General features: G+C 43.9%; 4 protein-coding genes across 5 annotated transcripts; all 4 read left to right on the top strand.

The window, feature by feature from the left end:
- Positions 1-32,078: 32,078 nt before the first annotated feature.
- LOC115112356 (RNA-binding Raly-like protein) lies at positions 32,079-103,657 on the top strand. Its single transcript, XM_029639368.2, has 7 exons — positions 32,079-32,364; positions 63,887-63,962; positions 92,290-92,340; positions 100,384-100,553; positions 100,859-100,972; positions 101,616-101,767; positions 102,352-103,657. The coding sequence occupies exons 1-7, from the start codon at positions 32,325-32,327 to the stop codon at positions 102,388-102,390; spliced, it is 642 nt and encodes a 213-aa protein (XP_029495228.1). The 5' UTR covers positions 32,079-32,324; the 3' UTR covers positions 102,391-103,657.
- Positions 103,658-104,911: 1,254 nt separating this feature from the next.
- LOC115111123 (5-hydroxyisourate hydrolase-like) lies at positions 104,912-107,282 on the top strand. Its single transcript, XM_029637000.2, has 4 exons — positions 104,912-105,127; positions 105,453-105,592; positions 105,885-106,020; positions 106,252-107,282. Exons 1-4 carry the CDS (start codon positions 105,053-105,055, stop codon positions 106,339-106,341), a joined length of 441 nt encoding a protein of 146 aa, XP_029492860.1. The 5' UTR covers positions 104,912-105,052; the 3' UTR covers positions 106,342-107,282.
- Positions 107,283-107,427: 145 nt separating this feature from the next.
- On the top strand, positions 107,428-116,920 carry LOC115112358 (programmed cell death protein 5-like). Of its 2 annotated transcripts, XM_029639370.2 has the most exons (7): positions 107,428-107,620; positions 113,011-113,040; positions 113,818-113,861; positions 114,178-114,239; positions 114,364-114,455; positions 116,292-116,363; positions 116,437-116,920. In XM_029639370.2, exons 1-7 carry the CDS (start codon positions 107,555-107,557, stop codon positions 116,479-116,481), a joined length of 411 nt encoding a protein of 136 aa, XP_029495230.1. In that variant the 5' UTR covers positions 107,428-107,554; the 3' UTR covers positions 116,482-116,920. The 2 variants fall into 2 exon arrangements, with proteins under 2 accessions (XP_029495230.1, XP_029495231.1); XM_029639371.2 differs by lacking the exon at positions 113,011-113,040 and having other exon boundaries at positions 107,432-107,620.
- Positions 116,921-117,893: 973 nt separating this feature from the next.
- Positions 117,894-121,624, top strand: LOC115112357 (diphosphomevalonate decarboxylase-like). The gene is made up of 10 exons (XM_029639369.2): positions 117,894-118,082; positions 118,355-118,425; positions 118,535-118,649; positions 118,764-118,910; positions 119,110-119,309; positions 119,432-119,506; positions 119,580-119,798; positions 120,673-120,788; positions 120,863-120,971; positions 121,229-121,624. Exons 1-10 carry the CDS (start codon positions 118,013-118,015, stop codon positions 121,307-121,309), a joined length of 1,203 nt encoding a protein of 400 aa, XP_029495229.1. The 5' UTR covers positions 117,894-118,012; the 3' UTR covers positions 121,310-121,624.
- The last annotated feature ends 1,232 nt before the right edge of the window (positions 121,625-122,856 follow it).

Raw genomic sequence — 122,856 nt, forward strand, 5'->3', positions numbered from 1 at the left:
GGAAAAGGGCATAGAGGAGAGAGGAGTTGGACTGGAGAGAGAGAGAGAGAGAGAAGGGTGGAAAGGGCATAGAGGAGAGAGGAGTTGGACTGGAGAGAGAGAGGGGAAGGGTGGAAAAGGGCATAGAGGAGAGAGGAGTTGGACTGGAGAGAGAGAGAGGAAGGGTGGAAAAGGGCATAGAGGAGAGAGGAGTTGGACTGGAGAGAGAGAGAGAGAGAGAGAGGAAGGGTGGAAAGGGCATAGAGGAGAGAGGAGTTGGACTGGAGAGAGAGAGAGGAAGGGTGGAAAAGGGCATAGAGGAGAGAGGAGTTGGACTGGAGAGAGAGAGGGGAAGGGTGGAAAAGGGCATAGAGGAGAGAGGAGTTGGACTGGAGAGAGAGAGAGAGAGAAGGGGGTGGAAAAGGGCATAGAGGAGAGAGGAGTTGGACTGGAGAGAGAGAGGGGAAGGGTGGAAAAGGGCATAGAGGAGAGAGGAGTTGGACTGGAGAGAGAGAGAGAGAGAGGAAGGGTGGAAAGGGCATAGAGGAGAGAGGAGTTGGACTGGAGAGAGAGAGAGGAAGGGTGGAAAAGGGCATAGAGGAGAGAGGAGTTGGACTGGAGAGAGAGAGAGGAAGGGTGGAAAAGGGCATAGAAGAGAGAGAGGATGGTCCTCTATAGTGGAGAGGTGCACCTGGTCAACTGATGAGACGGGTCTTTAGCTCTGGGGAAGAAGGGAGGTAGAGGGGAGGAGGGGATCTAGCAGAGGAGTAGAAAAGCGAGGGAGTGTGCCAATAAATGAATAAATAACAGAGGGAGAGATGAGAGGGCCTCTCAAGGACGTCATATCTTAATTGAAAATGACAGCTTCAATTAAAAATGTAATCATTCTGTCCGTTTTCTAATTAAAACGGGTACGGCTGATAGTTTGTCTCATTAACTTCAAAGGGCGATGCAGTGCGACGGGAGGGGGGGGGGCGGGGTATCGTTAGTCGAAGTGGGAGGAAAGGGAAGGAGAGGGGTGAGGAAGGGTGAGGATGAAGAGGGAAAGAGCGGATGAAAGGGTGTCCTTCTGTGTAAAGGGAAGCCACCCACTCACCTACTCTGTCTGACCTATGAGTGAGAGGAGCAGACCAGAATGGAGCTGATGACAGAAACATTTATTGGTCTTTGATCCTCTTCATGAGTTGATTGTGAAAGAAGACTGACAGAGTTTGTTGTTGTTTGTGCAGGCAGGCAGTTGGACAGGAGGAGTGGTTGGCATGACTTTACACAGCTCTCTTACTCTACTCCCTGCAGCGAGGAACAGCACTAGTCACCACTCCAAGCACTCTCACTCAGTATGGGTTTCTCTCTCTCTCTCTCTCTCTCTCTCTCTCTCTCTCTCTCTCTCTCATCTTCCAAAGTGACCCCCTCCCTGTCTTTCACCAACTCATGCCACAGAGTATCCATGCGTTGATAGAGCAGCTAAACACTGTAGTCTTGATCGAAGGACATTGGTATGAGGATAGAGCTCCACTCTGTGGTGAGATTCCTGCTCTTTTCTTTTCTGGGGCATTTATCCAGCTCTCTATTGTGTGGAGCTAGTCGTCTCTGTTGTATTTAGCGTCGTGCCATATTGATTTCCCCTCAGTGCTGGAAAGACCACATTTTAAACCGGGTGTCTTGACGTGAGGAGAATAGAGTGGTGGGAAAAGACACACATATACACCCGTGCAAGCGCACAGAAACACACACAAACTCACACACGCACACACAGTGACTTCACAGTTTATTTAGCCCAAATCAACGAAGACCAACAGGATTATTGAGGTGGGATTAGGTCAGATTAGAGGCAGTGAAGGAGAATTCCATTCAGTCTGAGAAAGACAAACACACTGGACAAACTGGCTATTTGAATGTCCAAAGAAAACAACCCCATTCTTTCCAATACTCATCCTGTCACTCTTTCCATTACTCCTCCTGTCACTCTTTCCAATACTCCTCCTGTCACTATTTCCATTACTCCTCCTGTCACTCTTTCCATTACTCCTCCTGTCACTCTTTCCATTACTCCTCCTGTCAATATTTCCATTACTCCTCCTGTCACTCTTTCCAATACTCCTCCTGTCACTATTTCCATTACTCCTCCTGTCACTCTTTCCATTACTTCTCCTGTCACTCTTTCCATTACTCCTCCTGTCACTATTTCCATTACTCCTCCTGTCACTCTTTCCATTACTCCTCCTGTCACTCTTTCCATTACTCCTCCTGTCACTATTTCCATTACTCCTCCTGTCACTCTTTCCATTACTCCTCCTGTCACTATTTCCATTACTCCTCCTGTCACTATTTCCATTACTCCTCCTGTCACTATTTCTATTACTCCTCCTGTCACTATTTCCATTACTCCTCCTGTCACTCTTTCCATTACTCCTCCTGTCAATATTTCCATTACTCCTCCTGTCACTATTTCCAGTACTCCTCCTGTCACTCTTTCCATTACTCCTCCTGTCACTCTTTCCATTACTCCTCCTGTCACTCTTTCCATTACTCCTCCTGTCACTCTTTCCATTACTCCTCCTGTCACTATTTCCATTACTCCTCCTGTCACTATTTCCATTACTCCTCCTGTCACTCTTTCCATTACTCCTCCTGTCACTCTTTCCATTACTCCTCCTGTCAATATTTCCATTACTCCTCCTGTCACTCTTTCCATTACTCCTCCTGTCACTCTTTCCATTACTCCTCCTGTCACTATTTCCATTACTCCTCCTGTCACTCTTTCCATTACTCCTCCTGTCACTCTTTCCATTACTCCTCCTGTCAATATTTCCATTACTCCTCCTGTCACTCTTTCCAATACTCCTCCTGTCACTATTTCCATTACTCCTCCTGTCACTCTTTCCATTACTCCTCCTGTCACTATTTCCATTACTCCTCCTGTCACTCTTTCCATTACTCCTCCTGTCACTCTTTCCATTACTCCTCCTGTCACTCTTTCCATTACTCCTCCTGTCACTCTTTCCATTACTCTTCCTGTCACTCTTTCCATTACTCCTCCTGTCAATATTTCCATTACTCCTCCTGTCACTCTTTCCAATACTCCTCCTGTCACTATTTCCATTACTCCTCCTGTCACTCTTTCCAATACTCCTCCTGTCACTATTTCCATTACTCCTCCTGTCACTCTTTCCATTACTCCTCCTGTCACTCTTTCCATTACTCCTCCTGTCACTATTTCCATTACTCCTCCTGTCACTCTTTCCATTACTCCTCCTGTCACTCTTTCCATTACTCCTCCTGTCACTATTTCCATTACTCCTCCTGTCACTCTTTCCATTACTCCTCCTGTCACTATTTCCATTACTCCTCCTGTCACTATTTCCATTACTCCTCCTGTCACTCTTTCCATTGCTCCTCCTGTCACTCTTTCCATTACTCCTCCTGTCACTCTTTCCATTACTCCTCCTGTCACTCTTTCCATTGCTCCTCCTGTCACTCTTTCCAATACTCCTCCTGTCACTATTTCCATTACTCCTCCTGTCACTCTTTCCATTACTCCTCCTGTCACTCTTTCCATTGCTCCTCCTGTCACTCTTTCCATTACTCCTCCTGTCACTATTTCCAGTACTCCTCCTGTCACTCTTTCCATTACTCCTCCTGTCACTCTTTCCATTACTCCTCCTGTCACTCTTTCCATTACTCCTCCTGTCACTCTTTCCAATACCCCTTATCCTTTTATCTGATTGTATGTTGATTCCTGTTATACTGTAGACACACTGTTCTACAGCAAACACTGCGATTTCGGACGTCTGAAGAGGTCCTGAGAACGTCAATATATGCCTTCCTCGGCACTCACCCCAAAATATGTAGGCGATTGTCCAGCACTGAGCAAACTGGTGATGCTCGGAGCAGGAGCACACTGTTTAGACCACTGTGCTATGGCAGTTCACAATGCTCTAGCAAGCCGCAAGAATACTGTAAATACTGGTGATACCTGATAGTAATAGTGCATTGTTTTGAATTATTTTGTTTTAAGCCTTCACCAAACCATAGCCCTAACCTTAACCAAACCATAGCCCTAACCTTCACCAAACCATAGCCCTAACCGTAACCAAACCATAGCCCTAACCTTAACCAAACCATAGCCCTAACCGTAACCAAACCATAGCCCTAACCGTAACCAAACCATAGCCCTAACCTTAACCACACCATAGCCCTAACCTTAACCAAACCATAGCCCTAACCTTCACCAAACCATAGCCCTAACCTTAACCAAACCATAGCCCTAACCTTCACCAAACCATAGCCCTAACCTTAACCAAACCATAGCCCTAACCTTCACCAAACCATAGCCCTAACCTTCACCAAACCATAGCCCTAACCTTCACCAAACCATAGCCCTAACCTTCACCAAACCATAGCCCTAACCTTCACCAAACCATAGCCCTAACCTTCACCAAACCATAGCCCTAACCGTAACCACTCAGAATGAGAACCTAAACAAAACCCTTTGAGTTGTTTCTGTTTTAACTCTGTAGCCACACGGAAATAATTAATAATAAAATAGACATTCATCCAATAATACGTCAAATATTGAAGGGAAACTATGAGATATTTTTGCTATATTCACCCTCCTTTACAGTGAGTTCTGGTAAGGGCTCCTCATGCGTAGTGTAGACACACTGCAGCTGACCTTGACAGTGCTGAGATCACTTACAGCAGGGAGAGAAGGAGTGGATCGTTAGGTTGTGGCGAGAGTAGAGACGCGTCAGAGAGGATGACAGTGTAAAACTATTAAACCAGGCAGGTGGAAAAGCTTCGACAGTGGGCAGCTGTAACTGAGCATCCTTCAACTTGATGATCAGACAAAAAGGGAGAGAGAGAGAGAACGAGAAAATGAATGCTATTTTGTGAAAGGTTATCCATCAATGAAAAAGAGTGACACTGGTTTGAGATGATTTCACCTTGTGTGTGTGTGTGTGTGTGTGTGTGTGTGTGTGTGTGTGTGTGTGTGTGTGTGTGTGTGTGTGTGTGTGTGTGTGTGTGTGTGTGTGTGTGTGTGTGTGTGTGTGTGTGTGTGTGTGTGTGTGTGTGTGTGTGTGTGTGTGTGTGTGTGTGTGTGTGTGTGTGTGTGTGTGTGCGCGTGTGTGTGTGTGTGTGTGTGTGTGTGTGTGTGTGTGGTAAAGGACCATGTGTGTTTCATTGCCGTAGTTGCACTGTCAGGTTAACATAGACCTGGATCTCATTCACATTACATTCCTGTTCAGTTACTCTGCAGGCATTCTTATCCAGAGCAACTAACCGTATGAGTCATGCACAGAACAAGCAGCCAACACAAGCAGAAACCCTTGGGACAAACTTGATTAAATAAATGCAAAAATGCTATGACTAAAAATGTGCAATACAAACACAAATGTTTAGGATATAGGTTGATGTGGTATATGGTTTTAATTTGAGTGTTAGAGCCAATATCATACATGTAGTTTCCATGTCCTTTCCGTGTGCTTTCACAAGTATGCTCTTTAGAACACACAATCCCTCCATCCATAAGCATGTTCATTTCCAACATTGTTCGGAGACCGAGAGCCTCTTCCACATAATCAGCGCTTTGATTTATTTTGCATAGACAGAGATGATCATTAGTTTGTGATGGTGGCAGCAAATTGGACTTACAAGACACCTAATATCTTCCTCCCACTTAGAAAAACAATTTTCCTGCTTATTATATTAGTGGGCCGCACTTCTCCCCAGCTAATCATCCTTCTCTTCTTCTGCACAGAGAGAGTGAAAAAGAGAGAGATAAAGTGGGAAAGGAAAGAGATGAGCCGGCAGATTCAGATAATCACTTCTGCTACGAGGATTAGAGAGATTCTTCTCTTTCAGAGCTGCTGTCTCAGTGGATCAGTGTGTGTGTGTGTGTGTGTACGTGTGTATGTGTGCCTCTGTGTATGTGTGCATCTGTGTGTGAGTTCCTCAGTGTGTGATTCCCTGTGAGCCACTGTGTAGGGACATATCCCTTACACTCTGAAAAACAACTCACTAATTGCATTTGACCTCTAATTTTCTGTGTATGCAGATGAAACCCATCAAATATCTATTCAATTTGGCTGTATATTATTTTCCCTTTCTCCCACATAGTGTCTCTTTCTCTCTTTCTCCCACATAGTGTCTCTTTCTCTCTGTTCCCCTCTTCCTCTCCTCTCTCCCTCCGTTCTGATTTTCATCAGGCTCTGTGGCCGTGGAGCTGGTTGTTAGAGACGTCTGGTTAGAGTGTTATCGTCCCGGCCGGGAGGGAGAGCCTACCAGGCTCTGGCGTGACAGAGAGAGAGACAGGGCTGCGGAGGATGATAAATGGAGGTGTCAGTGAACGCTACTCTGTTCTAAAGCGTTCTCCGCTGCACTCTCCACTGCCTCTGTCTCATTAGACCCAGCCAGCCCTCTGTCGCGACCAAGAAGGTGCTAATGCAAAGTTAACTGCCTCTCCTTCTCTCAAATCAAACCAAATCAAATTGTATTGGTCGCATACACATATTTGCAGATGTTATCGCAGGTGCAGCGAAATAATTGTGTTTCTAAGTCCAACTGTGCAGTAATACCTAGCAATACAAAACAATACACACAATTCCCCAAAAATGTTATTAAGAAATATCTCCATCTCTCTCCACGCCAAAACATAGTTTCATCTGCCTGCCTCCCCCTAGCTAACTTGTCATCACATGAAACAATTTTCTTTAAATGATGGATTCTACACTGAGGGACCTAGCTGGGTCTGGCTCGGCTGGAGCCAGACTTTGTTCAGCACATCATAAGTTTGGAAAGTGTTGTTGGACAGTCTGACTGTCCCATATCCCAGGGTGCATCTCCACAATGCCTGCAGGACTCTGATCAAAATCACCTTGAACATTCACATGCATCCATCTATTCAGTATATAACCATATATACATCTCATGTGTTTGTAGTATAACTTCAGATGTCAGTCCCGCTGTGCTGCAGTGGGGTTTGTCCATATGCTATACTCTGTAACCCTGTTTATCTTACTTGAGTAATCACCGATCTAACATGATTGGATGGGTGAAAGGCAGAGTTCCATTACAGGTTTTACAGACCCAGTCTTGTCAGATCAGTGATCAGTCAAAGGAAGGGGGAAGGAATGATGCACTTAGGATGTATTCAAGCAGGGCCATTGTCTTATTAATGACAGTGTAGTGAGTGCTGCAGTTATGGAGGGTGAAACTCCATCATAAACAGCCCTACAGGACTGCAGTTGATATGCAGTGCAAGTTTGAGTGTACAGTGTAGTGGGCTGTACTGGAGGTACTGTAGTGTGGACTGTGGAGTGAATGGGAGGTTGGGTTGGATCACTTGGTTAGAGCTTTCTAGTGGAATGAAAGCTTGGCTGCAGTCCTTCTCCCATTAGCCCTTCCAACACTCACTGCTGCCACGGTTACCCAACATCCCGTCCCCCGCTCTTTGATCAAGTGGCGTCAATCTCAAACACACACACAGTCAAACACACATACGACCCTCTCGCCCAGGCAAGTTTTAACAGATGGTTGGTCATGGCTTAGAGACCCAGACTCTGACTCTCTGTCCACTTGAGATGGCAACTCCACTTGAGATGGCAACCGGACATAATGAGACTCTCGCACACAGAACACCAGCCAGAGAGATGACAGAGGTTAACAGACAGAAAGTGGGGGGTGGAGGGAGAGAGAGAGAGACAGAGAGAAAGAAAAAGCAGGAGACACAGGCAGACAGAGCGAGATAGAAACGGAGAGAATGTGTGAGAGAGCAGTAAAAGTTAGAGAGTGAGGAAGAGAGAGAAAGAGAATGGAAGGAGGAGTGAAAGAGAGAGAAAGGGAAGAGAAATGAAAGAGAAAGGTAGTCAATGATAATGTATGAGCTGCCTTTTCTGATCTGTAGCAGCTGGGAGGGGAGTAGTGGTGCATTTAAAGAGAAGATTATTATGTCAAGACTCAGTAATACCTCTGTGAACACTCAACTTCAGTTTGTGTGTGTGTGGGGGGGTGCATGTGATTACTTTTTTACTTCTGTGTGTGTGTGTGTGTGTGTGTGTGTGTATGTGTGTGTGTGTGTGTGTGTGTGTGTGTGTGTGTGTGTGTGTGTGTGTGTGTGTGTGTGTGTGTGTGTGTGTGTGTGTGTGTGTGTGTGTGTGTGTGTGCGCATGTGAGTGTGGGTGTGTGTGACTGGCTCTGATTTCCCCTATGATGAGAATAGATGCGTCCAGACATAGCAAGCACCACTGCCCTCCCTTTTCTACTCCCTGGCCATATTACCTCCCTCCCTCCCTCCCTCAATCCCTCCCTTTCCCCTACTCTTTGGCCTTGTTCCTCAGTGCTCGCTCTCCCCCCCCACTCCTCTATATTTTTCTCTTTCCCTTGTGCCTCTCTCCTTCTCTCCACTTTCTTTCTACTCCACACTACCTCTGAGTTAACATGCCAATTCTCCTCCTCTCTCCCTATCCTTCACCTTCCTCTCCCTCTATCTTTTAACTCTGTCTCACTGCCTCTCCAACTCTCTCCCTCACTCACACTCTGTCTCACCTTCTCCCAATGCCTGTTCCTTTTTTGCCTCTCTTCCTTTGTCTCCTACCCCTCTCTATTTCTTCTCCCACCACGCCTCTCGCTCCAACCCCCCCCATGTTGGGCTTGTAGGGCCTTGGATTTCACTGTTTGAAAAGTTGCAGGAGGCAGGCAGGTTCAGGTGCAAAAGGGCTTATATTTTTTTACAGTTGACGATGCTGATCTAGCCTTTTAAATATATATTTATATATACGTATATATACTATCTTGTTAATAATACTTCAATGAAAATAAAATAAAAGCAGTGATCCACTATACCGATAGCAACGCTAGCTTCACCATCATGTTGAAGCTAGCAAGCAGGCTAAAGAGTGCTAGGTATCAACAACCAATCCAGTAGGGGCTGGAAACAGTGAGCTTTGATTGGTCAATAGCAACGCGATCTTGTGGAGTACACAACAAAAGTTCAGCTTTCCCCAACTTTGGTCCCGCCCTGTTCACACTACTGCCCAACTGCCCCCAGCCTGCTTCACTTCCCTTCTTTGAAAATCAATGGGGCTCCGTTGTTTCATCTCCTCCAGCGTGCTAAATGGATTTCTGCCGTAACTATTGGAACGTGCCATTGAACTTTGACTGGTGCCGGACATTTAACACTGAGGACACAGAAAACAAACATATTTGATGAAAAATGTATATTGCGAATGTTCTTGTGCACTATAAATATTGCTCACACTCAAAGGAGAGGAAATTACATATTTATTTTTCCTTTATTTAACTAGGCAAGTCAGTTAAGAACAAATCCTTATTTTCAATGACAGTCTAAGAACAGTGGGTTAACTGCCTGTTCAGGGGCAGAACAACAGATTTGTACCTTGTCAGCTCAGGGATTTGAACTTGCAAACTTTCAGTTACTAGTCCAACGTTCTAACCACTAGACTACCCCTAACTTACAACAACATACTGTTGGCCTACCAAACATGAAACAAAAATGTCTCACATTTTGTAGTAAACAGTAAGGGAATGTGATGGTTTAAAGCTAGCGATTATTGTAATATTATATGGAATATTTAACAAACAGCATAAAACATTTTCAATACGGAAACAAAGCACTCTCAATTGGCGGGAGATCGGAGAGCACACTAGTGGAGAGACAGGTCTAGTGAATCTTCACCACACTCCAGTGATGCAGTAGGCTATGGTTGTGCCTGTGTATGTGAAAAGAGAGTTTATTGAAGTGTGTGTGTGTGTGTGTGTGTGTGTGTGTGTGTGTGTGTGTGTGTGTGTGTGTTACTGCACAGTGATTAGTGTGTCTTTGTTTGTTGAAGAGCATTATTTAGTCACCCGTGTAAATCCTGATGGGTAATTACATGGATTAGAATGGCTCTTTCAGAGTGCTGGTGGAGATGGGCCTTAAAGGTAAGGTAGCATGAATGTAACATGTAACATATGGAGTTGCATTAGAATTCTCATCAAAAGTCCCAATGCAAAGTTACACCTCGCTTTTCTATTTTTCGAAGAATGTCGAAGTCATTCCGGAAAAAACATTTGCGGGGTGTAACATAGTATGGAGGACCCAGCAAGCCAGCGTATTCGCTATAATGTAAACTCGGACAAAAATAACTTCAAACGTATAACTTCAAATTAAACCAAATCGTTTGCACTCATGACTACTGGTTTCAATGACATTTTCTGACAACTTACAAGCAAACCAGAAGCTAGCCAGAAGCTAGCCAGTTTACTGGCTAATGTTAGTATTCAGCTAACCACGGATTGTGGTCATCAGCTATCCTTTAGCTCAAAAATCTATCGCCAGTTTTGTACAACGCGACTCAGACCAGAACATACCGGAACTTTTTTTCTCTCCATATCCCTGGATTTCAACCGCAAGCTCTGGACATTTACACCTGGATCTCGCAGCTAGCTAGCTACTATTCCGTGTGACTATTGGCTTACGTCGTTCCCGGAGCAAACATCAATTATTCCGGAGCTAGCCAGCTGAAGAGTTCCATCACCCACTCCTGGGCTACAATGACCTATCCGGACCCGTTTTACAGCCGATGCGGAGCCCCACCGGGCCTTCAGGCCTGGACTACTGACGTTATCTGCCCGAGGGAGTTATCCAACTGGCCCCTCCATCGCGACGTTACCTGAAAGCCCATCTGCGGCCCGCTAATAGTTAGCTGTCTTATCGGCTGCTATCTGAATAGATCTATTGGACAATTTTTCTTGGGTCACTATAACTATATCTATTTTGCCAATTGGATTGATCCCCTCTACCACACGGAACCGCACTAATCTAACGATGGAAACGCACGAGGTGGCTAAAAACAGACCTCCATCCTATGCTAGCTTGCTACCGATGGCCCGACTAGCTGTCTGAACCGCCGTGACCCCAACCAACCTCACAACTCACTGGACCCTTATGATCACTATCCTAAGCATGCCTCTCCTTAATGTCAATATGCCTTGTCCATTTCTGTTCTTGTTAGTGTTTATTGGCTTATTTCACTGTTGAGCCTCTAGCCCTGCTCATTATACCTTATCCAACCTTTCAGTTCCACCACCCACACATGCGATGACATCACCTGGTTTCAATTATGTTTCTAGAGACAATATCTCTCTCATCATCACTCAATACCTAGGTTTACCTCCACTGTATTCACATCCTACCATACCTTTGTCTGTACATTATACCTTGATGCTATTTTATCGCCCCCAGAAACCTCTTTTACTCTCCGTTCCGGACGTTCTAGACGACCAATTCTCATAGCTTTTAGCCGTACCCTTATCCTACTCCTCCCCTGTTCCTCTAGTCATGGAGAGGTGAATCCAGGCCCTGCAGTGCCTAGCTCCACTCCTATTCCCCAGGCGCTCTCTTTTGATGACTTCTGTAACTGTAATAGCCTTGGTTTCATGCATGTTAACATTAGAAGCCTCCTCCCTAAGTTTGATTTATTCACTGCTTTAGCACACTCTGCCAACCCGGATGTTCTAGCCGTGTCTGAATCCTGGCTCAGGAAGACCAGCCAAAATTCTGAAATCTTCATCCCTAACTACAACATTTTCAGACAAGATAGAACGGCCAAAGGGGGCAGTGTTGCAATCTACTGCAGAGATAGCCTGCAGAGTTCTGTCCTACTATCCAGGTCTGTACCCAAACAATTTGAACTTCTACTTTTAAAAATCCACCTCTCTAAAAACAAGTCTCTCACTGTTGCCGACTGCTGTAGACCACCCTCTGCCCCCAGCTGTGCTCTGGACACCATATGTGAACTGATTGCCCCCCATCTATCTTCAGAGCTCGTGCTGCTAGGCGACCTAAACTGGGATATGCTTAACACCCCAGCCATCCTACAATCTAAGCTTGATGCCCTAAATCTCACACAAATTATCAATGAACCTACCAGGTACCACCCCAAAGCCGTAAACACGGGCACCCTCATAGATATCATCCTAACCAACTTGCCCTCTAAATACACCTCTGCTGTTTTCAACCAAGATCTCAGCGGTCACTGTCTCATTGCCTGCATCCGTAATGGGTCAGCGGTCAAACGACCTCCACTCATCACTATCAAACGCTCCCTGAAACACTTCAGCGAGCAGGCCTTTCTAATCGATCTGGCCGGGGTACCCTGGAAGGATATTGACCTCATCCCGTCAGTAGAGGATGCCTAGTTTTTTTTAAATGCCTTCCTCACCATCTTAAATAAGCATGCCCCATTCTCTCCAGACCCGACTGCCCTTAACCAACACAAAAACATCATATGGCGTTCTGCATTAGCATCGAACAGCCCCCGTGATATGCAACTTCAAGGAAGCTAGAAACCAATATACACAGGCAGTTAGAAAAGCCAAGTCTAGCTTTTTCAAGCAGAAATAAACGATATCTGAACCGCCATCGATAAGAAACAATACTGTGCAGCCGTGGCCAAGGCTTTCGACTCTGTCAATCACCACATCCTCATCGGCAGACTCGATAGCCTTGGTTTCTCAAATGATTGCCTCGCCTGGTTCACCAACTACTTCTCTGATAGAGTTCAGTGTTTCAAATCAGAGGGCCTGTTGTCCGGGCCTCTGGCAGTCTCTATGGGGGTGCCTCAGGGTTCAATTCTTGGACCGACTCTCGTCTCTGTATACATCAATGATGTCGATCTTGCTGCTGGTGAGTCTCTGATCCACCTCTACGCGGACGACACCATTCTGTATACTGTTGGCCCTTCTTTGGACACTGTGTTAACAACCCTGCAGACAAGCTTCAATGCCATACAACTCTCCTTCCGTGGCCTCCAATGGCTCTTAAATACAAGTAAAACTATGCTCTTCAACCGATCGCCTCCTGCACCTGCCCGCCCGTCCAACATCACTACTCTGGATGGTTCTGACTTAGAATATGTGGACAACTACAAATACTTAGGTGTCTGGTTATAATTGTAAACTCTCCTTCCAGACTAACATAAAACATCTCCTATCCAAAGTTAAATCTAGAATTGGCTTCCTATTTCGCAACACAGCATCCTTCACTCATGCTGCCAAACATACCCTTGTAAAATTGACCATCCTACCGATCCTCGACTTCGGTGAGGTCATTTACAAAATAGCCTCCAATACCCTACTCAATAAATTGGATGCAGTCTATCACAATGCCATCCGTTTTGTCACCAAAGCCCCATATACTACCCACCACTGCGACCTGTACGCTCTCGTTGGCTGGCCCTCACTTCATACTCGGCGCCAAACCCACTGGCTCCAGGTCATCTACAAGACCCTGCTAGGTAAAGTCCCCCCTTATCTCAGCTCGCTGGTCACCATAGCAGCACCCACCTGTAGCACGCGCTCCAGCAGGTATATCTCTCTGGTCACCCCCAAAACCAATTCTTTCTTTGGCCGCTTCTCCTTCCAGTTCTCTGCTGCCAATGACTGGAACGAACTACAAAAATCTCTGAAACTGGAAACACATCTCCCTCACTAGCTTTAAGCATCAGCTGTCAGAGCAGCTCATAGATTACTGCACCTGTACATAGCCCATTTATAATTTAGCCCAAAAAACTATCTCCCCCCTACTGTATTTATTTATTTATTTAGCTCCTTTGCACCCGATTATTTCTATCTCTACCTTGCACATTCTTCCACTGCAAATCTACCATTCCAGTGTTTTACTTGCTATATTGTACTTACTTCACCACCATGGCTTTTTTTGCCTTTACCTCCCTTATCTCACCTCATTTGCTCACATTGTATATAGACTTATTTTTCTACTGTATTATTGACTGTATGTTTGTGTCATGGCGTTGGCCTGGGAGTAGGTTTATTAGTCATAAATACCTCTTCCCCCCTTTTTCCTCTCTCTACTCTACTGATGTTACATTTGCAAAACCCTTGGTTAACATAGAGATTCTGGGAACATCAGAAGGTGGGGGGAAATGGTAATATTCTGGTAATCCGACCAATTGAACATATGCGGTGGTACTTAATGAATATGATATCAGTTCGGTTGTCATCTGAGACATTCTCATCAATGATAAGATAACATAAACTCTACAGTGGAAAGTCTACACATCAGAGTTATCGGATTCACATGGAATTGTTGTTCAATTTAAATGTTTGAATATGAAATTATTCGTGATGGGATGAAATGTGATTTTAGCTTCTAAAATGTGAGATTTGGGTTTTCATAAGGTAGGGCTCTGCTCAATCAGTGGCCCGCCCCTGTGAAGGGACATGGGCTATAATCTTTTCAAGCACGCCCTCCTCTCCCTTCCTATATAAAGCCTTGACGACAATATAACCTCCTGTTCCGAGGATGTGAGGACGACGGTCCGATGTCAGAATGGTTCAGATAATAACTACAGAACGAAGCCAACATCAGCATGAGCTTTGGTTGCGAATGGTATGAACTTTGAACTCTTATTCACTACAGAAGTGATACCTCCTAGCCGTTGAGTTAGCAACAGCAGCTGCAAACGCAGGTTAGGAAGGAACAGACAGAGTATTCTGTCTATCACACAACGATATTACTACAACATATCCAATTTACCAGTAGAGACATTCTTCAAAGGACAAAGGACTCGGTTGGGCAACATGGCCTTCCATCTACCACCAACCTAGCTTAGCACTGTGTGAGTCAGCCAGTTCCTATCAACACCTAGCTTACAGCTACATTAAAGTAAAGTTTTGAAAAAAATTAATGCCATCTAACCAGTTATCAAATAATGTTACCAGTATATACAGTTATCTTAGTCAGCAAACCAGCCAGCTAAAGTTAGTTATTTTAGCCTGCTAGCTAGCCTAGCCAGCTAACTAGGCTAGCTAGCCAACCACCACGGTCGATATTGCTAAGTAGTTAGCCAGAGAACAACCACAGATGGGGTTAGCTATAAATATCTTGAAACTAGCACAGGCAGGAACCCACAGAACACAACAAAAAAGCCAGCAGATATAAAGTACAGAGGGACTTCAGAAGGAGCATCTGCTAGCTGATCCAATAGCAATATTATGACGTAAATCCACATAGAATTTACCCGGTTTATCTCTGTCATTGCTGACACTGACAATGTACTGGTAGGTCTGTAGGATATAGAGGTTACAGGCTTCACATTCGTGATCGGCACAGCACCTGGTTTCAGTCAGAGTCTAATTCCGAATCCTGCCTTCCACTGGTTATACTAAGCCATTGAAAGTCCTCCGGGGTGAAATGAGCATCGCATACAGTAGATGTGTGCATGGTTCCCATACTCCAATCTGCTCGTTTCAACCGGACAAACCATTCCGACTTCAAAGCTTGCTACTCGTTTTTGGGCCACAAATAAGTAGTAACCCAGTCCTTGTGGGTATAACTGCACTATGTGGGTATTACTGTACTAGTTACAAACAACAAAACTACTACAACACTCACTCGCTCGGCTTCCACTATCAAATGAACAGGAGAGAAAGTTGCAGTTTTTCCGCATTCATTTATATGGTTTCTTCTTTGTGGATGTACATTGTAGTTCACCAGCGCCAACACTTGGTTTGGAATGTAATTACATGCTAGCATGGCTAGTAGTGAACATTAGCCGGCTGGGATTAGCTAGTTAGCAACGGTTCTTCATATGACTTTGAGAATTAGAGCTCGAGCTCAGTGAGGTTGGTTGGAGAGCATTTGTGAACAGCAGTTTTCAGTTCTTTCCACAGATTCTCGATTGGATTCAGGTCTGGACTTTGACTTGGCCATTCTAACACCTGGATATGTTTATTTTTGAACCATTCCATTATAGATTTTGCTTTATGTTTTGGATCTCCGTCCCAGTCTCAGGTCTTTTGCAGACTCCATCAAGTTTTCTTCCAGAATGGTCCTGTATTTGGCTCCATCCATCTTCCCATCAATTTTAACCATCTTCCCTGTCCCTGCTGAAGAAAAGCAGGCCCAAACCATGATGCTGCCACCACCATGTTTGACAGTGGGGATGGTGTGTTCAGGGTGATGAGCTGTGTTGCTTTACGCCAAACATAACGTTTTGCATTGTTGCCAAAAAGTTCAATTTTGGTTTCATCTGACCAGAGCACCTTCTCCCACATGTTTGGTGTGTCTCCCAGGTGGCTTGTGGCAAACTTTAAACGACACTTTTTATGGATATCTTTAAGAAATGGCTTTCTTCTTGCCACTCTTCCATAAAGGCCAGATTTGTGCAATATACGACTGATTGTTGTCCTATGGACAGAGTCTCCCACCTCAGCTGTAGATCTCTGCAGTTCATTCAGAGTGATCATTGGCCTCTTGGCTGCATCTCTGATCAGTCTTCTCCTTGTATGAGCTGAAAGTTTAGAGGGACGGCCAGGTCTTGGTAGATTTGCAGTGGTCTGATACTCCTTCCATTTCAATATTATCGCTTGCACAGTGCTCCTTGGGATGTTTAAAGCTTGGGAAATCTTTTTGTATCCAAATCCAGCTTTAAACTTCTTCACAACAGTATCTCGGACCTGCCTGGTGTGTTCCTTGTTCTTCATGTTGCTCTCTGCGCTTTTAACGGACCTCTGAGACTATCACAGTGCAGGTACATTTATACGGAGACTTGATTACACACAGGTGGATTGTATTTATCATCATTAGTCATTTAGGTCAACATTGGATCATTCAGAGATCCTCACTGAACTTCTGGAGAGTTTGCTGCACTGAAAGTAAAGGTGCTGAATAATTTTGCACGCCCAATTTTTCAGTTTTTGATTTGTTAAAAAAGTTTGAAATATCCAATAAATGTCGTTCCACTTCATGATTGTGTCACACTTGTTGTTGATTCAAGGGGGCCGAATACTTTCGCAAGGCACTGTAGATTGTGACTACAACTAAGTTACTAAGTCTTTGACCAAACTGTGTTGTTACGTTGGTGAGTAAAAACTCATGCTTCCTACTCTTTAATACCTGTGTGTCTGTGTGTGTTTACCACTTCCCTCCCAAACCACAACCCCAAGTCATGAGCAAACAAACCCAACTGTTATCATACGGATCAGTAGAAATCAGAGGTTTTCTTACGGCTTTACAAAGTGTTATTAAGTGTTGACAACAACAGCCTCTCTGCCTAAAGCCAGTCTACTCTGTGTTGACTTTTTAATAGACTAATTAAATACCTAGATGAAAGCCTCTACCCTGGGACCATGAGCGCTACATTCTACAGGCCTGTATACACAACAGTACACTAAACAAAGGAACAACTATTAACGATGCTGATGGTTACAGATGGATTCAGTTGATTTTGGTGTTAATGGTTATGATGATTGTAAACACAGGCCTAAGTGATATTAATGATGCAGGGAGCCACAGCAGAAGTATTTATCCTAGGCTCAGCCTCCATGGATTGATTTATACAGTATATGTATGTATGTGTGTGTGTGTGTGTGTGTGTGTGTGTGTGTGTGTGTGTGTGTGTGTGTGTGTGTGTGTGTGTGTGTGTGTGTGTGTGTGTGTGTGTGTGTGCGTGCGTGCGTGCGTGCGTGCGTGTGTGTGTTTGTGCACGTGTGCAAGATTGCTTGCCTATATCTGCATGGATGAATGTACATACAGTGCCTTCGGAAGGTATTTACACCCCTTGACTTTTTCCATATTTTGTTGTGTTACAAATTGGGATTAAAATTGATTTAATTGTGTATTTTTTTTCAATGATCTACACAAAATACTCTGTAATGTCAAAGTGGAAGAAAAATTATATATATTTTTTAAGATGAATGAAACTGAAACACTAATATATCTTGATTAGATAAGTATTCAACCTCCTCAGTCAATACATGTAAGAATTACCTTTGACAGAGATTACAGCTGTGAGTCTTTTTGTGTAAGTCTCTAAGACACACATCTCGATTGTACAATATTTGCCTATTGTTTTTTTTAATTATTCAAGGTCTGTCAAGTTGGTTGTTGATCATTGCTAGACAGTCTTGCCATATATTTTCAAGATTTTAAGTCAAAACTGTAACTAGGCCACGCAGGAACATTCAATGTCGTCTTGGTAAGCAACTCCGGTGTATATTTGATCTTGTGTTTTAGGTTATTGTCCAACTGGTTGTCCTAGTGGTACTCAGTGATGTGTTGTGTTAGATTTGCCCTGAACATAATGCTTTGCATTCAGGATAAAAGTGTATTTCTTTGCCACATTTTTTGCAGTATTGCTTTAGTGCCTTATTGCAAACAGGATGCATGTTTTGGAATATTTTTTATTCTGTACATCCTCAGTTTTCTCCTATCACAGCCATTAAACTCTGTAACTGTTTTAATGTCCTTCCTCTCCGGCAACTGAGTTAAGAAGGACACCTGTATCTTTGTAGTAACTGGGTGTATTGATACACCAAGTCTAATTAATAACCTCACCAGGCTCAAAGGGATATTCAATGTCTGCTTTTTTACCCATCTACCAATAGGTTCCCTTCTTTGTGAAAACCTCCCTGGTCTTTGTGCATGAATCTTGAAATTCACTACTCGACTGAGGGACCTTACAGATAATTGTATACGTGGGGTACAGTGATGGGGTAATCATTCAAAAATCATGTTAACCGCTATTATTGCACATAGAGCAGTAGCAGTGTGTGGGTAAAATCACTGGGGAAGCCAAGCCAAGCCAGTAAAAAGCCATATTACACCCTCTGTTGTGATAATTGTGTTGTTTGCTCTATAACCCATTCGTTCATACGCCACTGTGATACACCATAAGGCCGAGACAACAAAAAGACAGTCACACAGAGGAGGAATAAATGTGTTTATTCACAAAACCGGAGAGCAACATCTGTCCAGGGATGTCCACAAAGCAAATATTGCCTGTAACAAACAGTTACAGTGGGGCAAAAAAGTATTTAGTCAGCCACCAACTGTGCAAGTTCTCCCACTTAAAAAGATGAGAGAGGCCTGTAATTTTCATCATAGGTACACTTCAACTATGACAGACAAAATGAGAAAAAACATCCAGAAAATCACATTGTAGGATTTTTAATGAATTTATTTGCAAATGATGGTGGAAAACAAGTATTTAGTCAGCCACCAATTGTGCAAGTTCTCCCACAAGACATGGAGCGGTGGGCCACCAGAAAGCCGATGATGTCCATCGCCGAATGCCGGCCGAACAAGGAGAGGAGCCGACTTCGATGGAAGTCATGACAGTACCCCCCCTTGACATGCGGCTCCAGCGGCGCGCCGACGGTGAAACTCCCGTAGCAGTTCATAATCCAAAACATCTGCAACCGGAACCCAGCACCTCTCCTCCGGACCATACCCCTCCCACTCCACAAGGTACTGAAGGCCCCCCACCCGACGCCTCGAATCCAGGATGGAATGAATGATGTATGCCCGGGGCCCTTCGATGTCCAAATGGGGTGGAGGAACCTCCCACACCTCAGATTCCTGCAGCAGACCAGCCACCACACGCCTGAGGAGAGACACATGGAACGAAGGGTTAATGCGATAATCAGAGGGAAGCTGTAATCTGTAACATACCTCGTTCCCCTCCTCAGGACTTTAAATGGCCCCACAAACCACGGACCCAGCGTCCGGCAGGGCAGGTGGAGGGGCAGGTTACAGGTCGAGAGCCAGACTCGGTCCCCCGGTGCAAACACCGGGGTCTCACTGCGGTGACGGTCCCTGCTGGCTTTCTGGGGACACCGCAGGAGTCTCGGTCTGACGCTGATGCCACGGTGCCAGAACCGGCTGGTACCCCAATACGCACTGAAAGGGGGAGAGGTTAGTGGAGGAGTGGCGAAGCGAGGTCTGTGCCATCTTGGCCCAGGGCACGAACGCTGCCCACTCCCCCGGCCGGTCCTGGCAATAGGACCCAGAAACCTGCCCACATCCTGGTTGACTCTCTCTACCTGCCCGTTACTCTCGGGGTGAAAACCTGAGGTAAGGCTGATTGAGACCCCCAGACGTTCCATGAACGCCTTCCAAACTCTCGACGTGAACTGGGGACCCCGAGCCGACACTATATCCTCAGGCACCCCGTAGTGCCGGAAGACGTGTTTAAACAGGGCCTCCACAGTCTGTAGGGCTGTAGGGAGACCAGGCAGAGGAGGAGACGGCAGGACTTAGAAAAACGATCCACAACGACCAGGATCGTGGTGTTTCCCTGTGAAGGAGAAAGATCTGTTAGCAAATCCACTGACAGATGTGACCAAAGTTGTTGTGGAACGGGTAAGGGATGTAACTTACCTCTGGGCAGGTGTCTCGGAGCCTTACACTGGGCACACACCTTGCAGGAGAGACATAAACCCTCACTTCCTTAGCCAAAGTGGGACACCAGTACTTCCCAGTCAGACAGCGCATTGCCCGACCAATCCCCGAATGACCAGAGGAGGGAGACATGTGGGCCCAATAGATCAACTGGTCACGGACAGCAGACGGAACATACATACGCCAAACGGGACACTGGAGGGGAGCGGGCTCTGTACCCAACGCCTGCTCAATGTTCTCATCCAGATCCCACACGACTGGCGCTACCAGGCAGGAGGCCGGGAGTATGGGAGTCTGATTCATGGGCCGCTCCTCTGTGTCATACAGCTGGGACAGTGCGTCTGCCTTCTTATTCTGGGAACCTGGTCTGTAGGATAGGGTAAACACAAAATGGGTAAAGAACATGGCCCACCTTGCCTGACGAGGATTCAGTCTCCTTGCTGCCCGGATGTACTCCAGGTTGCGGTGGTTAGTTCAGATGAGGAAAGGGTATTTAGCCCCCTCAAGCCAAGGTCTCTACGCTTTCAATGCCTTAACCACAGCCAACAACTCCCGGTCCGTAACATCATAGTTACGCTCCGACTATCGATGGCAGTGCCAGAGCGCTGTGAGAGCACGGCTCCTATCCCAGCCTCGGATGCGTCCACCTCCACTATGAATGCCAGCACAGGAGCCGAAGTAAACAGATCTCTTAGCTGCCCAAAAGCCCTGTCCGCCTCAGCTGACCACTGCAACCTTACAGGACCCCCTTTCAGCAGTGAGGTAATGGGCGCAGCCACCTGGCCAAAACCCCAGATAAATCTCTGGTAGTAATTGGCAAACCCTAAAAATCGCTGCACCTCCTTAACCGTGATACCCTAGGAAGGAGACAGCCTGCTGAAAGAACAGGCATTTCTCAGCCTTGACATACAGGTCATGCTCCATCAGTCGTCCAAGTACCTTGCTCAGCACGTGTAGCGGAGTATATCAGAATGTCATCGATATACACCACTACACCCTGCCCGTGCAGATCCCTGAAAATCTTGTCTACAAAGGATTGGAAGACTGATGGAGCATTCATCAACCCGTACAGCATGACGAAGTACTCATAATGCCCTGTGGTGGTACTGAACGCTGTCTTCCACTCGTTTCCCTCTCTGATACGCACCAGTTATAATTCTACGTTAAATGTATACATAATTTAGTCATTATTCATAAAAAATCTCATAACATTCCACACTTTGACTAAATATTATACACACAAGCACATCTATTTATATTAGATAACAATCCACACGTTGACTAAATATTAAAAATCACACCTATTTTTATTAGAAATATCTATTGTTATCCAAAATCAAACTAACAGCTACCAATATATGTAATTACATTGACTGTTCTAGGCCTAAATCAGAATCATAACTCTTCTTATCAGGATTTTTGTTATAATCTTCATCAAAGAAACAGTCTAAACATCAAAACAAGGAAACCTAAACATCAAAAATGGTCTCATCAAACATAGGCTCCTCGTAATTAAAAGACACAGAGCCTTCTCCTAGGCCTGGAAGTCTGTATTCTTCATCCCACTGGTCAGAGCTCGGAATCGGTCCGTATCTCACCATCTATTTCGTCATCGAAATGAGAAGCTTTCTTACAACATCCGCACAAAACTAACACAGTCACACAGGTGAAGGTTGTGCAAAACACAGTGATCATGAAATGTTGTCATTTCCCAGACACACTATCAAACCTATTTGTTAGAGCATTATCTACTCCAGTTCTCTGCCAGGGCCCTGGTCACTGATCCGTCTGGAGTTGTGTCATCGGGGATGAAATTACAACATTCTGCTCCGAACCTCATACACCCCCCAACCTTTTCAGCCAGTAACATATCCAAGGCTATTCTATTCTGTCATCCCATCAACCTAGTTGCAGCTGTTATCACCAGAAGATGCTTGATTCCAATCCAGAACCAAACAGGTAACCCCCTTGGAACTCCAATGCTATCAATGTAGGGTCAAAAGATCCTGACGGAGCACTCCTTCTCTCTCTTCTACCTGGCTCTGGGTAAGGGTGAAGGGCATGCCTAACTGCACTAGTGCACAACTACCGGTCCAATTGGTGGGCAGGTTAGGCCAAAGCTTCATACCTCCACACTTTAAGCCTTTTCATCTGCCCGTCAAGTCCCTCATTGTCTTGTCGGTTGTAACATTCTCTGTCCTATTGCATGTTCTTACTTCCCCTACGTCCCATCCGTGTGTGATGTAGCGAGCCATACAATAATAATGTCCTCCTGTAACTGTGAAATGGGGAATCTGGATCTCCTGGGTACATGGGGATATAGATAAAGCAGATCAATGCAACTGTCATTGTCTGGCTTCCCTGCCTTCATGAACAGCTTTACCATTCAGGACATTCCCCTCAGTGTATCAATTCCATCAGATGGAAAGGGAATGGTTATCAACTGAGGTATTGCTGTGGCGTAGGCCTAACATTCTTCTTTCGCTACTGATCTGGCTGTATACTGAATCCATTCTAACCATAGGTTAGATTCCCAATAACCCATTTCCACCTCAATCACTACCTTCAGATCTTTTGTCTGCACTATCCGCACCGGCCCTTGGCTCTGGACGACTCTGCTGTCAGTATCTGTTTTGTCTGGGACTCTGCTTGTATTCTGGCTGACTATAGTGCTATCATCTGCCTAAATTCTTCTACCCGGAATGGCACGAGGGTGTTAACTGAAACCTTTACCTTCACTACACTCCCTGTTTATCCAGATCAAGTGATCTTTTATGCTGTGTCCTATCCTAGGCCCCCCTAGGCCCTGTCCTATCCTAGACCACAATTTACCCATCCCCCCTTTGATACCTGGCTCTGCCCAGGTAACAACCTTGCCGCATCTCTAAACAATGACTTAGGTAAGATTAGTAAATTATCCTTATTTTTTAAATATTTTTTATTTATTTATTTTTTCACCTTTATTTAACCAGGTAGGCTAGTTGAGAACAAGTTCTCATTTGCAACTGCGACCTGGCCAAGATAAAGCATAGCAGTGTGAACAGACAACACAGAGTTACACATGGAGTAAACAATTAACAAGTCAATAACACAGTAGAAAAAAGGGGGGTCTATATACATTGTGTGCAAAAGGCATGAGGTAGGCGAATAATTACAATTTTGCAGATTAACACTGGAGTGATAAATGATCAGATGGTCATGTACAGGTAGAGATATTGGTGTGCAAAAGAGCAGAAAAGTAAATAAATAAAAACAAATATGTCTGACATTATCATGTAGGAGCGCCCCTTTCATTCTCCACGTGTCCAATTCTCCCTTGAGTGTCCGTTCATGTCTATCCTGTATCAATTCTTTGTCACTCCTATCTAGCTCATTTCCTGGCCCCCCTTCTCCACCTTCTCCTCTCTGCTCTTAAACCTTCAAGGTCTCAGCAGTTCAGGGGAGGGCGCCTCCGTCTGCCTTTTCCCCTATCTGTCTGTAGCTCTTTCTCATAACAGTCAGTAACAACTATGTGTTGTTTCCAAATATGAACTAAGTGTCTCACTGTTTGGCTTTATCTGAACTCGTGGATTAAAAAAAAAAAACATGTCTTTGGTGGTAATTTCTAAATCCTTACATAGGTTAATTAAGGTTATTTCGATCCTATCAATAATCCTGAATCACCACAGATGTCATATATCCCTGTCCATTTAAATAAAAATCTTCTAATGATCAAATGAAGCCAAAACGAATGCTAACCATATCATATCCTTTCTGTACTAATGAAATCTCTCCTTCAGGAGTCCACTGTATTTTATCTAACAATAACATCAATAATGGAATATATGTTGCATAGTGTGGGATACAGTATCTACAGTAATTTACCATCCCTAAGAACTGCAACTTATTTATTTTCATCAATAATTTTAATGCTTATAAAATCACTATTTTTCTATCTCAATGTATTTTCCTGCCCCATTGGCTTAAAGTATGTCCTGTACAAACCTCAAAAGGACCATATCTTCCCTATTTATTATCGATTATAAATAGGATTTCTGTTCCTGTTGTAATACCAAATCAATAGTAGCCAATTCGAAATCTTCACAGTCAGTGTTTACAACAGAATCCTGAACCTCTTCCTCTTCCTCACTAGAGTTTATTCCCCCGCTCCCCATAATTTGTCCTGCCTCAATTCCACTTTCTCCTCTGTGTTTCAAACTACAATTATGTCAAAGAGCTATAAACTCCATCATAATTAAGTTACCTTAAAACCAGTATCACAAATTCATTATCTGAATGGCCCTCCCCTGAGGCTGATCAGACCACAAGGGAAAGCCATGATAAAGGTCAAAGGCTATACTACCCTTTTACAGTCTTGTTCCATACTATATTAGACATATTAACCTTTTGCGTATTTTCGTTTTTGGCTAAAAAACGTACCCATTTGAAACTGCCTATTTCTCAGCCCCAGAAACGAGAATATTGTCAGATTAGGATAGAAAACACTCTAAAGTTTCCAAAACTGTCAAAATATTGTCTGTGAGTATAACAGAACTGATATTGCAGGCGAAAACCTGAGGAAAATCCAATCAGGAAGTGCCTCTTATTTTGAAACCTCTCTGTTTCTATGCATGCCTAATCTCAATTGAAATGGATATCAACCAGATTCCTTTTTCTCTGGCTTCCCTAAGGTGTCAACAGTCTTTAGACATAGTTTCAGGCTTTTATTTTGAAAAATGAGCGAGAAAGATCACATTGCGTAAGTGGATAGGTGGGGGCTCTCAGAGTGAGTTTTGCGCAACAGAGTAAAGCGGCCATTGTTTCTACCTGTCCTATTGAAAAACCTACACTCCCGGTTGATATATTATCGAATATATATTTTAAAAACAACCTGAGGATTGATTATAAAAAAACGTTTGACATGTTTCTGTGGACATTATGGATATTATTTGGAATTTTCGTCTGCGTTGTCATGACCGCTCTTTCCTGTGGATTTCTGAACATAACGCGACAAACAAACAGAGGTATTTTGGATATAAAAAAATATTTATGGAACAAAAGGAACATTTGTTGTGTAACTGGGAGTCTCGTGAGTGAAAACATCCGAAGATCATCAAAGGTAAACGATTAATTTGATTGCTTTTCTGATTTTCGTGACCTGATGCTAAGTGTACTTAATGTTTTGTCATGCGATCGATAAACTTACACAAACGCTTGGATTGCTTTCGCGGTAAAACATCATTTCAAAATCTGAGACGACAGGTGGATTAACAAAAGGCTAAGATGTGTTTTGCAATATTGCACTTGTGATTTCATGAATATTAATATTTTTAGTAATATTATTTGACCGGGGCGCTATGCTGTTCAGCAGTTGCTGATGACAATTATCCAGCTTAAGGGATGGGTAGCGTCAAGAAGTTAAAGAACCCTTTATCTAAAGAATTCACGTGTTTAATTCAAACTCAGGAAACAAAACTTCTAATATTTCCTATGTGAGTGTACCCTTTTAAGATATCATGTCTCTTGGAAAATGGAAATGTACTCCCTCCAATCATTAGCTTTAAATTTCCTCAATGTTTCATGTAACTTATTCAGTCTTTCTCTAAATAGTCTCCCCAAAATGCTTGATAGGAATACCCTGCCATTAGACACACACAACTGTGACAACTGTGATAAATGTGCACTGTCCCTTTAAAATAAAATAAACTCAGCCTGCAATCCACTTTGCGGACCTTTCATTGTTCCCTCAGAGTGAATGGAAACATGTTAGTATACCTTAACTTCCTGTTAAATTTCACTGGTGTTACATGAACCAAAATCAATAACCGGGAACTATTACAAAACTTTTACGATACATCTATTCAGACCTGCCTCTCTTATAGCCAAATATAGCACAGTGAGCGCCACCAACCAGTGATGCCCACCTAGCAATTTTGTTGCTAAATTTAGCATCGTTTCAGACTACCCCGACAAATTGAGCTACTTTTAAAAATGTGTTTGGAACTTTTAGCAACTTTTGAAACGCGACTCAAAGCTATAATGCACGCATTTTCCATCTAAATGACACAAACAATTTTCTCTGTCACCCTCAGTCACAACATCATTGCCTGGCTGCAAAAGTGCATTGTGAGTGACATCAGAAGCAGGCACTCAGCCCGAGGCCTGGCAGCAGCAACTTCAGCGAATTGCAAATCATTGTTGGCTGACTGCAGCAGCAGTAGTACGGGTTCGACAAGCCAAACCTAATGAATATAGTTGGTCACATATGTTTGATCTTGAACAGAACTTAGAACATCAACCAACATCTCTCCATCTAAATTGTACTGCCAGAAGTACAGAAAAGAGTGGGAGTCTGTACCTGAACAACTGTCAAATCCATTTGAGTAACGTTATTGTATATTCTATGTAATGACACAGTTTTATGTTATCAAGCAATGATATCACAACGTCATTTAGCAACAAATCAACCTTCCTCCAGCAATTTACCCTGAAAATTAGTTGACAACACTGGAACCAACCCTCTTGTTCCTGCCTCTAGGCAAAAATATACCCCCTACTCCAACTGAGTTCTGCTTTAATTCTATCGTAAGAGTAAAACCAAACTTTCCAACTTTCTCAACTCCAAAATTTAAAAGTACCATGTACTTCGCTAAATTTATAATGTATGTGTCACGTTCTGACCTTAGTTCTTTTGTTATGTCTTTGTTTTAGTATGGTCAGGGCGTGAGTTGGGTGGGTTGTCTATGTCCTGAGCTGCCAGAGTCTCCCGCCTGTCCTGAGCTGCCAGAGTCTCCCGCCTGTCCTGAGCTGCCAATCTCCCGCCTGTCCTGAGCTGCCAGAGTCTCCCGCCTGTCCTGAGCTGCCAATCTCCCGCCTGTCCTGAGCTGCCAGAGTCTCCCGCCTGTCCTGAGCTGCCAGAGTCTCCCGCCTGTCCTGAGCTGCCAGAGTCTCCCGCCTGTCCTGAGCTGCCAGAGTCTCCCGCCTGTCCTGAGCTGCCAGAGGCTCCCGCCCGTCCTGAGCTGCCAGAGTCTCCCGCCTGCCCTGAGCTGCCAGAGTCTCCCGCCCGTCCTGAGCTGCCAGTCTCCCGCCTGTCCTGAGCTGCCAGAGGCTCCTGCCTGTCCTGAGCTGTCAGAGTCTCCCGCCCGTCCTGAGCTGCCAGAGTCTCCCGCCTGTCCTGAGCTGCCAGAGTCAACCGCCTGTCCTGAGCTGCCAGAGTCGCCCGTCTGTCCTGAGCTGCCAGAGTCGCCCGTCTGTCCTGAGCTGCCAGAGTCGCCCGTCTGTCCTGAGCTGCCAGAGTCGCCCGTCTGTCCTGAGCTGCCAGAGTCGCCCGTCTGTCCTGAGCTGCCAGAGCCGCCAGTCTGTCCTGAGCTGTGTGTGTCTCCCGCCTGTCCTGAGCTGTGTGAGTCTCCCGCCTGTCCTGAGCTGCCAGAGTCGCCCGTCTGAGCTGCCAGAGTCGCCCGCTAGTCAGGAGCTGCCAGATTCTCCCACCTGTCCTGAGATGCCAGAGTCTCCCGCCTGTCCTGAGCTGCCAGAGTCACCCGTCAATCAATAACAATAAAAAACATTCAATTATCTCTCCGTTATTATTTAGAATTCATTAGATTTAGGTAACTGGGGGGGGGGGGGGTGAGAAGGATGACTTTATCCTATCCTAGGTATTCCTTAAAGAGGTGGGGTTTCAGGTGTCTCCGGAAGGTGGTGATTAACTCCGCTGTCCTGGCGTCGTGAGGGAGTTTGTTCCACCATTGGGGGGCCAGAGCAGCGAACAGTTTTGACTGGGCTGAGCGGGAACTGTACTTCCTCAGTGGTAGGGAGGCGAGCAGGCCAGAGGTGGATGAACGCAGTGCCCTTGTTTGGGTGTAGGGCCTGATCAGAGCCTGGAGGTACTGAGGTGCCGTTCCCCTCACAGCTCCGTAGGCAAGCACCATGGTCTTGTAGCGGATGCGAGCTTCAACTGGAAGCCAGTGGAGAGAGCGGAGGAGCGGGGTGACGTGAGAAAACTTGGGAAGGTTGAACACCAGACGGGCTGCGGCGTTCTGGATGAGTTGTAGGGGTTTAATGGCACAAGCAGGGAGCCCAGCCAACAGTGAGTTGCAGTAATCCAGACGGGAGATGACAAGTGCCTGGATTAGGACCTGCGCCGCTTCCTGTGTGAGGCAGGGTCGTACTCTGCGGATGTTGTAGAGCATGAACCTACAGGAACGGGCCACCGCCTTGATGTTAGTTGAGAACGACAGGGTGTTGTCCAGGATCACGCCAAGGTTCTTAGCGCTCTGGGAGGAGGACACGATGGAGTTGTCAACCGTGATGGCGAGATCATGGAACGGGCAGTCCTTCCCCGGGAGGAAGAGCAGCTCCGTCTTGCCGAGGTTCAGCTTGAGGTGGTGATCCGTCATCCACACTGATATGTCTGCCTAGGCTGAGATACGAACCCGAGTCGTAGGCAAGAGTTCCACCCCTCGACCACCATCACTATTGGAATGACGGAGCCTCCCCGCAATCAACCCTATTATTATAATTGTCTGTAGTTGCAAACTCCGGCACCGAGACAATTCCCAGAAAATAGCCCCAACTTAAAGGTCAAGGCATCTCTCCGGCGATGATTCTCCTTACTTTCTCTCTCTTCCATCAGAATTTAGGAGTAGTTACTATTGTGACTTTTGATTTAGTTATTATCGAGTTATTAGGTCTCACACGTGAGCGAATTATCGCTTTTGAGACTCTCGACTGATTAATATATCTATGCCACTTTTCATAGTCGCAGACTACTCCCCATATACAATAGACTATTTAGGTCTCACACGTAAATGACTTACCGCTTCTTATGACTCTTGACTTGTTAATAAACCTATCTCACACGCACCTCATTTTTCCCTTGCTGATACCCTTCTTTAAACTTACTCTCACCCTTTCTCTACTCAGTAATCACAATGTTTACAGGGAGCCTTACACTCCCGGGCAACATGTCCTGTCTCATCGCAATTAAAACATTTTCTATCGTCTGATCCTGTCCATTTTTTTTCTCTCTCTCTTAGGTCCCTTCCTCACTTCGGCTAACCACATACGAGCGGTGTCGAGCCCTTCTGTCCGTTGCTTCTCTACCTTGTCCCCACAAACCCTATTTATTTGTTTTTCATTAATGCTAGGTTTTCTATATTTAACTGTCAGTCAAATTCGTACTTTCTCCTCCAAGTCGGGCCAAAATAGTTGTTCCTCTTATCTTTTCCCTGCATTATTTCTCATCTCCCGTTAATTCCAGGACCTCCTTTGAGGATTTACTGCCCAATGCTAGTTAACTTTATAGTTACTATGCTTATTCTCCCTAACTAGGTGTATGTGCTTCTATGATTTATGTGTGTGCTTTTCACTGCTTTTCACCATTACTATAGTTTTGTCCTACGGTATATTCTCACAATCTACGTATATATCTCCTTCCCGTTAGTTTCCCTAGGTTCACAAATAGTTCACATTCCTTTGTAATAGGCCCCTACATTTCATCTCTTTACTGACCCACTAATATACTCTTGATCAGGTTCCAACTTAGATCTCAATATTAATTAGTTTACATTGGTAGTGCAGATACCCTAAGTCGTTTCGGACCTAAGTCGCTGAGGACTTCTCCATTCCTAGGTGGCTTCTAAATCCAATTCCTGTCTTCCAATTGCATAGAATACTACCTATATCAGGGTTCTCTACACACAATTCTAAAGACAGGTCACCAGATCAGAATGCCCCATGGATTTTAAAAATCAACGTCTAAACCACATTAAACATATTTCTCCAAATGTAGCCCGAATGTCAATTCCCCAAATCCGCAAATAAAGTTTTACTGACCTTGTTTGTAGGCTGGGAAAAGCAATGTTCGTGAGATTCCGTCACCGTCTCTGTCGCCCTTAGATATATACCGGCCTGTTCTTTGAACCCCAATTTCAGGGGCCAGGTCTTTAATTTACGGGTCAACGACCCACCCGTGCACGGTTTTCGGCGTGCTATCTTCGGACGACAGGGACAGATTTTAGAAATCCGCTCGAAGGACCAAATTGTTCAGTAATTTTGCAATCAATGTTCATAAATTCCAATTATCTTTATCTGTCTGATACCCAGAGGTTTCTACATTTCTGGTCTTAAATAAAACAGACAGAATTCCCAGCTCACAATTGATCAGATCCAGGTTTATTTGCGAGAGCTCTGCCGTACATACACAAATACGTTCCTTTTATTAACATTATAACCTATGAGTCTCACCACAGTTTATAACCACTCAGCTGACAGTTCCAGTCTCCCCCAGATACTAGAGCTCTGGAGGGGCTCTCCCTGTCCTATCTTATCTCTCCAGAGTTACAGCCAGGTCGGTTCAAACATAGGTTAATGCTACCCTTCATTCTCTTTCTACACCCACAAACATTCCTTTCTTCCTAGATCTATGCTATATAACCCCTTCCTAATGAACAAACATTATTTAATACTACTAGAAAGACAGGTTGGAATTCTGTTAGTTACAATTCTACGTTAAATGTATACATCATTTAGTCATTATTTATTAAAAAAATAACATGAAACAATTACACACAAACATGATGGGAAACAGAGGGTTAAATACAAGTAGATTGATTGGGGAAATGAAAACCAGGTGTGTATGGGACAAGATCAAACAAATGGATATCTGAAAAATGGAGCGGTGATGGCTAGAAAGCCAGTGATGTCCATCGCTGAACGCCCCCCGAACAAGGAGAGGAGCCGACTTCGGCGGAAGTCGTGACAATCACTCCAGTGTTAATTTGCTAAATTGTAATTACTTCACTACTGTTGGCCTATTTATTTATTGCCCTACCTCCTTACTCCATTTGCAGACACTGTATATAGATTTATATATAGATTGTGTTATTGACTGTACTTTTGTTGATCCCATGTGTAACTCTGTGTTGTTGTTTTTTGTCACACTGTTTTGCTTTATCTTGGCCAGGTCGCAGTTGTAAATGAGAACTTGTTCACAACTGGCCTATCTGGTTAAATAAATGTGAAATATTTATTTAATTTGATTAAATTGACGTGTTTCTGTTGTTGAGTAAATGACTGGTTAATCAAGTGGAGGGAAACAAACACCAGAGGTCTGCTATACCTGTCTGTAATATCTATCTCCTCACCCTAATCACATTGCACTCGAGGGACACTGCCTGTGTTTATACTGTGTGTGTGAGAGTCTGTGTTCAGCATTTGATTGTGTGCATGTGTGTGTGTGTCTTAGCCTCAGTAGAATGACTCTGTCTTAGATAAGGCTTAATTAATGTTGCATTCTCCACAACAGGGAGGTGAGTTCCCCCCCCCCCCCCCTCTCTATCTCTCTCTCTCCCCCTCTCTCTCTATCACTCTCTCTCCCCACCCTCTCTCCCTCCCTCTTTACCCTTGTACTCAAGGATCTCCACTGTTAACTCATCCAGTTGTCACCCACAACACCCACATTCTCTGAATGATGTGTGTGTTTGGTGCATGTGCGTGCCTGTGTATAATGCCATCCCTGTGTGATATGAGGTCAGTGGTGAGCTCCTCTCGTCATCTCTGTATTTGACTCTGCTGTGTCCTCAGATTCATGCTCCTCTCTTAGATCCCTGCCCTCCCCTGCCCCCCCTTCGCTCCCTTAGCCCCCGGCTGTGGATAGAGTTACCCTCTCTTCACCACACCCTACACACACACACACACGCGAACACACACACACGCGAACACACACACACACACACACACACACTTCTTGGCAGCTCTCTCTTTGCCTGGGCAGACTCTATAAGCCCTGAGCCCCAGCCAGGCTCTTGTTGCTGTGAAAAATAAATTGACACACTCACACTAACCCCCCACCCCCCCTGCCTGCTGGAGCTAATGGGCTAACCCAGTGCTTCCGCTCTCCACCCCCGCTGCAGAGGGACAGATGGTACATACTGTTGGTGCTGCTCTAACTGCTCTGTCATTGATTCAGTAGTAACACAGTCGTCAGTCCACAGCCTGCCTGCCTGCAGAGAGAGAGCCAAAACAGGAAGAGCGAAAGAGAGGACACAAGGAGAGAAGAAAAGAGAGTGATTGTGAGAGAGAGAAGCAGGGAAAGCGTCCAGCCATCTTTCTGTCTCCAGTCTGAAAGCCACAGACGCCCTCTTTGTCTGGCGTCCCTGATATGACCCTGTTCAAAAGTGAGCACCACCGCAGCCCACGATGTGAGTATGCCAGGCTATAGATACCACTCTATGTGTGTCTGTGTCTGTATGTTTCAGTGTGTATGTATGCATCTCCTACTCAATCTCTCTCTGCTTATACCTCCCTTCTACCTCCCTCCCTGTTTTCGTCTCTCCCCGTCTATCCCTTTCTTCACCCCCCTTTTTCTCCTTCCTCTCTACTTTCTCTTGGTTTCTCTCCCACTGCCTCTCTATTCCCTAAATCCCTCCGTCCTTATTTCCCCTCTCCTTACTCTATCCCCCTTTCTCTCTCCCTCTGGTATTTCCTCATGCCGACCCATACGCCTGGCCAGGGATAACCCTGTCTAATGGATAATGGAACGAGAGACAGAAAAAGAGAGAGAGAAGGAGTGAGTGAAGTAGTGAAAGGATCCCGAGTTGAGGTGACAGGAACTCGGCTGTTTACTCTCCAAACACAGCTGAGCTTAGCCAAGGACTGGAGAGGTGTGTTTGAGAGGACGTGGGCGTGATGAGAGCGTGTTATGGGTCTGTCATTTATCTGGGTGTGGGTGCTTGCGAGAGAGAGAGATAGACAGAGAGGTAGAAAGAGATCACTTATGTGTGTCCACATACATGTTATAATAATATGAGCATTGGTATATGAGATTGCATTATGACAGATGTCCGCAACTGTAATAGTGTGTTGGCCAACAGAGTGGTGTTGGATTTAGACTCTCTGAGGCATCCGGCTGTGTGCTTGACAGGCTCTCCTGCAGTGCTAGACTGTGTGAATCGATCCTGTGGTTCAGCCAAGACTAGAACAGCCCAGTAGGAAGAATAAGGGCACAGGGTCAGCTCTCTCTCACTGGAGCAGAGAGGACAGAGCGAGAGAGTCTTCAGGACGCGAGGGCTAGAGCTGAACCTTCTACCCAGCTGAGCCTTCACTAGGGTTGTCAATAACTGTGGAGAGTGGGATTACATCGGTGCACAGGGAAAGATGCTATTTCTATTGCACGTCTTAGTAACTGCATGCGTATATGTAAAAAGAGAGAACGGGCGAGGGGGGAGAAGACATTATTAAAAGCCCACTGCAGTCAAAAACATGATTTACCTGTGTTTTATCCAGAAAATTATGTCATGGCTTTAGAAGTGTCTGATAGGCTAATTGACAATTGGAGGTGTACCTGTGGATGTATTTCAAGGCCTACCTTCAAACTCTGTGCCTCTTTGCTTGACATCATGGGAAAATTAAAAATAAATCAGCCAAGACCTCAGAAAAAAATTGTAAACATCCACAAGTCTGGTTCATCCTTGGGAGCAATTTCCAAATGCCTGAAGGTACCACATTCATCTGTACAAGCAATAGTACACAGGTACAAACACCATGGGAGCACACAGCCATCATACCGCTCAGGAAAGAATTCTGTCTCCTACAGATGAACGTACTTTGGTGTGAAAATTGCAAATCAATCCCAGAACAACAGCAAAGGACCATTTTTTATTTAACTAGGCAAATCAGTGAAGAACAAATTCTTATTTTCAATAACAACCTAGGAACAGTGGGTTTAACTGCCTTGTTCAGGGGCAGAGTGACAGATTTTTACCTTGTCAGCTTGGGGATTCAATCTAGCAACCTTCCAGTTACTAGTCCAACGCTCTAACCACTAGGCTACCCTGCTGACCTTGTGACGATGCTGGAGGAAACAAGTCCAAAAGTATCTATATCCACAGTAAAACGAGTCCTATATCAACATAACCTGAAAGGCCGCTCAGCAAGGAAAAAGCCACTGCTCAAAAACCGCCATAAAAAAGCCAGACTACGGATTGCAACTCCACATGGGGACGAAGATCATACTTTTTGGAGAAATGTCCTCTGGTCTGATGAAACAAAAATATAACTGTTTGGCCATAATGACCATCATTATGCTTGGAGGAAAAACTGGGAGGCTTGCAAGCTTAAGAACACCATCCCAACCGTGAAGCACGGGGGTGGCAACATCATGTTGTGAGGGTGCTTTGCTGCAGGAGGAACTGGTGCACTTCACAAAACAGATTGCATCATGAGGGATGGAAAATTATGTGGATATAATGAAGCAACATTTCAAGACATCAGTCAGGAAGTTAAAGCTTGGTCGCAAAACGGGTCTTTCAAATGGACAATGACCCCAAGCATACTTCCAAAGTTGTGGCAAAATGGTTCAAGGACAATAAAGTCAAGGTATTGGAGTGGCCATCACAAAGCCCTGACCTCAATCCTATAGAAAATTTGTGGGCAGAACTGAAAAAGCATGTGCGAGCAAGGAGGCCTACAAAACTGACTCAGTTACACCAGCTCTGTCAGGAGGAATGGACCAAAATTCACCCAACATATTGTGGGAAGCTTGTGGAAGGCTACCCGAAACGTTTGACCTAAGTTAAACAATTTAAATGCAATACTACCAAATACTAATTGTAAACTTCTGACCCATTGGGAATGTGATGAAAGAAATAAAAGCTGAAATAAATCAATTTCTCTACTATTATTCTGACATTTCACATTCTTAAAATAAAGTGGTGATCCTAACTGTTATAAAACATGGACTTTTAACTAGGATTAAATGTCAGGAATTGTGACAAGCTGAGTTTAAATGTATTTGGCTAAGGTGTATGTAAACTTCCGACTTCAACTGTATATATTTCCACACTATGATGTTGGAATGATACTGTGAAATTGTTAAAAATGATGATAATGCCATTTTAGTGTAAGAGCTGTTTGAAAAGACAGCCTGCAATTTCAGCCTGTTTATGTGGGATGGAGTTTTGGCCTTCCATGGTGACATCACGATGTGGTAAATTAGTTAATAGACCAATAAAAAAGATAATTCCAAACCTCTCTGCCAATAACAGCTAATTGTCAGTTTTCTCTTCCCCACTCAGACCATTCCCAGACAGTCCTAGAAATATTCTTGCTTGAGAAATTACCCTTTGCTAAGAAGCTATCTTTCTTTTTCACCATTTTAATTGAAAACCATCACAGTAACCAGGTTTCCATCTAACAATTTCATGCAGATGAATGACCTGATGCATAAATTCACGACAGGGATTATGGAAACAGCTCATTTCTGTGTAAAACTTCCAATGTCAACAAAACAAAATACGCTAGACAACGTGGGATATTTTTTGTTGTCTGTGATATAGATTATGGACAGTTGCAGTGGAAAAGCTTTTATGCGCAAATATTGACAGAAAAGCCATAATGTCTCAGTAAACGTGCAGTCACGTGATGATGTTGTCGCCTACTACCACCACGACATGGAAAACAATGCAGTTTATAGGCAGATGAAATAATGAACATCAGAACTTCTTTCAGAACTTCGTAACTTATGGTGGTTAAGTGCCCTGATGAGCTTCGTGCAAATTTCCAAGAGATATTGAGGATAGGCTATCATTTAAATGATGCTGATGTCATGATGATCGGTGCTTGGCTGACAATTCTAAAAATAAAAAATGATCTTGCTTTTATCCATATCATCATATTACCTACTCTGTCAAATTTATCAGCTAACTTTTGTCCATAGAGCCTTCACCAAAACCAGATTGAGCAAGTATGCTATTTATCGCAACAGTTTTTGTGACAAAACCATATGTAGTGTTAAAAATGCAATGGAAACACATTCAACTAGTTTTTTATTCAGGACATGAAAACTTAGGGCTCGATTCAATCAGTTCCGCTTTCAAAAAAATACAGTTGAAGTCGGAAGCTAACATACACTTAGGTTGGAGTCATTAAAACTCGTGTTTCAACCCCTCCACAAATGTTTTGTCAACAAACTATATTTTTGGCAATATTTTTGGCAAGCTTCCCAAATTATTTTGGGTGGATTTTTGCCTATTCCTCTTGACAGAGCTGGTGTAACTGAGTCAGGTTTGTAGGCCTCCTTGCTCGCACACACTTTTTCAGTTCTGCCAACACATTTCTATAGGATTGAGGTCAGGGCTTTGTGATGGCCACTCCAATACCTTGACTTTCTTGTCCTTAAGCCATTTTGCCACAACTTTGGAAGTGTGCTTGAGGTCATTGTCCATTTGGAAGACCCATTTGCGACCAATCTTTAACTTCCTGACTGACGTCTTGAGATGTTGCTTCAATATATCCACATAATTTTCCATCCCTCATGATGCCATCTATTTTTGTTTCATCAGACCAGAGGACATTTCTCCATGTGCAGTTGCAAACCATAGTCTGGCTTTATTATGGCGGGTTTTGGAGCAGTGACTTCTTCTTTGCTGAGCGGCCTTTCAGGTTATGTCGATATAGGACTCGTTTTACTGTGGATATACATACTTTTGTACTTGTTTCCTCCAGCATCTTCACAACGTACTTTGCTGTTGTTATGGGATTGATTTGCACTTTTCACACCAAAGTACGTTCCTCTCTAGGAGACAGAACGCGTCTCCTTCCTGAGCGGTAATGATGGCTGCGTGGCCCAATGGTGTTTATACTTGCGTACTATTGTTTGTACAGATGAACGTGGTACCTTCAGGCATTTGGAAATTGCTCCCAAGAATGAACCAGACTTGTAGAGGTCTAAAAATTTGTCTTGGCTGATTGCTTTTGATTTTCCCATGATGTCAGGTGTTGATATACATCCACAGGTACACCTAAAATGGACTCAAATGATGTCAATCAGAAGCTTCTAAAACTATGACATAATTTTATGAAATATTCCAAGCTGTTTAAAGGCACAGTCAACTTAGAGTCTGTGAACTTCTGATCCACTGGAATTGTGATACAGTGAATTATAAGTGAAATAATCTGTCTGTAAACAATTGTTGGAAAAATTACTTGTGTCATGCACAAAGTCTATGTCCTAACCGACTTGCCAAAACTATAGTTTGTTCCAAGAAATTTGTGGAGTGGTTGAAACATGAGTTTTAAATGACTCCAACCTAAGTGTATGTAAACTTCAGACTTCACATGTATTTGGCTAAGGTGTATGTTAACTTCCGAATTCAACTGTATATACACTACCGTTCAAACGTTTGGGGTCACTTAGAAATGTCCTTGTTTTTGAAAGAGACGCATATTTTTTGTCCATTAAAATTACAGACTAGTCCTGAACTGGCATCTTCATTATTGTACACGCAAAACACCAGTCTCAAAATCAACAGTGAAGAGGCAACTCCGGGATGCTGGCCTTCTAGGCAGAGTTGCAAAGAAGAATACATATCTCAGACTTGCCAATAAAAATAAAAGATTAAGATGGCCGAAATAACACAGACACTGGACAGAGGAACAGCACCCCTTAGTTGCCTCTTCGCTGTTGACGTTGAGACTGGTGTTTTGCGCGTACTATTTAATGAAGCTGCCAGTTCAGGACTTGTGAGGCGTCTCTTTCTCAAACTAGACACTCTAATGTACTTGTCCTCTTGCTCAGTTGTGCACCGGGGCCTCCCACTCCTCTTTCTATTCTGGTTAGAGCCATTTTGCGCTGTTCTGTGAAGGGAATTGTACACAGCATTGTACAAGATCTTCAGTTTCTTGGCAATTTTCCCATGGAATAGCCTTCATTTCTCAGAACTAGAATAGACTGATGAGTTTCAGAAGAAAGTTCTTTGTTTCTGGCCATTTTAAGCCTGTAATCGAAACCACAAATGCTGTGTTATGCAGGTGAGTGAGGACCCAAAAGCGATTTAACAGAAACAGAGTCTTTTAATGTCCAAACAGGGAAAACATAAATCCTCAATCTTTACAGGAGATGTCCAAACAGGAAAAACATAAATCCTCTATCTTTACAGGAGAGTACCCCTTCTAGTAGTAGAGGAGAATAGCAGGGCTAGCGGCAACAGACTGCTGGTCCCTCCGGGTAGGCGCGGGCCGTAGAGGACAGAGACACCTGCTCACACGCAGCATCTGATGAAGAGGCAGATTACGACAGGACGGGACAAGGGCAAAGCAAACAAGAATCCGACAAGGACAGAAGCAGAAACAGAGAGAGAAATAGAGACATAATCAGAGGGCAAAAGAGGGGACAGGTGTGAGAGAGTAAACGAGGTCGTTAGGAGAATGAGGAACAGCTGGGAGCAGGAACGGAACGATAGAGAGAGAGAGAGATAGAGAGAGAGAAAGTAACCTAATACGACCAGCAGGGGGAAACGAAGAGAAGAGAAAGCACAGGGACAAGACATAACATGACAATACATGACAGTACCCCCCCACTCACCGAGCGCCTCCTGGCGCACTCGAGGAGGAAACCTGGCGGCAACGGAGGAAATCATCGATCAGCGAACGGTCCAGCACGTCCCGAGATGGAACCCAACTCCTTTCCTCAGGACCGTACCCCTCCCAATCCACTAGGTACTGATGACCACGGCCCCGAGGACGCATGTCCATAATCTTCCGGACCCTGTAGATAGGTGCGCCTCGACAAGGACGGGGGGAGACGAACGGGGCGCGAAGAAAAGGCTTGACACAGGAGACATGGAAGACCGGGTGGACGCGACGAAGATGTCGCGGAAGAAGAAGTCGCACTGCGACAGGATTAACGACCTGAGAAATACGGAACGGACCAATGAACCGTGGGGTCAATTTGCGAGAAGCTGTCATAAGGGGAAGGTTACGAGTGGAGAGCCATACTCTCTGACCGCGACAATACCTAGGACTCTTAGTCCTACGCTTATTAGCGGCTCTCACAGTCTGCGCCTTATAACGGCAAAGTGCAGACCTGACCCTCTTCCAGGTGCGCTCACAACGTTGGACAAAAGCCTGAGCGGAGGGGACGCTGGACTCGGCGAGCTGGGACGAGAACAGAGGAGGCTGGTACCCGAGGCTACTCTGAAAAGGAGATAGCCCGGTCGCAGACGAAGGAAGCGAGTTGTGAGCGTATTCTGCCCAGGGAGCTGTTCTGCCCAAGACGCAGGGTTTCGAAAGGAAAGACTGCGTAAGATGCGACCAATAGTCTGATTGGCCCGTTCTGCTTGACCGTTAGACTGGGGGTGAAAACCGGAAGAGAGACTGACGGAAGCCCCAATCAAACGGCAAAACTCCCTCCAAAATTGAGACGTGAATTGCGGACCCCTGTCCGAAACGGCGTCTGACGGAAGGCCATGAATTCTGAAAACATTCTCAATGATGATTTGTGCCGTCTCTTTAGCAGAAGGAAGCTTAGCGAGGGGAATAAAATGAGCCGCCTTAGAGAACCTATCGACAACCGTTAGAATAACAGTCTTCCCCGCTGACGAAGGCAGACCGGTAATAAAGTCTAAGGCGATGTGAGACCACGGTCGAGAGGGAATGGAAAGCGGTCTGAGACGGCCGGCAGGAGGAGAGTTACCGGACTTAGTCTGCGCGCAGTCCGAACAAGCAGCCACGAAACGACGCGTGTCACGCTCCTGAGTGGGCCACCAAAAACGCTGGCGAATAGAAGCAAGCGTACCCCGAACGCCGGGGTGGCCGGCTAACTTGGCAGAGTGAGCCCACTGAAGAACGGCCAGACGAGTAGGAACGGGAACGAAAAGAAGGTTCCTAGGACAAGCGCGCGGCGACGGAGTGTGAGTGAGTGCTTGCTTTACCTGCCTCTCAATTCCCCAGACAGTCAACCCGACAACACGCCCCTCAGGGAGAATCCCCTCGGGGTCGGTGGAGGCTACTGAAGAACTGAAGAGACGGGATAAAGCATCAGGCGTGGTGTTCTTTGAGCCCGGACGATAAGAAATAACGAACTCGAAACGAGCGAAAAACAGCGCCCAACGAGCCTGACGCGCATTAAGTCATTTGGCAGAACAGATGTACTCAAGGTTCTTATGGTCAGTCCAAACGACAAAAGGAACGGTCGCCCCCTCCAACCACTGTCGCCATTCGCCTAGGGCTAAGCGGATGGCGAGCAGTTCGCGGTTTCCCACATCATAGTTACGTTCTGACGGCGACAGGCGATGAGAAAAATACGCGCAAGGGTGGACCTTATCGTCAGAATGGGAGCGCTGGGACAGAATGGCTCCCACGCCCACCTCTGACGCGTCAACCTCGACAATGAACTGTCTAGAGACGTCAGGTGTAACAAGGATAGGAGCGGATGTAAAACGCTTCTTGAGGAGATCAAAAGCTCCCTGGGCGGAAACGGACCACTTAAAGCACGTCTTGACAGAAGTAAGGGCTGTGAGAGGAGCTGCCACCTGACCGAAATTACGAATGAAATGACGATAGAAATTCGCGAAACCGAGAAAGCGCTGCAGCTCGACACGTGACTTAGGGACGGGCCAATCGCTGACAGCTTGGACCTTAGCGGGATCCATCTGAATGCCTTCAGCGGAAATAACAGACCCGAGAAATGTGACGGAGGAGACATGAAAAGCGCACTTCTCAGCCTTCACATAAAGACAATTCTCTAAAAGGCGCTGGAGGACACGTCGAATGTGCTGAACATGAATCTGGAGTGACGGTGAAAAAATCAGGATATCGTCAAGGTAAACGAAAACAAAGATGTTCAGCATGTCTCTCAGTACATCATTCACTAATGCCTGAAAGACAGCTGGAGCGTTAGCGAGACCGAACGGCAGAACCCGGTATTCAAAGTGCCCTAACGGAGTGTTAAACGCCGTTTTCCACTCGTCCCCCTCCCTGATGCGCACGAGATGGTAAGCGTTACGAAGGTCCAACTTAGTGAAAAACCTGGCTCCCTGCAGGATCTCGAAGGCTGAAGACATAAGGGGAAGCGGATAACGATTCTTAACCGTTATGTCATTCAGCCCTCGATAATCCACGCAGGGGCGCAGGGTCCCGTCCTTTTTCTTAACAAAAAAAAACCCCGCTCCGGCGGGAGAGGAGGAAGGGACTACGGTACCGGCGTCGAGAGCTACAGACAAATAATCTTCGAGAGCCTTACGTTCGGGAGCCGACAGAGAGTATAGTCTACCCCGGGGGGGAGTGGTACCCGGAAGGAGATCAATACTACAATCATACGACCGGTGAGGAGGAAGGGAGGTGGCCGTGGACCGACTGAAGACCGTGCGCAGATCATGATATTCCTCCGGCACCCCTGTCAAATCACCAGGCTCCTCCTGTGAAGAGGGGGCAGAAGAAACAGGTGGAATAGCAGACATTAAACACTTCACATGACAAGAGACGTTCCAGGAGAGGATAGAGTTACTAGACCAATTAATAGAAGGATTATGACACACTAGCCAGGGATGGCCCAAAACAACAGGTGTAAAAGGTGAACGAAAAATCAAAAAAGAAATGGTTTCGCTATGATTACCAGAGACAGTGAGGGTTAAAGGTAGCGTTTCACGCTGAATCCTGGGGAGAGGACTACCATCCAAGGCGAACATGGCCGTGGGCTCCCCTAACTGTCTGAGAGGAATGTCATGTTCCCGAGCCCAGGCTTCGTCCATAAAACAGCCCTCCGCCCCAGAGTCTATCAAGGCACTGCAGGAAGCTGCCGAACCGGTCCAGCGTAGATGGACCGACAAGGTAGTACAGGATCTTGAAGGAGAGACCTGAGTAGTAGCGCTCACCAGTAGCCCTCCGCTTACTGGTGAGCTCTGGCCTTTTACTGGATATGAAATGACAAAATGACCAGCGGAACCGCAATAGAGACAGAGGCGGTTGGTGATTCTCCGTTCCCCTCTCCTTAGTCGAGATGCGAATACCCCCCAGCTGCATGGGCTCAGCACCTGAGCCAGTCGAGGAAGATGGTAGTGATGCGGAGAGGGGGGAAACGGATAACGCGAGCTCTCTTCCACGAGCTCGGTGACGAAGATCTACCCGTCGTTCTATGCGAATAGCGAGTTCAATCAAAGAATCCACGCTGGAAGGAACCTCCCGGGAGAGAATCTCATCCTTTACCTCCGCGTGGAGACCCTCCAGAAAACGAGCGAGCAACGCCGGCTCGTTCCAGTCACTGGAGGCAGCAAGAGTGCGAAACTCTATAGAGTAGTCCGTTATGGATCGATTACCTTGACATAGGGAAGACAGGGCCCTGGAAGCTTCTTTCCCAAAAACTGAACGATCAAAAACCCGTATCATTTCCTCCTTAAAGTTCTGATACTGGTTAGTACACTCAGCCCTTGCCTCCCAGATAGCCGTGCCCCACTCACGAGCCCGTCCAGTAAGGAGAGATATGACGTAGGCGATACGAGCTGTACCCCTGGAGTACGTGTTGGGCTGGAGAGAGAACACAATATCACACTGGGTGAGGAACGAGCTGCATTCAGTGGGCTCCCCAGAGTAACACGGTGGGTTATTAATTCTGGGCTCCGGAGACTCGGAAGCCCTGGAAGTAGCCGGTGGATCGAGGCGGAGATTGTGAATATGTTTCGAGAGGTCGGAGACTTGGGCGGCCAGGGTCTCAACGGCATGTCGAGCAACAGACAATTCCTGCTCGTGTCTGCCTAGCATCGCTCCCTGGATCTCGACGGCTGAGTAGAGAGGATCCGAAGTCGCTGGGTCCATTCTTGGTCGGATTCTTCTGTTATGCAGGTGAGTGAGGACCCAAAAGCGATTTAACAGAAACAGAGTCTTTTAATGTCCAAACAGGGAAAACATAAATCCTCAATCTTTACAGGAGATGTCCAAACAGGGAAAACATAAATACTCTATCTTTACAGGAGAGTCCCCCTTCTAGTAGTAGAGGAGAATAGCAGGGCTAGCGGCAACAGACTGCTGGTCCCTCCGGGTAGGCGCGGGCCGTAGAGGACAGAGACACCTGCTCACACGCAGCATCTGATGAAGAGGCAGATTACGACAGGACGGGACAAGGGCAAAGCAAACAAGAATCCGACAAGGACAGAAGCAGAAACAGAGAGAGAAATAGAGACATAATCAGAGGGCAAAAGAGGGGACAGGTGTGAGAGAGTAAACGAGGTCGTTAGGAGAATGAGGAACAGCTGGGAGCAGGAACGGAACGATAAAGAGAGAGAGAGATAGAGAGAGAAAGTAACCTAATACGACCAGCAGGGGGAAACGAAGAGAAGAGAAAGCACAGGGACAAGACATAACATGACAATACATGACATGCTGATGCTCAAGATACTCCTCTAGTCTATTGCTTCTTTAATTCTTTAGTGCGCGATGAGACAAGGATATCCCTACCTAGTTGTATTGCTTCTTTAATCAGGACAACAGTTTAAAACTGTGTTACCTTAATTACAAAAGGGCTTTCTTTTTTTCTTCTTTACCCCATTTTTCTCCCCAATTTCGTGGTATCCAATTGTTAGTAGTTACTGTCTTGTCTCATTGCTACAACTCCCGTACGGGCAGTCGGACTCACTATCAGACTCACAATCACAGCCAGGATTCAAACCAGGGTGTCTGTAGTGATGCCTCAATCACTGGGATGCAGTGCCTTAAACCGCCGCGCCACTCTGGAGCTTTAGCCAACATCCACATGGCAGTTGTTTTGACGATGTCTTAGGTGGAACTGCATTACAGCTGTCAAATCCACAAGTGGCTCTCGGCATTATACCTAAAGCAGACATTACCATTGGCGGCACAGTGTCGAATTAACAGCCTTGTTTACAAGTTGGAACACAGGAATTTAAGATATAATCTACACCTTGATTAGGATGATATAAATCCTCATTATTTAGTTGAATGTTTTTTTTCTCAATTTAAGAGTAATTATTTCTATATATCCTATGCTTTATTATTCGAGTGGTCGCAAATGGGTCTTCCAAATGGACAATGACCTCAAGCATACTTCCAAAGTTGTGGCAACTTCTTATTCGAGTGATTTGACAGCCGACACCGCCAAAACATAGCTATACGGTCGTCTGCTACCGCAGGTTAACGCCTGATCTGATTGAATCTAGGCCTTAAGTGCAAAAGTGCCTTTATTTGGACTGTCATCACATTCAGCATTTTATCATCCAAAAAAGTCAGTTTGATTGAAACCTCTGGTGGGAAAATGCACATGTACTTTTTTTATATCTGCATTCAAATCTGTCGCCAACTGGAAGTCTAGCTAGTAAGGTACTTAATTGTTACCTAGAAATGATTCGATATTGAGACAAAAAAAACAGATGCATTGGACCTTTAAGGGTTGTAGAGCTTGGAACAGAGAAATAAAATTGTTTAGTAAAATAAGCAGAAAGCTAGAGAGAGACAGAGTGAGAGGATGAGGGAGGGAGGAAGAGTCCTCAGAGAGCGAGAAAGATAGAGAGAGACAGAGTGAGAGGATGAGGGAGGGAGGAAGAGTCCTCAGAGAGCGAGAAAGATAGAGAGAGACAGAGTGAGAGGATGAGGGAGGGAGGAAGAGTCCTCAGAGAGCGAGAAAGATAGAGAGAGACAGAGTGAGAGGATGAGGGAGGGAGGAAGAGTCCTCGGAGAGCGAGAAAGATAGAGAGAGACAGAGTGAGAGGATGAGGGAGGGAGGAGGAGTCCTCGGAGAGCGAGACAGATAGAGAGAGACAGAGTGAGAGGATGAGGGAGGGAGGAAGAGTCCTCGGAGAGCGAGAAAGATAGAGAGAGATCCGGAATACCTTCGTATACTAAGCACATGAATTTAGGACCCACTGGTCACAAACTGGTTGAATCAGCAATGTAATTTGTCAATATATTTTATACATTGGATTTTTTTTTAAACATCAAGTTAAACTTGTTTTGAGGGTGATATTTCAACCACACCATTATACCATCATTGTAACCAATTTTCAACATAGACCAGCCTTGTGCAAAATATGTTGAACCTTTGAAACAACATTAGATCTTCAATGTTATATCCACTATCAGAAAAAAACTGTAGGCTGGGCAGCATCTCCTACTGGAGAGTTGATCTACACCTATTCATTTGTTCTCCCATTCAGGGTTTTAACCAAATCCATATTTTCTATTTATCACTGACTACTACCAATGTGCTAACGTGAAAATGATTATGGAGAGATCTCTTAATAGCTAAATACATTCACTGTTTGTCTATAAATTCATAATTGATATGTTAGATTCATGTCTCCATCAGAACCAAAAATCTAAGACAAAGAATAGGACTAAATCAAATCAAGCTTTATTTAAAGTGCATTTAAAGTTTGAGTCCTATTCTTTAACTTTTTGGTTGAGATGGAGACATGAATCCAACATATACATTATTCATCTGTAGACAAACTGGATATTGAATTGTGTTTGGTTGTCAGTACAACCAAATATCAACATTTAAAGGAGATCTTCTGCTTGGATAGTTCCATCTGTGCCACTGACTTAGCTTTAATTCCAGTTTGTCTAATAATGTATTAATTGACATGTTTGATTCACATCCCCATCTCAACCCAAAATCCCCAAAGTTAAAGAAAAGGACTCAATTAAATCCAATCAAACTTTAAATGCAATTTAAATTAATTTAGTCATATTCTTTAACTTTGATTATTGGTTGAGATGGAAACATGAATCCAACATATAATTATTAATTAGTAGACAAACTGGAATTAAAGCCAGAATAAGTCAGTGGTACAAAATACAAATCTCCTTCAAATGTTTATTTATAACCAAAAGCAATTCAATTACACTTTGAAATACTGTAAGTAGCCTATTAACATATCAACAAGTTAACAAACAGGCCTATGTTGGATTCACATCTCCAACTAAACCAAAAATAAAAGTTAAAGAATAGGATTAAGCCAGTGGCTCAGAATAAACTATCCAAGCATTAGATATAATTCAAATGTTGATGTTTGGTTGCTTTGTCATCCAAACACAATTCAATAGGACTTCTGTAATACAGTAAATAGTCTAAAGTTAAGACATCTTACAAACTAATGTAACAGTATTTATTCAACCTTAAAATGAATAACACATCCATGGTCTCATTTTAAAGTTACTGTAACTATAAATGTCTTCTTATGTCATCATAGAAAGTGTGCATGTTCAAGATAGCATGCAAAGGTCGCAGGTCTGTTGAGATCTTCACAATTTCTATGATAATCTGTGCAGAGTCTTGAACAGCATTGATCACTGGCGCTAGGCCTATGTACTTTTAATGTAATCTCAACTACAATCCAGGTCATTTGGTTGTGCTGTTAGATGAAGCACAATGATGACACATGAAGTTGTTGTATAAATACAAAACATCTGCCATTGTATTCCCATTTGAACTTCGTAGTCCTTTGAAATGGTTGAAAGTGCAGTGATAACACATTTTGATAACAAGTAAACAAAAAAACAGTTTTTCCTTTGGAATTTGGTTGTGCTTTTAGATCAGGGGTAGGCAACCCTGTTCCTTGATTGCCGCAGGTACTGCAGGATTCTGTTCCAACTAGTCACCACACCAGACCAACTGAGCTAATTGATCAGTTCAGTGATTGCCTAAATTCAACACACCTTGTCGTCCAGGTCGGTTAAATCAAAACCATGAAGTGCCTGCAGAACTCCAGGACCAGGGTTGCCTACCTGTGTTTTAGATGGTTGAAAGCATAGGGATAACACATGGGGAATTCAACAAACTTCTGGCTGTCTTTTTGAGTGGGTGAATAAAGGTTGAAATCTCATTGATCAACGTCTCAACCAAATATTACCCAAATGTTGATGTTGAAATGACGTGGTGTGCCCAGTGGGGATACCACATATTCTATTCTCTCCTCTTATAATAATTTATGTTCAATGAGGTTTTCTTCCATTTTTAAGCTTTGGCATATTCATTCCAGCACCATACTTCTCACTGCTGGTTTGCTTCTGAAGGTAAGCAGTCAGTCCAGATGAAGCTGAAAATAAACGTGGGAAAATAAGTCACGTTTGTGGAAAAAAAATCATGAGGAAAAAATACATGAAAATGAACATGAAAATGAACATTAACATCAATTGTGTGCCATGTTCATTTTTACACCACTTCCAGTCTCCCATCCAGGGACCAACCAGGACCAACTGCATAGCTTCAGAAGAAAACCAGCAGTGGGATACAGGGTGCTATGTTGCTGGAATGAATGTGCCAAAACTTACAAATGGAAAAAAGGCAGCAACTGAAAAAAGGCAGCAAAAGCGAAGGCCAGGGCAACATGACCAAACATAGGGAAAATTGTCAGGAAAAAGGGAGCCGTTTTATTGAATTGCGTTATCATAACAAATGTTTCACTGCAAATGTTTTTTTTTTGTATCCATTTACAATTCATTTTTTATTATTTCCTTGGAAAATGTTGTTTTGCTCTCAATATCATTGTTTGTGTTTGCATTACTAAGAATGTTGTTGTCGACTTCAGAAGTTTTGCTTGATATTAATGGCACAAGCGTAACTCACTCACTATAGTATTATACCATATAATAACACCATTAGTCTATTAAAGGTGTTTAAAGTGGCAGTCCTTAATTGAAACCTTAACAAAGTGATCTCCCCCGCACAATTTCAGTGAAAGCTGAGGGATGGGGCTGGAGAAATGCAACCACTCTCAAATCCATAGAATACACTGTTGGGCGCAAGGACTGACCATCCATGATATCAACATATATCATTTTTAGGCTATACAGTGGTTGTTTACATTTACTTTGTTTACAAACGTTGGAGTATATCAAGCTTATATTTTGGGTTCAAATGGGGTACGATAGCTGAACTAAGAATGTATTTACAGTGCCTTCAAAAAGTATTCAAACCCCTTGACTTATTCCACATTTTGTTGTGTAACAGCCTGAATTCAAAATTGATCCAATATTTTAAAAAAGATCTGTCATATAATAACCTATGCCCATAATGACAAAGTGAAAACATGTTTTTAGAAATATTTGCAAATGTATTGAAAATGAAATATAGAAATATCTAACTTACATAAGTATTCACACCCCATAATTATTCACACTGAGACGATCCCATGTCAAAATCAAATTCGGCAGTGATTACAGCTGTGAAATTTTCTGGGTAAGTCTCTAAGAGCTTTGCACACCTGGATTGTACCATTTTTGCACATTCGTCTTTTTTAAGTTCTTCAAGATCTGTCAAGTTGGGTGTTGATCTTTGCTAGACAGCCAAGTCTTGTCAGATATTTCAAACCGATTTAAGTCAAGACTGTAACTACGCCACTCAGGAACATTCAATGCCGTCTTGGTAAGCAACTCCTGCGTATATTTGACCTTGTGTTTAAGGTTATTTTTCTGCTGAAAGGTGAATTTGTCTCTCAGTGTCCGTTGGAAAGCAGACTGAGCCAGTTTTTCATCTACGATTCTGCTTGTGCTTAACTCTATTCCATTTCTTTTCATCCCCCCACAAAACTCCCTAATCATTGCTGATGACAAGCATACCCATAACAGGATGCAACCACCACCATGCTTGAAAATATGAAGAGTTGTACTCAGTCATGTGTCGTGTTGCATTTGCCCAAAACATAACCCTTTGTATTCAGGACATGAAGTTAATTTCATTGCCACAGTTTTTGAAGTTTTACTTTAGTGCCTTATTGCTAACAGAATGTATGTTTTGGAATATTTTCATTCTGTACAGGCTTCATTCTTTCATTTAGGTTAGTATTGTGGAGTTACTACAATGTTGTTGATCCATCCTCAGTTTTCTACTATCACAGCCATTCAACTCTGTAACTGTTTTAAAGTCACCATTGACCTAATAGTGAAATCCCTGAGCAGTTTCCTTCCTCTCCGGCAACTGAGTTAGGAAGGACGCATGTATCTTTGTAGTGACTGGGTGTATTGACACACCATCTAAAGTGTAATTTATAACTTCACCATGTTCAAAGGGATGTTCAATGTCTTCTTTAAAATGTTTTACCCATTTACCAATAGGTGCCCTTCTTTATGAGGCATTGGTCAACCACCCTGGTCTTTGTTGGTGATTCTGTGTTTGAAAAGCACTAATCGACTGAGGGACCTTATAGATAATTGTATGTGTGCGGTACAGAGATGCGGTAGTCATTCAAAGGTCATGTTAAACACTATTATTGCACAAAGCGGGAGTCCATGCAACTTATTATGTGCACATTTTTACTCCTGAACTTTATTTAGGCTTGCCATAACCAGTGGTGTAAAGTACTTAAGTAAAATTACTTTAAAGTACTAATTAAGCATCTGTTGGGTGGTATCTGTCTGTACTTTTCTTTATTATTAATATTTTTTAGAACTTTTATTTTACTACATTCCTAAAGAAAATAATGTACTTTTACTCCATACATTCTCCCTGACACCCAAAAGTACTAGTTCATATTTGAATGCTAAGCAGGACAGGATGGTCCAATTCACACACTTATCAAGAGAATATCCCTGGCCATCTCTACTGCCTCTGATCTGACGGACTCACTAAATAAAAAAGTACTATGTTTGTAAATGATGTCTGAGTGTTAGAGTGTGCCCCTGGCTATCCGTAAATACAAATGAATTTTCAAAATCATGCCATCTGTTTTGCTTAATATAAGGAATTTGAAATGTGATACTTAATTAAATTTGAGTAATTACATTTACTTTTGATACTTAGGTATATTTAAAACCAAATACTTTTAGACTTTTACTCAAGTAGTATTTTACTGGATAACTTTAGCTTTCGATTAAGGTATCTTTACCTTTACTTAAGTATTTTTCCACAACTGGCTATAACAACGGGGTTGAAAACTTATTGACAAAAGACATTTCAGCTATAAATTAAAGCACATTTTAAAACATAATTCCACTGACATTATGGGGTATTGTGTGAAGGCCAGTGACAAAAATAATCTCAATTGAATCCATTTTAAATGCAGGCTGCAACACAACAAGATGTGGAAAAAGTCAAGGAATGTGAATACTTTCTGAAGGCTCTGTATACTCCTATATTCTTCAAGAATCAATGGTACATATCATTCATTTATAAGTCCAAAAATGTATGTAGCAACTGTGGATTGCCCCTTTAATAGGAAGTGACCTTCATACAGCAGAACCATGTCGCCATTTCAATGTGATCCATTAACCTGCCCACTGTTCTGATAATGTCACGCAAAATCTTTCCCTTGTCCCGCATTTGGGTTTTTAAGATTTGGTCACCCTAATTCCAACCGGTAGAAACATTGCAAACAGAACAAATTCTTATTTTACAATGACGGCCTACCCCGGCTAAACCCTCCCCTAAGCTTTTTTGTAAGTGTGTATGTAGTGAGAGTTGTTAGAGTAGATCCATTAGAGAAGAGGTGGTATGAATAAATAAACACAGCAGCACAAGCAGGCTCACCAGACAGACCACTGAGACTGGTCCACCCTTCACACCAGGGAGAGACCTACACGGCTAATATCTCTCTGAAGCTCTCAGAGGGCAGAGTGTGCGGTGTCCTTACAGCATACAGTATACATGTATATTACTAGAAAAAGTCATATGAAACGTTGAATGAAGTATGTCCAAGAATGCGGTGAGAGAGGTACGGCCAGGCAGCTTGTATCAGAAACTCAGCCGCTCCAGTGGTTCTGCTCTTTGTGTATGCTGCGCTGCCATGCCCCTGAGCCAATGTGTGTGTGTGTGCCCATGGCTCCCTGTCTCTTTGTGAGCTGACTGTCAGACTAACTGACTGATTGACTGACTGACTAATTGACTGACTGGTTGACTGGTTGACTGGTTGACTAACTGACTGACTGATTGATTGACTGATTGACTGTCTGATTGACTACGTTCAACGCTAGGGAAATAGCTGGGGCTATTCTATGGAAAAATGGAAGTGTTATTTATTGAATCTCAATGAACATAAATGATTAAAAGAGGAGACAATAGAATAGAGGCTGTGGTACGTCTCCACTGGGCACACAACGTCATATTTGGTTGAGACGTTGATCAATGAAATTTCAACCTTTATTTACCCACTAAAAAAAACAGGCTGAAGTTTGTTGAATTACATGTGTTATTACTATGCTTTCAACCATATAAAGGCTCAACAAAATTCCAATGTAAAAAGAATGTCATATTCCTGGTTTAGTTATCATCTAAATGTGTTATCACTGCGCTTTCAACCATTTAAAAGCACAACACAGTTCAAATGGGAATATAATGTCAGGTGTTTTGTATTTATACAACTTAATGTGTCATCACTGTGCTTCAACTAACAGCACAACCAAATGACCTGGATTGTAGTTGAGATTTTACATTCAAAGTACATAGGCTTGGCACAAGTGATCAATGCTGTTCAACACTGCACAGATTATTTTAGATATTGTGAAGATCTCAACAGACCTGCAAACTTTGCATGCTATCTTGAACATGCACACTTTCGTTGATGACATAAGAAGACATTTATAGTTACAGTAGGCTAACCTGAAAATGTGGCCGTCAATGTGTTACTCATGTCCGAAAACCATGAAAATGTCAAAATAATAAACAATTCATGTGATTTGTTCACACGTGTCTGAAAATCATGTGTTTTTTTAATGTGATTTTTTAATGTGATGTTTTGTAAGGGCAATAATGCAACTGTCAGGATCGCTGTGATATACCTTTCTAACCTATACTATCTCTCTCTCTCTCTCTCTCTCCCTTTCTCTCTCTTTTAACTGTCAGGATTGCTGTGATGTACCTTCTCTACTGTCTTTCTAACCTATACTCTCTCTCTCTCTCTCTCTCTCTCTCTCTCTCTCTCCCTCTACTCCCCTTTCTCTCTCTTTCAACTGTCTCTCCCCTGTCTTTTCCTCCGTCCTCTCTCTCCCTCTCACGCCCACTCCCCGTCATGCTGCTTTGTTAGGCCTATTTTTATGACAGTGATGTTGGTGGTTGCTCAGCTTGTGATATCGTCAGTAAGAAACCTGTCAGCAGACTCTGATCTGAGATCAAATGGAACAGGACTCCTGTCAGAGAAAGCAGATGGGAATGATCCAGGAAGTCAGATCTGAGAACAGCACGATGGTAGTGACTTTGCATTGTGTGTCAGCATGATGTGAACAGGCAGGTGGGCTGTGCTTTAACAGTCTCGTTTGACAAACTACCCACTCTGCCACTGCAGAATGCCAGCCTCGTGTGTGTGATAGGCGATGCCACTTGCCAAAAACACACAGGGCTCCACGCTGTGCAGGATCCCCCACAATTCATCTGTTCCTGGAGCGCACAAAACTGCCAAAATGTCACTCCACTCCACTCCACAGCTCATTGCTCTCGTTACATCATATTTTCCACATCGGGGGCTTGACTCCGGGTTTAAGAGGTCACAGTATTTGCCTGAGTAAAATACTAATAAAAAACAAAGCCTAATTCCAAGTAGGATGTTTTTGCTTATGCATAGCCTCCTCTCTTCCAGGTAATGTGATTAAGCTGGCTTTAGATATGAGCATTTACCATAGCTGGTGGTGAGGCAGAGTAGAGGTCAGTAGGAGAGGCAGGAGCCAACAGTCAGTCAGAACACGGCAGTAGGGATTATGGATTTATAATCCTGTGGTTATGATTACAACTCATTTCATGTGACCTTGGTTTTGGTCACACTGACAGACAGTCACTGGCTGCAGCCACTTGTTTGATGACGCATCTCTGTTTCAGTTTACTGGTTTCGTGGTTGATGGGATTCTATACCGAGTCCTCCACCCTTTCTGGCCTCTTTGTCATCATGTTCACAGACTTCAACACAGAGATTGTGGAGATGAACTCATGAACAAGGGATCATCAGAATCGAGGTCAATGCATTGTTCATTTTGTCAGATTAGGAACTGAATTGGAATTTGTGTGTTTTCCATGTTACCTCAATAGTGGGGTTGAAAAAGTGGAGTTAGTGTTTCTTACAATAGTTCATTCCTACCCCTGCTGTTGTACTCTAATCAGAAATTCCATAAGGAATTAAATAGAAAAATATGCATAGAACATCTTGTCGATGACTGTTTGTTTTTTTACTGTAGACCTGTGTTCATGTTATAAAGTACCATCTGTGTAGGTTTGAAAAATCCTAGGAACTTTGCAAAAATTCACCGTTTAAAAAAGAAAATCATGGTTGGAGGTTTCCGGAATTTCTGCTTATTCTCTCCTGATTTCAGGAATCTTTCAATTGGAATTTCTGCAAAACCACAGAATTTTGGGAAAGTTACTGTAATTTTGCAACCCTACACGTGTTTGTGTGTCCATCCCACATCCTGACTCTGGGTGCCTGGCCAACTAATATGTGCACTGGCTACACTGTGGTGACGGTCCTATAGCGTCATCCATGTACTGCATGTGTATGTGACCACTTTGAGTCTGTTAGCATCCTCCCTGGTTTTTCCTTAATAGACTCTCAATCTGTGTATGTCCTCTGTGCAGGTGGGTCCTCTGTTCACAGACCCCTCAACACAAAATGCTCTTCCACCCCAATAGTGCTAATGCCCCCTCTGGAAGCCTGCCATTTAGACAACAACAACAGAACACACAAGTGTCAAAAATGGTCACTCTTGTCACACTAGTCCTGTTCTATCCCCAGCAGACATTAAAAGCTTTGTGGTAGTGTTTTAGATGTTGTTAGTGTTGAGAGGCATCCTGGAATGTGTTTGGATTGAGATCACAGTGGGAAAGCTAATTGCATTGTATTGCTTTTGTTTCCTTTCATCTCTCCCTGTCATTGTTGTTGTTCCTTGAAACCAATTGAGTTGTATTGTCATATTGCATTTGACTGTGTTACAAGCCATTTCTATATAGTACATGTTCTCATCGTTGCATTGGTTAAGGCAAAATACTCACATCATGTTTGACAAGCACACTTTTCATAACACCATTGTAGGTTGCCATCAGCTGAAAACATTGCAATGTATGTTCTTACAAAATCAATAAAGATACAGAATATCTGAATAGCTAAATGCAGAGACTTAAGTGAGAAGGCGATCAGGGGCAACTTTTATCTTCAACAGGAAAAGTAAAATAAATCACTGGAGGACGTATTTTAAGAGACATGGTTTTTCTACAGTCAAAATATTACAACAGCCACGAGGCTGTTGACAACCAAAGCGGCCATGACTGCAGTTGTTTAACATAGCAGTCAATCTATTTCCTGTAGTTTTAAAATGATTCAATATTGTGTTTTATGTAATAAAGTTTTATGTAAAACAATGATTTCTACTTCAAATGGAGCACACTTTGTTCAACTGCAGTGGGCTAAATCAGGCTCACAGTGTTTCTTGGCAAATCTACTTTGAAACAAAAGTCTACACCTCACACAGATGGTTCTGGTCTTAAACAAAATAACACACCTGCACCATGTCTGATATACAGTTGAAGTGTATTACATTTTGAGATGCATCCCAATATTAGACTTTTATATGCATCACAGAAGACTGAAATATAACAACACTTTTTGATATAGAAACACCAGATTTTTGGCATTCTTTTTTTATCATGTTTATTAATTATGGATTTATGAAAAATATTAATAATATTCCACCCATGAAGTCGCTAGAGGACGATTTGGTCATTTGACTGCAGGAAAGGGAAATAATGTCATTCAAATAAGTTGACTCACCCACATAAGTACACCTGGATGCACATACATTTTAAAGATATCCTCCAGAAATGTAGGAAGGTTTACTGTTAAAGTGATATCCCTAGTATAAATACTGTAAAGTGCAGACACTAAAGGGTAAAACATTATTTTTTGAGTAAAATTGTGCTTTTTAGACACAACTGTAAACTTCAATGAGTTGTTCTGATGGGAACCCGTGATGTCATCGGCCTACCCCTTGCTTGAGGAGCAGTAGAGAACAAAAGAGGAATGCCCCACCCCACCACTGCAATGTCATGACTTACCTGGACCACCTATTGAGATGTGCCTTTTGTTTTATAAACAGTGGTGCGTATTAATGTATGCCAAGGGAAGCCAGGCTTCCCCCCCAAAAAATGTATCAAGAAAAAAAGATAGAACTTTCATCTCTCTGTGTTTCTCTGTGTTTCATAAGGCTGAATGTATATCACAGGAGAAAGCGCGCCTATGTCTCTATATGTGTAGGCCATCTATCTGATGCTGTCTGGTCCAAACAAGTATGACATTGTTGCCTTCCGCAGCATTGAAGGCAAGGGAAGCCAGCGAGCGTCTGGCCCCCTCTTGACAAAAATAGTATACAAAATTTGCCAAACCGCATTGAGCTATACTGAGCGAGCTCAACTGTGAATGGTTCTGGCACACCAAAAAAAGTGTGGATTTGGCTTCCCTCCTATCAAATCCCATTGAAAGTAATTGACAGAAAATTGTTGTGTTTTTTATCTTCCAGTGGCTAGCTATCCAGCTAGCTAAATGTGTCTCTTTCCTAAATTAGCCTTGGATGGAGATAGGGATACGGACGTGTGGTTTTCATTCATTCTCCATACTGGCCAATGATTATAATGGTGATTCTGATCCAACCATTAATTCATACATTGTTGTGCCCCTGGCCTGAGAGAATGGAAGTTCAACATGTAGCTAGTTGTAGAAGGTTAATGTTAACTAGCTAAAGTTGCCCATGAAAGGAAGTTAGGCTAGTGAGCAAGCATTTTAGCCAGGTAGCCTAGGACAACAAAAAATAAAAGCATGTACAGTCGCGGCCAAAAGTTTTGAGAATGACACAAATATTAATTTTCACAAAGTCTGCTGCCTCAGTTTGTATGATGGCAATTTGCATATACTCCAGAATGTTATGAAGAGTGATCGGATGAATTGCAATTAATTGCAAAGTCCCTCTTTGTCATGCAAATTAACTGAATCTCAAAAAAACATTTCAACTGCATTTCAGCCCTGCCACAAAAGGACCAGCTGACATCATGTCAGTGATTCTCTTGTTAACACAGGTGTGAGTGTTGACGAGGACAAGGCTGGAGATCACTCTGTCATGCTGATTGAGTTCGAATAACAGACTGGAAGCTTCAAAAGGAGGGTGGTGCTTGGAATCATTGTTCTTCCTCTGTCAACCAAGGTTGCCTGCAAGGAAACACGTGCCGTCATCACTGCTTTGCACAAAAAGGGATTCACAGGCAAGGATATTGCTGCCAGTAAGATTGCACATAAATCAACCATTTATCGGATCATCAAGAACTTCAAGGAGAGCGGTTCAATTGTTGTGAGAAGGCTTCAGGGCGCCCAAGAAAGTCCAGCAAGCGCCAGGACCATCTCCTAAAGTTGATTCAGCTGCGGGATCGGGGCACCACCAGTACAGAGCTTAATGGCAGCAGGCAGGTGTGAGTGTATCTGCACGCACAGTGAGGCAAAGACTTTTGGAGGATGGCCTGGTGTCAAGAAGGGCAGCAAAGAAGCCACTTCTCTCAAGGAAAAACATCAGGGACAGACTGATATTCTGAAAAAGGTACAGGGATTGGACTGCTGAGGACTGGGGCAAAGTCATTTTCTCTGATGAATCCCCTTTCCAATTGTTTGGGGCATCCGGAAAAAAAGCTTGTCCGGAGAAGACAAGGTGAGCGCTACCATCAGTCCTGTGTCATGCCAACAGTAAAGCATCCTGAGACCATTCATGTGTGGGGTTGCTTCTCAGCCAAGGGAGTGGACTCACTCACAATTTTGCCTAAGAACACAGCCATGAATAAAGAATGGTACCAACACATCCTCCGAGAGCAACTTCTCCCAACCATCTAGGAACAGTTTGGTGACGAACAATGCCTTTTCCAGCATGATGTAGCACCTTGCCATAAGGCAAAAGTGATAACTAAGTGGCTCGGGGTACAAAACATCAATATTTTGGGTCCATGGCCAGAACTCCCCAGACCTTAATCCCATTGAGAACATGTCGTCAATCCTCAAGAGGCGGGTGGACAAGCACAAACCCACAAATTCTGACAAACTCCAAGCATTGATTATGCAAGAATGGGCTGCCATCAGTCAGGATGTGGCCCAGAAATTAATTGACAGGATGCCAGGGCGGATTGCAAGAGGTCTTGAAAAAGAAGGGTCAACACTGCAAATATTGACTCTTTGCATCAACTTCATGTAATTGTCAATAAAAGCCTTTGACACTTATGAAATGCTTGTAATTATACTTCAGTATTCCATAGTAACATCTGACAAAAATATCTGAAGACACTGAAGCAGCAAATTATGTGAAAATTAATATTTGTGTCATTCTCAAAACCTTTGGCCACGACTGTACTGCATGACAGTCATAGACCGTTTCTTCAACATGAAAGAGAGGAGGATGGCATTTCTCTACAAGTAGGGTGAGTCAACATGTTTCTCTACTTGCACGGATGCTCATGCACACAAACACACAAGCACAGAAATCAGAACCATGGACAGCCACATCATATTTAGCTTATGTTGATTGGACAAAATTATTTTTGGTATCTTTTTGTCGTCACTGTATTAGGCTAAGCAGAGGTGATTTGATGATGTTGAAATGTTGAAGTTGAAATGGTGCAGGAATAGGGGAGGCAGCTTCTGTTTTCCTTGCGGCTTGCAGTAACTCTCTGTGGTTCTAAATCAATAGTTATTTAGTGGTCCGAAAATGTGGGAAACATTAACTTGCTTGACCATGCTGTAGATCATGTAACTGTCTGTTACTGTACATGCAATATGCTTTGTGGACTTCACTGGACAGAGGTTGCTCTCCGGTTTTGTGAAAAAAAAACAAATGTGTGGTTGAATTTATTCTGCCTCTGTGTCTTCTTATTGTCTCGGCCTTTAGGCCTATATATCACAGTCGCAAGGCATATGAATTAACAGGTTATGGGGGGCGTGGCTTCCCTAGTTATTTTACCCAGGCACCGCTACTGTTTGTAAATCAGGTGATAAATGAGGTGAAAAGCTGACTGGAGTGCCACTTTAAAACATGGTTTTGTTTGTTTGGGCTAATAGCTACGGCTTCTATCTGAGCACATGGCACGTGGTAATTGTCTGCAATTCACACCTCCCGTGTAGATGCCGATTACTAGCACAACACTCCCTCAAACATTTATTTGTTCAATTTGAATTTGAAGCCTTTTCCACTTCAGTCGGCAGTGTCCTTTTTTTGTGGACAACTGTAACACTTTTGTTTAACCCAGCGTGAACTGGCAGGAATTCATCATTTGTTGATGCAATTTACCGACTTGGCAGCAGAACGCGCCCAGATAGTGCTCCCACTGATTGGCAGCTCCTGATGAGTGACAGTTGGTCTGGCTCGGAGGGAGGCGCATGCAGTGTGGTCTGCTGTATATGGCTCAGGAGTGGGGAAGACTTTTGCTGCATTTACACAGGTATCTCAATTCAGATCCCCCCCCCCTCCCCCTAATTGCTCTCTGGACTAATCAGATCAGCTCTGAAAAAGATCTGATATGAGAAGATGTGATGTGATTGGTCAAAAGACCAACCCCAAAAAATATCAGAACTGGGCTGCCTGTGTAAGCACAGCCTTTTTGGTATTTTTGAGATGGCTGAGGAGTGGATAAGATGGTTTGGTTGTCTGTAGATTGCTCAGGGGCTGGGAATATGGTTTGGTAATCTGTTAATGGTTCAGGAGCTGGGAATATAATAATATATGCCATTTTAGCAGACACTTTTATCCAAAGCGACTTACAGTTATGCGTGTATTCACCCAGTTCAGAGCCTGTCTCATTCTCCCAGCTCAGAGCCTGTCTCATTCCCCAAGCTCAGAGCCTGTCTCATCCCCCCAGCTCAGAGCCTGTCTCATCCCCCCAGCTCAGAGCCTGTCTCATCCCCCCAGCTCAGAGCCTGTCTCATCCCCCCAGCTCAGAGCCTGTCTCATTCTCCCAGCTCAGAGCCTGTCTCATTCCCCAAGCTCAGAGCCTGTCTCATCCCCCAGCTCAGAGCCTGTCTCATCCCCCAGCTCAGAGCCTGTCTCATCCCCCCAGCTCAGAGCCTGTCTCATCCCCCCAGCTCAGAGCCTGTCTCATTCTCCCAGCTCAGAGCCTGTCTCATTCCCCAAGCTCAGAGCCTGTCTCATCCCCCCAGCTCAGAGCCTGTCTCATCCCCCCAGTTCAGAGCCTGTCTCATCCCCCCAGCTCAGAGCCTGTCTCATTCACCCATCTCAGAGCCTGTCTCATTCACCCAGCTCAGAGCCTGTCTCATCCCCCCAGTTCAGAGCCTGTCTCATTCACCCAGCTCAGAGCCTGTCTCATCCCCCCAGTTCAGAGCCTGTCTCATTCACCCATCTCAGAGCCTGTCTCATCCCCCCAGTTCAGAGCCTGTCTCATTCCCCAAGCTCAGAGCCTGTCTCATCCCCCAGCTCAGAGCCTGTCTCATCCCCCAGTTCAGAGCCTGTCTCATTCACCCATCTCAGAGCCTGTCTCATCCCCCCAGTTCAGAGCCTGTCTCATTCACCCAGCTCAGAGCCTGTCTCATCCCCCCAGTTCAGAGCCTGTCTCATTCACCCATCTCAGAGCCTGTCTCATCCCCCCCAGTTCAGAGCCTGTCTCATTCACCCAGCTCAGAGCCTGTCTCATTCACCCAGTTCAGAGCCTGTCTCATTCACCCATCTCAGAGCCTGTCTCATCCCCCCAGTTCAGAGCCTGTCTCATTCACCCATCTCAGAGCCTGTCTCATTCACCCATCTCAGAGCCTGTCTCATTCACCCATCTCAGAGCCTGTCTCATTCACCCATCTCAGAGCCTGTCTCATTCACCCAGCTCAGAGCCTGTCTCATTCACCCATCTCAGAGCCTGTCTCATTCACCCATCTCAGAGCCTGTCTCATTCACCCAGTTCAGAGCCTGTCTCATTCACCCATCTCAGAGCCTGTCTCATTCACCCAGTTCAGAGCCTGTCTCATTCACCCATCTCAGAGCCTGTCTCATTCACCCATCTCAGAGCCTGTCTCATTCACCCATCTCAGAGCCTGTCTCATTCACCCATCTCAGAGCCTGTCTCATTCACCCAGTTCAGAGCCTGTCTCATTCACCCATCTCAGAGCCTGTCTCATTCACCCATCTCAGAGCCTGTCTCATTCACCCATCTCAGAGCCTGTCTCGTTCACCCAGCTCAGAGCCTGTCTCATTCACCCATCTCAGAGCCTGTCTCATTCACCCAGCTCAGAGCCTGTCTCATTCACCCATCTCAGAGCCTGTCTCATTCACCCAGTTCAGAGCCTGTCTCATTCACCCATCTCAGAGCCTGTCTCATTCACCCAGCTCAGAGCCTGTCTCATTCACCCATCTCAGAGCCTGTCTCATTCACCCAGCTCAGAGCCTGTCTCATCCCCCCAGTTCAGAGCCTGTCTCATTCACCCAGCTCAGAGCCTGTCTCATCCCCCCAGTTCAGAGCCTGTCTCATTCACCCATCTCAGAGCCTGTCTCATCCCCCCAGTTCAGAGCCTGTCTCATTCCCCAAGCTCAGAGCCTGTCTCATCCCCCCAGCTCAGAGCCTGTCTCATCCCCCCAGTTCAGAGCCTCTCATTCACCCATCTCAGAGCCTGTCTCATCCCCCCAGTTCAGAGCCTGTCTCATTCACCCAGCTCAGAGCCTGTCTCATCCCCCCAGTTCAGAGCCTGTCTCATTCACCCATCTCAGAGCCTGTCTCATCCCCCCAGTTCAGAGCCTGTCTCATTCACCCAGCTCAGAGCCTGTCTCATTCACCCAGTTCAGAGCCTGTCTCATTCACCCATCTCAGAGCCTGTCTCATCCCCCCAGTTCAGAGCCTGTCTCATTCACCCATCTCAGAGCCTGTCTCATTCACCCATCTCAGAGCCTGTCTCATTCACCCATCTCAGAGCCTGTCTCATTCACCCATCTCAGAGCCTGTCTCATTCACCCAGCTCAGAGCCTGTCTCATTCACCCATCTCAGAGCCTGTCTCATTCACCCATCTCAGAGCCTGTCTCATTCACCCATCTCAGAGCCTGTCTCATTCACCCATCTCAGAGCCTGTCTCATTCACCCATCTCAGAGCCTGTCTCATTCACCCATCTCAGAGCCTGTCTCATTCACCCAGTTCAGAGCCTGTCTCATTCACCCATCTCAGAGCCTGTCTCATTCACCCATCTCAGAGCCTGTCTCATTCACCCATCTCAGAGCCTGTCTCATTCACCCAGCTCAGAGCCTGTCTCATTCACCCATCTCAGAGCCTGTCTCATTCACCCAGTTCAGAGCCTGTCTCATCCCCCCAGCTCAGAGCCTGTCTCATCCCCCCAGCTCAGAGCCTGTCTCATTCACCCATCTCAGAGCCTGTCTCATTCACCCATCTCAGAGCCTGTCTCATCCACCCATCTCAGAGCCTGTCTCATCCACCCATCTCAGAGCCTGTCTCATCCACCCATCTCAGAGCCTGTCTCATTCACCCAGCTCAGAGCCTGTCTCATTCACCCAGCTCAGAGCCTGTCTCATTCACCCAGCTCAGAGCCTGTCTCATTCACCCATCTCAGAGCCTGTCTCATTCACCCAGCTCAGAGCCTGTCTCATCCCCCCAGTTCAGAGCCTGTCTCATTCACCCATCTCAGAGCCTGTCTCATTCACCCATCTCAGAGACATGAAGATCTTCTTCTCTTCTTCCCCATTTTGACTATTCTAGGTTTAACTATATGGGAGCAGTCTTGCCCACTCAAAATGAGAAGATTGAAATGATCAAAAACTATACAGGAGTTTTCTGTAGTGTAGAGTTATGGCGAGATGAGACACAGAGTTGCAAGATGTGAAATTGAATGAAAATGTAGCAACATACTGCTGGTTATTTGAACTTATACAACCAGGTTCATGAGAGTGATAGGTTTCCTCTAGGCTCCATGTTGGTCTACTGTACTTCAAACCACCCACTCACCACTGGTCAGGTTGCTTACGAGTCGAAAAGTATCTCAAACAACCAAACAAAAGAACACATCAACAGCAAAGTCAAAATTATTGTGACGCTAATTATGTTCTGTCCCCTGCAGACATTGAAAGCTTTGTAGTTGTATTTTTTAGCGTTGAGAGGCATCCTGCTTTGTGTTCCAATGGAGAAGGCAGTAGGGAAATCGAATTGCCATCCCTCTCTCCTGAGGCTGGTCCCCTGTAGAGCAGGATGCGTGGACTCTGTCTGTCTGTCTGTCTGTCTGTCTGTCTGTCTGTCTGTCTGTCTGTCTGTCTGTCTGTCTGTCTGTCTGTCTGTCTGTCTGTCTGTCTGTCTGTCTGTCTGTAAAGGCTTTATCATGTAATCGATTAGCTCAGTAAACAAAACATGAGGTACACTATTCCCACAGCCTTGTTGTAGTCACTACTGAAGCCTGTGGGGTTAACGTTATAGTGATGCATCTCAATGCTACTAATGGCTTATTCTGACTTCGTTTTGATAGGGTATAGCTGTGGGCTTGGGGGGTGGTTTCAAATGCTCTTCTAAATGTCTCTTCAGAAGACATGAAATAGTTAGAAATGTCGTTCACCAAGGCATATTCCTACCAACAGTGTGTATACTTTACTTGTTTGTGCATACTGTATCTGTCTGTGGGTGGTTGTTGACCCATGTGTGCCACTGGATGTGGACAGGAGGCAGCGGACAGCGGGGTGCGTTGTCAAAACTCTGCAGACTGAGAGCCCATACATTTCCCTGTGACAGACGGAGGGCAATTAGGCAACACAGCTCCGTTTATCAGACATGCTGTCACTGTGGGAGGCGAGGCCGGCCCTGGGCCTGAGCTCCAGAGTACTGCCACTTTGCCAGCCTGACCCACCCTGCCAACCCCACCAGGGAGAGCCCGATCCGGGCCATGAAGGTGGAGGAGACCTAGGTCACACCCAGACCCTGGAGGACAGGCAAATAGGCTTGGTCAGGATATAAAAAGGGGAGGGCAAACCTACACAAATACACACACACACACACACACACACACACACACACACACACACACACACACACACACACACACACACACACACACCATATGTTTCACTATCCTTGTGGGGACCTAAAATGTATTTTAATTTAAAATCCTAACGCTAAACCTTACCCCAAACCTAACCCTAACTACTAACCATAAACCTAACCCCTAACCATGATTCTAACCCTAATTGTAACCCTAAATCTAAAATAGCCTTTGTCCTCATGGGGACCTGGGAATTTTCCTTGTTTTACCATCCTTGTGGGTACTTTTGGGGTTTTCCAGTACCCACAATGATAATAATACAAGCCCACCACACACACAAAGATGCACACTCCCCCATCACATCTCTCTCTGCAGCCGACTCAGTCACGCTTTAGTCCCCTCTCCCATCTGTCCATATTAGAATGGCCTCTCTTCTCTTCCCTCTTCTCTGAACCACCATCCCCTCTCACACGCCATAGAGGGAGAGCTGCTCTGGCATGTGCAATAATCAAGATGGCTCCTGTATAATTGAGCCACGGGGATGGTGTGTTTGTGTGAGTGTGTATTTGTTTGTGTGTGTGTGTGAGTGTGTATTTGTTTGTTTGTGTGTGTGTGTGTGTGTGTGTGTGTGTGCGTGCGTGCGTGCGTGCGTGCGTGCGTGCGTGCGTGTGTGCGTGCGTGCGTGCGCAAATATATGTGCAAGTCGGAATGACCAGTGCCATGTGTCTCAACGCCAGTGAGCTAATGTGCTGTGACAAGAGTCTCTTGATGTACAGACATGTTTGTTTCTGATGCTAAGTTGGTGCCAACAGAGACACAGTTAGTGTCCGTGTGTAGATAGACGGCATGGGTTTCTGCCAACCACTGTCGTTTTCACGCCACATGAAGACAACAACCAAGTCAATTGCTAGAGTAAAAACAGAAAAGATATGGTTGCTTAAAGCAGAAACAGCCTGGTATTCGTAGTGCTGGAGCAAGTTATGCCATACTGTGCCATACCTTTTCACACCTGACTATGGTTGTGTTATTCTTTACAGACATTAGCATGAGTGGAGAGCTGAAGTCCAGCCGTTCCAAGACCGGCAGCAAGAGACCCAGCAACAATCCATACGGGTGAGTCTCATATCAGTTTATACACGTTCACATCACTTTAGACTGCCAACCTGCGTGTCACACACACACACACTCTTCTCTCTGTTATGTGTGCCCTACAGCAGCACCCCTGTTGCCGTGGTAAATATCCCAGCTGGTGATTGGTTGTGGGTAAAGCATTAAGGTTGCTGCTGGGTGTGTTTGCCCCTGTTGAAAAATGGGGATAAACCAGAGAAACACACACACACACACACACACACACACACACACACACACACACACACACACACACACACACACACACACACACACACACACACACATATTTGCCAATGCAATATCTGTTATCCTATATAATCATTTATACCACTCGTTTCTGATTGGCTTGAAGGATATTTTAGAGCGTGCATTATTTCCCTATAAGGCACGGTATATTTGCACGGTAGAATTAAATGGCTTTAGTTCATTCTTACATGTTCTATGTTTGAAAGCAAAAGTCGCATTGAAAACATTATTGGCATTGTTAATTTTGATTTTCCCAATAGCAAGCTAGAACTGATGGTTTAGTTGTAGCAGAATTTGGGGTGAGCTGTTGTAACTTCTCAAGGAACATTTTCTGTTTTGAACTGTGATGTTATGCCTTGCGTAGACTCCCGTTATGTCGACACCCTAACACAAGGCCATTGTGTTCTGGAACAGTTGCTCTTAGAAAAGATCTGTTGCGTAAACAGTATGATTGTATTATGACCTCCTATTAAGAGACATGTAGCCATTTATTCTTTGAGTTGTTCCCTGTGGAATCCGAGATAGATCTCCCATGCAGCTGCTTGATTGAACATTTTTCTATTATACAATTAAATGGTCTCTACCTTAATCTTTGGATCAAATGTTCCACAAAAGTTTAGTTAGATAAACTAGAAAGTCTGTTTGTTTGGTTACCAAGGCAACTACTGTAGCTATCTAGTAAACGTGCTACCTACTGCAGTGGAGATTGAACACATTTCTACCTGCAAATGAACACATTTTTAGCAGCAAATGTGTTAAATTATAGTCATGGTATAAAAGAGATAATCAAAGAGGGGCTATGCGTTCTCTGGAAAAGCATGCAACTCTGTGGAAGGTCAGTTCCACTCCGCTAACACGTTGTGGAGCACACCTTCCATGTCATTCACTATTTTCCATAGAACGTATAGCCCCTCATTGGTTATCCCTTACATACTGTATGTTCTATCTGGGCTGTCTTAGTCAATGTTTTAATCAATCTGTTGATAAAGTGCATGCATGTGATTGGATCTGATTATGGTTAACTGTTAGCCATTGGATAGGCAGCGCTGCAGCTACACTAGAGTTACTGTGCTGAGATAGCTGGAGGAATATATGTCATATCAGCAATAGTATACAGTCATGGTCAAATACTGTATATTGCCACCCTTCACAATAGAGTGAAATGAAGCAGGATGTTCTGTTTTCTCTTTTTAAAACTGTGTGGATACTATGGTGATGCCAGTATTCCCTGTCCATCCCAGGGAGCTCCAGGGATCCCCCCAAGGATGGAAATCACCCTGGTGTATCGTTTGTAGTTATAGCAGGAATGTTCCGCCCACACCCTGCCCTTCAGGTGCCTTTAATCTGCATCACACCTACCTCTTTCTGCTCTCTACCACACCCTCTCTGTCTGACCAGCCCTGTCCCCGAACCCCTAACACTAGATTCAAGTCCACATCCCAGTTCAACCCTAGCCTCAACCACAACTCTAACCGTAACCGTAGCTTCTTGTCCAACTCCCCGTGCAACCTTAACCCTCAACCAAAACCCTAACCCTAGCTTCATGTCCACATCCTGGATTCAACCCTAACCATAGCCTCAATCACAACCCTAACCCTCAACCCGCTGTCCTCTCATACCAAAGGAACCCCTTTTCTTCCCATGCCCACCCCCTCCCACACTACCCCAGTCCCCTCCCCCCTGCACATGTCACCCTCACCTCTCTCCAACAGAGTGGTCTCCATTGATATGGACAAGACATGTAACACACCTGGGATAACAGACATAGACATGGCTTTGAACACAGCAAAGGCACACTTCAGTGATGGAATGTAGAAGAGAGTAAGATAACAGAGATACACCTGACATTCAGGCAGGCAGCATTCCCACCATGACACAGCTCATACATGTAGTCCAGTGTGATACTTCAAATAGAATGGACATCAAACACCTAGCAACACACCTGGTCACACACATCACATCATATTATAGCCTCTCTCTCTTTCTCTCTCTCTCTCTCTCTCTCTCTCTCTCTCTCTCTCTCTCTCATCTCTCTCTTTTAATTAAATTCAAGGGCTGTATTGGCAAAGCAATGGCTCTCTGTCTCGCTCTCTCTTGCTCTCCCTCGCTCTCTCTCATCTGTCTCACTGAGGACAGTGCTCTTGAATGACCCTGACAGTGGATGGGTTTTGTCATCATTTGTTTCCTCCAGGACTGCAGGCGGTGACAGGGGCTGTGTGGCTCTGCGTGGCCCAGCTGTGGGATGAGGGATGGGGGCACAGTTTCACACTGTTTGAGGCAGAGATACAGCTGCCATTGTCCGTTCACACCAGTGCACTGCTCACTGTACTGTTTGTCCTGTACACAGAGACTCAGGTGCTATGAAAGGCCAACAGTCTCTCTCTCTACACACATACGCACGGACACACACACACACACACACACACACACACACACACACACACACACACACACACACATTCCCATGGCACACAGAGCTGGAAGTTTGAGGCAGCGCAGGGAGCATGTAAGCAGTAAATTATCGTATGAGCAAACAGCTCTTCTCTCTAATTGTGCTTTTATGGAACAGCAGATGATTTACTTAGTGAGTTTATAAAGGTTGAGGAATGTGGAGAGTATAATAAGACATCTCTGTAGTTCAGAGCCCTGAATCACTAGGATGAAACAACTGCCCAGGGGAGTGAAGACTAACTACACTCCAAATGTGTCCTTGTTTTTCGCATAGAGCCACAAATGTTGCTTATTACCTCTCCCTACTGGTAATTCACAAAATGAAAATTTTCCATGGCATGTAACATGACTTGATAACTTGTTTCCAATACATTTGTAACGTCTTTAGGAACCACAAATGCTCCAAACTATAGCTTTTCATGTGTTTGGGAAAGAAAAGATGAGCGGAATCAGTTTGTATTACAATCACATTTGTTATTGTGTAATTATTGTATATGCTATGAGTTTTAACATGAACATTTACAGTAATAATTCCCTGCCTTTTCATCTGAGCCCATAGGGAGTCACTGCAACTCTAAACCCTCAACACTCATCAGCACTGTTCTGTGGCCATGTAAGCATTCACTTGTAAATATGAAGGTCCAGCTTGGACCCTGGAATTACACCGGCCATTACTGTCTGCTCCATTTTCCCTCAGTGGGGGGAATGAGATGAGGCACGAGAGGAGGGTCTGACTGAACTCAGGGCAGTGTGTGCTAGGCATCTGGTCCTATATATTTTCACTCTGCTCTCCCTCTATGCATTCCATTCCTCTACTGTGGCATCATCTGTGTTCATTACTGGGGGGGCTGGCCTTTGGATGGGGGGGGGTAATAATAGATCAGACCCATCTTTCACAGGCTCGGAAAGGGGAAGGGGATCAGGGGTGGGCGCAAGGAGGGCATTGGGGCAGCTGCTGGGGCCGATGGCCCACTAAAATACTACACCGCCCTATTAGACTGGCTTGTTAGGGCCAGAGCCCTCTGGGAGGGTAGGGAGGGGGCACGGGGTAGGAAGGTGCCATGGGGGATTAGCGAGTGTAGACATGGGGTAGGCATGTGGTGGGAATAATATAATATAATATCTAGTGTGATATTAGGGAGGTGAGGGTGGTCACTCCCGGGATGAGAGAGAATAAAACCTTTAGTGTAATGAGGTGTCACATAGCGCTGGGTCCTGTTACTGTTCAGCCCAGGCCTGGTGTCCAGGTTACAGTCTGATTAATAGAGTGGTGACAGGCTCTTATAGAGGCACCCAGGTGTGGAGGCTCCATTTCCCTGCAGGGACTCTGGCTGCATGGGCAACCCAGCCAAGGGCACACGCACTGGGCTACGGCTCATGACATCAGCCCCATTCCCTGGTGGTCCACAAGCCAGGGGTGTAAGGTTAATCTCTGGGATTTGTTGTCTCAGTTTGTCTAGATTATGTATGGTCCTGACTGCTAACAGGGTCAGGTTAATAGGTAAGTGAGGCCTCTCTGAGATCAGACAAGTGAACCATATCAGGTGGCCCAAACATTGTACACTACACTGCTCGGACACTGGTCTTCCTCCTCCTCTGTTCCATAGATGCAGCCTTCCTACTGTAATGTTCCACATCCTTAGACTGAGGGTAAAGGTCAGTGTTGTCTACAGTAACAGTCCCAGTCAGTTTTGTGGGTTCCAGAGGTGGTATGGAGATAAGGTCAGATAGAGGGTCTAGTTAGAGATAAGGTCAGGGTCTAGTTAGAGATAAGGTCAGGGTCTAGTTAGAGATAAGGTCAGGGTCTAGATAGAGATAAGGTCAGGGTCTAGTTGGAGATAAGGTCAGGGTCTAGATAGAGATAAGGTCAGGGTCTAGTTAGAGATAAGGTCAGGGTCAAGTTAGAGATAAGGTCAGGGTCTAGTTGGAGATAAGGTCAGGGTCTAGTTAGAGATAAGGTCAGGGTCTAGTTGGAGATAAGGTCAGGGTCTAGATAGAGATAAGGTCAGGGTCTAGTTAGAGATAAGGTCAGGGTCAAGTTAGAGATAAGGTCAGGGTCTAGTTGGAGATAAGGTCAGGGTCTAGTTAGAGATAAGGTGAGGGTTTAGATAGAGATAAGGTCAGGGTCTAGACAGAGATAAGGTCAGGGCCTAGTTAGAGATACGGTTAGGGTCTAGTTAGAGATAAGGTCAGGGCCTAGATAGAGATAAGGTCAGGGTCTAGTTAGAGATAAGGTCAGGGTCTAGATAGAGATAAGGTCAGGGTCTATATAGTGATCAGGTCAGGGTCTAGATAGAGATACGGTCAGGGGCTAGTTAGAGATAGAGGAAGGAGGTTTCCATATGGTAATAACACTGGCCACTGGGCCAGAGAGTAGAGGCAGAGAGAGGGAATTAGAGGAACGGATGGGGTGAATGGATGGTGGGGTGGTAGGATGCAGAGATGGATGGGATGTATTGGTGGAAAGGATGGAGGAGTGGATATGGGGTGAAGGGAAGGAGGGATAAAGGGATGGAGATCGGTCTGTCCTGGGCCTGATGACTTAAGATAAGTTCAGAATGCAGTTGGGGTGACAGGCTAGGAGGTTGGCTGACCATGGTCACTTGGCTGGAGAGAATGGAACTGGCCTAAGCTATGTGTGTGTGTTTCCTTGTGCGTGTGTTTGTGAGGCCAGGGGGGTATCCATTCGTATTCTCTGTGGTCTGTGTGTGTGTACATTACCAAGCCAGATGAGTTATCTGTGGTGGCCTGAGGCTTATCACTCCACAGGAGCTGGCCCTGAGCTAATGGAGTCATTCCTACCCCTACTGCTCCTCAGTCTGCCTGACACACACATACACACCCCGGAAGAGGGAGAGGGGGGAGAGGAGAGAGAGAGAGAGAGAGAGAGAGAGAGAGAGAGAGAGAGAGAGAGAGAGAGAGAGAGAGAAGCAATGTAGGAAATGGGGAGAGTGATAGATCAGAAGGGAGGGAGAGAGGGATGAGGAGAAAGGGGGGAGTGTGACGGGAGGTAAAGAAAGCAAGTAAGGGAGAGGGAGAGAGAGAGGCGTGTGCCGTTTGCCCCCTGGCGTGAACAATCCATCTCAAATTGATCTCCCAGCTCGGCCCAGCAGGGCATTCCGAATCAATCTCAAATTGATCTCTGTGCCAGAGGTCTGGAAAACTGTCAGCGGAGCTTATCAGAAATATAGTGGTGCTGGGAGGATCTGACAGAGAAACTTATCACACTGCACAATGGGAAATGGGCTCTGAAGCCCCAGGGCGGCAAGGGGACCCAACCAGCTCCCTGCTACACACACACACTACACTGCATGCACACACACACACACACTTAAGTCAACGCGAGCACACACACATGATACACGTTGCTAAATGTTTCTCCATACATACAGATGTATATCTTGGCCCCAAATACAAACACAAACACAAACACACAGTACACTACACACTATAACCCCAAAACGCACACACCCAGGCGAAACAGACACAGAATCTCTCTCACACACACTCCCTTTCCAACTCCACAAACCAACAGGCACATACACAACACTGTCATCTGTACCCAACCAAAGACTACTTCCTGACAAGTTAGCAGGAGCGCTACATATGGATTTATGATGAGTCAGATAGGTGTGATTTGAGACCTTAGTGTTGCTCTGAGAGAGGCCCGGGGTGCTTCTATTGTAGTATAACATGGAAAATCAAGGGAAGGCATTGAATATCAAGGGAAGGCATTGCACATAAAAGCCTGAAGATGAATACGTTCATACATCTCTCATTCATCGTTATGTCAAGGACAAGAAAAGGAGAGAAAAGACACAGTCTAACCTTCCTGGGTTATAACAGCTTCAGGAGACTACTTCTGCTCCTGTTTGAACACTGTGGCAACAGCACCAGAGGAGGCTGGAGGAGCTAGAGGAGGAGGAGGAGCTAGAGCTTGTTTTGTCTTTGTTGTCAGATGTGCTTAGGTCACCAGAGTGGAGCTGACATGCTTTTTAAGAGTGCATGATCAGAAACGATAACACACTGAAAATAATGTCCAGTTCAATCCAGTGAGGGAGAGAGTGATGGAGGAATTGAGTAAAAGGGCAATAGAGGGAGAGAGAGAGTGAGACAGAGGGAGTTTGAGTGTGTCAGCGTTTGAGGGGCCTGTCCTATAAAAGCTCCCAGTCAGCACTGTGGGGTAATGGGGGTGAATGTATGTGTGTGTGTTGTTGTGTGGTGCCAGTGACCCCATCAGAGATGTCAGGACTACAGTACTGACACCAGGGAAAAATCTAACCCTACAGGCAGGCACACACACACTCACATGCTCACACACACACACACACACACACAAACACACACACACACACGTCTGGTAATTGTGTGTGCATCTGGTAATTAATTCTGCAGGAAAATTAGGTTTGACCCCAGGTGATCTTTGGCCACCACAAAGGACACACACACACACACACACACGCACTCTGTCTTCTCAAAGTCCCCCCCCCCCCTGCTCTTCTGCTTCACACTCCATTTATTCCCACTTACAGACCTGAGGTGCCTACCAATGAACACATAGATGTCCTTCAGATAACACACACACTATGCACACTATCTGTATACCACTTGTACCCCCCGCAAAACCCCAAACACACACACTCATACACTCATATTTCTTCACAGTACATTTCCATATACAAAGGAAGAGCTGCAGTAGGGGTGGGCCATATCTGTGCCTTTAGTTCTGCTGCATTAGCCCTGAGACACTGTGCAGCTCTCTGTTAATGGCTGTTATTTGTTATCTGGCTCTGATAGCAGCAGGCCTCCTTGCTCCTCTGTATTCACAGCAGCTCTGTCTTTAAACCCACCCACCCCTTCTCTCTGTTGCTTTTTAGTCAGACTTCTCAGTGAAGGTGTGTTAGGACATTTTGGCATTCAGTGGGTTTCTCTTAGCTCTAGGACTGCTTTTTCTCTTAGTTCTAGGACAGACTTGTGGTGTGTGTGTGTGTGTGTGTGTATGTGTGTGTGTGTGTGTGTGTGTGTGTGTGTGTGTGTGTGTGTGTGTGTGTGTGTGTGTGTGTGTGTGTGTGTGTGTGTGTGTGTGTGTGTGTGTGTCTGTGCGAAAGTGTATGTGTATAAGACAGACAGACAGACAGACAGACAGACAGACAGACAGACAGACAGACAGACAGACAGACAGACAGACAGACAGACAGACAGACAGACAGACAGACAGACAGAAGCAGCTTAAGCCCCACCCTATCAACAAATTGGCGCGGGCACTAGAACAGTCTGCTGCACCCAGCCTCAACATACTAGACTCTGAAGTCAAATGTCTGCTGTTTGCTTATGATCTGGTGCTTCTGTCTCCAACCAAGGAGGGCCTACAACAGCACCTAGATCTTCTGCACAGATTCTGTCAGACCTGGGCCCTGACAGTAAATCTCAGTAAGACCAAAATAATGGTGTTCCAAAAAAGGTTTAGTTCCCAGGACCACATACAAATTCCATCTAGACACCATCTAGACACCATTGCCCTAGAACACACAAACATCAGCGCCACAGGTAACAGTGCTGCCTGAGCTACCCGTCTGCCCAGCGTCATCAGAGTCGCCAGTCTGTCCAGCGCCACCTGAGCCACCCGTCTGCCCAGCGCCGCCAGTGCCGCCAGTCTGCAAGGAGCCGCCAGTGCCGCCAGTCTGCAAGGAGCCGCCAGTGCCGCCAGTCTGCAAGGAGCCGCCAGTGCTGCCAGTCTGCAAGGAGCCGCCAGTGCCGCCAGTCTGCCAGGAGCCGCCAGTGCCGCCAGTCAGCCAGGATCCGTCAGATCCGCCAGTCAGCCAGGATCCGGGCTGACTGGCGGCTCCTGGCTGACCGTCTCTGATTGGGGACCATATTTAGGTAGCCTGTTTTGTGTTGGGTTTTGTGGGTGGTTGTCTCCCGTGTCAGTGTTTGTACCACACGGGACTGTTTCGGGTTTTCATGTTTTCTTGTTTTGTAGTCTATTTCATGTATAGTTTCGTTATTAAAAAAACCATGAATTATAACTACGCTGCGTCTTGGTCCGATCCCTGCTACACCTCTTCTTCAGAGGAAGAAGAGAACCGTTACACAGCCTGTATTTATGTTTATTCATTTTTCTTTTTGTACTTGAACTATTTACACATAATTCCAACACTCTATATAGACATAACATGTCATTATTCTTTTGGAACTGTGTAATGTTTACTGTACATTTTTTTATTGTTTATTTCACTTTTGTTTATTATGTATTTCACTTGCTTAGGAAATGTAAACATATGTTTCCCAGGCCAATAAAGCCCCTGAAATTAAATTAGAGAGAGAGAGAGAGAGAGAGAGAGTCAATACGTTTTGGGGAGCTCTTAGCCCAGGTGGAAGTCTCCTCCTGTGAGGATCTCGGACTGCAGTGTGGGGTCGACTCAGCAAATGTCACACCTGTCAATCACAGCTAAACCCCTGACAGCTCTCCTGAGGTTGCTCTGATTGACAGCTTATTATTTGCTCTAGATGTTTTTTCCCCCCTTTTTCTCCTCTAGTGTTGAGCTGATGCTTTACTGTCCTTCTTAAAGGGTCAGGAACGGAAGGAGCCGGGCTGGTTTCTGTCTTAAATAGGATGTGTCCTGTGTAGAGGGGTTCACAGATGGGCTCTCACCCTCAGCAGTTCACAGTTTTCATTCTGTGTGTGGTTAGTAAGTCAAGTTAGGAAGAGTTTTTCACTTTTCAAGTAGTGCTTTCATATTTTTGACTTGTAGTTCACTGTGACAGATTTGGACATGGTCATAGACTAGGGTTGCTAGATCATTTGAGAACAATTTAGAGTGACATGAAAAAGCTAAAAACTCTCCTTTGTCTGGGTATGCCATATTAAAAGGGCTAGTTGGATTAATTACAGACGCCAGTTTCTGACAACCTTTTAATTTAGCGTTTTTACTTTTACAGTGACATTTTAAGGTATCTCTAACAGAGAACATCCTGATCTCCCTGAACAGTATCCTCTGCTAGAGACAGAGATGTGGTGGGGGGGAAGGACACACACACACACACACACACACACACACCCTCCACTGCCACCCCCACTGTCACTCGTCACCTTACTACTGTCTAATGCTCCTAATTAACACTAACCATCCTAATGAATGCTGTTCATCTTTGAAATGTCCAATTACTGTTCTGTCCCTTGTTCCTGGGCTCAGACAGACCATAAAGGGACAAAGCTGTGACTGGGACTGGAGAGGAGGCTCACACACACACACACACACTCATAATCTTCGCTGAAAATGACGAGGGTCATGCGTCACCATGGTTACAGCGGGGTCATACTATACCTGATTATTAAAAGTCAGTTGAATGTATGATGGTTTTGGACTGAGAAAGTGGTGGTTTGGAGAGAGAGGTGGGTTGTGGGGGGGTTCTCGGGAACAAAGACCTTTAGGATGCCATCTGAGGTACATTGTTTAGGACAGACAAGCAGTCAGAGATGTTGTAGACTGTGCTCCTCTTCCAGACATAGGGGGTGTTTTAGTGAGATGAATCTGGGGCTTTATCATTGTCAAATACAGTAATCATTCCACTTTCTCTCTCAGTGGAAGAGGGTACCGAAGCTCTGAGTGCCCAAAAAGCTCTCCTTCTTTGAATAAAGACGTCAACAAAGAGACTATAACTGTTCCCTCATTCGCTCTCTAGATTTAACTGTCCCTCTTCTGTGGCAATGAGCAAAAAATATTGGATTCTTTGCCAAAGTTAGATGAAATTTAACTCAAAGTTAGATGAAATTTAGCTCAAAGTTAGATGAAATTTAGCTCAAAGTTAGCCCGAGGATGTTGTGGGTTCTGTCTGCAGATGTCCAGATGGTCTCTAGCCATGCAGTCTATACTGGCCCATCCCACACCAAACGGCCCTCCGCCTTCAGAAAGATGAATCTAGTCTGTGAAAAACCAAAAGAGGAATGTCTCTGATACAAACACACACACACACACACACACACACACACACACACACACACACACACACACACATGCCTTAAGATGTACTTCCTTTGTTGCGAGTGTTTAGAGTAAAGCACCCTCTTGTTTGCAGCCTCCTGTCGTTCTCTCCTGTTTCACAAAGAGATTCGTTCAATCTATCATTTAATCTGATTACCTGCAGGTGTTTCCACCAGGAAAAGGCAGGATGGTATGCATATATCCCCCCCTCTCTCTCTCTTTCTCTTTCTCTTCCTCTCTCTCCCCCTCTGTCTCTCTCTCTCTCTCTCTGCCAGGAGCCTAAGTGAGTAATTATAATAATAGCGTTTGGTTGGTAATCACAGTAAACACCTGTAACCTGGGCTGATTTGAAAGGCAGATTAATGCTAATCTGTTGTTTAAACATGCCAGAGCTGTTGTTGCCCAGCATTCGTTCTCTCTCTCTAAAATATACTGTCATACACTGGACCACACTATGGAGGGAGTCATTTGGACCTCTTGTTACCTCTTCTTCTCTCCTTTTTGATTGAATTGTTTCTCTCTTTTCTTCTCTTATGTCCTCCTCTCTTCCTCCTCTCCTGTTTTCTTTTTCTATTCCCCCGTTCTCTTAATATCTTACCTCTGTAAAAAGCATTTGTTACATTGATATCTCACAAATCATATTTTACTCTAATACAATTGCTCAGAGGAAGAGATTTTGTCTAACAAGTCATTTGTTTTTTTTCCTCAAAAAGATATGGGTGAAAATGATTGCCACCCCTGTTCCAATACCTTTCAATACCTCACCTTGCGGGGATAACGATCCTGTTGTATGAGATTGGAGAACACATTGGGAGGGATCTTAGACCACCATTCCTCCATACAGAATCTTTACACATCCTTCATATCCTTTGCTCTTATGGACTGCCAGTTCAAACCACAGGTTTCCAATGGGGTTCATGTCCGGAGACTGAGATGGCCATTGTAAAATGTTCATGATACCGTTGACCTTAACAAGGGCCCCAGGACCAGTGGAAGCAAAATAGCCCCATAACATCAAAGATGAACCACCATATTTTACAGTAGGTACTGGTGTACATGGCCAAAAGAGATGTATTTTTATGTCGTCTGACCATAGCACCGGTTCCAAGTGCCAATCCCGTTTAGCAAACTCCAGGCATTTACATTTGTTTGATTACATGAAAATAGAGCCCTTTGGCCGCACACACCAGTGGTGGGTTTTACGTGAAAACAAGGATGCAGAAGCAGTAATAGTCCTGCTCCCTCACAACACAGTAGAGCACAGCAGTGAACGGGGAGTGACTGGTGAGATAGTAGCAGGTGAATGTCAGAGGAGCAGGGGGCAGGGGCTCCCACTGTGGGAAAAGGACAGGGCCCCCCACTGTTGACCATCAATACTCAGACAGAGAGAGTGGACAATCTGACTCTCTGCACAAACAAACACACACCCACACCACACTGGATGGTCAATCTCAGTTGGTTTGTCAGCTCATTCTCAGGAAACAGCAATAACCCCCCAGGGGGTTCGCGTGTGCGTAGGTGTGTCATGTGTCCGTGCTTGCTTACCTGTATTCTATGTTTAAGATCAAAACCCTACAGACAATCTCTTATCCTAAACTCTTTCCTTTGTTCCTATGTGTTCTGTCTGTCTTTCTGTCCCAGTCTCCTGTGTTCCAGTGCACAGCTGTCGGCCCTATCTGTGCTGCTCCAGGCCCAGCGTTTACTCTAGCTCCAATGCCTTATCAATGCAGCACACTCTCATTCCACTCTATCAACCTCTTTAACTTCTCTTTTAGTTGTGCTCTTCTAGTCAAACTGTGAAGAGGCATCAGTCAGGCCTACTCAGTACAGAGCAGCAGACACAGGGTGCCTTGAGGTTTCATTTCATTCACTCAGTCTGGCTCTGAGTAGCTAATGATGAATACTGCATTTATCCTGAATTAATATATCACTTGCCTCTTGCGGTGCACTCCCTTACTCTCTCAGGGACAAATCGTCTCTTCAGATCCATATCCGTGTCTGTCTTTTGCATCAATCATGCACTGATGTAACAGGGAGATTTGCACCATGTACTAGAAGATGCTGCTGTGATCGTCCAGAGCCGATGTTCAGCAGCCAGACCCTGTATCCCTCTGCTGCTGACCAGTGGGTCGGTCAGTAATGGATGTTGAGCACTAGATTACATGGCTCCCAAGTGGCGCAGCGGTCTAAGGCACCACATCTCAGTGCTAGAGGCATCATTACAGACCCTGGTTCGATTCCAGGCTGTATCACAACCAGCCATGATTGGGAGTCCCATAGGGCGGCGCACAATTGGCCCAGCGTCTTCCGGGTTAGGGTTTGGCTGGGGTAGGCCGTCATTGTAAATAAGTATTTGTTCTTAACTGACTTGTCTAGTTAAACAAAGGTTAAATAAATAAAAACATTGTGACGTGTTATTGATTAGGCTCTGTAGAGGAGGTTCCATTGCTGATAGCTGTTTGTTTAAGTAGTGCCTCTCTCACTGGGAGTGGCTCAGACAGAGAGATTGAAAGATCTAAGGTTATGTCTCTCTCGGGACCCAATGTCTAGAATTGTAGACGTGCTGTGTCTCTGACTGTTCTCCTCAATATGGTGGGAAAATGTGTGTCTGGAGGAGGGAGGGATGAGAGAGAGTAAAGGAGAGAAGATGAGAGCGGGAGAGAGAGAGAGTGATTGAATGAGGGAGAGAGTAGATTAGCCTTGTCCGGAGGGTCTCCCCAGAGTGTGTCTGAAATCCCTTGCCTCAGTGCTCTTTCCCTCCTCCTCCACCCACGCCTCTCCACCTATGTCTGGGTCATACTGACCTGTAGCTGCCAGTATTTCATTTTCACTATTTCGTTTTTTCTCCTTTTTATTATTTTTTTCTTTCTTTCCTTCCTTCTTTCTTTCGTGTTTAGTTCACATAATGTACCAGCCTTTCTCCAGCAGCATGTTTAGTTCACATAATGTACCAGCCTTTCTCCAGCAGCATGTTTAGTTCACATAATGTACCAGCCTTTCTCCAGCAGCATGTTTAGTTCACATAATGTACCAGCCTTTCTCCAGCAGCATGTTTAGTTCACATAATGTACCAGCCTTTCTCCAGCAGCATGTTTAGTTCACATAATGTACCAGCCTTTCTCCAGCAGCATGTTTAGTTCACATAATGTACCAGCCTTTCTCCAGCAGCATGTTTAGTTCACATAATGTACCAGCCTTTCTCCAGCAGCATGTTTAGTTCACATAATGTACCAGCCTTTCTCCAGCAGCATGTTTAGTTCACATAATGTACCAGCCTTTCTCCAGCAGCATGTTTAGTTCACATAATGTACCAGCCTTTCTCCAGCAGCATGTTTAGTTCACATAATGTACCAGCCTTTCTCCAGCAGCATGTTTAGTTCACATAATGTACCAGCCTTTCTCCAGCAGCATGTTTAGTTCACATAATGTACCAGCCTTTCTCCAGCAGCATGTTTAGTTCACATAATGTACCAGCCTTTCTCCAGCAGCATGTTTAGTTCACATAATGTACCAGCCTTTCTTCAGCAGCATGTTTAGTTCACATAATGTACCAGCCTTTCTCCAGCAGCATGTTTAGTTCACATAATGTACCAGCCTTTCTCCAGCAGCATGTTTAGTTCACATAATGTACCAGCCTTTCTCCAGCAGCATGTTTAGTTCACATAATGTACCAGCCTTTCTCCAGCAGCATGTTCAGTTCCATCTCCTTTTATCCATTTCATCCTTCATTCTATTTCATCCTTCATTGAAATAAATATCTAATTATTTCCTAAAGAGGGGACATTTATGTTCGCTTTGAGCAGGGACATCTCTTGGGTTGTGTCCACAATTCGTACTTGCATTCTAAATAGTAGGGTGATTCGGTGTTTGAAAATATGATGTTTTATTCTATGTCACATTTCGATTGAATATGCTTTAAATACCAGGATGCCATACTCCTTTCAGATTTGTATCTAGAATGAATTGCCTGCATGTTATTTAGGAAGAGAATTGTCTTTTCAGACCCACGTGTGTTTGACAACAGCTGATGATCAGGTAAGGGGAGTGGCTGTACCAAAATGAACATATGGCGATAAAACAATGTAATTGTACATTAGAATACACATTCTCAGTATAGATGAAGCTAGTAAGTTGATATTTGTTGCTTACTACATATATTTTGACTAAAGAGTACATTCTAAACACTATTTAGTACGATTAGTACAGTTTTAGTAAGTACAGTAGTAGGCAAGACAGATTTTGGACACGGACTGAAGTCCCTCTGCAACTCAGACACAGTCAGACAGAAGCATTGAGGTTAGTGTAGTATTTAACGGGGAATTCTTTATCCCTTAGCATGCACAGTGCCCACTGATGTTCATCTTTCTGTCTGTGTTAGAGAAAGACTCTGTGAGAGAGACTCTGTGAGAGAGACTCAGTGAGAGAGACTCCGTGAGAGAGACTCCGTGAGAGAGACTCTGTGAGAGAGACTCAGTGAGAGAGACTCTGTGAGAGAGACTCAGTGAGAGAGACTCAGTGAGAGAGACAGTGCACATTACCATGATGACTATATGAGATACAGAGCCTCTCTGGGAGGTTTTTCTCTCTTACCATTATCAGTACATTTCCCTTGTGGTTTGATGTATGGTGTTGGACGAGATGATGGAGATGGATAGAGGCTGAGGATATGACTGATAGAGAGAGAGAGCCAGGGGCAGATATACCATCTGAAAGAAGGCAGGAGAAATTGTAAGCTGCACTGGCAGTGCATGGATTCCTTTATGCTTTTTCTCTGAAATGGCAAAATAAGAGAGATATAGAGATAGAACGATGAAAACAGAGATTGGAGGAAATTGGAGGGGTGGGGGAGGGTGGGGTGGGGTGGGGGAGAAAGTGGTGGAGTTTAGAGAAAAACATTGAGTTGTAAAGAGGGAGAAAAATGGAGAGCATGACAAAAAGGAGAGAATTACACAGAAAGCCTAGACTGAAAACACCTTGCCTTGTATAGCTCTGCAGCTGAATGCTTAGTTTAGTTGCAGCATGGTACTGGTAATAATAGTGCTGGGCAGGGTGCACAGCCAGCACCACACAGAGCACTACCAGCCTGGGCCGGTCTCTTTCCCAGGGCTCACAGTGGGGATCAGGGGCTTACGAGGGACCATTCTTGGGCACATGGTGCAAAGTTGGAAAGGCCACAGCAGCAAAACAACAACTTTAGCCCTCTGGCTGTGGCTGATGATGTGGAAATGCCCTCCCCTCCACGTTTGCTGTATCTCTGCAGCTGTCTGTCTCTGTCTGTTTGCCTGGAGTCTCTGGCTAGAATCAACAGATTATCAGATGAGTCAGTGTGAAATAGTTTGACTCTATTAAATGTTCTGCTAATCCAACTAGAGTCCATTAGGCCTGTCCCACAGATAGATATGCTGCAGGGACCATACTTGGGGAGAGGACAGGAGCAGAGGAGAGGGGGACAGAATGAAAGGGGGATAGGAGAGGGAAAAGTAGGGAGAGAATAGGAAAGGGGAGGATTGAGAGGAGATCATAGAGAAGGGATAAGAGAGGGGAGATTCGTGGATGGGGGGCGGTGTTGGAGAGAGAAGGGTAGGGAGAAACAAACAGAGTAGAGAGCTCTTATCTTTGAGCCCAACTCCGTATAGCTCTAAATTTGTCTTTTAACATACACAGAAAACGTGTGGGTGTTAAAAAATCTTGGTTTTAAAAAAAAGTGGTCAAAAGTGTTGTGAGTGTTATATATGAGGGTGTTGATTCTAGTGAGGTTAACACCAGTGGGATTGAAATTGACACCACCTGCAGTGAATAAATTAAGTGTTATTTGAATCACAGTGGAATCAACACCACGTTACTTGAATGTGTTTACTTAATTTCCGTTAACTCTCTCAGAGTGAAAAAGACATTGGAAGGGCCTCATTATCTTAATTCCCAGCATGCTTTGTTGCAGATAGATTTTAATGTTTCAATGTTTCTGCATGCACATTGATTGATTAGTTGATCTTATACTACACAAACATAAATAATATACATTTTTATAAACTTTTCCAATCTGTAAGTGGTTGGACTTATTTCACCCGTTATTGAGATGGTTCTTCCAGTTTCGATAGTTTAGGTAGTTGTCATGAAGTTGGCCTGGGGGTTGGTTTATGACAGTCATAAATACCTCTTCCCCCCTTTTTCCTCTCTCTACCCTACTAAGGTTACATTTGCAAAACCCTTGGTTAACATAGAGATTCTGGGAACGTCAGAAGGTGGGGGGGGGTGAACTATATTCTGGTAATCCGACTAATTGAACATATGTGGTGGTACTTAATGAATATGATGTCAGTTCGGTTGTCATCTGAGACATTCTCATTAATGATAAGATGACATAAACTCTACAGTGGAAAGTTTACACATCAGAGTTATCAGAGTCACATGGAATTGTTGTTCAATTTAAATGTTTGAATTTGAAATTAATTGTGATGGGATGAAATGTGATTTTAGCTTCTAAAATGTGAGATTTGGATTTTCATAAGATAGGGCTGCTCAATCATTGGCCCTCCCCTGTGAAGGGACAAAGGCTATAAAACTTTTCAAACACACCCTCCTCTTCCTTCCTATATAAGCTCTTGACTACAACATGACTATCTGTTCCCATGAGGTAGGATGACGATCCTATGTCTGAATGGTTCAGATAAAACTACAAGAACAAAGCCAACATCAGCATGAGCTTTGGTTGCGAATGGTATGAACTTTGAACTCTTATTCACGACAGAAGTGATACCTCCTAGCCGTTGAGTTAGCGATCGCAGCTGTAAACGCAGGTTAGGAAGGAGCAGGCAGAGTATCCCATCTACTACACAACGACGTTACTACAATTTATCCAAGTGAACACCAGAGACATTCTTCAAAAGACAGAGGACTCGGTTTGGCAACACGGTCTCCCATCTACCACCAACCTACTGAAGCGTAACTCAGAGTAAATATTTATAGCATTTTCCTTTTCCAAATGGGCGGTAATTTTAGAATGCATAAGATATTGTTTTTACGATAGCACAGCTTCGCCTCTGTTCCAGTGTCCTGCTCTTTCACTCGCCCCTTTCCCTTTGTGTAACAAGCTGTCATATCTGTTCCGCCCGCTAGGGACGTTTCCTATGACGTAAAGAATTATCCAGGTATAATTAATTCTTTGTTTGTTATTCTGTGTGATTAGTTAGTTATTTAGTAAATAAATAATTAAACCCAATTTTGTATTGCTGATTCAACTTGTTAGACAGGATTCTTGCAGATAACCAAGAATTTACAACTTTCAGAATATGAGACTGAAGTAAGATGACAATTAATGTTGACTGCTGTTGATGTAAAATATTCGGAAGATAACAGCTCTATAAATATTATTTTGTGGTGCCCGACTCTCTAGTTAATTACATTTACCTGATTAGCTCAATCAGGTGATATTAATTACGGATAAAGTATTTTATAGAATAGCATGTCATAGCAATTAATCCGGCAGAGCCAAAGACACGATATAGTCTAATTTAAGAATCTTCCTTGGCAGTCATTCTAATGGCAGATTGTGGGTGATTAAAAGTTCCAATTGTTGGATATCTGAACTGGCTGGATTTCAATAGGAATTACAGTGCCTTCAGAAAGTGTTCATGCCCCTTGACTTATTCCACATTTTGTTGTGTTACAGCCTTTTTTTTAATCATACATCTACACACAATAACCCATAATGACAAAGTGAGAGAATGTTTTTCCAAAATTAAATACAGAAATATCTCATTTACATAAGTATTCACACCCCTGAGTCAATACTTTGTAGAAGCACTTTCTGAAGGCACTGTGAATTACACAGCATAATATAACTTGCCAATGTGGCCTGCAAACCAGCAGTTTCAGACCACTGTGTTAGGGTAAAACTAGGCTGTCAAAGTATGATATTGTCAAAAAAAGTAATGTATTCTCATGAATAATAACATTTTTATGATCAAATATGAACTTAGGCACTATATCGTGTCTTTGGCTCTGCCGGATTAATTGCTATGACATGCTATTCTATAAAATACTTTATCCGTAATTAATATCTGAAAGCCATCAAATGCTAAAATGATGTCTCTGTCACTAGCAAACACTGTCATGGGTGGTACTGGTCCCTAGAAAATTCACTTAATAGGCAGCCTGGGAAATTATTATACAAATAAGGCATAACCACAGGTGTTAGAATCAGCTCTTATAAAGTGTTAATTTCAGTTGGAATTTGCAACACCCGTGGTGTTAGGGATCGAACACCCTCCGGGTGTTAGTTTATCAACACTCTGAAAAGTGTTAGATTAAAACTATTTTGGTGGGTTACATATACACACTAAGAAAGTGTTAAATGGAACACTGTGGGTGTTTAAAATTCTGATCTCAAATATTCTGTGTAGGAGCCTATAGAATGCACCCACTTGGACTGTGTTCAGTACTAAACTGTATACAGTGCAAACATGTCAGTGTACTGTGCTTCACTGTGTGTACTGTGCTTCACTGCTTCACATGATACTCTGCCCCCTGCTGTGCACAGTCTAATCTCAGAGTGTACAGTACAGATAGTTGTGCCCCAGCCAGAGCGCAGAGGAGCCCTACTAAATCCCTCGTTTATCAACGCAGGAGCGGTCAGCACTTTTCTTTAATAGCCCTCTAAACACAGCCCCAGTGGAGAGAGAGAGAGACATGGGGGGGAGAACACTCTCCCTGGTCTCTGAGGTAGTACTCAGGTAAACAGTCCCCCCCCCCCCCCGCCTTCTGGATTGGCACAGAGATGCCTTGACCACGCTTCTACTCTGAGATGCCTTGACCACGCTTCTACTCTGAGATGCCTTGACCACCCTTCTACTCTGAGATGCCTTGACCACGCTTCTACTCTGAGATGCCTTGACCACGCTTCTACTCTGAGATGCCTTGACCACCCTTCTACTCTGAGATGCCTTGACCACCCTTCTACTCTGAGATGCCTTGACCACGCTTCTACTCTGAGATGCCTTGACCACGCTTCTACTCTGAGATGCCTTGACCACCCTTCTACTCTGAGATGCCTTGACCACCGTTCTACTCTGAGAAACATGTGAATGTAGGAGTTTTCCCCCCCTTAAACAGCCAGCTGTAGTGTTTCCCCCAACTCTATAACCTAGCCTGCCCGTACAGCACTGGACAAGCCACGGCAGTGAGATTGATGTCTCTTACCTCCACTACATCCACGTTAGTAGCAAGAAGCGGAAATGTCCTGCACGGCCAGCAGGAAAGGCTCAGTACATCAAAGAGAAGTGTGGAGCTGGCAGAGAGCAGTGAGGAGCTACAAGCTCAGTAAAACACACCTGAGTTAAGGCTTTAGAGTGTTCAATTCCTCTATCACACTCTCCTTTCTGTGTCAGACTAGAGACTTGGACTGGGCTCTCTGGACGTTCTCTTGTAAGAGTTGAGTGTGAGCATGCTTGTACGACTCTCTGACCGTGGGCAGTCATAACTCAGGGCTGATGCTCCTCCCCTGTGTTTAAGAGGCTAGTTCCATTCCCCTTGCATTAGACTGATATGATTTACACCAGCACAGCACGGCTCAGGTCAGAGTGGGAACTTTATCAGAACATAAATCACCTGATACCTGCCTACTAGGGCCTCCGGGAGGAGAGGGACGAAGACAGCACTTCACAACTAATACACCGGGGAGGGAGGGGAGAGTGGGAATGAGGAGGGAGGGGGGAGGGAGAAGTGGAAGGAGGGGGTGGAAGGAGGAGGTTGAAGGAGGGAGGGAGGAAGAGGTGGAAGGTGAGGGGGTGGAAGGAGAGAGGGAGGGAGGAGGAGGTTGAAAGAGAGAGGGAGGAAGAGGTGGAAGGTGGGGGAAGTGGAAGGAGAGAGGGAGGGAGGAGGAGGTTGAAAGAGAGGGAGGAGGTGGTGGAAGGAGGGGGGGGTGGAGGGAGGGAGGGAGAGAGAGGTGGAAGGTGGGAGGAAGAGAGCAAACAGTGGAAGTTCTAAGAAATTAGTCCCTTTTGGGTAGTGTCACTTGGTGGGGGTAAATTTGTGTCACAATACAAATGAAATTGTTAAAACATTTCTAGCCTGTCTATGGGTAACAGGGTTGACGTGTTATGCTCGACCCACTCAGTTTTCCACCACAGAACACCAGAAAATGGCCCAAAAGAGTAGAACCAGCTCACCTGATTTTACAATAGGATCTGACTATTAGATGTTCAATGTTTCTTTAGATTTTTTTTTAGGAATAGTTTCACCATGTTAAAACAAATAATTTCATGCAACTGTAAGGACCGACCCTGGAGATGAGAAGCAGGTACAGGGAGTCAACATTTTAATATAGCACAGACATTAAACAGGACAGGAACAGCATCGGCACTGTGTAACATAACGACATACGAACATTAACCCTGAAGCATTTGTATTGTGTAGGGATGTGTGAGTATATGCTGTGTGTCAACAGGGGGAAGTCTCAATGCTTACCACAGACAACACCGCCACCTTCCACATCTGCACGCACACACACATGCTATGCGACCAGCAAGGGGAGATGATTTGTAGCTAGCCATGTCTAATGGATTGCCGGGCCACTCAAGAAATAATGAAAATAAATGAATCAGCCTTTCGTGACCCTGCACTGCCTTTTAACACACACACAGCTGTAACGATGTACAGTACAATGAGAGTCGGGAAGCAAGTTCAGGACATGAATAAATTTAATAAATAAACAAACCCAACAAGAATCACAAACAGGCGCCAACATGACAGAGGGAGTGACATATAAAGGGCAGGTAATCAAGGAGGTGATGGAGTCCAGGTGAGTGTCATTATGCGTAGATGCGCGTAACGATGGTGACAGGTGTGTGCCATAACTAGAGGCTGGAGATGGAGCACACTGACAACAGCCCCTTCACTGAGCTTCCTCGCTCTCTCTTTCTCTCATGTTTCCACTCACAAACTCAGAGACCATTATGTCATTAAAGAGAACCAGTGTGTGATTGGTTTACTCAAGGTGGTTGTGTTGCTGTTGAACTAGGAAAGGAGACCCTTAATCTTAGACTTGGGACCACACAGCCACTCCACTGAATAGCAGGCTAATGATTGCTTTGCAATACTTGCAGTTAGCCACTGATTCCTTCCAAACCACTTATTGTTGAATTAGCGATTTCCAACTTGTTGTGTAATGTTTATGCCCAATGGCCGATGAGCACCGATATGTTGTATCTATAATTTCTCTTCATTATTTATCTTCATATGACAAGGATTAAAAAGGATTAAAAAGGATTTGGCAGTACTTTGTCGACTTGATTCATGATGATGACTGCTAGCTAAGATCAGTCCAATCAAAGCCACTGTAGATATAACGTGATTTGACGTCATTTTATCTGTGGCCAATGACCTTGAGCCTTCTTGGATGGGCGAGCTCTCCCTTTAGACTTGGTGGTGACGTAGTGTCTCCATGAGTGACAGAACACTGAGCCAATCACGGCGCAACGCTCTGTATTTTCTGTTGGCTTGCCCCACCACCACAGAAAGCACTGAGCTAGGCTGAAACACCTGCATTTTAGAGCTGCCTCACTCAAGAAAACAAAAAAGAGACCATGTTTGTTTTGTGGCTTTAGTAACTAAATTATATATTTTTTGATGCTGCATTGTTGGCAAACTAATATGTGACACGTATCAAAGCCAAAATCACATGCAAAACAGGGAAGCCTGTTTTTTTTTAAATGTTGCTAAATATGTGGGGTTCAAAACAGCCCCACCTGCCCTGAATGACGGGTCACCACTGTATGGGTAACAGGGTTGACGTGTTATGCTCGACCCACTCAGTTTTCACAAAACACCCCAAAATGTCCAAAAAGAGTGGAACCAGCTCACTTGCTTTTAAACTAGGATTTGACTATTAGATGTTCAATGTTTCTTTTGATTAAATTATTTAGAAAGGAATAGTTTCATCATACAGTATTAAAACAAGAGTTCAGTTCACATAACAGGGTTGACATTTTTTACATTTTTACATTAACAAGAATCACTAATCACATGAAATAAATAATACTTTTCAGAAAGGACTTTGTCAGTGCAACAAAGCTTCCATTCCAAAGACCATCATGTCATTATAGAGACAATCCAGAGCGTGATTGGTTTACTCCAGTTGGTTGTGTTGCTGGATGAGTAGTGCTGAGCAATTAACCAACATTTTGCTAGGTATCTCTTTCTGAAAATACATGATATAAGTGAGTGATAGCTGGTATTCAGCAGTCATAAAAGTATGCCTTATTTACTTTGAAAAACTCCAAAATAGTGCTTTTGTCAGACAGCATAGGCAGCAGCTCTATGGAGATGAGAGGATGACTTGGAATTAAATAATAAAGTCATCAAATAAAACAAAAGTAATATGCACAACTGAAATATTTGATTAAAGTAATGTGAATAAATGATGGTTAATAAGTAATAAGCAGTAATTGGCCCTCACTACCATCAGGGACTTGTTTTATTATCTATTGTTACAGCATTCAACCCACATAACGCATAGTGCAATTAATGAAAAAATATATCATTTGAAACCGAAATCAAAAACGGTGATTTTTTTCTTCTTCATAGAATCGAACCAAAACCAAACCGACCTCAAAAAGCACTAATCGCTCAACATTATGGTTCAGCGGGGACCCCATTTTTCAGCCAGAATTTCTGGGGACCCCATTTTTCCCTCCCAAAATGCCTAGTGAACCCACCCCACGCCAAATCTAACCTTAAACATTAAAACCTTAAAATTGGTACATTAAAAATTTGACATCAACAAATAACCTTCAATTCATTGCATTAAAAAAATATATAAAAAATTGGCTACCCCATTGAAGTTCCCCCGTGACCCCACTAGGAGAATACCACTGATTTATGGTCTCACAGCAGTCATTTTGGTCATGGTGACCATTCTGGAGCAGGGAATCTGTCTTTTCACCAGGCAGGTGGTGTTGCAATCACAGTGCCTCTCCGAAGTGCTCGGCTAAAAGGATGATGATACTGTAATGCACTATGTGGTCTCCTATGTTTTCAAACTGCAGAAAGGCACTAAGCACTAATACCTGACATGTCTGTCTGTTTGTCTCAGACTTGGTTGAAGAGTTTAGCCACTCTAATAACAGAAGATGGCTTGGATAATGGAAGAGGAAATGGAAATTGTTTTCTGTCCTGACTCTCTCTCTCTCCTCCCAGTGCTAAATGACACAGATTACCAACTAGAACATTGCTGCAGGGAGAGAAAATGATAGAGAAAAAGAGGGAGAACGAGAGTTAGAGTGAGTCAGTCTGTCTTAGTTTTCCTGCTGTGAGAGTTTGGCAAATAGTTGTTATTTTCTTCCGCTCGAGTTCTCCATTAGGACACAGAGCCCCTCATCTGTACCGGGGCCCGTGGCGCTGTTCTCTCTCCCGATTGCTCACGCCGTCTCTCCTCCCTGCCTGAGCACAGAACTTCTGTTGGCCGCCAGATCTGTTAGCTCATGGTGTTCTGCTGAGTACAGGGAATCTGCGGGTAGAGGTTGAGAGGTTGTGTTGTGTTCAGGTGGGTCCTATTAGCAGACTGAGTGGAAAGGTTCTGTTTGAGTTCACTTTCAATGGTGGCTAAGTAGAACGGTTTTGTCAGGGTCTTGGAACTGGCTAAGTAGAGTGGTTTTGTTTTGGTTCAGTAGTACAACGCACATAAACCCTAATCCACACAGCCAACCCTGGACTGTGCAGACCCACACACACATTTGGACATGGAAAGAAACCTTCAACCAGAGTGTGCTCCCCTGCAGGGGATTGAGTTTCCATCATGTTGTCGTGTCTTTGGCTATGCCGGATCAAGTGATATGACATGCTATTCTATAAAATAATTTCTCCGTAATTGATATTACCTGATTGAGCTAATCATGTAAATGTAATTAACTAGAGAGTCGGGGCACCACGAAAGAATATTTATAGAGCTGTTATCTTCCGAATAAACTCTTAAAGACCTAGTAATATTTTACATCAATAGCAGTCAATATTAATCGTCATCTCAATTCAGTCTCATCTGAAAGTTGTAAATTCTTGGTTATCTGCACGAACCCTGGCTAACAAGTTGAATCAGCAATACAAAATTGGGTTTAATTATTTATTTACTAAATACCTAACTAATCACACAGAATTACACATACACACAAATTACGTCATAAAGGAAAACGTCCCTAGCAGGCGGAACAGATATGACAGCGTGTTACACAAAAGAAAAGGGCTAGGTTTGAGTGAAAGAGCGGGAAGACTGAGGAACAAAGGGCGAAGCTGTGCTATCATAAATACAGTATCTTATTTTTTGTTGTTGAATTTTACCCCTTTTTCTCCCCAATTTCGTGGTATCCAATTGTTGTAGTAGCTACTATCTTGTCTCATCGCTACAACTCCCGTACGGGCTCAGGAGAGGCGAAGGTTGAAAGTCATGCGTCCTCCGATACACAACCCAACCAGCTGTACTGCTTCTTAACACAGCGCGCATCCAACCCGGAAGCCAGCCGCACCAATGTGTCAGAGGGTACACCGTGCACCTGGCAACCTTGGTTAGCGCGCACTGCGCCCGGCCCGCCACAGGAGTCGCTGGTGCGCGATGAGACAAGGACATCCCTACCGACCAAGCCCTCCCTAACCCGGACGACGCTAGGCCAATTGTGCGTCGCCCCACGGACCTCCCGGTCGCGGCCGGTTATGACAGAGCCTGGGCGCGAACCCAGGGACTCTGATGGCACAGCTGGCGCTGCAGTACAGCGCCCTTAACCACTGTGCCACCCAGGATAAATACAGTATCTTATGCATTCTAAATTACCGCCCATTTGGAAAAGGAAAATGCAATAAATATTTACTCTGAGCTGCGCTTCGGTAGGTTGGTGGTAGATGGAAGGTCGTGTTGCCCAACCGAGTCCTTTGTCCTTTGAAGAATGCCTCCGGTTGTCAATTGGATACATTGTAGTAACGTCGTTGTGTGATAGACGGAATACTCTGTCTGTCCCTTCCTAACCCTCGTTTGCAACGGCTGTTGCTAACTCAACGGCTAGGAGGTATCACATCTGTAGTGAATAAAAGTTCAAAGTTCATACCATTCGCAACCAAAACTCACGCTGATGTTGGCTTCGTTCAGTAGTTATTATCTGAACCATTCTGACATCGGACCGTCGTCCTCACATCCTCGGAACAGGAGGTTATATTGTCGTCAAGGCTTTATATAGGAAGGGAGAGGAGGGCGTGTTTGAAAAGTTTTATAGCCCATGTCCCTTCACAGGGGCGGGCCACTGATTGAGCAGAGCCCTACCTTATGAAAACCCAAATCTCTCATTTTAGAAGCTAAAATCACATTTCATCCCATCACAAATAATTTCGTATTCAAACATTTAAATTGAACAACAATTCCATGTGAATCCGATAACTGATGTGTAGACTTTCCACTGTAGAGTTTATGTCATCTTATCATTGATGAGAATGTCTCAGATGACAACCGAACTGACATCATATTCATTAAGTACCACCACATATGTTCAATTGGTCGGATTACCAGAATATAGTTCATTTCCCCCCACCTTCTGACGTTCCCAGAATCTCTATGTTAACCAAGGGTTTTGCAAATGTAACATCAGTAGGGTAGAGAGAGGAAAAAGGGGGGAAGAGGTATTTATGACTATCATAAACCTACCCCCAGGCCAACGTCATGACAATGTTAAATAGGGATAGCTGGAAACATAATGTCTTCCATTTCACATGAAAGGCCTACCGGTATTTAGAATAATAGAAGTCTTTCTGCAAATTGATCAGACCTCGAGCTAAATCATAAAGCACAGTTGGGGAAGAGCGTGATGAGATGTAAATGTTGACACTTATTACAGATTATTTGAAGATGGCAGAATATGGAGCTCAGAAAATCCAACTGTCTTCAGACGAGGGGAGAAAACCAGAAACAGTTTGGCTGCGGGTAGCTGGAGGAGAATTCATTAGGAATTCACACACACACCTCAGGTACACAAACACACACTTTCATACCAACACTGCTAGCTATCTCAACACTTCAGAGACAGGGTTGCTACATTCTGAATCACATTTACATACAGAGTGAGCGAGAGAAAGTGTGTGTGTGTATGTGTGCAGCACATCTGTCTGTGTGTACTGTATGTTTTTAGCTGTGAAAAAGTGTTACGTTTAGTCTCCTGCTGTACTTCCTGACATGTTTACTGATACATCACTTTCCTCCAGTCAACAGCATGATTACAGCACTGAGACTCACCAGCCCCCTGCAGAGACAGATAGGACAGAGGGGCTTTAGGTGTGTGTGTGTGATGAGAGTGTGTTATGTGTCTGTCATTCATCTCTGTGTGTACGTGGGTGTGATTTTGTTTGTGTGTGTCATGTGTATGTCATGCATCTCTGTGTGTCTGTGTGTGTCTGGTTTGATCCATCTGTTTGAGAGAACGATGAACCATGCTGATACCATCTGTATCGCCCACGTACTGTATGCTACTCACCTTGAGGTGATCATGTATTACATTTAGTAGAGGCTATGCTGATCGTTCTATTTATACAGTGTATAAATATATGTGTAATAAATAGGAATTAGTATGGGTACATGAGTCACCTTTCAGGCACCTATAAATACACTTCTTCTCTGGTTTAAAGTTTTACAGAAAGCATAAGTGGAGGGTATTTGCTGTGTGTGTGTGTGTGCGTAGACTTCAGGGCTGGGGTATCAGTGGTCAGGCAGGGATTAAACACACAGAGAAATGCTGAGCTCTATTTAACTACACACCAGCGTATGAGCTACTTACCATCAGGCTTAGTGTCACTCCTCTCTCTGCCCTGGTCTGCTCTACACACCAAACCGTATAGGGTAATCTATAAACTACAACCTACAGCAAACTCTGCCCATATATTGTAGGCAAAGGTGTGAGCAATTTGAGTCTAATCAAACACACACAGAGATGCACAAACACACACACACACACACACACACACACACACACACACACGCAGGCACATACACATCAACACCTGACAGTCCAACTTCACAGTAAATGAGCTGGAATATGTAGAAGCACATAGTGCGCAGCCTGTGGTCATTGGTGCATAACACAGGACAATTTCGATGGATTTTCCACCTTGGGTGCTGTGGCACAACAATTCCAATGTCTTTTTCCAGCTGGCTAGAAATCATGAATAGCATATTCCTTCCAGTTGCCAGAGCCCTGCTCTAACTATGTACACACTATTCCAGCAGCCTGCTTACAGAGTGGAATATCTCTGATGGCACAGTATATTTAGCTCACCTAATAAGGAACAGATCTGAAAGGCTGCTTGTATCATAGATAGATGTTGTTTGATCTCTCAGTTTTTCATCAGCCTGTCTTAACGTTCTGCTCTCACAGGGGATGGATGACTTTGTGTGTGTGTGTGTGTGTGTGTGCCGTGCGTGCGTGTGCCATGCATGCGTGTGCGTGCATGTGTGTCAGTAACACCTCTGTCAGTCAGCTGTGAAGATAGTTGTGAGCCTTTGTGTCAGGCCACTGTCAACTCACTGTCTCTCTCACTCTCTCCATCCCCCCTCCTCTCTCTCACTCTCTCCATCCCCCTCCTCTCTCTATCACCCTCTCTCTCTGCAGATCTGACTATGACCTGGACTATGAGTGCTATCAGGAGGACCTCTATGACAGGTACTGTCAGCCCGCTCTGCACAGCGCCTCTCACACAAACCCTGAATGTTCAGAGTCGGACAGAGGAAAAGTCTAAAACACACACTTAACCCTCCTTGTCTCCCCTGTCTCCTGCTGGCCCTCTCCCTCCTCCCCCTCCCCCTGTCTGTCACTGAGCTGTCAGTCATGTGTCTCTGCTAACAGAGCTGCCTGTTACTGCCCACTAATCGTACCTTGGTAAATCTTCACTCCACTCTGCCTGGCAGGTGTTTGAGGCACACGTATATGAACGAACAAACACACACACACATATACTACCGTTCAAAAGTTTGGGGTCAATTAGAAATGTCCTTGTTTTTGAAAGAAAATTTAAAAGATTGTCCATTAAAATAACATGAAATTGATCAGAAATACAGTGTAGGCATTGTTAATGTTGTAAATGACTATTGGAGCTGGAAACGGCTGATTTTTAATGGAATATCTACATAGGCGTACAGAGGCCCATTATCAGCAATCATCACTTCTGTGTTCCAATGGCACGTTGTGTTAGCTAATCAAAGTTTATCATTGTAAAAGGCCAATTGATCATTAGAAAACCCTTTTGCAATTATGTTAGCACAGCTGAAAACTGTTGTTCTGATTAAAGAAGCAATAAAACTGGCTTTCTTCAGACTAGTTGAGTATTTGGAGCATCAGCATTTGTGGGTTCTATTACAGGCTCAAAATGGCCAGAAACAAAGAACTTTCTTCTGGAACTCGTCAGTCGATTCTTGTTTTGAGAAATGAAGGCTACTATATGCAAGAAATTACCAAGAAACTGAAGATCTCATACAACGCTGTGTACTACTCCCTTCACAGAACAGCGCAAACTGGCACTTACCAGAATAGAAAGAGGAGTGGGAGGCCCCGGTGCACAACTGAGCAAGAGGACAAGTACATTAGTGTCTAGTTTGAGAAACAGACTCCTCACAAGTCCTCAACTGGCAGCTTCATTAAATAGTACCCGCAAAACACCAGTCTCAATGTCAACAGTGAAGAGGCGACTCTGGGATGCTGACCTTCTAGGCAGAGTTCTGTCCAGTGTCTGTGTTATTTTGCCCATCTTAATCCTTTCTTTTTATCGGCCAGTCTGAGATATGGCTTTTTCTTTGCAACTCTGCCTCAACGAGGGTCCACAGTCCGGGGCCCGTTACGAGGGTCCCCAGTCCAGGGCCCGCTACGAGGATCCCCAGTCTGGGGTCGGCGGCAAGGGTCCCCGCACCAGAGGTGCCACCAAAGTGGGGTGAGCCAGCGGTGGAGCGGGGTCTGTTTCCCGCACCTGAGCCGCCGCGGATAAATGCCCACCCAGACCCTCCACAATAGGTTTAGGTTGTGCGGCCGGAGTCCGCACCTTTGGGGGGGTACTGTCACACCATGATCATAGAGATCATTTTTATGTCTCTATTTTGGTTTGGTCAGGGTGTGAGATGGGGGGGGGCATTCTATGTTTTGTATTTCTATGATTTTCTATTTCTATGTTTTGGCCGGGGATGGTTCTCATTCAGGGACAGCTGTCTATCGTTGTCTCTGATTGGGAACCATACTTAGGTACCCTTTTTCCCAACTGTGTTTGTGGGAAGTTGACTTTGTTTAGGGCACATAGCGTTTGAGCTTGACAATTTGTTTTTGTATGGTTTATTGTTTTTGGTCGGCATCATTTTTATAATAAAAGAAAATGTACGCTCACGACGCTGCACCTTGGTCCTCCTCCTTCAACATCCGTGACACACATAGAGAGTTGCTATGTGGCCTCTATAATGAAACCAGTCAGGTTGTAAGCTACTCTAACCCTAGCTGAATCTCTAATAATTATGAGTCAGCTTAAACTGTTCTAAGTGCAGCAGCTTATATTACAAGTTCCATTAAAGCTCAGGTTAGTTTTCTGTGGCTCACAGCAGATGTTGGGCCATGGGTCAAGGTGGCTACATTACAGTAACTGAAGCATATAGAGAATTAACTGTAGGCTGGAAAACTGCCATTAAGTTCACTTTCCAGCGGTACTGTACTGTAGATGGTACTGTGTTTTGACATGGAGCTGTGGGGTGTTTTCACTACAGTTCCAGCCAAGAGATCATGACCTCAGTTCAGATTCCAAGCCAGAATTTGACAGTCAGTAACCCAATACAATTAATTCAAGTTTAGTGCGGCCCTACCCAGTTCACAGTTGAATCCTGTTTCAGTCTAATGATCTCTGATCCCGTCGGATTCTGTCCATATCAGTCCGGTTTAGTCCAGTTCCGCATGGCTTAACCCAGGTTAGTCCTGTTCAGTCTGACTCAGTTTTGCCAAGCCGAGTCCGGTTCTGTCTGGTTCGTCACCCAGGTCAGTCACTCAGGTAATTGCTGTGGGAGCTCTCCACCTCCCTCAGGCACACTGAAGGTGACATGGCTCATTCATAAACACAGCACTCAGCACATCTGAATAAAGAGTGCTCTCTCTCACACACACAAACACACACTGAACAACCTTGTTGTCCTCTGTGTGAATGCACTCTGTGTGAGGCACTCCGATGCTGTAGATGTGAGCATGCACTGAAGAGTTGAGGACGTCCTCTGTGTTTGTGTTTCTATCTTCAGTTTAAACAAACATGCAGAAAGAAAATAAGAGAGTGTAAGGATGATGGTTAGAGAAACAGGCTGTCCAACATACAGATTACACATCCACCTCTCTCTCTCTCTCTCTCTCTCTCTCTCTCTCTCTCTCACTCACACAGTATTGTACAGCTAACCTTGTGGGGACACACAATTCAGTCCCATTCAAAATCCTACTTTCCCTAACCCCTATCTCTAAACCTAACCATAACCCTAACCTGTACTCTTATCCTAACCCAAAAACCTAACCTTAATCCTAACCCTAAACCTTAGCTCCTGACCCTAAAACTAACCATAGCTCCTAACCCTAATCCTTAACGTAATTCTAACCCTAACTCTAATTCTAACCTTAACCCCAAACCCCCTAGAAATAGCATTTGACCTCATGGACGAACAAAATGTCCCAAGTTGGTAAAATATTTGTTTGTTTACTATTCTTGTGGGGACTTCAAGTTAAACATGTACACACATGTACGTACACACACACACACACACACACACACACACACACACACCTACACAAGCGCGCGCACACACACACACAGTACTGTAGCTGTGAGTTGACACTGTCATCTTTTCCTTGCATTTTGTTGTTTTGCCGCGCTCTGCATTTTTCTGTCTTCACAAAGGAAAAAACCCTCACCACTGATTTTCAATTTGCTTCAAACACGGTACATGAGTTTGCCCTACGTGGCTGGCTAGCTCCATCGACAGCTTGTGTGTGTGTGTGTGTGTGTGTCTGCATCTGTTTGTGTGCATATGAGAAAATGTCTGCCTCTACACACACAGATAACAGCTCTAGCAGAGACAAAGCCTCTCTTATAATATCTCTTCTAATCCACACACAAACACACGCACACGCACACGCACTTACACAAACACTTAAACACACTCTCGCTCTGTTTTCTCTAATCCTCACACATCCACAGTCTCTCGTTGTCTGTTTCACAAGCTCCTATTCTCTGAAACTACACTTCAAAGTAGTTGTAGCAGCACGCTGTCTATCTCCCTCTGCAAACTCCACTAAAGGACTTTAAACTCCCATAAGTCTTTAGTCTCCCAGCGTCTCTGCTGAAAGGCAACGGTCCCAGCCCTCTCACTACATTGGTGGCCAGTTGATATACTTCATGCACAGTGAGGTGGCTGTATCTGGTTATATACTGGTAATACATTCTCCTGAGACAGGGGAACTGAAGTGTGAGATAGATTTCAGTAAAGGGGTAACACACGTTCCTCAACTGAACACTAAAGTATTGTCTCTCTCAGCGACTTACAGCTCAATCACTGAACCCAAACTGACATCACACCTCAAGGCTTCCCAACTGGCATCCTGTTTGCAGGTGGATTAAAGTGTGTTTCTCTCTCCTCAGCAGTCTGCATGGAGCCTTACTGCAGAGACGGTGGCTATCTCCACACAGCCCTGCCTGTGTAAAGGCCATTCAGGCTTACTTAGACCTGTAAATAAACACTAACCAATCTGTTCATGAGTCTCTGAGCCCTGCTCTGCTGTAGGCTACACTCAGGGCACAGGAGAACAGGGCTATGGTTCCTGGGGTGGGTTTTTGGTGGTGCAGGATCTTCTTGGTGTGTATGGAGGGTGATGTGTCCTTCTCTCTCTCTTGCTTTCTTTCTTACTTTTTTTTCTCGAAACCTCCTTTCCCCCTCCTCTCTCTGTTTTTAAGAGCTGGAGCCAGTGCCCAGGTCTCTGTCTGTCTGGCTCTCAGCCCTAATTGCTCTCTGATGCTATAAGCAGATGCCATGTGAAAGGCATTCAGGTTGGAATGTGACTCAGTCAGTCCCGCAGGATTGAATTAGGTGGCAGAGCTTATTAAGAGGTTAGGATGAAAGCCCTTAAATACTGCAGACGGGAGCCAGGTAGGCAGTCCTTAAATACTGCAGACAGGAGCCAGGTAGGCAGTCCTTTAATACTGCAGACAGTAGCCAGGTAGGCAGTCCTTAAATACGGCAGACAGTAGCCAGGTAGGCAGTCCTTTAATACTGCAGACAGGAGCCAGGTAGGCAGTCCTTAAATACTGCAGACAGTAGCCAGGTAGGCAGTCCTTTAATACGGCAGACAGGAGCCAGGTAGGCAGTCCTTAAATACGGCAGACAGGAGCCAGGTAGGCAGTCCTTAAATACTGCAGACAGTAGCCAGGTAGGCAGTCCTTAAATACTGCAGACAGTAGCCAGGTAGGCAGTCCTTAAATACTGCAGACAGGAGCCAGGTAGGCAGTCCTTAAATACGGCAGACAGGAGCCAGGTAGGCAGTCCTTTAATACTGCAGACAGGAGCCAGGTAGACAGTCCTTAAATACTGCAGACAGGAGTCAGGTAGGCAGTCCTTAAATACTGCAGACAGTAGCCAGGTAGGCAGTCCTTTAATACTCCTGACAGGAGCCAGGTAGACAGTCCTTAAATACTGCAGACAGGAGTCAGGTAGGCAGTCCTTAAATACTGCAGACAGTAGCCAGGTAGGCAGTCCTTTAATACTGCAGACAGGAGCCAGGTAGGGAGTCCTTTAATACTGCAGACAGGAGCCAGGTAGGGAGTCCTTAAATACTGCAGACAGTAGCCAGGTAGGCAGTCCGTGTATAAAGGTTCCTGTACTTCATTTCAGAGTGGAAGACTTTCATTAAAGCTGTGGTTATAGGGCCTACAGGTTAACATAGGTCCCAGTCAAGCCGAGACTAAATTGACGTATGGTTGTTATCTGATTGGAGTGCTGACTCCTGTAAAGTGTGTGGTGTGTGTGATTGGCTAGCTCTGACGCCTCGGAGGAATCTGATTGGCTGACTGTGCTCCTGTGACCCTTTTCGGGGGTCTTATTTGTTAGTTTTTAGCCTTTACCAGTAGGTTGACATGTGTCCTTCCCCCTGGCTGATGATGGATGACCAGTGAGTGGTCAGGTCTCTCCAGGGAGGTAGTGGGGGAGGAGATCAATGACTCTCTTAATCAACATGATTAAAACACCACCTCTCTCTGTCACAGCCTCTGGCTGTGACACACACACACACACACACACACACACACACACACACACACACACACACACACACTCATAACATACACACACTCATAACATACACACACACACATAATATACACTCTCCCATGTTTCTGTAACTGCTATAAAGCGAGTGTGTGATACACTCTCTCCTGTCACCTGCTCCGCTGTGCTGCCAGAGAGCTTTTGATTGGCCCTGACAGAACCAATTAGATTTAGCTGTTGATAGGGATATGGAGCTAGGCGATGGGGGAACGAGGGAGGAGAGGGGGGGACTGACAGTGGAGACTGATCCAAATCTAACTTCTGTCACATAGTAGATCTCTCCCCTCCTCCTCATCTCATCTCCTTTCCCATTTTCTCCTTCAACCCTCCTGTGCCTCTCCTCTCCTTCAATCCCTCTCCTCTCCTTCAATCCCTCCATACCTCTCCTCTCCTTCCATCCCTCCATACCTCTCCTCTCCTTCAATCCCTCCATACCTCTCCTCTCCTTCAATCCCTCCATACCTCTCCTCTCCTTCAATCCCTCCATACCTCTCCTCTCCTTCAATCCGTCCATACCTATCCTCTCCTTCAAACCCTCCATATCTCTCCTCTCCTTCCATCCATCCATACCTCTCCTCTCCTTCAATCCCTCCATACCTCTCCTCTCCTTCAATCCCTCCATACCTCTCCCCAGGTCTTCAACCTGTAGGGTAATACTATAATGGTTGTGTGATGAGTACCAGGGGTCTACAACCTGTAGGGTAATACTATAATGGTTGTGTGAGGAGTACCAGGGGTCTACAACCTGTAGGGTAATACTATAATGGTTGTGTGAGGAGTACCAGGGGTCTACAACCTGTAGGATAATACTATAATGGTTGTGTGAGGAGTACCAGGGGTCTACAACCTGTAGGGTAATACTATAATGGTTGTGTGAGGAGTACCAGGGGTCTACAACCTGTAGGGTAATACTATAATGGTTGTGTGAGGAGTACCAGGGGTCTACAACCTGTAGGGTAATACTATAATGGTTGTGTGAGGAGTACCAGGGGTCTTCAACCTGTAGGGTAATACTATAATGGTTGTGTGAGGAGTACCAGGGGTCTTCAACCTGTAGGGTAATACTATAATGGTTGTGTGAGGAGTACCATGGGTCTTCAACCTGTAGGGTAATACTATAATGGTTGTGTGAGGAGTACCAGGGGTCTACAACCTGTAGGGTAATACTATAATGGTTGTGTGAGGAGTACCAGGGGTCTTCAACCTGTAGGGTAATACTATAATGGTTGTGTGAGGATTACCATGGGTCTTCAACCTGTAGGGTAATACTATAATGGTTGTGTGAGGAGTACCAGGGGTCTACAACCTGTAGGGTAATACTATAATGGTTGTGTGAGGAGTACCAGGGGTCTACAACCTGTAGGGTAATACTATAATGGTTGTGTGAGGAGTACCAGGGGTCTACAACCTGTAGGGTAATACTATAATGGTTGTGTGAGGAGTACCAGGGGTCTACAACCTGTAGGGTAATACTATAATGGTTGTGTGAGGAGTACCAGGGGTCTTCAACCTGTAGGGTAATACTATAATGGTTGTGTGATGAGTACCAGGGGTCTACAACCTGTAGGGTAATACTATAATGGTTGTGTGAGGAGTACCAGGGGTATTCAACCTGTAGGGTAATACTATAATGGTTGTGTGAGGAGTACCAGGGGTCTACAACCTGTAGGGTAATACTATAATGGTTGTGTGAGGAGTACCAGGGGTCTACAACCTGTAGGGTAATACTATAATGGTTGTGTGATGAGTACCAGGGGTCTACAACCTGTAGGGTAATACTATAATGGTTGTGTGAGGAGTACCAGGGGTCTTCAACCTGTAGGGTAATACTATAATGGTTGTGTGAGGAGTACCAGGGGTCTTCAACCTGTAGGGTAATATTATAATGGTTGTGTGAGGAGTACCAGGGGTCTACAACCTGTAGGGTAATACTATAATGGTTGTGTGAGGAGTACCAGGGGTCTTCAACTTGCTCAACTTCATTTCCGCATTCCCTATCTGGGATATCCTCTGCCTCACCTTATCACATACTATTTCTTATTATTTTCTAACTTGTGTACACATTCTGTATGTTTGTGTATATTCCCTCTCTTGTCAGATCATATTACACCATCCTGTCAACCCTCTCCCTCTGTGTCCTTCATCATAGGAGACATACATTCACAAATACACACACCCACAGACACATCCATCCAACCAGGTGATAGACATCACTGTCCATACACGCAAACACACACACATGCTTGCCTGCTCACACACTCACTCACAAACATCCTGTCACTGTACTTTTCTGACATGCGTACACATACACATCTAGTCACACTGACAATACTACACAAAGTACTAGTAGTTGGATGACAATGTGTGTGGATGTTTCCCTCTTCAGGATGTATGACTACCAGCGCGTGCCAGCTTCCCTACCTCCCCTGTCCCAGGGACCTAGCCTGGCCAAACGACCCCGCTCCTCCTCCACTTCCTCTGGGCACAGACGCAGCCGAGACAGGCCCACCTCCAAGAGCTCCAGAGCCCACTCCACCAGCTCCAACAGGGCCAAGTGTGAGTAATACACACACACACACTCACACACTACACTCAAGATGGTTCTCTCATTACAACACTTCTACAGCAGCCTCTTTCCTTAATGGATCCTAGCCAATCAGGTTGCATTATTAGCCCAAATCAACAGAGCAGAACCAATAGGCAGTGTATATGCTGTTCTAATACCCACCCTCATCACCTTGATAGTCCTTATTACCAACACACTCACAGAAACTTGCCTTGGATCCTTTCCTTCCTTCTCTCATTCTCTATATCTCTCCTCCCCCTTCTCGCTCCCTCCCTCAACCGCTCCCTACTTGTAGTGAGAATGGAGGAGCTGCAGGTCATTAAGAGGGAGCTGACTCTGATAAAGACACAGATTGACGGGCTGCTTGACAACCTGGACAGGATGGACACACAGAGGCAGGACCACACAGGTGAGACAACCAATCAGAGAGAGAGACAGAGGAGTGGACAGGTGAAATAGGAGTAAAGCATGATAGGCGAAGCCACCGTGTGTGCTTTCACCTGTCCGGTTCTTACGAATCAGCGAAGAAGAATGACAGTGAGAAGTACAGAGATGGCGAAAGAAGGCTTATAGGAGAATAAATACAAAGTCCTACAGGGAAGTGTTGTAGCTGCTGCTGCCCTCATGTGGCCACATGGACAAACTGCATCTTTGTCCTTTCTACGACACACATACTGTACCGACAAATAAAAAAAGAAATGTGTGTGTCATCTCATCCTTTCTATCTCTTATCTGTACACGTTGCCTTTGGGTGGTTGACTGATCTCATCTCCGCATTCATTTATTCCAACGTAAATTATGATCCTCCTCCACTACTGTACCTCATCTCTCCTTTCTGTCTTCCTCTCCCCTCTCCTATTTCTCTCTCTATCGCCACATCTCTCCCTCATCCTGTCATTCTTCTTCTCTCCTCTCGTCTGTCAAATCATGCATTGCAGTTGACCATCAATGGTTTAGATTGAAAGTGAGAACAGGCACACCAACACTGATCTGCCCTATAGAGGGAACTTGTGTTCACTCCTATTCACTCCCTCTCTCTCCGTGTTTTTTAGGGTCTCCCGTGAGGGAGGGCAGCCTGGCCGGGTCACCGTACTCCCCCTCCGCCAGCAGTGGTGAGCGCTCCCCCTCCCCCCTGTCCCCCCCACGCCGCTGCATCCAGAGAGAGAGCCCCGAACTGGGGGAGGCCAGCGACGATGATCACACGGTAACTGGCTTGATGTCTGTGTGTGGAGAATCTCTGAATGTGAGTGGGAGTTCTTTCTCCTTGTCTCAGAGCGACATGAGGGCCTAAGCATGTCCCATGGTTGGCTGTGATTTAGCAGCTGTCAGTGGGATTTGGCATGCAACAGAAATAGTGCTTATCTCCACACACAGAAACACACACAAACACAAATACACACAAAGAGAACACTGACAAGAGCATCAAATCCATAGCCATTTTGAGTAATAAAAACAAATCAATAGCATGACACTTGAAGATCTCATTCTGGGTTCATCTCACCCACACACAGTTCACAATCATAACTGACATTCAACTCAAACACACAAAGAAAATCTAAGAGTAAAAGCAAGAGAGAGAAAGAAAGAGAGACTGAAAATAGGACAAATGAAAGCAGGACAGGATACTCTTACCCTGACAGATGAGTGGGTGTTTATATAGAAGACTATTATCCTCCAGACCTTCCTCATCACTGTGTATAATCACCCTGGAGAGGGGAGCCTTACCTGAACAAAACACTCTTTGGTCTTTTGACACACTGTTGCTGATTGAGCGTGTGTGTGTTACAGATGAATAACCACAGCTCTGACCCTGAGGACGAGATGTGAGGATGGAAACAGAGAAGAAATGGAGGAGCACCAGACATAGAGGAAGAGAATATCTGTCTTGTCAAGGAGTTACCATGCCAACAACTGATTCAGAGGCCCCACTCCTGTCGAACCAACCAGTTACATTGTATTCTACATCCACATCCACATATACATCAAACAGAAATACACTACTACACACACCACTTTGTGTTCAGAGTTAGCCTCTTTAGGTTCTAAATCATCTATTCCTCCTCTCTCTGTCTGGTAAGGGCAGATATTGTATGTGTGAACAGCACACACACACAGACACACAGGCACACACACACACACTGTAATTACAGTTTATCAGAAATCAACTCCATGTATCTCCCTTGGCTATTCCCCACTGAGATCAGCTCACCACAAACACACACACACACACACACACACACACACACACACACACACACACACTGTAATTACAGTTTATCAGAAATCAACTCCATGTATCTCCCTTGGCTATTCCCCACTGAGATCAGCTCACCACAAACACACACACACACACACACACACACAAACACACACACACACACACACACACACACACACACAGTGTAGTGTAATTATTAACCAGAACAGGGAGGTGAAATCATTTCCATATTTATAATTTTTTTACGCTCTTTTTAGCACGTCTTCATATTTTCCTGAAAAACATTCTGATTACCAATCCGTATAAATTTTACCTGCATATTGAGAGATTGTTTAAAAAAAAAATGAGCATACTATAGATGTCACAATCATAGTTTTTCAGTGACTTGAGTTATTTTGTTATCTGTATATCATATCACTACCAGAGCATGAATTCATCAGTTTATACTTGTCCATCAGTTAAAATCCCCCCCCCCCCCTTATGTCTGTGTAATGTTATCTCCCTGCGGTATTACTACCTGTCTGTATTAGGTATGAGGAGACAGTAGCCCATCTCTTCCTCTATGTACCTGGCGCTATGAGCTGAGGAGAGGCCCCGGCCCGGTCCATGTGTAATATTGTGTATTACTGTAAAACTTTACTGTATTAGGTCAGCTGTACGATTTTAATCCATCATTTTGTTTTAGTTTTTTTTATTTGTTAATGTTTTTTAAAGCGAGAAGAAAACAACAATGATAATTGTTTTATTATAATTCTAGTGGTGTTAGATGTTTTGTTAGTTCTGTTTGTATTCATGAAGAAGCCAAGTGGAAACACTACTCACACTGTCACAGTAGTAAAGGTATTTTCATATTGATTAAAAACACCTCTGGGAGTGTTTTCTTTATCATTGTGTGTGTGTGTGTGTGTGTGTGTGTGTTTGGTTTTACTACCCTTGTGGGGACCAGAAGGAAAATTTGGACAAGTGGGGACATTTCGCCAGTCCCCGCAAGAAAATAGGTTATTTTAGACATGGGGGTTAGGAGTCAGGTTTAAGTTTATGGTTTGGGGTTAAGGAAAATAGGAATCAGTTGCTTGGTTCCCGTGTCTGTGTGTGTAATAAAGGGAAACAGGATGAAAGGCAATGCTGTAGTGTGTGTAATGCTGACTGAACAACAAACATTGTAAAGCTCAACATCAGACACAGCGGAACGTGTGTAAACTGTTTGTGTACAGTATGTGAGTGTTACAGAGAGGATGGGGAGAGCAAGATGCTTTTTATCTCTCAGAATCACCTTTATTCACCAAGTACATTTACACATACTCAGAATTTTACTTGATGATATGGTGCTGCAGCTGAAAGTGATAGACAACATACAGACAGTGTGGTTTCAACAAGGTTCACATACAGTATATTTGGAAAGTTTTCAGACCCCTTGACTTTTTCCACATTTTGTTACAGTACAGCCTTATTCAAAAAATGTATTAAATAAAACATTTCCCTCATCACTCTACACGCAATACCCCATAACGACAAAGCAAAAACAAATGTTTGTAGTGTCAAAGCTTGTAGTGTCATACTCAAAAAGACTGTAATCACTGTCACAGGAGCTTCAACAAAGTACTGAGTAAAGGGTCTGAATAGTTATGTAAATTAAATGTTTTCATTTTTATTTATTTTTGCTAACATTTTACAAAAACTGTTTCTGCTTTGTCATTATTGGGTATTGTGTGTTGATTGATGGGGGGAAAATCTAGGTAATCAATTTTAGAATAAGGCATAACAAAATGTGGAAAAAGTCAAGGGATCTGAATTCCTCTGAATGCACTGTACATTATATACATCTAGCTTCTAAACTGGATTGAAAGGAAAATAAAGCAACTCATAGAGCAGATGTTTTTAAGCTTGCTCCCCTGTGTAGAGCAGTAGGCATATGTTATTCACCCTGACTGAAACGATGTTAAGCTACACAAGTATGCTAATAATGACATTTAGGCCTACAATCATCACTTTTATCATTATTAAGGACTTATCTAAAATGTGCTAAAACGCACTTTGACCCAAGCCTGTTTCCAAAAATGTTAAAAGGCCAATTGTTACTGGGATGTTTGCATACTCTTAACCATTAACAAATGCTGATGTCCCTCCCAACGAGACATGTAAGTTGCAACAGCAAACAGCAGCCCTAGTCATATGAATATCCTCGTGAGTTTTGAACTTGTGCTTAAAATCTGTTACAGTTAATTCACCGTAAATGTCATACTTTTCACTAGAGGGGGAAACTGGTTTGGGATGACTTTGAAATCAGCGCACATGAGTACCAGCCGATTACAGCACATAAAGGATCATCTTTTGGACGAATACACGGTAGGCTAATATATTGCTTTTGATTTTCAGAAATAGTGTTTTAACCGAAATTATTGACATGTGACATTCGTTTGTCTGCAGGATTGTAATGAAATTCATGAAAATAATAAAGCGAAAGTAAAAGATGGGAAAATATAACAAATGTTGGGTTAGTTCATCTCATAGAGATTAAGCGTTCAGCTAGGCCTAACTTCTATTTTAACCCAAATAATAAATCATTTATAGGCTACAGTTAGCCTACAGCTTTCTGTATATAGTGTGCAAAATTATAGTAGCCAAATGTCCATAATGTTTACTCACTATGCTGTCGGTGTATGCGCTGTAGTGTGCAAAGATGGCAACTCCATACAGCCCCCTGACCACTCACGTCCTGAACACCGGGATGGGCGTCCCTGGAGCCCACATGGCCCTCAGCCTGCATCGCATGGATCCCTCCACTTCACTCTGGAACCTTATCACCACAGGGTAACCTCACCACAGAGTGTGCTGTAGCACCAGTTAACATAGACATAGAATGGAAATTAACACAATAATTTCTTAGCAGCTCCATAATAATCAATATAATAGACAAATACGCATTTAGTATTTGTTTTATCAATTTCAGATTCACCCCTACAGCCTCTTTCAGTAGGGCTGCATAATATTATCAAATATGAATATATACCGGTAGTAATGTTAATGAGCCAAGGCTTATTTCAGGATCACATCAAACCAATGTCCACTGTATTTTATATAATTTTAAATAATTTCTTCTCAGGACTACTAATGATGATGGGCGCTGCCCAGGACTCATCACCAGAGAAACTTTCACTCCAGCAGTGTACAAGATGCGCTTTGAGACGGGCCAATACTGGGGGAGTCTAGGAGAGACCTCTTTCTACCCATACGTGGAGGTTAGTTGAAGACAGTCTTCAATGCTTTTATCATAAAGAATGTGTGCATTTAAATGTATGACGGTTGGACATATAAAGTTAGACATAAATGTGTCTTTATATCTACAGAATAAGCTTCTGTTTATTTCCTTGTCAGCTCTGCGAGTGCTAACTGAACGCTAAATGTTTCGGTAGCTCCGATTGATCGGCTGAGTGGTTACTAACACATTGGTGGTCTGTGTTTATCTGCAGATAGTCTTCACCATAACAGACCACAGTCAGAAGTTCCATGTTCCTCTGCTCTGCAGCCGCTTCTCCTACACTACCTACCGGGGGAGCTAGAGAGTCTGTCACTCACCCCCACTCACCATCTCTCACCTGGGCCACATTCAGTTGTCAAACGTTGTCTAATCTCGGTTAACCCAGAACTAATGTCTTGCGTAATTGTCAGATGCTTGATTATGTTCCGGGTCCATATGTGTTAAGGGAAGAGATCGGAACCGGAACGAAGATCTCCACCCTTCTCTCTTTGCAAGTTACGGGCAAGTCTATGGTTCAAATATCCCCTCCCCTTCCAAAATGTGAAAGATGCTAACACCTGTGAAATCGTCATTAATCAAAATCACCTGAACTAATGCTGCTCATTATCTCACTCATCCCGTTTTATCATGCCAGATCTACAGAACCATTTATGTTTACGTAGTCTGTCCACGAGAGATTAAACATTGTTGAACGTTGCAGATAGAAATGACATGACCAGAGTTGACATGATTCCTTGTTCTACATGTCAGATAGAAATATGTTATGAAGAATAAACATCTGAACGTTCCAAAACGTGGTGTCCTGCTGAACGCGCCCCTGGCTGACTGTGACCCGAGACCTGTCACCTGGGCCTATTCAGGTGGTTTAAAGTCATCCTTCAGTTATTGTAGGTAGAAATGTACCTAAGAAAGCACTCTTGTGTAATACTAGTTATAGTTATTGAGTACAGAACACAAGAACAGTATCCTTTATGTGGTACATTTCTACCAGTAACAGTTGTTATCCTGTCATCCAAGGCTCTCAGAGATCCCAGTCATTTGTTTCACTTGCCTTTTTGGACCAATCGATGACAGCAAACACTTTTTTTTTCATGTTTGATCTGATATTAACAAAATGTCTAAGCTTTATTGGACAGTGGGGTTGTGATGTGTGCCATTTCCTTCAGAATATTGATACCAATTTTTGTGTCCTGAAATTCATTTTGGAAAATCTAGATAGCAAAATAAACAATTACAATATTATGTTTATGTATGACTAATTTAATTATATTTTATGTTGTAAGTGTGACTGGTTGATGGGCAGGCCTAAACTGTCCAGACAGATCATTTCTACGATATCATCCTTTTGTGTCTCGATTGCTTTATTCTGGATGCATATTGTATTATTCTGAGATCGATTACATTATACTGAAGCAGGGCCCGGCCCCTAACGAAACAGTTCCACAAGACTCGTGAAGTGACAGATTTTCTTATTTTACCATTGATAAGGCCTATTTTCTATCTATTCGAACACAATGGCAGACGACGAATTGGAGGCTATCAGGCGGCAACGCATGGCCGAACTGCAGTCAAAACACGGGGTAAGGAGAGAGCCTGAGGGGACCAAAAATGCATAGTTCCGACCATATATGCAGATCCACTGTTCAGTCTGTCGCTAGCTAGCTAGTGTTAGCCTTATAGCTCAAGTTTAGAGTATTTTAACCTATCACCATCTTTAACGAATTTTCTAATACTGTTCATTGCATGTTTGCATAGCAGCCAGATAATTCAGTACCTAGTTTACTAGCTAACGTAGTTACTTATAAGATACTGTAGATTGATAGCTAGCTAACGTTAGCTAGTAAACTCATGCCATAGTGAGACACGAGTTATACTACCAGTAGCTAGTAAGCTGTGTGACGTGATTTAATCAACATTTATGAATAGGCGAAACATACATTTAATTTATGAACAGGACAATGACTCGTTGATTTTGGCGCTCGCGTCTCCCACTCCTCTGGGGTTGAGAATCTTGTGCCCGCTCCCCTGGTGCGCGTGCAAGTGCCCAGGTGTTTTGGTGCACATGTGCGAGAGTAGTGTGAATGTCTGTTTTTCAGACCTAGTTTGAAGCAATCACTGAACATCATTGTTAGTAGCCCCACCCTATGTCTGTATTATCTAGCAAGCCTGCTTGGCACTGATTTCTAAAGCTTCATTAAGCAAAACACCTTACTTAATAGATATACCTAGATTAGCCCAATATTGGACTAAATGAACCTAAAATCACTCCTTTTAGTCCAAGGACCTTACATGTTCTGTTTAGAGGCGAGTTGGCCCTGGCAGCCAAAACAGCCATCAAATCAAATTTCAAATCAAATCAAATGTATTTATATAGCCCTTCTTACATCAGCTGATATATCAAAGTGCTGTACAGAAACCCAGCCTAAAACCCCAAACAGCAAGCAATGCAGGTGTAGAAGCACGGTGACTAGGAAAAACTCCCTAGAAATGCCAAAACCTATGAAGAAGCCTAGAGAGGAACCAGGCTATGAGGGGTGGCCAGTCCTCTTCTGGCTGTGCCGGGTGGAGATTATAACAGGACATGGCCAAGATGTTCAAATGTTCATAAATGACCAGCATTGTCAAATAATAATAATCACAGTAGTTGTCGAGAGTGGAACAAGTCAGCACCTCAGGAGTAAATGTCATTTGGCTTTTCATAGATAATCATTGAGAGTATCTCTACCGCTCATGCTGTCTCTAGAGAGTTGAAAACAGCAGGTCTGGGACAGGTAGCACGTCCGGTGAACAGGTCAGGGTTCCATAGCCGCAGGCAGAACAGTTGAAACTGGAGCAGCAGCACGGCCAGATGGACTGGGGACAGCAAGGAGTCATCACGCCAGGTAGTCCTGAGGCATGGTCCTAGGGCTCAGGTCCTCCGAGAGAGAGAGAAAGCATACTTAAATTCACACAGGACACCGGATAAGACAGGAGAAATAATCCAGATATAACAGACTGACCCTAGCCACCCGACACAAACTACTGCAGCATAAATACTGGAGGCTGAGACAGAAGGGGTCAGGAGACACTGTGGCCCCATCCGACGATACCCCCAGACAAGGCCAAACAGGCAGGATATAACCCCACCTACTTTGCCAAAGCACAGCTCCCACACCACTAGAGGGATATCTTCAACCACCAACTTACCATCCTGAGACCAGGCCGAATATAGCCCATGAAGATCTCCGCCACGGCACAACCAAAGGGAGGCCGCCAACCCACTTGAATCGATTTTCAATTGCGGTATGGTTCTAGAAACATAATGCCCTCAACTTTCATATCACATTAAAATACATTTTAAAACAGTTGCAGCTGACAGTATTTTTCCAGTGACAAAAGTTTTTGGTGTCCGATTTCCGTTTACGCACAGGTGTACGAAGCACAAAGAGCTAATTAGTACAGCAAGTGCTTCTCAGATTTCTATCACCTGAAACATTCACAGAAGACAAAAATACATGCACGAGATGTGTGCGTACTTGCCGAGCTCGTGCATGTGTTTATATTGTTCTGCTCATGCTTCATGTGAGAATTCTGAACACATTACCAGTGCTTTGAAAAATGTATGTAATTATACTTTCCTGTGGATATTTTGTTTCACATTACTACTGCCAAAAGGACCAACTGTACGTATAACCGGTTAAGTACACAGTAATATTATTTTATTCAACATTCTGGCTTGTAGAGGTTGGTGGAGGAAACTTTCTTGACTGAAATGCACATTTCTGCCCAACATAGGATTCAATGCAATTCAACGTCCGGTTTCCAGGCAACTGCACGACAGAAGTCAATGTATATCTATTGATGGCATTCTGTCTAATTTTCTTAACATAATCAAAGGAGTGCCACAAGGCTCAATACTAGGCCCTTTACTGTTCACTATTTTCATAAATAATGGTGGTTTGTCCCTGAATAATAATAACTGGTGCTTACATCTCTATGCAGATGAGTAATTTATTAATTTGCCCCCTCAGTGCAGCAAGCCATTCATGACCTTCAGCTTGGCTTTGATTCAATTAAAGAATTGATTACCGATCTTAAATGAATGTTGATAAAACCAAGTTTGTTTTTCTCCAGGTGTTGTAAAATTGATTTTAAAGACCTTGAGAGAGGAGCTCAAATTATGCTAGTTCTCCATTTATAAGTAGCTAGGCATTTGGATTGATGTTAAGTTGGCCTTTAAAAAAACAAAAAGTTGCAAGTAAAGACTGATTTCCTTTATACAGTGGCAATTTTAGCATGTAAATCTTTGTGGGGCAAACTCATTATTAGAGGTTGACCGATTATGATTTTTCAACGCTGATACTGGATTATTGGATGACCAAAAACCGATTAATCGGCAAATAAAAATGTATTTATATTATATATATAATATATATTTAAAAATATATATATATATTTAAAAAATATATATATATATATTTGTAATAATGACAATTACAACAATACTGAATGAACAATGAACACTTTTATTTTAACTTAATATAATACATCAAAATCAATTTAGTCTCAAATAAATAATGAAACATGTTCAATTTGGTTTAAATAATGCAAAAACAGAGTGTTGGAGATGAAAGCTGCTGCATACCACCGCTCAGTCAGACTGCTCTATCAATTCATAGACTTAATTATAATAACATAATAACACACTGAAATACGAGCCGTAGATCATTAATATGGTCAAATCCATAAACTGTCATTTCGAAAACAAAACGTTTATTCTTTCAGTGAAATACGGAACCTTTCCGTATTTTATCTAACGGGTGGCATCCCGGCAATTAGTTTGCAACCAGCCAGGCGGCCCAAACTGTTTCATATACCCTGACTCTGCGTGCAATGAACGCAAGAGAAGTGACACAATTTCCCTAGTTTAATATTGCCTGTTAACCTGGATTTCTTTTAACTAAATATGCAGGTTTAAAAATATATACTTCTGTGTATTGATTTTAAGAAAGGCATTGATGTTTATGGTTAGGTACATTCATACAACGATTGTGCTTTTTTTTTTCGCAAATGTGCTTTTGTTAAATCATCCCCCGTTTGGCAAAGTTGGCTGTCTTTGTTAGGAAGAAATAGTCTTCACACAGTTTGCAACGAGCTAGGCGGCCCAAACTGCTGCATCTACCCTGACTCTGTTGCACAGAACGCAAGAGAAGTGACACAATTTCCCTAGTTAAAAGAAATTCATGTTAGCAGGCAATATTAACTAAATATGCAGGTTTAAAAATCTATACTTGAGTATAGATTTTAAGACATTGATGTTTATGGTTAGGTTCACATTGGTGCAACGACAGTGCTTTTTTTCGCGAATGCGCCTGTTAAATTACCCGTTTGGCGAGGTAGGCTATGATTCAATGATCAATTAACAGGCACCGCATTGATTATATGCAACACAGGACAAGCTAGATAACTACACATGGTTGATGATATTACTAGTTTAACTAATGATTATGTTAAGATTGATTTGTTTTTTATAAGATCAGTTTAATGCTAGCTAGCAACTGACATTGGCTCCTTGCTGCATTCGCGTAACAGGTAGTCAGCCTGCCACACAGTCTCCTCGTGGAGTGCAATGTAATCGGCCACAATCGGTGTCCAAAAATGGCGATTACCAATTGTTATGAAAACTTTAAATCGGCCCTAGTTAATTGGCCATTCCGATTAATCGGTCGACCTCTATTACCAACCCCTATGCTCAATATTTTCTGCTGGCTGCCCTTCCAACACAGAAAGCACTGAGCTAGGCTGAAACACCTGCATTTTGGAGCTGCCTTAGTCAAGAAAGCAGAAAAGGGACCATGTTTGTATGCAGCTTTATTAAGACCATTTTTTTAACATTGTTTCCAAACTGATATGTGACAAGTGTAAACGCCACTGCCTGTATAGAAATAAATTGTCTCACTTTTGAAGATAGGGGGAAGATCGCTCAAGCAACACTTCCCAGTAATTGACTATGGCGACTCAATCTTCATGCATACGGCAGCCTCTGTTAAAACCTCTAGATACAGTCTACCACTAAGCCTTTCGTTTTATCATTGGTGATCATTTCTGTACGCATCATTTTCTCTTATATAGTTCTGTTGGATGGGAGTCTCTGAGTAACAGAAGGACCCAACATTGGCTAATATTATTAAATAAAGCACTCCCATACTACCTCATCTCACTTCTAAATAGGACATCTGGTAAGTATAATACTCTCTCTCAAGACTGGTTGGTACTAGAGATTCCATGGGTCTCCTCTGAGTTAGGGAAGACTGCTTTTAGTTACTATGCCCCTCCGTCCTGGAATGTCCTACAGGTCACTCTAAAACTTGATTCTTTGGTCCCAAAAGGTGAATTTACGGCTATAATAAAAAATGTGACCAATGAAAACTGCACTGGTTTTGATTGATTGTATATATTTGTTTCTACTAACCTTTTGAATGTAACAATTTATTTGAAATGTTGTAACTGTAACTTTGTAGTGATCATGCTGGAATTGTTGTTCACATTGCTTGAACTGTTGTTCTCAGGGCACCATTGGAAATGAGACCATGGTCTCAATGAGTTCCCCTGGTTAAATAAAGGTTAATAATACAAATAAATAAATAAGGTGTGTAGTAATTTAACCTTTTATTTTGGGGGGATTTATTATTATTTCTCGCATATATGAAAGACACGTGACTTATGTTTCCAAAACCGTACCGCAAGTAATGCGTTTTAACATCCGCAACGAGTGTCGGGGCTCTTAACAAAACTCCCCCAGCCAGAAGATACTATTGTCAATAGGCGCTAAAGGTAGTTAGTGTTTATGAATGAGTTATACCTCAATATGAGTGACATGATGACAGAGATTATCAATCAAAAGATTGGGAATGGGATGGACATAGTCACACTAGGAATCCTTTCATCCAACAGAGATGTTGTCATTGAATTTGAGTTGCAAATTTTTCAGAGTCTGTCTTGGAACCAAATGAGTCCGGGGGTAAGCTGCTGTACAGCTACTGTACTGCACATTGTGTGATGACGGTGACATGGCAAACGGCTGTATAATTAATGACCTGGACTGAGCAATGCAGCATGTCTGGCAGTTGTGTCTGTGCTCCTTGAGTAATGTGACCCAAGTATGTTTGCAATAAAGGAATAGCAAAATGTTTGAATGCCAGAACCATGATGTATTGTGAATGGTTTGGGACATGGTTATCAAGCTTGAGTGAAGCTTATATGTTAAACTTACAAAATAATATATATATATATATATATATATTTTTTTTTTTTTTTAAGCTTTGTATAATTTTTTTCCCAGAAACCTGTAAATATTCACTTTGTATTCTACTATACTACAGTTAATTGTGTCCCACTCCCTATCCCTGTCCCTCTTGAGGTAGGCTAGATGTGAAGGAACTGGGCAGATGTAATCAATATGGGGATGGCTCCACCCAGTCTACCAATAGGCTCTTTCAGATCTGCAAAATCCAAAGGAGTAGGGATAGGGGAGGGGGCAACGGGTTGTTTTCTGAACCACGTTTTGGTACAGTTTAAACTGTTGTTCAAAGATCTAGTCCCTTTGCCAAGGGTGTGAAAAATTCACATCAATATTAGGCTGCACTTCAAGAGAGAGCCGATGTGTGCGCTCAGCATGGCTGTGTGATACAGTAGCCTGTTGGCTGGTCTGTTCTCTTGTTGTTTAAAAATACCTATGTTTAAACAACTAAAGAAAGGAGTGGACTTTGACTGTCTCTTTTCTCCTCTCCCTTCCCAGGACTCTTCAAATGACCAGCAAGGGCAGCAGGAGGCCAAACAGAAGTCGGTCTTCATTATTTATCCATCTAAACTTTTATTCCCGTCATGCATTCACAACTCAGCGCTGAGTATAGCTACATTTCAGAGACACAGATGTCTCCCCTGTTGTTGGTTTAGTTCACAGTAGTTTGCTAATGTTGCATGTCTTGACCTGCACTTTGCAGCTCTGATTTATGAAGAACTATGTGACAGACTATTTATAAATCTAGTTAATGTGATAAAACAATTGGCTTCATTTACACAGGCAGCCCAACTGGGCTGCTTGTGTAAACGTAGCCATTGTGGCCTAACTATAATCTTCTGTACTGTCTTTTCACAGGGAAACAGAGATGAGGAACTCCATACTGGCTCAGGTTCTAGACCAGTCCGCCCGCGCCAGATGTAGGTCTTTCATATCCCCCTGGTTTGAATGAATCATTGATCTGATATTGGAACTTTCAGCACCTACGCCTGGTTTAGCAATAGGTGGCTCCATTGCCTAAAAGCCTGCTATATTTTGTTGCAGTGAGTAACTTGGCTCTGGTGAAGCCAGAGAAGGCCAAAGCAGTGGAGAATTACCTCATACAGATGGCTCGCATGGGTCAGCTGGGAGGAAAGGTGAGAGAACTAGACCTAAAGCATATGTGGACATATATCATTGAACGTACGTTTAAACAAAATTGTGATTGTTAATGCTTAGGAAAAAATCCCTAACTGAAAAAAGTGGGGCTTAGGCTATGGGGGAGGTAGGGGGCGAGAACATTTTAGAGGCCCCCATCTTGGTGGTGTAGAGAAATTTGTCGATTTTTAAGCCAATTTCCTGCAATTCTACAAAGTTCTCCATGGAGCTGAAATAACTTTTTGCCGTTTTAAAGCTCATTTCCTGCGATTTTATTTGTAAGTTTACATACACTTAGGTTGGAGTCATTAAAACCTGTTTTTCAACCATTCCAGAAATGTCTTGTTAACAAACTATACTTTTGGCAAGTCTGTTAGGACATCTGCTTTGTCCATGACACAAGTAATTTTTCCAAACAATTGTTTACTGACCGACTATTTCACTTATAATTCACTGTATCACAATTCCAGTGGGTCAGAAGTTTACATACACTAACAATTTAATGTATGTAAACTATTATTCTGACATTTCACATTCTTAAAATAAAGTAGTGATCCTAACAGATCTAAGACAGGGAATTTTTACTAGGATTAAATGTCAGGAATTGTGAAAAACTGAGTTTAAATGCATTTGGCTAAGGTGTATGTAAACTTCCGACTTCAACTCTATATGTGTGTGCCCTAACATTAGAAACACCTTCCTAACATTGAGTTGCACTCCTTTTTTGCTCTCAAAACAACCTCTATTCATCGGGGCATGGGCTTTACAAGGTATCAAAAGCGTTTCACAGGGACGCAGGTCCATGCTGACTCCAATGCTTCCGACAGTTGTCACGTTGGCTGGATGTCCTTTGGGTGGTGGACCAATCTTGATACACACAGGAAACTGTTGAGCGTGAAAACCCCAGCAGCATTGCAAAAATCTGGCACCTACTACCATACCCTGTTCAAAGGCATTTAACTTTTTTCTTGCCCAGTCACCCTATTTTTAAATTTTTTATTTAACCTTTATTCAACTAGGCAAGTCAGTTTAGAACAAATTCTTATTTTCAATGATGGCCTACCAAAAGGCAAAGGGCCTCCTGTGGGGACAGGGGCTGGGATCCATAAAAAAAAAATATATATATATATACAAATATAGGACAAAACACACATGACGAGACAACAACATAGCAAGGCAGCAACAAATGACAACACCGCATGGTAGAAACACAGCATGACAACAACATGGTAGCAACACAACATGGTAGCAGCACAAAACATGGTACAAAGATGATTGGGCACAGACAACAGCACAAAGGGCAAGAAGGTAGAGACAACAATACAACATAGGGACTGCGTCCCCTCTCATATGAATAGCACACCTACACAATCCATGTCTCAATTGTCTCAAGGCTTAAAAATCCTTCTTTAACCTGTCTCCTCCCCTTCATCTACACTGATTGACGTGGATTTAACAAGTGACATCAATAAGGGATCATAGCTTTCACCTGGATTCACCTAGTCAGTCAGTTATGGAAAGAGCAGCTATTCCTAATGTTTTTTACACTCAGTGTATACTATATATGTATTTTTTACACTGTTTGGACTTACGCGACCCAAAAAGAAAAACAAACACTTAGGCAGCCTGACGGTTCTTTCTCTTCGCTAGTGACTGCATTGCCCCCGAGCAGTCATATACAGGACCATATTTTGCCCTGTGAATTCACATTCAATTTTCAGTTTTTTTTTCTTATCATTCAAATGTTTAAACATTAAAAACTATTCCCTATGAAAAGCACTGACTTGACCCATCTGCTATTGGCTCTTCCTTACATTTGGATTGTCTCTTTTCAGATTTCAGAGACTGGTTTGATCGACATCCTAGAAAAAGTTAGTCAGCAAACAGAAAAAAAGACAACTGTCAAGGTGAGTCCACGGATCAAATACAGTATCACAATCTCAGACTTTTAACTGACTGCATCCCCTTTCCTCCCCTCAGTTCAACCGACGAAAGGTGATGGACTCGGATGAGGATGATGATTGATGCGTTGAAAGGAGCTCAGGAACCAGTCAGACGGCTGGCTTAGGGCGGGATTCAGGACTGGATAGGTTGGAGCAGGGCTCTGTTCGTTGGCGGCCGTCTTTGACTTGCCAAAGGCCCTGCCTTTGTCATGCACCCAGGGGTATCACATCAGCCCCTGTGTGCATCTGGAACTCATTACTATATTCTCTCTTATATCCATTTTCACCACGTTTTACTTTTTCTCCACCACAAGAAGCAGAACAAAATTCAACTTAGGGTATATTGCTGCTGATGCATTTTTCTAGAGACTGCTTTGTGAATACTGTCTGCTGCTACTCAGTAAATAGTGAAAACATCCAATTGGACAGAGCACATGGGTATATTCATTCTTTTTTGTAAAATTTTGCTGACCTGTATCCAACAGTTTACATTTAAAAAATAAAAAAGCCTTACATTTGAATGCTTATTCCACAAATAATCAACAGCTTTATCATGATGATATTTTGTCTGTGAGCTGAGTGCTTGAAGACTCATTGATTGGTCATATGGGTTTACACTACATTTGCTTTCATTAAAAAAAGTATAATCACTTAAGAGCAATGGTGTAAGAAAAATATAGTTTGTATTAAAATGTAGTCAATCTTCTTTACAAGCCCTCCTAGGTAGCGTCTTAGGCTATCCTAATGTATAGGCTGGCAATAGATAGTTGCTTTGACTCACTAGGTTCAAATACTCTATGCTGAAATGTATGCAGTATGTGCATTAAGAGGCTGAGACATGTATTTGTAGCAGGATTTGTTAAATGATCTCAGTTGTTAGTCTACAACAGCACTTAAAGAACGTCCTGCTTCACTCACATTGAACAGGTGTCTGGTGAGACCACAGATATATGAATGGTTGATTCTATTGTTCACCTGCCACAGGTAATACTCAATATCTGACAGTACATTGATGTTCTTACAAGCATGATGTTACTAAATATTTGGAGATAAATTCATGGGGGATTTGGTTTCATGTTCAAAGCGTTCACTCCAATAAATCAATGTCAGCATTGATAAAGCAGACAAGGAGTCATTCTTCTTGATCATAAAACAAGTGTTCCTCTTATAATAACAATAATTATACACTAGATTACTGTTTTTTTTCTTTCCTCTGAAACCATAATTTCATATAAAAGAAGAACATAACACAAGAGCTGTTAATATACGGTATATGGTCAAATATACCCGGCACTATCATTCGTAATATCCAGTCACTACTGCATTTATGCCTGCGATCAAGATACGCCCCCTAAATGTGGCTCTGGCCTCATTTTCGGACGACCGTGGTCTGATCAAAAGGATTGGCTGCCTTGTTTCAGTCACGGTACATGAGTGGCGCTGATTGGTGGGAGGTTTAGTCACGTGCTCTACCCCCTCCAATCCACAGACACGTTTTGTAAAGCTCTATGATTGTGCAGACATTACTGTATCAGTTGATCTCAAAATATTAGACAGTCTCGCGTTTATAGTATTTTTTGTTATTTTATTGCTCCTGATTTTACTTTATCGAAATGTCCAGCGGCAAAAAGCTCACCATGGTAACATGCAGTGCGCCTGTGAATATCGCTGTCATCAAATACTGTGAGTATTGTATTTTCGTATAATCCACTACAGACATGTCAACCAAAGAACACTGTCAACCACATCTAATGTAATGTAAAACTAACATTTATTGAATCAATGAAATGCTTGCTTGCAACACTGTAGCTACTTCTAGCCACGCTTTGGTGTGTGTGCATTGGTACATGACAAATGTATTGCCACAATGATGTGAAAGGAATGTTCTCTGTACAATCTTTGAAAATAACTATGTATTAAATTGTAAATGCTTTGTTGTTATTGCTGTTTCAAAGGGGGGAAGAGGGATGAAGAGTTGATTCTACCCATAAATTCATCTTTGAGTGTCACATTACATCAAGACCAGGTAAGACTGTAATACTGTTCACCAGACACTCGGCAAGTGGCTAAATATTACTGTTTTGTTAAAACAACAAAAGCTAACGATTTCTGCCTTGTGTCCTTATTCCTCCCAGCTCAAAACAACCACAACAGTGGCGTGCAGCAGGTCGTTCCAGGAGGATCGTATCTGGCTCAACGGCAAAGAGGAGGACATAACCCAGCCCAGACTACAGTCCTGCCTTAGGGAGAGTGAGTCACTATATGCAATGATATGATAGAGGGAGAGAGTAGAGGGGGAAGAGTAAGAGAGCAAAGGGGGAGGACAAGCAATGATGTGTTGTTTTTGGTGGTTTCCTTCCTCAGTTCGGCGCCTGGCCCGTAAGCGACGTAGTGATGGGGAGGCTGATGTAGACACGGCCGGTTTGTCCCATAAAGTCCACATCTGCTCTGTCAACAACTTCCCAACTGCAGCCGGACTGGCCTCCTCTGCTGCCGGCTATGCCTGTCTGGGTAAGAGACTGTCCTATCATAATGGTTTGTACCCAACACAGCATTAAATAGATCAAATTAAGTAAATGCTTGTGTGAAACTAGTTTTATGCTTTTTAAATGTTGTGAACTTAAGTACCGTCTCCATCTCCTCATCCCTCTTCTCCTTACTTTCCTTTTGTCTCTCCATCTTGTCTCCCCACTCCACTCTCCTGTTCCAGTGTACACCCTGTCCCGGGTGATGGGAGTGGAGGGGGAGTTGTCTGTGGTTTCTAGGCAGGGTTCAGGCAGTGCCTGTAGGAGTATGTATGGGGGCTTCGTCCAGTGGATTATGGGCCAGCAAGGAGATGGCAAGGACAGTCTGGCCCAGCAGGTGGAGCCAGAGACTCACTGGCCTGAGCTCAGGGTCCTTGTACTGGTGGTAGGTCTCTCTGATCATTACTAAAGATGACTTTTTCTGGAGCAAATGTTGGCATATACATTTCTCCCATTTCTTTAATAATCTCAACACCCCCATCTCTCTGTCTCCCTCTCTCTTTTTAGGTCAGTGCTGAGCGGAAACCAGTTGGCAGCACTTCCGGCATGCAAACTAGTGTAGAGACGAGCAGTCTCCTGAAGGTACACACACACACACACACACACACACACACACAAAGTTATTAACCCTTAACCCTTGTGCTCTCCCCCTCAGCACCGGGCAGACTCTGTGGTCCCAGCCAGGATGAAGGAGATGATTGAGGCTGTACATAAGAGGGACTTTACTGCGTTCGCTGAGCTGACCATGAAGGATAGCAATCAGTTCCATGCCACCTGCCTGGACACCTACCCACCCATCTTCTACCTCAACGACGTGTCGCGCCGTGTTATCAACCTTGTGCACCGTTATAACCGTCACTACAGGGAAACAAAGGTGAGCACCATCAGGGAGTTAGTTCTTTCTTTTAGTCATGGAAATGTGCTAGTCATATGGGACATTGACAGTTCTACAAGGGGTCTAAGCTAAGAAGCAGAACAAGGTGCAGTAATTGTTTATATTCTGAGATTATGAAATAGAGATATGAAACTGGTAGTATTTCTACAGTTCAAGAGGAATAGAAAATGTGTTAACAAGCCCAAGTATGGATGTGGTAAAGAAGTCAATGGATCTTGACCAAAACAGTGGAAATGCCATGGAAAGATCCAGAATCTCCTTATTTCCCCTAAGCGAAATTAGCCTACATTTAGGCTGTTGTTTATGTGTATTTCACACCATGTTGTGGTAAAAATCGGAGTATAATGCTTGTATTGATGTCAATTTCAATACATGTTCATGTCATCATCACCAATCAACTGCATTACAGTTCAAAAATAACTTTGACTACCACCACTGATTTCTCTATGCTACCAGCTTATATGAATGGGAGTTAGCATTTAGCAGTCACTTCTTCTAAACCTGAAATGTTATGCAGCGAAAACAGTATATCCAAATCAGACTTTGCAAACACGTTGTGGGCCTGTTACAATACATTGATCATGACGGATTTGACGAATATCCACTTTGTTAGATCAGATTTGTTGTGCACCAATCCGGCATCCTTCTTCTATCCCACATGGTCTGCGTTCTATTGACCTCTTTGCCGCGTCTATGATCTAGTACTTCTTCATGAGTCTCAGAGGACTAGTGCAGCATCACATCCCTCCTTCTGCTGACTCCGTTATAACACTGCTGTAACAAAGCTATAACTTTGGTTCAGAGTTCTTTTCATGAGTATAAGCAGTGACCGATGTTTTATCTTCTCCACCAGGTGGCATACACATTTGATGCAGGTCCCAATGCAGTGATCTACACTCTTCAGCAGAATGTGGAAGAGTTTGTCCAGGTGGTCAAACACTTCTTCCCACCAGAGACCAACGGAGTACAGTGAGTTTCTCACAAACACACACTCAGACAGTCAGACAACACTCCCTCCTGTGACTTTACCTGTCCCACGTCAGGTTTCTACAGGGTCTTACGGTTGCCCCAACAACACTATCTGAGGAGCTGAAGCAGGCCATTGGTATGGAGCCCATGGTGAAGGGAATCAGCTATATAATCAGCACCAAGGTACATACACACACACACACACACACATACACACATGCATACATACATACATACATACATACATACATACATACATACATACATACATACATACATACGGTTGGCGTAGTGGAAGGTTTTGGCTCTCTCCAACCGGCTTACGGGAAATCACCAGGAATGCAGATCCTATAAACACACACATTATGTTTGGATCTGCTACATTTTGATGTGATATTAAGTTGGTTTGTCTGAGGGATTATTTCTGATTTGTGTATAAGGCTGGACCTGGACCTCGCGTGGTGGAGGACCCTAGTGAGCATTTGCTTGGATCTGACGGGCTGCCCAAGGAGAGTGCATGATACAAGCCAGCCTCCCAGCTGGGCAGAGACAGAACTCTTTGGTGAAAAGAAAGACCAGACATATTAACAATCAACAATTCCAATTCAATCAATTGGATACATATGCAAAGACTTAGTCATTGAAGGGGCAATCTGAAATTGCTATATCAATTTTTGGACTTATAAATTAATTATATGTAACCATTGATTCTTGAAGAATATAACTTGTAAATACCTCATGAGCTTAGTTAAACTGTCATACCCCATCAGAACTCAAAATATCAGCTTGTTTTACTACAATGTTTGTAAACAAAGTAAATATAACCATGTTTTAAATGTTTGTTTATGTTTGGTTATAACTATAATTTTGATATCATGCATGGTCAGTCCTTGTATCCATAGTTCTGTCTATAATTTTGAGTGGTTACATTTCTCCTGCCCCATCCCTCAGCTTTTTACCAAAACTAAGGATTGCCCCTTTAACTGGAGCGAAACAACCACACACAGCTGAATACCTCTAACACTGTTGACTAGTGCTTCATTTGGACAATTTTCCTATTGCAAGTTTGGATTAAATGTTTTGTAATGTTAAAGATGAGGGGATGCCTTGTGAGAACGATCAGAAATATTCTAGTACTTTGATAACTGTAGAAAAATATTTCAAAGTTTCGAAGTAGATGATGTACATTTTACATAATAGTTTAACAGTCACCTTTAGAGTGAGTGAATCACAAGACAATCTAATTAAAATTAAATCCCTTAAAGGATTATATATGACAGTATTGAGAACAATATAGGTGCTTTAGTATAAGAGCTGGATATATAGCCTACATGTCATCTTCAAAGGTGGCACCACAGGTCCCAGAGTGGTGGGGACATTTTTCTTCTCTCCTGACGGTAACCAGGTAAAACTACAAAAACTCTACAACCTAGTTGTAGCAGGGACCTTAAGGGTTGCCCTGTTGCCTGGGGCAAGTGAACTGAGCAGTCGGGCAAGTTGAGTCTGCTCTAAAGTTGGCCCAGCTAAAAATATTTTACTGAAAACAACGATACCGCAAGGAATTCCAATAGGCATAGCCTAAAACTGATCTTTCTGGTTCATCCCCCATTGTTTAAGTCAGGGTTTCCAAACATGATCCTGTGCCCCTCTCCCCCAGCACTACACAGCTGATTCAAATAACTAACTCATCATCAAGCTTTGATTATTTGAATCCGCTGTGTAGCAGATTCAAATCATTTTCACCCAGTTGGGGCCCCAGGACCCAGTTTGGGAAACCCTGTTTTAAGTGCAAGTTGGACAATTTATATCAGCCGGGCAAGTTGAGCCTGCTCTATATTACAACAGCTGAACATTTCCCCCTTTGACCAAATCATGTCAGGCAGCAAAGTTAGTTAAAGCAAAGATTATGGATAGACTAACAAGGGTGGCAGTCCAAACACTTAAAAGACACACCCTCGTCCACTTACCCTCGTTTTATGCCCTTGGGGGAATCCCCGTCGCCATCTTGGAGGGCGGTCCAAATGATTAGCCAAGCAAGGGACGTTTGCAACGTAAGCCCCTCAGCCCT

Source organism: Oncorhynchus nerka, linkage group LG28 (assembly GCF_034236695.1).
Source record: "Oncorhynchus nerka isolate Pitt River linkage group LG28, Oner_Uvic_2.0, whole genome shotgun sequence".
NCBI classification, from domain to species: Eukaryota; Metazoa; Chordata; class Actinopteri; order Salmoniformes; family Salmonidae; genus Oncorhynchus; species Oncorhynchus nerka.

Excerpts from the sequence above, each read along its gene's own strand:
- LOC115112356 (XM_029639368.2), top strand. The coding sequence starts at position 32,325 with ATGACCCTGTTCAAAAGTGAGCACCACCGCAGCCCACGAT. Across the intron at positions 32,365-63,886 it reads GCACCACCGCAGCCCACGAT|ACATTAGCATGAGTGGAGAG; the intron begins GTGAGTATGCCA and ends TATTCTTTACAG. Across the intron at positions 101,768-102,351 it reads CCAGCGACGATGATCACACG|ATGAATAACCACAGCTCTGA; the intron begins GTAACTGGCTTG and ends TGTGTGTTACAG.
- LOC115111123 (XM_029637000.2), top strand. The coding sequence starts at position 105,053 with ATGACTTTGAAATCAGCGCACATGAGTACCAGCCGATTACAGCACATA. Across the intron at positions 105,128-105,452 it reads ATCTTTTGGACGAATACACG|TGTGCAAAGATGGCAACTCC; the intron begins GTAGGCTAATAT and ends TATGCGCTGTAG. Across the intron at positions 105,593-105,884 it reads TGGAACCTTATCACCACAGG|GACTACTAATGATGATGGGC; the intron begins GTAACCTCACCA and ends ATTTCTTCTCAG.
- LOC115112358 (XM_029639370.2), top strand. The coding sequence starts at position 107,555 with ATGGCAGACGACGAATTGGAGGCTATCAGGCGGCAACGCATGGCCGAA. Across the intron at positions 113,041-113,817 it reads GGAACCAAATGAGTCCGGGG|GACTCTTCAAATGACCAGCA; the intron begins GTAAGCTGCTGT and ends CTCCCTTCCCAG. Across the intron at positions 114,456-116,291 it reads TGGGTCAGCTGGGAGGAAAG|ATTTCAGAGACTGGTTTGAT; the intron begins GTGAGAGAACTA and ends GTCTCTTTTCAG.
- LOC115112357 (XM_029639369.2), top strand. The coding sequence starts at position 118,013 with ATGTCCAGCGGCAAAAAGCTCACCATGGTAACATGCAGTGCGCCTGTG. Across the intron at positions 119,310-119,431 it reads TCAGGGTCCTTGTACTGGTG|GTCAGTGCTGAGCGGAAACC; the intron begins GTAGGTCTCTCT and ends CTCTCTTTTTAG. Across the intron at positions 119,799-120,672 it reads GTCACTACAGGGAAACAAAG|GTGGCATACACATTTGATGC; the intron begins GTGAGCACCATC and ends CTTCTCCACCAG.